This window comes from Anastrepha obliqua, chromosome 5 (genome assembly GCF_027943255.1).
Source record: "Anastrepha obliqua isolate idAnaObli1 chromosome 5, idAnaObli1_1.0, whole genome shotgun sequence".
Taxonomy (NCBI): Eukaryota; Metazoa; Arthropoda; class Insecta; order Diptera; family Tephritidae; genus Anastrepha; species Anastrepha obliqua.
Genome location: NC_072896.1, coordinates 108,047,024 through 108,175,531, shown reverse-complemented (window position 1 = coordinate 108,175,531; position 128,508 = coordinate 108,047,024). Strand labels below are relative to the sequence as shown.

Sequence of the window (128,508 nt, the reverse complement as noted above, 5' to 3'; positions counted from 1 at the left end):
GCTAAAATCAGAACAGGTTTTCTAGGTAAATACTTTTTCAATTCACGGAACTGTCCGACGTGGGGATTGGACCAATACTGCGCTTCATAAGAGCCACAAAATGGTCACGCACTGGTATCACAACAGACCTGTAAGGTCTAAGTGAGTTGGTAGTACAGAGCGACTACCACCAAACCTAACCTAACCTTCATTTGTAGTCCAAGTACAGGTAATGGACATAAACCACCTGCCCACATTTCTCAAGTTTATTTTGAAATAAAAAAAAGTTATTCAAACATAAAATTTGAAAAAGGTCGCTTTTTAAGAACAACATTTCGCAAAAGTCGTGAATTGTTTGGTAGATTAATTGGCCGAATGAGTCGAAACTTCAAAAGTTGGTGAACAAATTTCAAGAAACTTTTTTTTTTTTGTAAGTAAAGTCCTCACTGGCGAGCACCGTAGCCGAATGGGTTGGTGCGTGACTACCATTCGCCCACGAAAAAACCATTTGTGGAATAACATCAAACGCACGGCACAAATAAGAGAGAGAGAAGAGTTCAGCCAAACACCCAAAAAGGGTGTACGCGCCAATTATTAGTATAACTGGTCCTTGAGTGTATCGAGACACTGGATTTGTTAGGAACGCGGAAAACCGTCCGGCTAATTTCGGTTCCAGGGAACGAAGTAGTGAACACAATGGCAAGAGAAGCTGTGGTCTCGACATTATTAGCACCAGGTCACTTCCTTGCTATGGGACAATGCACCATCAAGAAGAAGATTGGGAGTGAAGAGTTAATGCTAAGGGAGGTTAGCAGGCACCAAACTAAGTGGCTACGTCAGGCGAAATCCTTACGGTGGTACAATCAAAATATGCTTAAACAACTTACAACTCTCCCCAAAGATAAACTGAGATTACTTGCAGGCTGCGCAGCCATCAGCACATGATCGGGATATGATGGTCCACTGACTTTTGTCATTTCTGTGACCAATCCCAGGAGACTCCAATTTACCTTGAATGCAGCGCTATAAGGCTATAACTTCTGATAGCAACCATGACCTGTCAGGAATTGTGTTAGCTGGAAGTTAAGTTGGCCATAGCTTCGATTTAACCATCTTTCGATGTTTGAGATTAGCGTATAGGTTCACCTTTTGTTGAGTTTTCCCAACTCTCTTGCCATTTTAGTCTTGTTCTCTTTTTCAATAATCTCTTTTTCTTTCGCTATAAATCGCCGCTTGTGCGGCACTGCTCCTTTTGCACGTACAATCTCGCTCGTTCTTCCGCCAATATATCGATTTGCGTTATGCCTGCCATGCCCCCTTTAAAGTTTCACCCGAGGTGTTTTTGTATGCGCTTATCACCCTCAGCGGCCAAGATTTGCACGAGGCCTCGTATGGTCTTTTATATGCTTTTACCACCAAGGAATTCGCCCATACATTGGAGCTGCATACAGCAGAGTGAATGTGATGACGCTAGATAGTAGCCTGCGCTTGCTGCTTCTCGACCCACACACGATCGGCAACATTCTAGAGAGCGCACCGTACATTCTTGACGCTTTGTGAGGTCTGTTTGTAATTATTGTTACAAATTATCAAATTTTGTTGTTCAAGTATCCAAAACACTTGCAAAGTAGGGGAAAGCGAGCGAGTAAATGCCATTTCATTTCGAGGGGAAGTTTTTACGGGATAAATTTGTAAGTTAGTTGTAAGAATTTGCAAGTGAGAAAATAAGCACGAATTAAAATTTGCGAATTGAGTCAAAGTTCTAAATTTAAGTAAAAATTGTGATTAAAATGGGGAATGTAAGTAAATATTATTAAAATAAAATTTAAAAAGTTTCATACATTAAATAAGAATCGGCCTGCTGCAGCTTCCGAAATACAAATCGAAAGCATTGAATGTATCTTTTGTGTTTTATGCTTGCACTTCTTGGTTATTAAGTAATTTCGCAATATATAAAGTAGTATAGGGTATGTTCAACAATGCATTATAATGCGCAACATGCCATTTCAGAGTGAGCAGTGCGTTCAAAAATGCAAATATGGCAGTACTGCAAATGCAACGCGTTCTTAAACGTCATTTTTGTATCAAAAGTCGTGCATTACGAGTATTTGCAGCAAAAATTTTCACACTGCCAATAAATACGCTAGTACAATGTCTGATGAAAAGTGGGTATTTAATTATTTATTTTAGCTTTTAATACAAAAATTGATGAAAAGTACGATATTTAAACTTTATTTTATTATACTTTTCTTGGTTTTAGTGATTACTTTAGCACATCGGAGATAAAATTACTGCTCAGAGTCCGACTGAGCATGGAGAACGAGTTCACGTCGGGAAGGAGGAAAAAGAGCGTGCTCTAGGCTAAGGTCGTAGATAAAGTAAAAAAAGTTAATAAAGATTTAAAAATAGATAGAAACATCGCCCAGCGAAAATTTTCTAATTTACTCATCACATATAAGCGAATAAAAAAAAGAAACAATACATCCGGTAGAGAATCAACATCATGGCTTCACTACGAAGACTTTGATGAGGTGTATGGTACCAGGCACTCAATCAATGTGCCCACTCAAAATTTACAAAGCTCAGTTGAGCTGCCGATGTCGATATTAACGGAACCTAATGATGTTGAGCCATCAAATTCTCCACAAACTTCAAGTCGTACAACCGCACAGTCTCGAAAAACTGCAAATAGCGAAATTATGATTTTTTTAGAAGATGAGGCGATAAAAGAACAGGCCCGGCACGATGAAGTCTTGGCTGTGGAGAGAGAAAAACTTACTTTGGAGAAAGAAAGAATAAAAGCGCTTTTAGACTTAAAATCAATTTTGAGCCAATGTCTGAATAAGTAATTTTTTTACTATATTATATTTTTAATTTTTTATTTATATTGAACGAGGCTGTGAAGTACACTTTTTTTTTAATTGAATTATTGTAAAACAATGTGATATGAATTTTATTTTATTAAATTAAATTAAATTAAATTAAAAAACTTAAATTCTGTGTTCATTACAAAAAGTATTATAATTCCAAAATATTCACTTAAATTATATTGATTTATTAGGAAATAATAAAAGAATATCGGTTTTTTCCTCACATACATCGTCCATGACCAAACTTAGTAACAATTCCATTTTACTGCACAGCGCGTTCATAAATGCAACAAATCTATTTGCAATTTTTCAACAAATCTATCAGTTGCATGAATTGTCACATTGACAGTGCTGCCAGCGCTGCAAGTACTGCGCATTATAATGCGTTTCTGAACATAGCCATATACTATACAGTGACTCACAGCTTATTTGATGCAGCCAAAAAAAATATTGAAATATCAAATATATTTTACGGTATTTCCATTACAGAAAAAATCTTATATTTTTTATTGTTAAATAATATGTTTTATTTAATAAAAAAAATGGCAAACTAAAATAATTCAGTTACAGTTTTGATTTTTGACTTAAAAGTATTCAAAAAACAATGACACATTAATATTTCGATTTCATGATTACGGCTAATACTTTGTGGGGTATCCCTTTTGATTCAGAACAGCTTTTAATCGAGAATTCATAGATTATCATTCTTTCTGTAGTGCCCGTTCCAATCAGAAGCATTAGAAATACTGTGGTTTCTTATTTTATTTTCCAGCGCTGACCACAAATTCTCAATAACGTTGAGATCTGAACCTTGTGAAGGTGTCTGTACTTTGTGGGCAGTTCCAGATAAGCTAAGGTTTTACAATACCAGACGGATCGTTGTCTTAGTAGAACCTAAACGAATCCCTAATGCCCATTTTATCCACACTTTGTTCTAAATTATCTTTTAGGAGATCCAGACATATCTCTTTATTCATGTTTCCTTCGATAAATGATAAGTTCCCAACGCCTGAATAGGACATGCAACCCCATACCCTCACATTTCCCCCGCCGTGTTTAACTGCAGAGCGCAAATTACATAGTTGAAGTGCGGTGTTTGGTCTTCTCCAAACGCAGGACTTCCCTTCAGATCAGAAAAGGTTAAATTTGCTTTCATCCGCAAAAACAACGGACTTCGAAATGTCTTTCTTCAAATATTGTCTGCAAAACTCTATTCTTTGTTTTCTATTACGAGGATTAATCAACGGCTTATTTCGGTCAGTCCTTCCATGAAAATTTTCTTCGCGCAGAACTCTACGAACAGTTTCAGGGTTATAAATGTTGCCTAAGTATTTTTCGACTTCGTTAATTTTGGAACGCTTAAACCGGGGTTTTCTTTAACTTTGCAAACAATCCACCTTTTATCTGCATCATTATCCTGTTTTCGTGGCGAAGCCTTTCTATAATGTTGGACAGTTCAGGAACTAATAGCAACAATTTCTGCAATTTTTCGTTGGCTTTTGCCCTCTTTATAATGACGAATAACGTCTTCCCTTTTTAACACACTTTTATTAGGTCGAGTTGTATGTATTTATGTATGTATGTATGTAACGGAATCTTTGAGCTTAATTTTCACTGGGTTCTAAAAACCTGATCGACTTGGAATTTTGTCACCAGGACCGATGACAATGCAATAATTTGATAAAAGTTTTCCATTATCCTTATTAGGATTGCCAATATTAATATTTTCATTTTTTACCTGTGGGCAAAAAGTAAGGTGAATTTGGTTGTAAAATGAAAAATCTTTATTTATTCTTGTAAATCAATTTCATCCCCTTCAAAATAATCCCCTCTCGATGAAATACACTTATGCCAACGATTTTTTCAATCCCCGAAACATGCCAAATAGTCCATTTCCGGTATACCCATCAGCACCTTCTTCAGCTTTTACCTCCTCAATCGACTCGAAACGCGTTCCCCGGTGTGGTCTCTTGAGTTTTGGGAATAGCCAGAAATCACACGGAGCCAAATCAGGCGAATTCGGTGGTTGCGGAACGATATGCGTGGAATTTTTGGCGAAATGGTCACGAAGAACGAGTGCAGTGTGAGACGGTGCATTATCGTGATGCAAAAACCAAGTGTTGTTGGCCCATAATTCTGGTCTTTTTAGATGAATTGCTTCACGTAAACGACGCATAACGCTCAAATAATATTCCTTTTTAACAGTTTGGCCAGGTGGAAGGAATTCATAGTGCACCACACCACGAAAATCGAAAAAACTGGCCAATGGAGTGGGGTAGCCGTTTCTCAGGCTCCCTCCACGAAATAAGTTCTTCATCCCGATTATTTCTTTATCACGGCCGATAACTGCATAGCTTTAGACTCACAGCCGATAAGAAAGGAACTAAATATAACACGAATATATCAAATCATTAATTCACTGACTGCAATGATAACAATAATTTTCATTCATAATAAAAAATAGTTAAAAAAAAAACTAAAAAACACGCCTTTTTGCTAATCGAACTAAAAAGTAGAAAATAAAAAATAGTTTAAAAAAACTAAAAAACACGCTTTTATTGCTAATCGAACTAAGAAGTAAAAAATAAATTTTAATGACAAAGAGACCTATAATGAAGTAATAGCAAATCGAACGATCAGTCATAGTCAACTACCTCAGAACAGAATTATAACAAAAATTAAGATACAAATAGAATAATTCAAATTAGAGTTAAAAGCGTGGGATGACTTTTGCTTCACTTTCATAACCTTCTGTACATAGGTAGTTGCCAATAGAATGATTGTAATATTATATTTACTATATCAAGCAAGTTTTTAAACTATTTTTTATTTCAAGTGAGGTCTGCTTTCCCATTTTAAAAAATTTACATTTTTTCAAATTTTCTTTACAAAAATTTTTTGAGAACGGCTTAAGACGCTAAGCTAAACAGAAAAAAAATACATTCTCAGAAAATATAAAATACACTGCAGCGGAAGTAAGAAAAATATGAAGAAAGCTGTGATTGCCACAACAATACAATATGATAAAATGGAACCAATTATTTGTGGCCAAAATGAAATCATGTGATGCTAAGCTCGTAATTTTGCATTTTATTTGCTGTATTTTTTTTTTTTTTTTTTTTTTTTTTTTTTTTTTTTATGTAATACGAGGAACTCAATTGAATTTTTTTTTGTACTTTTTATGATTTTTCTCGCCAACAATTTATTCAGCCCCGGTTTCATGTACTTTTCTTGATATTTTTCTCTTGGAAATTAGGTTACTTGGTTACTTGGAAATTAGGTTACTGACAATAGTTACTGGATAATTTTTACATGAACAAACCTTATCATTCATAAAAATAAGATGAAAAAATCAAAAACATTGCATTGGATATTAGTACAATATTTTTTTTATATGCATCAATTTGCTGCACACTGTCATTTTTGTGTCCAGAAAAGTCAGTTGGACGTGGGTTAATTATGTCAGCATCTTCCGCGTGTGAAAAAAAATCATCCACACGACACCAATTAGCACTTCGCATGTCCTCTATTTGCAACGGCATTGATTGTTTTAATGTCAACAGTCGGCTGTTTTAGCTTTCTCTGGAGTGTTAAATAATATTTAGTACAACAACAAAGTTTCTATTTAGAATTTAAAGATAGACTTAATTGATGTCTTAGATTGCAAGTTAAGTATTCTTCCTACATTAGACATAAACTTCTTCAAGGTCAGACAGCAAATTTAATCAAGTCAATGCAAATTTTCCAATTATCAAAATACATGTACATACATATGTACATATGTATGTATGTTGGCGCACAGTTTCGTATTTTGAATATTGTGTTAAGCAACTAAATAAAAAAATAATTTGACAAACATACATACATACATATTTAGGAACGTATCATCACGAGTTATGCCATTTAAACACTCGTCTATACAAATATGTATTGGTTCCCTGTAGGAAAATTCACTGGTTTTGAACTGGTGCACTTCTGGTGTATTTAAAGCCGTGACTAGTTCGCGAGCAATGAATCACGCTCCACATTCCCATTTCGATAGTTCAGAAGCGGTTCTAAATTCGAGAAAGGAAATTTGTCCATATGAATGTACAGTGTACTCTCTCTTAAGCGGGCACCTAAGGGACTGAAAAATTTTTCCGCTTTTGAGAAAAGTGTAAAAAAAATTGATAATACAGGATTCGGCACTCGAAGCGTAACAAACTTCAGACCGCTCGCGCAGCTGACGCATGGGCTGATGCACGCGAAAAAAAAATCAGTAATGGATTTTAAACGTAAAAGTGTGATTGCATTTTATTTGGCTGGAGGTGGTCATCAAAAGACTGCAACGTCGCGTGAAATGGTGCAAAAAGTGAAGAAGCGACTTTAACGAAATCCCCGACGAAGTGCCAATCAAATCGCAAAAGAACTGAAAATATCTGACCTTAGCATACGCCGCATATTGAAAAATGATCTCAAAGTCAAGCCCTAAAAGTCAAGCACAAAAGGCGCATGATCTCACTCCAAAGCAGCAACAAGTCAGACTTGAGAGAGCGAAGGAACTGCTTCGCTTAGGCGAAAGCGGTCAATTCCCGAACATTGTGCAATTCTTAAACTCCCAAAACGATAGGGTTTATTTGACCAACCGTTCATACGAGAATTCGAGTCATCTAGTGGCCACCACGAGACAGCACCCGCCACAGGTATCGTTCCCACGACAGTCGGTTCTACGTTACCGGAATGACCCGGATTTATATCCGGCCAAGGACTGGCACTCCAGCAGCATTCCCCATATCTGTATCGGGAATGTTTATGCTGTTACAACAACAACAACCCGCCGCAGGTAACCGCAGTTGGGCGCTTTCCAATCGTTTCCATCGAGCCTAGCGTCAAGGTAAATGTGGGTTATTATCGGGAAAGTATTTTGGACGTTGCTTTAAATCCGTGGGCAGAAAAATATTTCGGTTGCAGACCATGGACGTTTCAACAGGACTCGGCACCCGCTCACAAAGCTCGAGTGAACCAAGAATCACTAAAAAACAACGTTCCGAACTTCATAACGTCCACAGAATGGTTCTCAAATTCACCAGATGCGAGTCCGTTGGATTATTTTCTTTGGGCCATTTGGGAAAGCAGGGTCCGAACTAAAAGATTCACCAGTCTCGAGGCGCTGAAAAAAGTCATTTTCCGCGTGTGGGCCAAAATACTTGCAAGTCACATTCGGGCAGCTAGCGATTCATTTCTGGACCGTCTCAAGGCCATAGACAAGACAAAAGGTGGTCATATCGAGCAAAAGTAAATTGATTCTTAATTTTGTATTATTTTCACACATTTTTTAGTTTGATTTGAATAAAAGTAATTTTCTTAACTAAATTTATGGCCTTTTTAATTGGTTACACTTCGAGTGCCGGGCGCTGTAAAATAGAAAAAAATTCTTAAGGATTTGTGGTATGTGCTGAAAAGTGCCCGCTTTTGGGAGGTGTTCGCCTATATTTATATTGTAATTTAAATATTTCGCTTTCTTGCTATTTTCAATTCATGATTGTATTAATTTCATTAATTTCGTAATGTTGTGGTTGTTGTTGTTGTTGTTGTAGCAGTATCTTCGCCCAGTCAGTGTAGTGTAATCACCGGTCGTCTTCGTCTAGCTCATCGAACGGTAGGCCCAGGAAACTAGCTGTTTCGACGGGTTGGGTCCAGAGGGAGAGAGGTGTTAGATGAGTGGGTTTGATGGGGCATGTGAAAAGGTGGTTAGTGTCGTGCGGGGTGCCTTCACATGCCGGGCATATGTTTAGTATGTCGGGGTCGATTCTGCATAAGTAGGAGTTTAACCTGCTACAGTATCCAGAACGTAATTGTGCCAATGTTACGCGGGACTCTCGGGGAAGCTGGAGCACTTCGTCTGCAATAGGTGGTTGGACTCCGATAACGGCATTCGGGGGTGGGGAGCTTAAAAAGGTGGTAAGGGTCTCCCGATGAATTTCGTTTATGGCCTGTCTGTACACTGTCTGATCCTGGAGTGGTCTGTCTGTTTTGTTCAGGATCTCGTCCACGTAGTTGAGGAAATGCCTCCTGATGTGCCTGGGAGGTGGCTCAGGCTCCAGCAGGTGTCTGCATGGGTGAGGCCATGCCATTCCCATGGCAGCCGGTTCTACGTTACCGGAATGACTGGGGTTTTTCCCGACCAAGGGCTGCCGCCCCAGTAAACTAGCCCTGTCTAGTGTACCGTATCCCATTAATTTTGTAATTTTTTTGGGTGGTTTGCTTAATGCTACGATTAATATGAGAAACAAAATTAACCAAGTTCGCACCGCTGCCGCATCCAAAATAGTCGATAGATGGGAAGGTGCGATGATCAAACATTTTCTCAGATTTATTTTTCACATATCATTTTTTTTACCTTAACATCCTTTGGATCAACATCCTTCGTCAAAACGACTAGGCGGTTTTTTCCGCTTTCTCAGGTTGTGGATATTATTTATGTACAGGATTCTTTTTTTTTGCCGATGAGAAGGTTGAAAATGCCTAATAGATCATCAAAGCTGCCGTCGCAGCAAGAGTATGTCCGGAGACTAAAAAACGACACCGCGTTTGGAACCGTAGCCCACTCTGGAACCGCTTTTGAGTTATTTCAAAGCGACGTTCCTTTTCCTCATTAAAAGGTCTATGATTGAGTGCCTGCATCCAGGCTCATCTTGTTCATCCGGAGAATTTTTTCCGCGAAACCACTGATGATTTGCCCGTTTCCTCGCTGCTTAGCATCTTGTCGATTATAGTTTTAGTGATTATGTGACGGACTGCAGTCTACAACGTTCTACGATCTTGTTCCCAATGCATGCATTAGATTCCGTCGATCCTTTTGATAAAAAAAGCAAAACTGTTAGGTGTTTGGCCGAGCTCCTCCTGCTATTTGTGGTGTGCGTCTTGGTGTTGTTCCACAAATGGAGGGACCTACAGTTTCAAGCCGACTCCGAACGGTAGATATTTTTATGAGGAGCTTTTTCATGGCAGAAATACACTCGGAGGTTTGCCATTGACTGCCGAGGGGCGACCGCTATTAGAAAAATGTTTTTATTAATTTTGGTGTTTTCACCTAGATTCGAACCAACGACCTCTCAGTGAATTCCGAATGGTGATCACACACCGCACTTGGAGGATGGTTCCATGTGTAGAAGTCCACGCAAGTGGGCAAAGTTACTGATCGCCATTGACTTGGGAGTGGCCAGGACGATTCTTCTACATATGGTTCAAGCAGCTCACAACGTCCGGGATTAGCCCACGTATCCTCTGGTTAGCTTCCGAACACCCGTTCGGGAGTGAGCTAAAGTGAGCAGGCGAAGCATTCCAGGATAGCTGGTTGTGCGCTGGGTTTGGGACCCGCCACTTAAAAATCCCCCCCAATGAAAAGATTAAAAAAGCCTCGGATGAGAACTGCCTTTACTGATGACGACCCCTGCAAACGAAATAAGGAATATGATTTGAGGGCATGCACCTGGAATGTCCGGTCCCTTAATGGGGAAGGTGCCTCTGCCCGGCTGGTTGATGTCCTCGTGAGAGTAAAGGCTGACATTACTGCCATCCAAGAGATGCGATGGACAAGGCAAGGTAAGAAAAACATAGGACCTTGCGACGTCTACTACAGCTGCCATGTAAAGGAGCGCAAATTCGGTGTCGGATTTGTTGTGTGAGAGAGACTTCGTCCCCAAGTACTGTCGTTCACTCCGGTGGACGAGCGTCTCGCAATAATCCGCATCAAATCGCGATTTTTTAACATCTCGCTAATTGCGCCCACGCCCCGACGGAAGAGAAGGACGATGCGACCAAAGATTCCTTCTATGAGCGCTTGGAACGTTCCTATGAGCGCTGCCCCCGCCACGACATAAAAATCGTGCTTGGCGACTTCAACGCCAGGGTGGGCAAGGAACAGACAGAGGCTGATCGACTTCGCCGGGGCCCGAAACATGGTAGTCTGCAGCACCAGATTCCAGCATAAGAAAATACACCAAGCTACCTGGCTGTCTCCTGATCGAAAAACGCGAAACCAGATCGATCATGTTGTGATAGATGGAAGACACGCTTCTAGTGTATTAGATGTACGTACGATCCGAGGACCCAACATTGACTCGGATCATTACCTTGTTGCAGCCAAACTGTGCACCCGCCTCTGTGCAGCAAAAAACGTACATCTACCTACGCAAAGAATGTTCGACATCGAAAAGCTGCAATCACAACAGACAGCCAGAAGATTCGCCACTCGACTCTCACTCCTGCTCTCGGAGAGCACTGCCCAACACACCGGCATGCGCGAGCAATGGAGCAACATTTCTCGTTCCCTACGTACCGCCGCCGAAGAAGAAATCGGATTCCGGCGAGCCCGAAAAAACAATTGGTACGACGAGGAATGTCATGCTGCCGCAGAAAGAAAAGATGCCGCCTATAGAGCCACGCTGCGATCGGGCGCAAAGCGAGCCATGGGGGATCGCTACAGAGAACTAAAAAAGGAAGAGAAACGTATTATCTGAAAGAAGAAACGAGAGGCCGAAATACGTGAGTGCGCGGAGCTTGAGACGCTGGCCAACAGGAACAACGCCCGAAAATTCTACCAGAAAGTTCGGCGGCTTACAGAAGGTTTTAAGACCGGGGCGTTTTCCTGTAAGAACAAAGACGGCGATCTGGTGACTGACGTACAGAGCAATCTTAAATATTCACAATACGCCAAATCTTGGAAAAGACCCATGAAAGGAGAATCGACACACACCATCTTTTCGTCGACTTCAAAGCTGCATTCAACAGTACGGAAAGGAGTTACCTGTATGCCGCTATGTCTGAATTTGGTATCCCCAAAACTAATACGGCTATGTAAGATGACGTTGCTCAACACCAGCAGCGCCGTCAGAATTGGGAAGGACCTCTCCGAGCCGTTTGATACCAAACGAAGAAGATCACACACCATCACTTTTGATAAGGATTTGAAATAAGTCATCATCAAAATAATAAAGGATGGCTATTCGTTGGCAAAAAATAGGGATGGCGTTCCAGGGTTAATGTATTTAATTTGCATCTATTTATTTATTTTCCTTCTTTATTTTAGAAAATATACATACAAAGATATGTTGCTGACGAAATAGTTCTAGTACTGAACCAGAATATTTTCTTATTGCTTCAAGTTTTCATCTCAGGGTTAGGCATACATGCGTGTATATGTATATATACATATGCGTACATACATATGTAGGAATAAATCAGTGCGTGTAGGTGTGCCTTTCTTTTTTTTAATAATAACAAATCGCCAATTTTTGCAAGTGACCTTCACAATGAATGATGTCAAAAACTACAGACGGTGGAAAAAACCATTCTAGCAACCTTCCGGAATCAAGATCAAGGACTTTCAAGTAAACATTTAAGAAATAATAAAAAATACATACAAAAAATACACATTGTATGTTATTTGGTTTTTTTTTAATGCCAACATTTATTTCAATAATAATTTCAATCGAATTTTTGTCATATTGAACAACAAGCATAAAATCGAAACCAATTATTTTGCATTGTTTTTATTTCCCTTAATATTTTGCCCACCAAAATCTCGCATTTTTATAAAACGACAAGATAATAATGTAAATACAGACACCCTCATAGGCATCGGTCTGACATTATAATGTGCGTTTTGCATTACTGCACTAATACTCAACAATTCTATTAATTTTGTATTAACATTTTTGAAATTCTCTGCTTATAAACCAGCACGATAATATGTTTTGCACGATAATAGCATAGCAAATGTACGTTTAGAGATACATAGTATTGAAAACAATAACTGTTTGTGTGTTTTTGGTTTTTAATTTTTATTCCTTGTCTATGCTATTTTATTTTACCGAAACGAAATTATCATTAAGAATAATAATTTAAAGTAGTTTTATTATAAAAAGAACAATTAAGAAGCAATAGTTCTGCATACGATTTAAATAAAATTTTTAAATTATGTGTATTTAAAGTAGAATAAGAGAACCAAAGTCATTTCAGTGCACAAATTTCAATTAACATTTGTTGTTGATGGTAAATACATAGGTGGCTAAACATTTTCATAGGTACTAGGTTTGCATGTATTGTATTCTAGTAATTAAGATCAACTTAATACGCCACGTTCACTGGATATTCTCTCTTCTTGTATGTTGGAATCATTATTCATTGCTCGCCACACATTCGTACACATTTACTGTGGCTTTCTGAATGATTTACCAGCGAATTTCGCCTTGGCTCCCAACTCTTCTTCGATGCGAAGAATTTGATTGTATTTAGCCAAACGTTCAGAACGGCATGGAGCGCCAGTCTTAATTTGTCCAGTCGACAAACCAACAACCAAATCGGCAATGAAAGTGTCTTCGGTCTCACCGGAACGATGCGACACCATGGTGCCCCAGCCGTTGCTCTTGGCCAATAAATGAGCCTTGATTGATTCTGTGACGGTACCAATTTGGTTGACCTTCAACAACAAGCAGTTGCAAGCCTTCTTTTCGACGGCAGTCTGAATGCGCTTAGGGTTGGTTACGGTCAAATCATCACCGACAATTTGGATTTGAGTGTTGGCAGTAATGGTGGTCCAGGCTTCCCAGTGATCCTGATCGAAGGGATCCTCAATGGAGACAATGGGGAACTCCTTGATGAATTCCTGGTATAAGTTGGTGAGTTTTTCAGGCGAAAGCCATTGTGACTTGTCGCTGTTGGGGTTCTTGAAGTCCAAATCGTACAAACCGTCCTTGTGGAATTCAGAAGCGGCAACATCCATACCGATCTCGACCTGTAGATGGGAGCAGAGAAAATATTTAAATTGATCAATTTTGAATTTTGAGGTGTTGAAAATTAGTTTTCTTCTCAACTCACCTTGCCAGTGTATCCACCCTTGGCAATAGCATCCTGGATCAACACCAAAGCTTCCTTGTTTGACTGGATGTTAGGTGCAAAACCACCCTCATCACCTACAGCGGTGGCATCCAAACCGAACTTATCCTTGATGACCTTCTTCAGGTGGTGGTATACCTCAGAGCCGATTTTCATGGCCTCAGTGAAGCTGGTAGCGCCAGTTGGCAAAATCATGAATTCCTGCATAGCCAATTTGTTGCCAGCATGGCTACCACCGTTGATTACGTTGAATGCAGGTACGGGCAAAATAATGTCTTTGTTGCCAGCTAAATCAGCAATGTGCTGATACAGTGGTACTCCCTTCTTAGCGGCACCAGCCTTGCAGACAGCCAATGAAATACCCAAAATGGCATTGGCACCGAATTTCGACTTGTTCTCAGTACCATCCAATTTCAGCATGAAATTATCAATGGCTTCCTGGTCGGTGACCTCAAGATTGGCCTTCAACAATTCAGGTCCCAGAGTTTTGTTTACATGATCGACGGCTTTGGTCACAGCCTTGCCATGATAGCTGTTCTTATCGTTATCGCGCAACTCAAGAGCCTCATGGACGCCAGTAGAGGCGCCTGAGGGTACGGCAGCACGGAAGAGACCCAAATCAGTGCACAAATCAACCTCGACGGTGGGGTTACCACGCGAATCGAAGATTTGACGAGCGAAGATCGACTTGATAGGCATATCTGATCTGTTTGATAAAGAATAAAGGAGAAAGAAAGAAAATAAATGATTTTAATAACCAATAAACTGTCAAATATTTTCTCTTTTCTATATTTATTTATTTATACTATATTGTTGATGGCACTATTGTTTATCTTCAAGTGTCTATTTATTTATTCAAGCGATCTCTTTTGTACCCGCAAGTATATTTAATTATTATTTAAATATATGTATGTATGTATTCAAGTTAAGTTATTTCATAATCCTATTCAACCAAAGTAATCACATACATAAATATTTTAATAATTTACTTCTAAACATATTATAAATTACAAAAGTGTAGATAACGAATTGCCTCAGCACGCTTAGCAATTTCTATCACTTTGAATGGAAAGTTTTACTCTCGCTGCAAAATGACCTCTACGTAGCAAGTAAAGGTCATAGCGACAAAATGCGGAAATACTACACTATTAAACGAAATTCCAATTCGATTTGCAAATACTGACCCTCTGTTACAACAATAGAGCTTATTTGCTAAACATTTATTCTAATTAAATATGGAAAATTATTTTCAATATTAAATCAGAAATTTGTATAGTACACGTCAACGTGCACGACTAATTTGTTATCTAACTGCACTCTCCGCCATTTAATGACTAATGTTTCGAGCTTATTTCGCTTTCGCTAAATTTATATTTACATTTTTAATTTCACTTTACCGCAAATTCATTTGTTTTTAAACATATTTCAAAATGCAATACAAAAAAAAAATATGCTCTTAAAATTGCAGAACTTACTTAAAGCGTTTAATTAACAAGAATTGTAATCCAAACGGAGACGGAACTCTGGCACCAAAATTCACCAACGGCGATTGTGGAGCAACTGACACTGAGTGCTGAGCGAACAACGCGACGGAGCGAGCAACCGCCGTTGTTTTCGTGGAGCATGACCACAGCACCATTTTAACACACTATGCTTTTTTTGTATTTTGTAAAGCTCTTGTTATTTTACCTTATTGTTGTTGTCGCAGACGCACTCGCAATTGCAATCGTACAAACGTTTCTAGTACTTTGCCGGCACCAGCGATTAGCGAAAACGAGTGAGCTTTATACCTAATACGTATGTGGATCTTAATTACAAACCACCCCGGCAAAGACACAGTGGTAACGACAGAGGTAGCAGTAGGATTACTCAGGAAATGAGAATTAATTCGGTTGAAGACTTCTTATGATATAATGCGTATTGCCGGCATATGGGGTAAACGTCATAGGTGTGTATTTCGTTTATTCGTAGCGTCGTCTCTGGTTGGCAGCTTCTCTTTAATGGGACCGGTATGTATTGGTTGCGAAGAAGCTTTCTATGACCTTCGCGCAAGGTGACAAGAGCGGATGCCGGCTGCGGTGCTAGTATACGCGTGAAAGAGGTGGCACAATGCGCAGCTTATAATGCTTACAATGACAAATTAAAAGCTTTTATTGTTGTGCTTTGCTTAAATATAACAGCAACGAGTTCAAAAATTCAATTTGCTTTCTAATATTTCTTTAGGTTTAATTAAAATTTCAATGACATAAAATATTGTTTTTTGTGTTTGAACGTAAAAGTGGGGTAAACTGTCTATTAATATACTTTAAAGAAAATTTATGTAATTACAAAAATAGTTCAAAATTGCTTCAGTAATGGCAGCTCAAACGGTGTTGATAAATTATAAATTTAAAAGGTAGTGAGGAATTGAGGAAGTGCACCGGATGTACCGGATGTAAAATTTAAATCAGTCGGAAATTTGCTTCTTATGTCTGAATGCTGAAATAGATCAAGGCAGATTGAAACACTTAAAAGGCTAGTAAGAACTGTATTACCGACCGTTTAAGGGCATCCTTTCGATTTAGATAAAAATTTAGCCGTACACACCCTAACACCAGTTTTCAGTCGTCTAAACTAATTCTAAACAAATTACTAAACGACTTTTTTCAGTTAATTTTAAAGTTGTCTGTCAAAAATTTAAATGAAAGTTAAGGAATTGAAGCTACATTTAAATTGTTAACATAAAAATTGATATTTTATCTGATAAAAGTTACTACATAGGTACTCGTTGATATTTACATACAGCTGTTGTCAGCTAATTAGAAACGCTCTCTTTTGATAAACGCTTGATGAGCATAATATTAAACTGTTTAAATTTACCGTTATTTTTTCTCTTAAAATCATTTGCATTGCTTTTGTTACTCTATTTACTACCCAATGCGCCTAGTTTTGTAGTTGTGTAATTGAAGTACCGTTAATATTATCCAACGCAGTGCATGGGTTACTTAGTTCAAGGTAAATAAACTGAGACGAGTAATTAGAAACAGTTGTTCAATGGAAGCATATTCGGCAAGTTGTGTTATTTTAATAGCAATATAATCGACTTTTTGGTATGCATATATTATATTTTAAATTGGTTGTTTAAAAGCAACTAAAATATTCGTCTTCAAGATGTGTAATGGGAAAAAGCAACAGCTGTACACCTGCCCTGCGCAGCTCCATTTTTGACCTTCGTAAGGCTGGAAAGTCGTACAGTGAAATTTCTAAGCAAGTCAAATGCTCAAAAAAAAAATGGTTTTAACGCCTTAAAGCATATCCAACTTTTTAAGACTGTTGACAATGTTCCACGTAAGAAAAGGCCCCGTAAAACTTCAGCAGAAATTGACCGCAAGATAGCAATCATCCCCAAAAGAGACCCAAAAAAGACTTCCACTGACATCCAACGGGAAATTCAGGATCAATATAATTTCGAAATATCCAAGAGGACAATTGCTCGGCGTCTGGTCGAATCTTGACTGCATGGCAGAGCAGCACGCAAAAAGCCCCTTCTAACCAAGATACAAAGGAGATGGCGAGTAGTCTTTGCGAGATCCCATTGGTCATGCACTCCAAATCAATGGAAATATATCGTTTGGAGTGATGAAACCAAGATAAATCGCATAGGCCCAGATGGTAGAAGGTATGTTCGACGGCTAATCAACCAAGAATTCAATCCTCGCTACGTTTCGTGGGTAGTGAAGCATTGTGGAGGATCAATCATGGTGTGGGGATGTTTCTGGTGGAATGGTGTTGGCCCAATCCTTAGGATTGATGGAATTTTAAATAAGGAGAAATACGTCGATATACTAAAAAATGTAATGTTGCCGTGGACTGAGGAAAATTTGCCTGTTATATGGAAGTTTCAACAGGATAATGATCCAAAGCACACGGCAAAGTTGTCGAAACAGTTTTTCGACGAAAATTCCATCAATGTTTTGGAATGGCCATCACCCAGTGCGGACTTAAACCCAATAGAGCATCTCTGGGATGACGTTAAAAAAGCCGTGAGTGCCAAAAATATCTCAAATATGGATGTCCTTTTTGCCGAAGTAAAAACGGCATGGCAAGCAATACCTGTGGCGCGCTGTCAGAATCTCATTACATCAATGCGCAATCGATGTGAGGCAGTGTTGAAGCAAAAGGGTTATGGAACCAAATACTAACATAATCTTTATGTTGATCTGATAATACATTACTGTTTCTAATTAGTTGCCCTATCCAAATCGTGCATTTCACATGCTTTAAAAAAAAATATATATTTTATATTTAATGAAGAATTGGGATTAAATTGTTTTCCACTAGTTTTTAGGTTTATCATATGTTTAAATAAAATTGGCAACAAGTTATGAAAATACGTGTTTTAAAGGAAAATGGAAAATTTATTTTGAAATAAGTGTCGTTTCTAATTAGCTGTCAACAGCTGTATATTTGTAATTGGCGGTTATAGTCTTGAATATTATGGCCGCTATTATGAGTTACATTCGATCTTCGATATTCGCTGGTTGTCGAAGATCGAAAATCGAATGTCAATTTGGTATTATGAGCGGTGCAACCCTATCGAAATTTTCGTTGTTTACCGAATTTAGAGTCGAATGCAATTTTGCTTCGATTGTGTGGCGTATTGTGGAAAAATTTGTTAAAGTGTAAGTTGTTTGCGATTATTTATGGTTTTATAGTAACCAAATAATAAATATATACTAATTTTGTTAATTTTATGCAGGTCGAAAGTCGTGAGTACCAAATAACAATTAGAAAGGCGAATCCACAATTCGCAAAAAGGATTTGCACCAAAGTTCAAGCAGCAAAAAATGGGAGGAATTTACAACGGATCTGAATTGCTTGGGACCACCAGTGAGAACGGCAGCAAAAAGGATTAAGCTTAAAATGTTTTTTTTTTTGTGATGTTTATAGAAATACATTTTTATTTTCCCTTGGTAGGTATGGGCTGAAATACGTAGAGGAACTGAAATACATATTTTTTCGAATGACGAATAATTGAATAAAGAAAATTTATAATAAAAATAAAACAGAAACTTTGGCGTAAAGGTTTCTATTTAATACTTTTTAGATTTTTCTATAATATTCTCAAAATTTCATTTGTTATGTTTTCTAATTACTTCTCCGTTATTTGACCACACTTCAATATCTTCAGCATCATCGTACACAGTGGGCTGAGCAAGTCCTAGCATACCTTCATTACCAATACTCAATTGGTACGATTCCTGAGCACAAAATTGCAGAACTGTGGCTAGCTTTAACATATTTGGAATGGATTTGGCTCAGGTACACTGCTGCAACTGGTTTTCTGTACTGGACAGTAGGTTCATAAACGCCTTTTTAGATAATCTAAAGTTCTATAAAAATCTGTAAGGGAATTTCTGTAATATTAAGTACGTCAACACATTTTGAAAATTCTAAACTTACTCAGTGGAAGCCATTTCTAGGGGGTTGGATGCGCCCCTCAATTGTTTTCTACTTCTAGCTAGTTCCACTAATCTTTCATCGTCCGATGAATAGTCGAACCACAACTCCGTTGTACTCATTTTCACAAAAAATACTTTTTTTAACTTTAAAAGAATTCTTTTGTTAGCAAAGAATTTCAACACAATCGGTTGTTCTTTTATTTTGATTTGCTGTATCAGCTGAGAAAAAATTATCTATTGTAAATGCGTCGAGCGATCGAAATTCACAATAGTCATATTCTTCAACGAATGAGCACCATAATACCAAATGAAAATTCGTTCGATCAGCACTTTCGACTACAGTCGAAGATCGAATGTTGCTCATAATAAGGGCCTATATTTCTTTCAATTCGTGGCATTCAATTAAAAGCATTCTACAGAATGAGAAGCTTCTTTACGCCAGAAATGTACTCGGATATTCGCCATTGCCTTCCAAGAGTTTATCGTTATAAAAAAATTATTTATATTTTATAATTTTGTAATATTAAATTATTATTATTAAAAAATAATTTATATTTCTATAATTTTTCTTTTTCACAGTGGTCGAACCTATAACCAACCATAAGCATAATCTCACCACAGACGACGTTTCCACGACAGTCGGTTCTACGTTACCGAAACTACCCGGATTTATATCCGGCCAAGGACTGCCACTCCAGCAGCATTCCCCGTATGTAAAAATGGGGAATGTTTATGCTGCTACAACAACAACAATCTCGACAACGGCGGTACTATACTGGTTTTAGTGATGTGAAAATAAGCGAAGTGTTCAGTATTACAATACTAAAAGGAAATAAATGTGTATAAAGTCAGTTCAACATTTTTTAACAAATATTTTGTATAATATATTTTAAAAAAATATTCAAATATACATATATCTGATTAAATACAGGGACTTTATTGGTAATGAATTTTCTTAAATTGGCTACCACATTTTTGCTATTTGTATGGCACACATTCTTATAAATTATTGTCATAATTGTTTTTATTTATTTTTATACTGTCCCACTTATTCTGAAATACAGGGTGGCTGATGAAAGCCGCTACCAAAAAAAAATTGAATAACTTTTTTTCTTTTTAAGTTATCTGTTCCATTTTGATTTTAATTTGCAGATTGATCTTTAAAATTTATTAAAATGGATAACTGGGACACGCAAACAAGAATTTGGATAGTCCGCAGCTATCACGCACTGGAGTCCGTAGTTTTGGTACAGAGAGAGTACAGGCGGATGTTTGGCGGCGATCCCCCGAGCAGATGGACCATAATGAGACTGGTGAATAATTTTGCTGAGCAAGGAACAGTCGCAAGAAGGCCTTATCATCGAAACCCACCAGTTCGGACGGAGGAAACGATCGCTGCTGTAGCTGCAGCTATACAAAGCAATCCAAGGGTTTCAACAAGAAGCTTATCCGCTCAACTTGGTGTCAGCCGACAGTCTTTGCAAACAATAATGCACAAAGATTTAGACTTATTTCCCTACAAAATTCAAATGGTTAACAAACTGAATGCAGCAGACTTGCCGATTCGCTTGGAATTTTGCCAGAAGATCCTGCAAATGGTGGAAGAAGACCAAAACATGTTAAACCGCCTTTTCATGTCTGATGAGGCCCATTTCGATTTAAACGGCAATGTGAACAAACAAAATTGTCGAATATGGAGTACTTCTAACCCACAGATACTCCACGAGACGGAATTGCATCCTCTTCGCGTGACAGTGTGGTGTGCGGTTTCTTCACGCTGTATTGTCGGGCCTTATTTTTTTGAAGAAAATGGTCACACCGTTACGGTCACTGGAGACCGTTATTTGAAAATGCTGAAAGAATTTTTCTATCCAGAACTACGCCGAAAGAGAATTCCTTTCAACTCTGTGTGGTCTCCACAAGATGGGGCAACGTCTCACATAGCCCAGACCGTTATGACAGAGTTGCGACGAAAATTTCCCAATAAACTGATTTCAAGAAACTCCGAATTTCGTTGGCCCCCCAGGTCGCCTGACCTTACTGCACCTGACTTTTTCTTGTGGGGTTTATGTAAACAAGAAGTTTATAAAACAAAGCCAACAAATTTGGATGAACTAAAACAATCCATTCGGGCAACAATTGCGGCTATTCCTGTCGCAACTCTCAAAGCAGCAATGAACAACTTTTTACTAAGATGCCGCACTTGTGTCAACGAGCATGGGGGGCATTTAAATTCAATTATTTTTAAAACTAGTTAAGCTACATTTAATAAAATTTAATGACCTTCAACTTGAAAAAAAAAATAAATGAATTCCATACACTAAAAAAAAAGTTATTTGAGTTTCTTAATGTAGCAAAATTCATCAGCCACTCTGTATTAAAACATATTCACTGTATTATAAAGGCTGAGCTTTCCTTTTCTACCACGATATATTTGCTTATAATGTCTAAATGCGTGGACCGAATTTAAAAATTATGACACGCAAATGTAGTCACTATATCAGCCTTTTGATTTATATTACTTTTTATAAATTAAAATTAAGAATTAATAGCAATATTTAACGTTAAAAATTCACCTTTTTTGCATAAGCTTGAAAAAATGCCCTATTACAGACGCTTATTTCACTTAAATACAAACACAGAAAAGTAACGAATTCACTTATAAACACTCTTTATTAATTGAATATTTGATTTAAAGCTATTTTCACTAAATAATACTACAAATTCTATTAGAATTTTATTATTACAAATGTTCTTCTAAACGTTTGTAATGCCGTGCAGAATAAATGTGAGGAGCGAACTGTCAAACGAACGATGAGAGAGAGAAGAACAAAGCGAAATAAGAAAAACCCAGCCAACCAAAAGGGAACACTTATTTTATTGTTATTTCTATTATTTATAGGGGCGCTTTTTTCTTTCAAATATACATATATATTACAAAAACAAATATTTTTACAAATACTGAAAATTTGGAATAAAAATCGCGCGATTTTTAGTCCAAATTTTCGCCTGCGGCGCTTTTTTGCTTTCAAATATACATACATATTACAAAAACAAAAATTTTTACAAATATTGAAAATTTGGAATAAAAATCGGGCGATTTTTAGTCCAAATTTTCGCCTGCGGCGCTTTTTTGCTTTCAAATATACATACATATTACAAAAACAAATATTTTTACAAATATTGAAAATTTGGAATAAAAATCGTGCGATTTTTAGTCCAAATTTTCGCCTGCGGCGCTTTTTTGCTTTCAAATATACATACATATTACAAAAACAAATATTTTTACAAATATTGAAAATTTGGAATAAAAATCGCGCGCATTTTTGCTTTCAAATATATGTACATACATATTACAAAAACAAATATTTTTACAAATACTGAAAATTTGGAATAAAAATCGCGCGATTTTTAGTCCAAATTTTCGCCTGCGGCGCTTTTTTGCTTTCAAATATACATACATATTACAAAAACAAATATTTTTACAAATACTGAAAATTTGGAATAAAAATCGCGCGTTTTTTAGACCAAATTTTCGCCTGCGGCGCTTTTTTGCTTTCAAATATACGTATATATTACAAAAACAAATATTTTTACAAATACTGAAAATTTGGAATAAAAATCACCTAAATTTTCGCCATCGGCACTCATAACTTTTACGATAAAACATCATTTTCATAAGTGCTATGAATTATAAAACCTAAGTTAAATGCTTGCTGGGTTGTCGACTGCTGTATTCTCTTCTCTTCAACTGTATTTCAGTCCAAACTGCAAATGTGGTCGGAAAAAACCTAATTTTTAAACTTCTCCTGGGGGTTCTATAGGGACCCTAGGAGGTTGGGACTTTCACAGTTATAATGGTGTGACCTTGCTCTTTCTAATGGGCGTGGTGGGTGGTGCCACGCCCCCTCCCCCTCCGCCCCCCATTCAAATATATCGTGGTAGTAAAGGAAAGTTTTTCCATTATAAATATTATAAAATAAATAAAATATTACTACTGCTACTATTTAAAAAAAAATTTTTTGGTCGCTTTTACTTGTCAAGGCGTGCAGATGATCAAAGTTTAAGTTTTCACACTTCAGCTCCTCACAGCTCTTGTAAACTCTTACAACTATTTCAGACTTTTGATTTTCCCATTGAGCCTAAACTGTTTTCAACACACCAATATTTCTTATTTGATTGTACAAATTATATCAAAAAGTACATTCTTCAGACGGCCTCAACTCTTTTTCACTATAACATCAAAAATGGAAATAAACATCAGCTGTTTTGTGTCTGGATAATAGAAAATTGTTACCTAGCAGAGTAACCAAAGCTTCAAGCGGAATCAAACTCTTACTGAAAAACTGTTGTACAATTTAATCTTATTTTAATTTTAAACTCCTTTTATTTATGCAAACCCCATTTATGGATACCATATTTTGATTTATATGAAACAGGGCTATTTTCCTTTTTTCTTGTCTGCGAAATCTAATCTGAATACGGCTGCTAAAAGTCTTGGTACATTTATCACCACAGGTTATCTGCGCAATATAACCGGATACATCTTTGCTGGTTCCAGTGTTATTCCGATAAAAGGAATATATTTAGTTTGCAATTCCTCTCGATTTACATCATTTGATATCCAGTATTAATTCCATATTTAACCACCTAATTCTCTGATGCTAGTTTAACTGCGGTGAATTTTTTAAACTGAGTTTAAGCCTAAACAATTGGGCGCTTGAACTTGGAAAGCAGAATTAAACTTGCACTTAAAAACTGGCCTCCCTCTGTTGCCATAACCATTTCATTTTTTACTAGCGTGGATATTTTCCGAAATTTATGTAATATATAGAATACACTACTTACGAACAATCGCAGGGAAATCCTTGTCCGCAGTCCATGATGTCTGATGTTCTAAAGGAAATTTGGGTAAAAAGCAAAAATAAATTTAGAAATGCGTGATTTATTTCAAATGACAATTACAAATTTGTGTGTTAATCAAAAACCAGCTACTACTTTAGAGGTTTGGCTGTGTGTGTGAGTCTAAATTGAAAATCATTGAACAGTGTCGGCAATGCAGTGGATACTACTGTTTACTTCCTTTTGAGCATACTTTTTAACCTAAATTGAATTACCAAATGTGGTAGGCGAGCTTTAAGTGCGCAACGATTTTCTTTAAGTTTTAATTAGTTTTCGTAATAGGTATGCCTCAAATCAATATATGTAGCTTTATTAAAACATTTCTCAAAACGGCTTAAAAAACTTGGTGTTATGTTTAAAATATTAAAAATATGTTTGCTGTTTTCATCATTCTTCCATAGATGCACATTTATATTTCAGATGATGAAGAATATAAAGAGGAAAAATATGATATGGTCTATGCCCAATGAGGAGCTCAGCAATGACGTAGATCACCAGTGAAGAAGAAAGGCCTAAAATAAATAACTTCACCGGTAAATATTTGTAAAAATATTCCTTCACATCAGATACTTTTTCCTCTACTCACTCCTGGCTTTCTTTATATTTTCAGATAAGAATAGGCGAAAACACTTTAAAGAGAGTTCGTGACGAGAACTGAAGTCACTTCAGAAATTAATAAGTTTGAAAAATATTGTCATGATTGGATTATTCTATGGCGGCCGCCGTAGACGAATGGGTTGGTGCGTGACCACCATTCGGAATTCACAGGGAGAACGTAGATTCGAATCTCGGTGAAACACCAAAATTAAGAAAAACATTTTTCTAATAGCGGTCGCCCGGCAGGCAATGGCAAACCTCCGAGTGTATTTCTGCCATGAAAAAGCTCCTCATAAAAATATCTGCCGTTCGGAGTCGGCTTGAAACTGTAGGTCCCTCCATTTGTGGAACAACATCAAGACGCACACCACAAATACGAGGAGGAGCTCGGCCAAACACCCAAAAAAGGGTGTACGCGCCAATTATATATATAATAAGTGTATTATTTCGGAAAGGCACTACTTTAAAGGCGATACAAAGTATTCAAATAACTAATATACATATACTTGTATATAATATATACCCACTGTTAGTTATTAGCGAATATGCGCCTCTTGTGTGAAGAAAATTATTGTGTAAAGCATTTTTAAAAGCACTTACTCGATTTTAATCCTTGCGTTAGTATTATATCAGATATTGATTGTTGTTGCTGTCGAAGCAGCATAAACATTCCCCATACTTACATACGGTGAATGCTGCTGGAGTGACAGTCCTTGGCCGGATATGAATCCGGGCCGTTTCGGTAACGTAGAACCGACTGTCGACGATCAGATACTGATCATATATGTTGGCATGTTGGCATCTCTTAATATTTTTTTAGGAGTTGGTGAAGCTTGTAGAGATAAATTTTTAAGAGAATTTTGTTTTTTGAAAGCTTCGTATTGAGTTGAGAATCATTGATGGAAATGTTGTGTTTTTATGTTTAATGCACGAAATAGGATGAGGGTCTAACCTAAACCCTATCCACATACAAACGCATTAGAACACGACATTTGATAAAACAACTTATTTAAAAATGTCTGGAACCAACTACAATACCGAGTTTTAGGAGTCATGTAAAATAAAATTCGCCCTTTGTAAGATTACCAAATTAAAAGTCGGGATTTAGTTTTTAATCACATTACAGATTGTTTAGCTTAATGCTGAAAACAGTGAAGCCCGTAAACGCAATTCCGACTCAGCTGTTTCGATCAAACTAATGAGAACCCCATGTAAATGAAAAGTTCCTTCCTTCCGTATCGTAGTACCCAAGGCGAATTTATTACAGGTGACAGCAAACACATATAAGTAAAACCCTACATATATTTGTTGTTGCGTTTGGTGCAAGCATCATGTCAAAATCAGCAAGCAAATGTAAACATACGAATGTAAACATACCAATACATACAAACAAAGCATATCATTTTGACGTAAGCCATCCCTACGGCGAAAAATTCAGCTGGGTGAATGCTGTCACCTTATTAAATCCACCTTGGTAGTACCGTAGATTTTATTTCACGATTATTAAAAAAATTCCGTAATTCCGACCCAGCTGATTGCTCTCTCACCACACAGTGCTGCCAAGCAGTACATTTCAAAATCATTTACAAAATAAACTTAAAAAATGATAATTTTTGTTAAAATAGCTTAAAAATACTGTTGAATAATGTTAATTATAGATAAATGAACTATTTGCATTTGTTGGTTTTTGGCTTTGGTTTATTAAACAATGAAAAATTGTAACTGATAACGCGGATGTGTGAAAAAGTGTGTAAGCAAAAATATCAATGGCAACATTGTGTCGATACAAGCAGATGCATATGCATATATATTCATAAATTTGTGTACAAACATATTAAACACAGAAATGGCGCCGAACGACGAGCATCTTGTATTGCTAGTACAAGACAAAAAGGAACTCTACGACAAGAGAAATCCTCTATATAAGTTCCAGGGAAGGAAAACGTCGATATATGAACAGATCGGAAAGGAGCTGCGCACAAGTGGTGAGTGGGAGCTATATTTACTAGTATTTCAAATTTCATAACAAAGTTATTTTAAAGGTGAGGTATGCAGACGGAGGTGGTTAGCTCTTCGCGATCGGTATGGCAGAGAAGCCAGAAAATCAGAAGCACCATCAGGCAGTGGAGCAGAATACCAGAGGCCGCGGTATCTGCTTGAAAGCATGTCATTTTTAAGGCCACATGTTATTCCTCGACCGTAAGTATAGTTGGAATATTTTTATAAAGCGACTAGCATTTCCCAGTGGGCTTCGCACCACCATACATAAAATGTTTTTTTTTTATATCGCAAGAAATTTTTCATATTAAGTTTTCTTTATAGAACTCGTAAAATGTTTAAACAGTTGAATTAGTTGATTTTTTTCATTCAACATAATATACTTTCTAAAGATGTCACAATAGCCTTTTCTGTACTTTTTTAAAATTTGATTGTGGTGGTCACCTATATACAGGTAAGGTGAAAGAGCCGATAAAAACTTGTAATTAAACTTTGATTCTTTAATTTCCATTTCAATTTTTTACGCTAAATAAATTATGCTAAAATAAATAAAGTTAAAAATGTTTTTCCAGTTCTTTGAATGCTCCAGTTTTTATTATATTTTCGTCCAAAATTAATATTAACATAATATACTTACAACCACAACAGTACAACAGAAACGCTCATAAGCGGCTGTGTATTTGTTGTTGTTTTTCCCATACAGGCATTTCATATGAGAGGAAACCATTACTCCCATAAAATGTCATAACTCAGGAACGGCTGCACCGATTTCAATCAAACTTCACACAAACCACCTCCTCAAAGATAGAAAAGAACTCTGAAATTTTTGTGTTAATCGGTTCGGCGGTTCTTGAGTTATAAGATTACCAAGGAAATGTAACTTCTTTTTATATATATAGATAACTAATAACGTTTTTTTAAAAAATTGGATTTGATAACCACTTGTGCCCCAATTCCTATTTAATGGCCGAACTTTATACCTTCTGCACTTTTTTTGGTCCTTGTATTTTTTATATAAAATATATAGTTGAAATAAATTAAGAAATAAGTCGCAAATTTCGATGTCTTCTTCATCCATTTTGTCACCGATGTATTTTGTAAATATTGTTTGTATGTATGTAACCAACTAAAACAGCTGTTGTCTACGGGAAATAGTTTTGTGCACGGTAAGGGATTGCGGTAAGGAAATTCCGTGCGGGCTTCACTGTTTTCAGCATAATATATAACTCTTTTCCCTTCAAAGCATTGTACCTATTCTCCAAATTACTATTTTCCTCATTCACATCTCTTCCATCTGGCAGCACCAATTGCTTAAATCTCCAATTCGCAAAACCGAAATGTCACCTGTTTGTATTCTCACAAAAGTCCAATTGGACAAACTGAGTGTACGAGTATTTGTCATTTGTGTCGAACGACAATAAATACAAAAACTCGCAGAAATTGACTGGTGATGGATGTTAAAAAACCGTGATTTGTAAAAAAAAGTTTATAAAATAACTCAGGAAAATAAATTGGTAGCTATTATTACAACTACGAGCTGCATGCAAAGCGTGAGTGAAAATGTGTTCAACGTAACAAAAGTGAAGTGATAAAGCGAAATATTGTGCACAGCAGATTTTTCTTTGTGGAGTAGAGAAAAAGAAAAGAAAAATTCCAACACAGCAATAAGTGAAAAAGCTGTACAAATCGCTAAAAGCTGTTGATTAAGTAAAAGTGCAGACAAAGAAAAAAATAAAAAATGCAGTGAGTGATAATTATTGCTATACGTAGTCGTGATAGAGTCGGTTTTATTTGTATGACTGGGATAGCCCGAAAATGGTGTCGCTGATTAAGAATCAACTCTTGAAGCACCTCTCAATGTGAGTAGAGTAATGAGCTGTTAAAAATTACTAACATTATATCTCCGTTTTTATTATGTGCTAAGAAATGTTAAGAAAAAATTTTAATATTACGCTGAGTTATGGATTTTAATCAAAAATATGAAACAACAAAGACGTACATGCTAATGAATTGATTTTTCAGTACCCGAATTCACCCACATTCAGAAGGCAAGGCAAGGCATAGTGGTTCAATGGGTTTTTAGCAATTTAACTAGCGGCTTACCCTTGTCCGCGTTATGGTTTATCTGCCCGCCAACACCCATCGTACGATGCAACTATTGGCTGACGGTGGTCTCTTAAAAGTGCTAGTTACCATGGTGCTGAGGTGGGCGACGCTATGTCGCTATCTCGACTATGTCGTTGGGTAGCTAATCAAATGATAAATCGCTGCATGTCTTCATCTGGTGTCTTTGACACCTGCTGCCTCAGTTTGTGGGTTTCAGTTATATGTAGATTAAATTATTGTATTATGTGCCAGAAATTGTTATAAGCGAATAACTGTAGATTTCTGATGGGTTAACATATTTGTCTAATTTTAGCGGGCTTTGTTATTTTGATTTATAAATCCTTATTTTACATCGAAAATTTTTGCATATTTAAATTCGACTATAATTACATAAGCTAAGCCTAAATACAAGGTGGGGCAATATTGAGTTTTTTTTAATTAAAATATTGCACCAATATTTGAACGATGGCACGAACGCTAACTAAAGTGTTTTATTCATTTCTTATTCTAAGCAGCTTAGGACTATCACAACAGAGTAAAATACCTTCAAAACATTGAGAAATGTAATTTTTAATTATATTTAGTAATTCAGTAAATTATAATTATGTTGTAAATAACATCAATAGACTTCCGTCGAAAAAGAACACGTCAATGTTGTGCTTGTCAGGCAAAAAGCGCTGCGACCAGTTGAGTTCTTTTGCAAAAAGTCCACAGATGTATTTATGTTTGAGAACAATTCGAATATACATACATACATATGCATGCATACAAATGTGTATCCATCCTTAAGCTATGCTACCTTTAGCCATCTACGTGGAATATTGCAATAAAACATTCTCTAATAAAATATAAAGGGTGTTTTTTTAGAGGTTAGGTTTTCAAGTTGGCACTACTTTTTTCGTAGATGGTCTTTTTGACATCTGTCACTTGATTTATGCTCAGTTTGGTTTACCATTTCATAATGAATAGACTTACACCTGAACAACGTTTGCAAATCGTGCAAATTTATTACGAAAATAATGGTTCGGTTCGCGCGACGCATCACAAGTCACTCAAAAAGTCACTGTTTGGTGTGCTCAATGGGCAGAGGGAATCATTGGTCCATATTTCTTTAAAAATGAAGCCGGCCATAATGTTACAGTCAATGGAGAGCGCTATAGAACCATGATTAATGACTTTTTCGTGCCTGAATTGGACGATGTTGATGTGGACGACCTTTGGTTCCAACAAGACAGCGCTACATGCCATACAGCCAACGCAACAATCGATTTATTGAAGGAAACTTTTGGTGAGCGCATTATCTCGCGCCGTGGACCTGTGGCGTGGCCTCCAAGATCGTGCGATATAACACCGCTGGACTATTTCTTGTGGGGCTATGTGAAGTCGCTTGTCTACGCAGATAAGCCCGAGACGATTAACGTCTTGGAAGAGAATATTCGGCGCGTTATTGCTGACATACGGCCCCAATTGCTGCAAAAAGTCGTCGAAAATTGGGCCTCTCGGCTGGAATTTATTCGAGCCAGCCGCGGCGCCCACTTGCCCGAAATCATTTTTAAAACATAATGGCAAACCCTTATCTTTATAATAAAGCTAAATTCTTGGCCATAACATTAAATTATATACGTTTTATTTCATCTTGAAAACCTAACCTCTAAAAAAACAACCTTTAGTATAGAGCCCTGAGACGAAATTAATATGTACACACATATGCATGCATGTGTATGTAGACATCTTTGGATATGCGTATATGAAAATCTGCAAACAACTTTGTTTTGATACCTTATCTTATTTAATAAGTTGAAAATTTACATTGAGGTTACTAAAGTGATCGAATACAGTTATACTCGTATACAAAAGGGTAGTAGTATAAAGCTCCTCTCTGACATGTTCTGTCTCTTTTGAGATAAATTTTAGCATTTACTGCAAAAACTTGTCGGGCAGTGCTGTAACAGTTCGTCATACACTAATTTAAATTAATTTGAAAGCGAAAAATCCTAGAAAGCTACCTTTTCTGACAAAGAAGCACTTCGGTGCCAGCGTAAAATCTGTGAAAGAATATTTGAATTGTCCTGCTAGAACATAGCACAAGGTGTTGTGGGCGGATGAGAGGGAAATCGTCTTTGGTTTTTCTTTTTTTGGAAGAGGCTCCTCCTCCAATTTGTGATGTGCGCCTTGATGTTGTTCCACAAATACCGTAGAGTGTGAGATACAATTTTCGGTTTTCATTTCATTTATTTATTTCAAGTCTAAGCTATAAGAATAGTTTTTACAGACCCACAGTGCGGCCGATTCCCAAAAAGCTGGCCAAAAGTCGAAAAAAAAGTTTCTAGATAGAGTTTTTTTTGTCTTTGGGTTGGCTACAGTAATGCCTTGAGTAGTGAAAACCGTTCATAGCAACGTCCTGTACCCTAAGTATCCTCTGTATTTTCAGTCGCAACGTGGCCTTCGTTTGAGCATCGTATTACTGTCGATGAATAGTGAAAGTTGTACACATTTGAAAGATTTTGTAATGGAGTAAATTGAACAAAACCAAACAAAACCATCTTCGGAAGGTTAGTAAAATACGAAAAATTTTTAGCTGCAGCAATACGTAGATACATTTTTTGCAATTTTTTTTATAAAATTTGAGTTTTCAAACTGTATAGTAATACAACGCCGTCATATGCTGCTTTGAAACCTATTAAAGGTTACTCAAAAAAGTAATGGTTACTGAATAAAACAAGATTCAGCTGCTACCACTTGCTACCTTGCGACCCCAAAAACATATAAATTTACATGCATCTTGATTATGTTCTAGAATATACGCTATTTCACGTGAGGGGGTGGCCAATAGGGGTGGAAGGGAGTGGATTTTCAAAATTTTAAGATCAAATTCGTAATCAGCGACCCCGACAACTCCCGAGTAAGAAATTTTGAATCAATTACTTAATTTTTTGAGTTTTGGCCAGCTTTTCGAGAATCGGCCGCACTGTGAGACCTCCAGTGCTAATATGAACATAAATGACTAAAGATAATTAAATAAATTTTTAAAAGTATTTCAGTTGTCCATAAAACACAGAAAACCTCCAAATACGGTTAAACATGGTGAACTGGGCATTGTATAGGGGGGCTTTTTGCGCGGTGTTGTTGGTCACATTCATTCGATTAACGGCCTCATGGATTACCTACTACTTTGTGCTAGCTGGGAAATAACAATAAATGGACGACAAATGTAACTCAGGAATCGTTAGGATCGGAAAAGATTGACTTGATGGCTTGGCCAGCTTTGTCTCCGAACCTCAATCCTAAAGAAAATTGGTAGGGAATGCTAAACAACTTGCGCCAATAGCATACATTTGAAGCAGAACTCAACTTAATCAAGTAGTTAAAGAGATCTGAACTCAAATCCCTGTGAAGCATTATGAGTACCTCGCTTACTCTACTCTACGTAAATGTAAGACAGTTTTAAATAATTATGCTGTTGTTGTTGTTGTTGTTGCAGCAGCATAAACATTCTACATACATATATGTACGGGGAATGCTGCTGAAATGACAGTCCTTGGCCGGATATAAATCCGAGTCGTTCCAGTTATGTATAATCGACTGCCGTGGGAACGTTAAATAATCATCATTATTGTTAAGCTGCTGGATAAGAACAGCACAAGGTGGGGATGTTTTATCGATGCCCTATGCTGCAATGTTAGAAGCAGGAACTGATAATGATGATTGTTGGCGTGGCGGTCCAAGCTCAATCTTTACCTCCCTCAAACTCTTCGACCTCAAAAATCTCGATCCTTTGCAGACATCCTCCAGTTTTTCCGTCCAAAGATCTTGGCGTCGCCATTAGTTGTGTCAATCCAGGTTTTTTTTTGGGCGACCCCTTTTGTAAGCCACACACTGTTTACTATTATAGATCTAAACAGTAAATGTTTTAAAACAGAGGTCGGCAAAATTGACTTTGCGAGTACGAGCAAAATTTAAAATGCAAATCGACCAAGAATGAAAAAACAAACTACTGACTACTTCACTATGATATAACACATGGGCTGAAAAGTCCCGGGTCTAACACATAGATGGCACTAGTTTTATTGCATTCACCTCTTTTTCAGTTAGTAGTAGCCTTAAAAAGACAGCTGTTAAGATTTCATGGTATTCTATTCATTAGTTCGTGAGTTATTGAGCTAAGAATGAGGCTACTTTTGTTATGGATTGTTATGGATGTTAACAATGGATCAAAATGAATTTCGTGTTTTAATTTTACACTGCTTCTTGATGGGGGAAAATACCGTTCAAGCGTGGCAACGTCTTGAAAGGTGTTATGGAGCTCCTCTCCATCAGAAAGAACAATAAAACGATGGTTTGCTGATTTTAAACGTGGTCGTAGAGACACCGATGATCTGAAGGTCCAAATGAGGTGGTTACACCCGAAAACATCAAAAAATCCACAAACTCGGTTTGAATAATAGAAAAGTGGAGTTGTGTGAGTTAGCTGATATCGTAAAGATATCAAAAGAATGTGTTGACTTTATATTTCATGAGCATTTGTCTATAAGAAAGGTCTGATCAAAGTGGGTGCCGCGTTTGCTCGCTGTTGACCAAAATCAGGGCAACGCACAGTGTCTCAAGTCAATCAAAACAATGGCAAAACTACATGAATTGGACCTCGACATTGTATTCACATTCACTGTATTCGCCAGATTTGGTTCCCAGCGACTACTGGTTGTTCGCAGACCTAAAAAACTGCTCGTCGGTAAGAACTTTCGCTCGAATGAGTAGGTTATCGCTGACACTGAGGCTTGTTTTGAGACAAAATATAGAGTTTTTTAATAGGTGCGCTTCAACTTTTTTCCGATAGGGAGGGCGAACGACGCAATATTTTTTATATTTCGCTTGTCATTTGTAAACTTCATTAGTATACATTTCATCATGGAACGCTACACACTTGAGCAACGATTGCAAATCGTGCAAATTTTTTATGAAAATAATCGTTCTGTTGCTGCTACTTTAAGAGCATTACGGCCATTTTACGGTCCATTTAACAAGCCGTCCCGTTTTGGGGTTAAGTGAAGTCATTGGTCTACAGTAACAAGCCGGCGACGATTTGTGAGCTCAGAGCCAATATTGAACGCGGAATTGCTGGAATTTCGGCCGATTTATGCAAAAGAGTGGTCGAAAATTGGGTTCAACGATTGGACTTCGTAAAACGTGCACGCGATGGTCATGCAAAAGAAATCGAATTTCATACTTAAGCGTATATGTTCAAACTCGATAATAAAAAAAAAATAGTTAAAAAAGTCAAACCGTTTGTGTTTTATTCAACAAAGTTCAAAAGTTTAAGCGCTCTTACTGAAAAACCCTATATAAATCGTTCTACAAAAGTGGTATTGAAATCTTAGAGCGTGGCTGGAATGATTGCGTTGTTCTTGATGGAAATTACAGTGATGAACAAAGCTAATTTAAACAAAAAAACGTGTTTTCTTGGACTGGGACTTTTCAGCCCATGTGTTATGCCCACTGTGCCATAAGAAAATTACCAGCGTAGCCATTGTTTATATTGCTTCGTTGGTGCCAGAAAAATTTCAAAGGCAAGCTCTTTAACAGACCGTTATTCGGCTCTGAGCAAATTTTACAGCACCAGCTGATGGGCTGACGCCACTTGGGATGTGTTTAGAAAAATTTTGAGATTGTGTTGGTGATATACGAAAAAAATCAACCAATGGCACTTCGTTGCCGTCTGAACAACGAATGATTGGACGAGTGTGTGAATATGTGTGAAATTATCGTGCTTTTTCGGTTGCCGAATTCCCAAGTGGTGTGGCAGCCAAAATTCCCTTCACAATTTTCCTTTTCATCTTAGCTAAATAACAAACCTGGTAATCTATCATTCTTGAGAACAACGACTGATTTTAAGAGTGTAAAAATACGTGTGTTGGGTGTACAGTTCGCGCGAGAAAGCTTTGCCAACCTCTGGCTTAAAACAACAAAAACACGTAAAAGATGAAAGAAAGGTTTGTTTTGTTTCTCCACCATGAAAGTAATCACTTCTAACTTCGTGAGCAACACAATTTTTAAATTGTCTCTTAATTAATCCACCAGAATACCTATGATCTGAAAGTAGCGGGAATGTTTAAATAAAACAAAACAGAGTTGAATTTCAGACAAATTTATTTTATCTCCTTCAAAATATAATATAACCCGTCTGAAGCAGCACACATGTGCCAATATTTAGCCCAGTCCTCCATGCACCCCTGCTAGGCCGACGAAGGGATGGTCTTCAGCTCTTTCGTCGCATTCTCTTTGATCTCCTCTATTGACTGAAATCTCATTCCAAGAAGTGGTAACTTAAACTTGGGAAACAAAAATAAGTCGCACGGAACCATATCAGGTGAATACGGTGCTTGCAGGATGGTATTTTCTTGGTGTTTGGTCAAATAATTAAGCACAATTTGGACTCGGTGCCATGGCGCGCTATCATCACGCGAAATCCAAGAATTGTTTGCCCACATTTCCGGCCATTTGCGACTTACAGCACTTCTCAAACGCTTCAAAACGGATGAATAGTAACAGATGTGTGTCTTACAGTTCTACCAATATAAGAAAAAAATATGGACCGGTTCCCACGGGCGCGGTTCGTTTAAATTAAACATCCCCGGTACTTTCTGATCATAGGGTATAGTCTTAAATATTTACTTTTCATTTGCTGGTGTTGTTCTGGGACATTCTCATTGTTGAAATTCGTTGTTTTGGCAGAAAAAAGCAATTAAATCAGCATCTTGAAGTCTTCAACGAGCTGTTCTCATATAAACTTCAGTTTGTTATCTCTCATAAAATTGCTCCCAATGTATACGACAATTTTCAGTTCATTTTACAATCATTCAGTTCAAATTTGCGCCATCGAGACAATTATCTAGAGCTAGTTTTTGCGGAGCGGACCTGCAAACATTTTTTTTATTTTTTTTATTTTTCTATTAGCTGCCCAACTAAGTTATCGCTGTTTTTTGATGAAAATACAACTTCATTCTGAAAAAATGGTTGCAAGTGCATCATTGAAAGTATTGCCCATCGCTGGCTACTACTTTTTCCCATCTTTCTGGTAGATCTCGTATACCGTCGCGGTAAAACTGTTTGAGGCTATCCACGGATCAAGCCATTTTTTGATGTCTTCATATGAATGGAACTGCTGGTCAACTAGACCATGTGCCATCGATCGGAACAGGTGATAATCGGATGGCGCAATATCTAGAGAATATGGCGGGTGGGGTAGAACTTCCCATTTCAGTGTTTCCAGGTAGGTTTTAACGGGTTTGGCAACGTGAGGCCGAGCGTTGTCATGCTGTAGAATCACTTTTTCATGCCTCTCCGCGTATTGCGGCCGCTTCTCGCGCAGTGCTCGGCTCAATCGCGTCAATTGAAGTCGATACCGATCCCCAGTGATGGTTTCGCTTGGCTTTAACAGTTCATAATAAATAACACCAGCTTGATTCCCCAAATACACCAAACACCAAGTTGGTCCCACCAAATCGCAGCGTGAATATTCGGCCAAGGCGACGAGGTAGAAGCATGAGCGGGCAGTCCCCATGACTTTCTTTTCTTTGGATCTTTCCTTTTTGCCGCTGGAGCAGTTGTTCACAGGCGAAAAAACGCCGTTAAACCCAAGTCCCCTGTTTCTGAATCATACCCAAAGCATGCAATTGCTTGGAAATGGATTGGCGGGTAACTCCTAATACTGAAGCAAGCTCTTCTTGCGTTTGATACGGATTCTCATTGAGCAATGTCTCCAATTCAGCGTCTTCGAAGGTTTTTGGCCTTCCTTCACACGGACGGTCGTCAACATTAAAATCACCATCTATGAAGCGACGGAACTAATCTCGGCACGTTGTTTCACTTAAAGTAGCATCTCTATAAACTTTTTGTAGTTCTCCATGAGCCTCAGCCGCCGTTTTTTCGAACAAAAGAGGAAAATAAACACTTCCCGCAAATGACGATTATTCGGCACAAAATCAGACATTTTCACAAAACAAAAGTATATGATACCAAAACCAAATCACTAATGTGTCGAAGCAGTTTGCTTACCATACGTCTAAGCTTGGTTTATGACGTTTAGGTTATGTTAGAATCGACTAGCACACACTGCTGGCGGCAGCTATTGACAAACAGTGGGACTTAGTTGTGCACCTAATAATTTTCTTTTTATTCTATTATTTTTTATTTTATTTTTTATTTTATTTTATTTTTTATTTTATTTTATTTTTTATTTTATTTTATTTTATTTTATTTTATATTTTATTTTATTTTTTATTTTATATTATATCTTTTTTTATTCTATTTTATATTTTTTTTATTTGTTTTCAATTTTTATTTTATTTATTTAATTTTCTTATTTTTTTTTATTTTTTTGTTTTTCTTCTTGATAATACAGTACATATTATGAGGATATTTTTAAGAAGAACTAAATTCTATAAAAACTATTATTACTTACTCTACTCTCAGTTAGAGCCTATGGCGAAAGGAAATACTCTCCAATGATTTCTGTCAGCCACTATATGTCTAATTTCGTTCCAGGTGAGGTGGCGGTGGAGGATCACTCATTTAGAATAGTACGCGTCCAAGTTTGTCGTCCTCTGTGCCGACTTCCTTGTGGGTTCCATTCAAAAGCTATTTTGGCAAGATTGCCGCCTTCTGTATGTTCAATCCATTTCCATTTTCATCTTTTAATTATAATATTGATTGGGCTGCTAGCAGTGAGCGAAAGAAGGTCAGTATTAGAGACTGCCCTTGACCAAAAAATTCACCATATAATCCTAAGGCATTTATTGATAAATGTTTGGAGGCGTCTGCTTATGTGCTCAGCGGTGAGCCGGGTCTCAGATCCATAGAGGAGAATTGATTTTACGCTGGTATTGAAATTTTTCAGTTTTCTTCGTAGTGAAAGGATATGAAGACGCCACAGTCAGTTTAGCTTATGGAACGCAGTACGTGCTGACACATCAGATACTGTCCCATCATCTTTTGTTATTTGCTACCGAAGTAACAGAACTCATCCACATCTTCAATAATAATGGCATTTTCGCTTGTGATACTTCCAAGAGGGGATGTGTTCGTTGATCGTATTCTCATGAGCTTGGTTCTTGTGAAGTTCATTTAACACGTTCCCGCCGGCACTGTTATTCATGGTCTTCGCCCACAGATGGCAATGTTTAAGTCTTTTCGCTCTATCGGAAGCGATTGCAGGTCATAAAACGAAATTTTTTCATAAGGGTAGTCGTTTATGGCATCTCATCTCATAGGTACCGTTTAATAAAGTACCATTGGTGGTACACGCCGCCTCATGAAGCAATCTTGGGCGGGCCACCGCTGGTACACGCCGCATGAAATAATCTTGTGCGGGCCACCGGTGGTACGCGCCGCCCCATGAAGCAGACTTGTGCGAGCCACCGGTGGTACGCGCCGGCGTGAACGTGTTAAAGGCCGACTGCACGTGCTTTTAGTTCGAGTTGACGAAGTTTTCTTATTAGTGAAAAAAAGAGGTTGTCTGTAAAGTCGGTTTACTGACGATAGTTTAACGTGACTACGTCATAAGTAAATACTGATGGTTCCATTTTTCGAAAGAAAATTTTAATTTTATTAGTTTGATAGATATTTTGTATGGATATAGAGAAGGAGGTAAATGGAATCGTAATGGAATTGATCAAGTTACATTTACACAAACGTGAACAATTACGAAACATTGATCAAATTCATGAAAGATATGTTCAATTTCGATTGTGCATCAGACGTTAATAAGTCAACAACACGAAGAGGCAGAAACATAACACTCGAAACACTCCCTTTCATTTCCTACTTTTCCTATCATCGTCCTATTCTCAACAGAGAAATGGTTCATTACCATGCACACAGGAAGAAGGCATATGCAAATACAAATATGTGAATTTATATACAAATGCGGATATACATACATATACTCGTATATGCTCACTCAAGTAGGAGAGAGCCAGATGTCGAACGTTGCTGAATGCGGGGGCCGATTGTGCTCTTTGTCGTTCATTCCGCGCTTTCGCTTGCAGTTCAAGCAAGGTAACGGCGATTGAGCAAGGTAACGGCGATTGAATTGAATTATAAGACGTTATCACGTCAAAATCTAAACGATCAAAAACGCGTATTCGATTTCGAGGAAATGCAGAAAAATAACGTACAGAAGAATATTTAGAAAAGTTTGCAAAATTTAGGCTAATTTTCTACTCAACACCCAACACACATCTTTTGCGCCTAAAAGCTCACCACATTTTTATTAACTTAAATTTTTGACTTTGCTTTGCATAGGTTTATTAAGATCTTACCTACGAACGGCCAAAAACAACAATTTCTAATCACAATTGAATTAGGTCACAAAGTTATAATTTAAAAAAATCGATGTAAAGAACTAAAGTATGAAAAGGAAAACTTATGTAAAAAATATCAAATGCGCGAAGCGAAAAGGAAGGATTCAGTCATTACATTTATTTAATTTTATTTATTTGTGCGGCACGTTGCTCACATTCAACTGGTTGTAATGCAACTGGGGAGACTCATAACGGCGGCGTTCCCATTGCCACTTCAAGTTTCTGACTTGCAAACTAACAATCACCTGCACACAAGCCATCCTTACAACCACACACACACACACACTTCCATAAATGTATACACGGTTTGCTACAATATCTTTGGTTGCACTTGAGCTGCTGTAGTTCCTGTTGCCTATCGCTGAGCACTCCTTCTGCCGGCAGTCAGGCAAGACCGTTTCATAATTCGAGACAGACAATCGCGATGGCGCCTTAGCATTGAGGAGCCGCCACCAACAGCAAGCACATCTTCCAAGGTTTTATGCAACGCGTTTGTTTCAACGTAACGCGACAGCGAACCATTAAATTATCGTTAAAGTACTGTCAAGTACAGCAGTTAGCGGCTGAGTGGTAGGTCCACCAACGGCAGGGGCATCAAGTGTTGGCTTGTGGGATGTTCAGCGTTTAAAATTGCGTTGAGGCGAAGAAAGAAATTGAATAATTTCTACTTTCATATATTCGTTTATTTGTGTGCGTATTTATGTGTGTAGTTGGCATGCAAAACAGCATTAAAATAACAAACTCAAATGCTGGTGGTTAAGCAATGAGCGAATACATAGTTGGTGAGTGGGTGGTCAGGTGGGGGGTTAAGCTGGGATGCGTGTGTAGACTGCGTGCCGTTCTTGAATGCATTCGGTGGAAAATTTGAATTTACATTGCTGATTATAAGTTAGAAAGTAGCAATTCTTTCGAACCTACTTAGATAATATGAAAAAACTTTATCTATATGGAAATTTTTTTTTGTTTTGAATTCTTTAGCTGGACAAACGTGAAGAATTTTGTTTATATACGAGGTGTGTTCAAAAAATAAGGTGAATTTTAATTTTTCTCAAAAAATATTAATTTATTCATCAATTCTATTTTATCTCCTTCAAAGTAGGCCCCCTCAGATATAAAACACTTGTGCCAGCGTTTTTTCCAATCATCGATATGCACTTTTTGGTATGTCCTTCAGCTCTCTCTCTCGATTCGGTTTTTGTCTCCTCAATCGGCAAGACGCCGTCCTTTCATGGGTCTCTTCAATCTTGGGAACAGGGAAAAGTCGCAGGGTGCCAAATCGGTGACTGATAACGGTGTTGTTTTTGGTTTAATAATCTCTCACAAGCAGAGATGAGTGAGCCGCTGCTTTATCATAATGCAAAAGCCATGAATTTTTTGCTTCACTTAAACGGCGCATAACTTCAAGGTAATACTCCTTATTTACCGTACGACCTTGTGGTAAGAACTCCTGGTGTACTACGTCAAGGTAATCGAAGAAAACAGTGAGCAAAACTTTGACATTTGATCGAACTTGGCGTGCTTTTCTGGTCTTGGCTCTCCTGAATTCTTCCATTGCGGCAAACATCGAAAGATGTTGCAGAATGTTACCTAAATACGTTGAGCGCGGCACTGTTCTGACATTTTCCCTCGGACGGCAGAAAGCGGTCGCTCTCTAAGTATTCAGCGATCGATTCCCTGTTCCTCTTTCAAAAGGTAATCGCAAATGGACAGCGAGTAAGTAAACAAATTCCACTTCATGAAGGAAAAATGCTTCATAAATTACAAAAAAAAGGAAGGACATCCATAAAGTTTGGAAAAACTGTTCTGGTTGTTATGATGAAAATTCAAGATTATGTGGGTCTAAGAAAGCGAAAAATTTAACAAAAAAGTTGCTACATTTTGTTACATGTGTGAGTCCCAGCCACACTTTTGCTTAGAATGCTTCAATAAAGTTCTTCTTCTTTCTTAGCATGACAGTCCTGGGTGGATCACTGCTTCCGCTGCGTTGGTCCGCGTCGTTGGGTTCTATTATCAATCGGAGGCTGTTTGGTTTTGCGACAATTAGTTTCGGGTAGGCGATTGTAGGCCTCGAGTCCCTAGTCCGTTTCCGGTGTTCACCTTGCTTTATTTGTTCCCTTACTCTCTACTAGGAGTTTTCATGCGATGATGGCCTACCCAGTCTCGAGTAAAGGTTAACAGCAGCACCAACGTGAAGGAAAAGCAAGGGAATTGAGAGGTGAGAAGCATCATTTCGTAGGATCAGCTATCAAGTTGCACATCACCAACCTTTCGTGGTGCACTACCCTTGCGTTCAATAATGCGCATTAAAAGTGTATTTGACTATATTCGTTCAGGTTACATTTATCTTTTAACTTTAATACTGTCGGTCCCACGAAAAGTGTAATGGACGGTTCCCAGGGGCCAAGTTCGCGCTCAACGTGTTAAGTAATTCCATAATTCCGGGTGGTTTGTAGTCTTATGACTATTCACAAATTCCACGCAAAAAATCGGGACTGTGTCCGTTTTAACAAAGATTTCTTCTTCTATTTTTATTCTGAATAATTTGGTATAGCCACGGCCATATGAAACTGTACTCGAACAACTCACACATATATACAATGTGCATACATACTGAGGATCCAACATTTATGATTTGCCCCGACCCGCTTGGGTGCAAAATGCGCACTTAATGGCCTACATAACAAAACTTTTAAAAGCCGCACAGCAGAGTTGTTGTATGTATTGTATCCACTCACGTAGGTATCTACATACATATATCATAATGTTTTAGCTATCAGGTCAGTCCATAAGTTCGTGCGTATTTTACCCATAATTTCACTTTTGCACGATTTTTGCATACAAAAAATTTTTCGCGGAATATAACTATTTATATTTTCTTTGATATATTGTTCATTCAACAAGTGATTTTAATCGCGGATAATCCACGTGTTGTTAAAAAATAAAATGGAATCTTCGAACGCGTATAAGAGGCATATTTTGTATTTTTTTATAAAAGTGGTAAAAATACAACAACTGCTGCTGCAGAAATAAACACTGTTCACGGAGAGGATACCGTGAGTGTAAGGACTGCGCAAAAGTGGATTTCAAAATTCCGAACTGCGACGTGGAGGATGCCCCGCGCGCTGGTCGTCCTGAAGTCTTTAACTCCAACGCTTTGCTTGAACTCGTGGAACTTGAGCCAAATTTGCAGTCGATATGATAGCTCAGAGGTTAAATTCATCGGATTGAACAGTTCACAGGCACCTGGTTCAGTTGGGAAAGGTTTCAAAGCTGGGAAAATGGGTTCCGCATAGACTTTCCGTCGCCAACCTTCAGCAGAGAGTGATTATGTGTTCTCAGCTGCTGCAACGGCTTGAATTGTTACTGGTGATGAAAAATGGGTCCTTTACAATAATCCTGTTCGCAAACACCAATGGTTAGATAAAGATGAAACACCAGAACCGACCCCCCCTAGAGATGGCCTTCACCCCAAGAAGATTCTCCTGTATATTTGGTGGGATATGGCCGGTATTGTTTATTATGTTCTTCTGGAACCAAACCAGACGATAACTGCTGATTATTATTCCCATAAGCTATCAACCCTGAATGAGGCACTTAAAAAAATCGACCGTCTTTAGTGAATAGACGCAAAGTTTTATTTCATCACGATAAGGCAAAGACCTCATACCGCAAGGCAAACATTAGGCAAGCTGAACGAGCTCGGATGGGAGCAATGCCGCATCCACCATACTCTCTGGATATTACACCTTGTGATTATCACCTTTTCCGTGGACTTCAATCCCATATGAGTAACAAGAACTACTCCTCAAAAGAAGCTATAAAAGGGGATATCGAAGCGTATTTTGGCTCCAAGGACAACAAATTTTTTGAGCAGGGAATTAAAAATTTGTCTAAACGTTTGGAAGACATTGTAAATAATGAAGGAAAATATATTCTTGATTAATAAATACTTAAAATATCTTTTTTATTAATTTTAAAACCACGTTTAAAAAACGCTCGAACTTATGGACTGACCTGATACAATGGCTGTATCGCATTTATTAGCAGAAAATTTGTGCGGTTTCTGATGCTCTTTCAATTTGCGCTGCTCTCGGCAAAATGATACTGTTTTGGCTACTCAAAAAAATATTTTCATTAAATTAACACTGCAGGCTAAGAGACAGACCACACAACAGTTGGCAAAACAAAGCCACACTTACCAACACAGTTTCGTGAACGCAATTGTGGTCGTTTGTTTAATTTTAAATTGAATTGTGATTGCTAAATTTGAAAACCGATACCAGAACAATTTTAAAATTCGCAGTGCAAATGCGCCTTTAGCAGCAAAGATATGTAAATAAAAATCAAATACTGTAAACTGTCGATTTCTGAACGATTAAATTTCTCTCTTATATTATTATTATTTATTGTTCGACTTTTTTAAAATACACATTGCATTTCATTTTTAATCATTAACATTAGAACGTACGACAGTGACACTAGGTCGTTTGTCGGAAGAAAAAAAAAAAACAAAATCTTACATTTTACATATAATTTGTTACTATGGTACTATGTATTGAATTCGTTTAAAATTAATTTTCTATATTCTATAGCACCAGTGATGAATTTAAATAAGTTATTATATCCAGAAGGGCCAATACCATTTAAAATTTCTATGATTTCATCTCGGTTTAAACTAATATATATTTTCCAAAAAATCTTTGACGAATTCTTTTAAGTATCGGGCATTTTCCTAAGAAATGTGTGATGTCTTCTAATTCATTTAAGTTAATATACATAAAGTGCAATTTAAATCCCTTTGGCTTCCCAAGTATATTAAATCACATCTGGCTTTCATAATCCACATAATTTTATAGATTCCAGTATTATCGTTTAAATAGCTTCTGGCGTTGTTATGGTCTAATTCCTTATATAATCGGGTGCTTTGGTGTGCCCTTTCCCATAAAGTTCGAATATTCGAATAATGAAGATTTTCTAGTATTGAAATTATATTTACATTACACTCTCTTTTATTTGAAGTGCCCTAGTTACATGTTATATTTAACTTTTGTGCCAGATTACTAATTTCTTCAACCCAAAATATCTGTTTTTCTAAAATCTTTATTGATAGTATATGAGGCAATCTATTATCATCATATTCAAATAACGTTTTGAATATATATTTTAAATGAAGCTGCAGTGTATACAAATGAAAACTTGGAACATTTGTCTCCAAGAGAATGCAATAAGATGGAGTATTACTCGGGAGATGAAGTACCCTTTTTCTCTCTTATATATATGTAGACAATATATATACATATGGCCATTAAAATAGGTACCACCACGTTCATACGTGAGAAATACGGAAAATATAAAACACTAATAACAGCAGATATTCAATAGTACGTGCTTTTTTTATTTCATAGATTAATATAACAAATATAAATAATAATTCAAAAATCTTTTAAAACTTAAACCAGTGACAATAGGAATAAAAAGGAAATGTTCATGTGGTCATTAGAATAGGTACGAATAGAAATAAATTCGACTGAAAAACAATTTAGAGATTTTATAAAAAATGCTGTTTAAATTATCGAAGTTTAAACAATAACACGGTGCTACAGTGAATCAGAACTTTTGAAGTGACATGATGAGCATTGTAGATCTAGCCGAGAACGACGCGGAACCGTGTTCAAAAAATTTTCAACACCCTCACATTTTTTATTTATTGTTAAAAAACCGATTTTGGGTGTTTTCCGACACTTAAAAATTCGTAGCTCGTCTGTATTTTATCAGATTTCCAATCTTGAAACAGTTTTGTTGAGGTAAATGTTAGTCCTTCTGACATATGTCTTCTATTTTTCACGTTAATCAAAAATAGCCACAGATTTTTCAACACAAAACTTAAATTGTAGTCGATTTTTCCAATTTTTGCTAGTTTAACGAGATGTTGTCGACAATATTGAAATGAAAAGTTTATTTATTAGTAAAATGTCTTAAATCTGTGTCTATTCCGAATGTAAAAAGCATTTAATTTCAAAAATTGATCAAAATGTGTCAAAGTAACGGATTTTTTTGTAAAACAAAAAAATCAGTAAACTGAAAGTTTTGTTCGCTACTTTCATATTTGCAAATTTAATGCGGTTCTCCGCTATTATTCGCGAACTACTTGTAAAATTAGATATATTTACTCATACCTGTGTCCATTTCAAATCTAGCAAGCATTATTTCATCAAAATTGAAGAGTGAAGAACGTTTTGGTAGAAATAAAATAAAAACAGAACATTTTCGAGTTGCAGAAGAATATTATAACGTCAAAAAAAAAAAAAAAAATAATGCAAAAAGTAACGCAATTTGCTGACTTACTTCTGTAATTTTCTGACTAACCTGGACGTAGTATTACCTAACTAACCCTAACGTTATCGAAATCAATCCACACACACTTAATTTCATTGTCTTACGTTTGTGTGTATTTTAGCTTAATTCAAATAAAGTTAGGTAAGGCAAGGTTAGGTAAGATGCACTTATGCTAAGTTTTAATAGGTCTTGATCATTCAAGAGTGATGATTTTTCACACTCATCAAATTGTACAAAGTGCAAACGGTTCACTTGTGTCATGCAAGCTTCCGTTGGTCAGTTTAGATTAGGTAAGCTTGGGTTATAATGCGTTTTGATATGCTAGATGTATTCATAGTTATGTGAACTTATTGTTGTCTTTCAAAATTAGCCAGTTTAAAAATATGTATATATTTGTGGTGCCCGTTGGAGAATAGTGGCCAAAAATTGCATCACATTGAAAAAAACGTGGAAAAATTGCACAAATCAGAGCTTGTTATTGAAAATTTCTTTTGAACGTCAATCGTTCAATCTTAGAATTATATAAATTCATAACGCCCCTACACCCCCCTTCCCAATACCATATTGAAATAAAAAATCGGTTGAAAAATTAGTTAGTTAGGTATTTTTACATCATCAAAAACACCATAAATCGGAGTTTTAACAATAAATAAAAAATTTTAGGTTGTTTTGAATTTTCTAAACACAGTTTTGTGTTGTACTGGTCTTGACCTAAAACGTGCACTATATCACTTGAAGAGTTCTTTCGATTTTTTTTATTTTTTAGCACCGTGTAATCACTGTGTCCACCATGATTGCCAATGACTTTTTGTATTCGATTTGGCATAGAATTGATAATTCTACGGCAGGCGTCTGTTTCTGGCATCGATAGTCTAGCGTAAGTGCACTAGCCTGCCATTCCAGAGGTTGTGGGTTTGAATAACACGTTAAGCACGGCCCTCGCACTTTTCCAAATTTACCTACTTTCCCTGAAAATCATTCCTCAAACCCAAAAGACTTATCCTTTCCATCCTTACTCCCGCATAATAGTCAGCGTATTCTTTGCTTTGTGGCTGCTAAAACAAGCAAAAACAAAGAAAAACACGCAATTACATATTGCAACAGTGACACCAGCAAGAGGAAGCGGGCAGCCGCGGTAATAGCGCAGACACACTACTTTAGCGAAGTCCTCAACCATCTGTGTGATCCTTCTGGTAGAAAAATGTGACACACAGATGGCATTCCAAACAGTGAGAAGGCCTTGTTCCTAAACAAAGACAGGTGGACATTCCCACTACTTAGGACTGATAGCGGCAGGCTAATCACCTACCGTGTGAGATCTCAAATAGATTAACGAAACCAACGCAAGACAAGACTTGTCGAGGCCCTATGCTCCCGAGAGGAGTGAACAAGTAAAAAAAAAGGTTTCTGTGGAGCGCAATACCAAAGTTCTTTGATTTTTGCCATAAATTCTTATTATTTTTGAATGTTTTCTTCCCCAATTGCTTCTTTAAATCACTCCAAATGTTTTCAACGCGGCGAATACCTCTAAAGAAAAAGACAAACTTCAGTGGAAGGAGGGGAACAAAAGATACTAGGGTAAGAATTTCCGAAAGGGAGCTGCTCTTCTGGCATACAAATTATTGCCACAAACTCAACAGCAAATGGGCGTCGGATGATGCAAATAAGTCTCACTTCGCGCTTACAAAGTTGATGGAACCAGAAACTGCGAATATACAATACTGTCACTCACATATGGGTGCGAAGTCTGGGTGCTGATATCCAATGAAACCGATCAGTTAAATTTTTTTGAAAGAGGGATTCTAAGAAAAATATATGAACCTCTGGTTCACACCATGAGCGAAATTTTTCCTCTTCCTTAAATACATGCATATCTTATAAACTTCACTCTTTGCCAGCTGATTTGTACTTACATATTTGGAGATGGAACTGCAAAAAGTATGTTAAGTAAAAACCTTTGCTTAATTTTTCTATATAAATTTCTAAAATTTGTTTTTATAGGAAATTAAAATTTTACATGACTTTAATTGGAGTCCTATGGAAAAGATCTGCTTGCAACGTTCCATAAAATTCCTATGGTGAAAAGATATTTAGAGGTATGCTTTTAACAGACCGTAATTCGGCTCTGAGCGAATTTGAATCAGAATGAACTGGCTGACGTCAGTAGGAATTAATAAAATCAACCAATGTCACTTCGTTGCCGTCTGAACAACGACTGATTGGACGAGTGTGTGAATATGTGTGAAATTATCGTGCATAATTAGGCTGACAATAAGATTGTGTTAGTGATATACGAAAACAAATCAACATAGTTTTCACTCAGGTTGCTTCGTTGCTGTTGAACAGTATACCTCTTCTATTCGCCATTTCCCCGCTCGCTGAGCATAGAGATCAGCTAACTTAACGAAAAATGTGCATGCGAAAGCAACAATAAAGTTATCGAGAAACATGCGCCACTAGCGAGTATGGCTATAGCTCATTAGACTGGTATAACTCACTGCCTTACAAACACATGTAATTTAAGGCCGCTCTATTCCCGCGTTGCCAAGATATGTTCATTTATACCAGTTGCTTCATCTATTCGCCAGAATTCGTTGCCGAATATCCCAAGTGGTAGCCAAAGTTCCCCCAAGTTCCGAAGCATTGAAAATTCCGCGCGCCGCCGAGATGTATGAACGCAATGACACATTCTTGCTTCGGCTGACGGTCTTCCCAACGCTATAAACGCAGCTGACCGTCATTGTTATATCTTCATATGTGTCCAAAATTATGTAAAAGAAATTTCAATCGGCATAAAGTAGTTTTACTTTTTAATTTATTTTACAAGTTTGCCTGTTCAGCTGACGTGTTTTCCCCCTTCTACGGCGCAGCTGACTATTTTTTTTATTATACTAAATGTAAACAATACACAAAACAAATTTCAGTCGGTATTAAATGAGTTGTTAAACATTTTTTTACGACACGTTTCGCAGCATCCCACTCACGGTTGGTTTCGTCATTCATTGGATGGCGTCTGCCTTCAGTATTAAAATCAGTCGGCATGAAATTATGAGCCCAAAAGGACCCCTGTAAAAGACTTTCAATCGGCATAAAGTAGTTTTACTTTTTAATTTATTTTACAAGTTCGCCTGTTCAGCTGACGTGTTTTCCCCCCTCTACTGCGCAGCTAACTATTTTTTTTTTTATTCTACTAAATGTCAACATTAGATGAAAAAAATTTCAGCCGGTATAAAATGAGTTGGTAGACATTTTTTTTTCGACACGTTTCGTACCCTCCCACAATCACACCCACCGCGAGTGCGCCAGCTGATGTTCACTTTCGTTATTCATGAAAGCTAAATCACAAGTATAGTCAAAAATTTAACGGTATAAAAACGCAGTCCAAAATCGACCCTTGGCTCCCGGACTATACAGGGCAATTCTCTTGCTTGCAATTGCTTTAGTTTTTAATATACAGCCAACAACGATATTGAGAAAAATGAAAGCACGAAGCGAGTTGTTCGAGCACGAGCAGCGCAGTGGCGCTCACATTTCCTCATCTGCCCCTCTTCCACAAGTTATGAGTTGGCTCAACAAAAATTAGCTTGTATGAACGCGGCCATATCGCCATAGCCGTTGATGGGAAAGAGCGGGGAAGAGCCAGAAAGCGCCAAAAATAAGCTCTGGCAAATTGGTTCGATAGAATGAGCCACTGTGTAGCATGCCGAGGCGGTCATACGATTAAAGACATGCCCCATTGATAATGGAGATTTTGATTTATTCCAATTATGTTGCTACATACAAAACAAATGCATTTTTTTACTTTATCTTTAAATAATACCTGTATTTGTGCCATCCTGTATTTTTAATCCTCTGATAGATTTTTAAATGCATTTGTGAGACTCTTTGAGGAAAGGAGTAGAACTTGCGATACTACTTTGCCATATTTTGACGTTGAATAAGTTAAGAACTGTGTCAAATTAAATTAAATCAGATTAAATTCTCTGACAGTTTACTAAATATTTCTTAATTGTTCATACCGTCGTTGAAGGCTTCTCACTTCGATATCATAGCGAAGGCAGCGTACGTGACGCCGAGCATCGCAGGCGATGGAACAATGAGCTGTATGAGCTTTACGACGACATAGATATAGTGCACAGAATAAAGATACAACGGCTTCGTTGGCTGGGCCATGTCGTCCGAATGGATACAAACGCTCCGGCTCTGAAAGTAGTCGATGCTCTACCAGCTGGTGGTAGTAGAGGAAGGGAAAGGCCTCCTCTACATTGGAAAGTTCAGGTGGAGAAAGACTTGGCTTCACTTCCTGTTCCCAACTAGCGCCGGTTAGCACGAGAAAGAAATGGCTGGCGCGCTTTGTTTAATGCGGCCAAAATCGCGTAAGAAGTTATCGCGCCAATCAAGAAGACGCAGAGTTCCTTTTCCGTTTCGGAATGTATTTATTTCATTCAAGCACAAAGCAATACATTTCAACACCTTACCTTGAAAAGTCATCGCACTTTATTGTCAAGAAAGAGGTCGGAATACTGAATCTCCACTTCGTGTAAGAATTCATTACAGTACAAGTACAAGTGGTTAATTCTCGTTAATCGATTCAGAATTATTTTTAAATGTTTTCGTCGGGATTATAGATATTGCGTTTCATACATATCATACATAGATGCCATAGACTAAATAACGTGATGAATTTATTTATTTTTATTTAATTATTTACAATAATTTATATAGCAGAACAATTTTATTATATAAATATAATACATAAACGCAGCACTGCCTACGCGGCCTTCAATCGACGTGATGAATTAAGAAAAAAATAATTTCGACCAGTTCTGTTGTGTTTTATTAAAAAAAGTAAACATGCAATCTTATTAAATCACCCTGCCTATTCCTACCTACAATTAAATTAAATTCGCCTGTCCTATATAAATGTACCTACGGCTGAAATAGCAAATGCAAATATGAAATCGCTTAAAGCCATATGGTTTTTGTAAAATATTTAAAATTTCCTTCAGCGAACTGCATTTATGCACCAATTATTTCCATTCGATTAGTCAAAATCATAAATCAAAGCATTCAAGCGTGCAGAAAGGATGCAGAAAATTGCATTATTGAAACAGTTAAATACTGAGCTGAAGCTTCTGAGCTGCTGAGTTGCAGACTACAGATTACAAAAAATGCAAACAAATTTTAATATTCGTAGAATTCTGCCAACGCTACTCGAAAAACGTCAATTAGGAACACCAATTAGTTGCTCGCAACACAACTACAAAGCCATTGAAGCGAGACGCAAGAAGTTGTGTCACAGAAATATAGCTGACATCGTTTTTTAACAGGTCAATTGGTGAGCACAATAACAACAAGGTCTTGAAATGCTCAATTGGGGCGGCGAAGAGCTAACAATTGGGTGTTATGAATGAGAGGGGAAATTATGGGTAGTGATTTTTCCAATTTAAAGCTATAAATTTTGCACTTTTATTGCGATTTTCTAATATTTCACTTTCCATTTTTATCATCCATTTCATGTTTACAGCTACACGAAGAATTTGTCATCGGATAAAATTAATTTAAGCACATTTCGTGGTGAGGGGGATCTGGTGAATTTACAGCTGGACGAAGCAGTGCTCACTGAACTGTTAGAGTTGCCTTCATGGCTGCGACTCACATCGGCTTGGTGCAATCATGTGTCCTTCCGTATTAGCTGGACAAAACTGAAAAGTGTGCCAATAACGCTGGTGAGTAGCGTACATACATACATACATACATACCTACAAACAAGCAAGTAGATGACAAGTCGATAAATGTCTTGTTTGTTGGCTTACTAAATGTGCAATTTTTGTTCTATGTTTTCTTCTATTTTTATGACTTATCCGTAAACATACATGCACAAAAACACATACACACAAATATACATCATCATCATCACCATGACCGAAACACAGACACTGGACGAGGTGAACATCAGCGTTGAAACCTGTGATCCGAGCACCAGAAATCAGGATGCCAATTCGCCGGGTGGTGTTGGGAGTGGAGGTGGCAGTGGCAGTGGCAGTGCCGGCGGTGCAACGGCTCAATCATCACTGCCACAGGTGCCGCAGGGCAAATATAGTTTCATCCACAAGGTGGTGGATGGCATTACCATTATTGTAAATACGGTGAATGTGAAATTCTTGAGTGCAGCGTTCACGGCCTCAGTGCAGGTAAGTGGCTCATCGGAGGTTGGCAATTAAGTGATTGGGATGTAGAAAATGAAAACAAGTAAATTGTGTGAACTGAAAAAATTACTACAGCAATCAACTAAGAGTAATTGTTTTATGCCTTAAAGCGCATTGAGTAGATTTTCAGTATTTTTTCTCAACTAGAAACAATTTTTTCTCAATAAGTATTTTTTCTAACTCTGATTATGCTGATAAACACAATCGCATTCTTGCATAAGCTTGTTAAAATCTCAGGTTCATACATTTAAAAGTTAGCTGATGTGCCCTCCTAAATTTTTTAGTTATTTTTAAAGTTAAGTGAAGTGCATTGAAATAAGGCGTAAATAAAAAGAGATAATTTTGGTCACTGGCGTAGGTTAGGTTAAGCAGTGCTGGCTGATATGTAAAAAGACCTCACTTAGAACTCTAGGGTCCATTGTGTTGCCAGCGCTATGTATTTCGAGTCGAAGATATTATTTTATGTAATTTTTAATGCACATCTTGGAGAGTTTTAAAAAGCCTTTTGTGTGCAATATCCTTCAGGGTTGAAAAATATGCTGATCCTAGGCACATTTGTCACGTCATACAAAGAGCAGGGTCGAGGCAAATTAGGTGTTCCAAAGTGTCCCTAGCATTCGCTTCGTTGCATGTTTTAGATGCATCGCTCTAGACTAATCCCATTTTGGCTGCGTGATGTGTGGTGAGACAGTGTCCCGTCAGTACTCCAACCAATATTTTGCAGCCTTTTCTAGACAGTGATAAAATAAAGTTTGCAGCTTTCGTATTCCAAGTCCCTAACAGTTTTTGACAGTTTTGTACGAGGTTGAGTGTTGCAATATCGACTGCGTTTCCAGAGCTAGTTCTTCATTTATATAGTTCCGTTTTCAGAAAGGAGAGGGTATATGTCTGACGTGCTCAATTTAGGCAAGCGAATACCTGTCTTAGCGAGGTCATCGGCACTCTCATATCCTTATATTCCTTTATGTCCTGTAATGGTATCCAGTAAATAGTGAACTGCCCCTTTCCGCAGAGTTCATCCATTTTGGATTAGTTCACCAACATAACTAGCCTTGAAAATAGTTGAACACAGAAGTAGACTTTTTCTTCAGCCTTGCTGTTATTTTAAAACTAGGAAATTTAAAGCCATAAGAATTAAAAATTAGAAACAGTTTGTCGGTAACATATTTGGTTAGCTGCGAAAACCACCGCTACTCTTGAAAATATTTATATTCGCTAGTTCTACATTTTTCCTATCTTTCTGGTAGCACGCGAATTCCGTATCAAAACAACTCATTTTCTCTTTAGGCGTTTCATGAACCGATTCAATGTTTTGTGTTTGCCTTTCGAAGGAGTGGAACTGCTCCCCGGACGACGACACTATCAGCCCGTCATCGATCGACAAGATGGAAGTCGAAATGAGCAATGACTAGTCGATGTGGTGGGTTACATAGATTTTCATGGCCTGAGTAATACATAGACGCGTTTCATCGTGCTGGAAATTCACTTTGTGTTGTTTTCCATAGCGAGTAATTTAAAATTGCTTTTATCAGTAAATTAAATAAAATTTGGACAATTTTATTGTTTGGTTCTAAGAAAATTTCATTTGGAAATGAGCGATTCTTTTGAGTCTTCTCGTCAGATTTTGCTTTTCAACTGTAAGAAATAATGAAAAAATGTGGTGGCGTCTGGTTGCTCTTAAAGCTATATTTTATATGGACAGAATGCGTATATATTTGTGCCTCAGGTCATATATGTAGGTAAAGAAAATGAAACTGCATGGCCGAAAAGCTTTCAAGACAAGTTCGTATATCGCAACATATTCCTGGAAAAGAACGCATTGGATAAGAATTTGTATGCAAAAAAATGTGTGTGATGTCCAGGAAAGAGTGGTCGAAATGGAATTAAGAGACCACGAAGTGTGTACTCTATGTGGGAAAATGAGGGGGAAGATATATGTATCTATTGTCACCGAAGCTCTAACAGGGCTCAAATGCATGTGAAAAGGCTAGGCTTTCGAAGACCCTGCAGCACTGCAGAAATGGTTCTTCATCTCTGCCGCCATAAAGCAGTTCCCACGACAGTTTATTCTACATTACCGGAACGACCCGGATTTATATCCGGTCAAAGACTGTCACTCCAGCGGCATTTCGCAAACATTCATGGGGGAAGTTTATGCTGTTACAACAACAAGAACAACCATCATAGGACATAGCGACAGAAGGATGATGCAATCAAACGACCTATGTGACTATTGCAAGAACGTATTTTCTGCTGATTGAGATTGATCGATTTCGCGGTTACCCGAAACATGCTAGTCACTGGTGTTAGACTGCGGAAAATTACAATAGCAGTCAACTATTTCAATGATAAAACCATAAATTGACTACATTGGATGGAAGGTATTATTCTAGTGTCTTTAAAGTGCGTATTATCCGAAGTACAAATACCGCCTCGGAATATTATCTTGTTGCGGGTATGATCCCTACACGCGCAATGTTTGTACTAAAAATTGGCAGTCAGTTACAAATTTCGACGCTTACTACTCATATCTCTTCTCTTAGATACGACAGAAGTCGGTAATGAGGTGCATTATATCAGCAACCGTGAAAAAAATTATGATTGGTAATATGAATCACGTTGTTCAGTGTGGAAACTCTACCGTGATTGCTCGATAGAAAAAACAGAAAAAAAGACAAGAAGAAAAGAGTAAGGTGGAAGTTGGAAGTAGGAAGAGCTTGAGGTCCCCGTAAAATCTACCAGTCAATTTTGGTACCTCCTAAAAATGATGATTTGGCCACAGATATCTAAAGCTTACTTTAATTGTGGTTGAAAAATTTCAGTGTTCTACTTCTCTAGTTAAGTCTTAATACATATATGGAATACTTGTATAGTTGCACTCTGCAAATGAACGGCTTTTTTATGCAATCTCTGGTTTTTTAAGGTCTACCCCAAACTGGCTGGAAAGTGCCAATCAATTTGTCTGCACTAAATCTTGTAGGGAAACACGTTGCCGTCACTTCGGCGCTTAGACTTAAAAGTATGGTGCTATGGACAAACAAGAACTAGACTCTTCTATTCCTAGACTCACTTTCGACAGACTCTTCGTATGCTCGTCCTATACCGGTAGAACCTAAAACCATGGCTAAGGGGGGAATTAAATTTCTATACAATTTCTAAATATCGATGGTTTTCGAGAAAAGCGACACAACTCAAAATTAACTCAAATTCGGAGTTTTGCCTTTAAAAGTAAAAACCAACTACAGAGTTTATATATTTTTATCTGGAAAAGCGTCATAAGCGAATCTTGAAGCAATTCTGAGAGATGGCGTTAGTGTCGTTTTGTCAGGTGATCGAATTGGCGCGTCACTTATCTAGAAAACTGACCCAACTCAGTATTTGGTATTTTTGAATTATATCACTTTTCTCGAAAACCATCGATATGTAAAACCGATGAACTACCAGGGAAGGTACTATTCTTCAACTGCTCAGTGGTATAAGTACCATTGAGATACTTATGGCCACGAGCAAACAATAATCAAAAACAACATTATCCAAGAGGCCAATAGGAGGTGGAGCGATGAAGGCATATGCGTAACAGCTAGGCTACCATGGCCGCAAATAAACAAGAAAAGGGCAAAGAAATTGCTTAGCCTCTCAAGAGATGATATCTCGAAGGTCATGGTTTGCGTCACCGGTCATTGACTATTTGGCAGACATTCCTTAAGACTAGGAATTTTCTCCCATGAATATTCTAGAAGTTGTAGGGATGAGGAAGAGGAAGAAACAGTTGAACGATATCAAATTCGTTGGCCTCAAATTTGGACTCTCTCTATCCTCTCCAAATTATAATACATAAGGAAACAAAGCAGCTGAGACTGCTGGTGGAGGACGACAAAGCGAAACAGAATTCTGCGTTTTATAATTAAAAAGTTTCAATTGAAAAAAACTAAACTGACAAAACAAAGCATCACCTTAAATTTCGCATAAAAGTTTCACAATGCCACTGGCAGTTTGCGTTATTAGTTACACGTGCGCTTCACAAATGCGTGTTAGAAGCCATTGTAAGAGAAAGGGCAAGATAAATATAACGGTATTTGTGTAAAAATGGAAACGCTTCAAAGTTTTCGATGAGATAAAAACAATGATAAGAAACAAGTATCAAGTAAAATTTAAAAATAAAATCATAAATGAACAAATTAATGGCTTATCACGACATCAAATGCGTGAAGAATATTCAATCAATAGATTAAATTTTTTTTGTACTAAAATGAGAAGTTTTTCATACATAAATACTTTGATAGAAAGGACAATTGATGCAATTTCTTATACCCAAGCAAAGTCTCGTTTAAAATCAGACGATCAAATTAGCGGCAAATCAGAAGTTGACGACAAGGAAGGAAGCTTATAAAACTCAACATTTTTCTAAAAATTATGATTAAACAGTTTTACATTTTAATGAAAATTATTTGAATTTTTTTAAATTTTGTAAAAGTTTGGAACTTTAAATTATTTGGTTTTTTTTAATGCGGTATAAACAATTTTTTTTTATAAAAAAAAATAAATAAATAAATAAATAGTCAAAACTTTGCTATATGTTGCACAGCTATTATTGTGAACACAAGGGTAGGTTTCAATTACATCCCATCTTTTAACAAAAGTTAGAATTTCATCATCATCTTTTCTCAATCAATTTTTCTATATCCCGCAGATGTCCCGTATCCGCGTTGAATCGAAAACCCCCAAATGGGCCAATGCCGATCTACGTTTTACGCGCCTCAAAGACGTCCAAAAAGGCATCATACTTATCTTCAAAGAGCTCTCCTGGCAAACGGTGCGCATCGAGGCCAGTTCTACGCAGGACAAATCGCTCACTCCATTACGTTTGCTCACCAATCAGGCGCGCTGTCGCATCACTTTACGAAAACGTCTTTCCGATTGTACGCTATTGGCCTCACGACTGGTGCTCATACTCGACGATCTCCTCTGGGTGCTCACTGACTCGCAGCTAAAGGCGGCCTTACACTTTGTCGACTCCTTATCTGGTCTAATCAAAGCGGCGACACATGCAACACAAAAAAAGAATGCGGCTAGAAAATTACAGGTTATTTTTGCTTTTGTGTAGCTCATACTTATTTAAATGTAGTCATTGATTTTGACGCCAAATGCGATAATTATTTTTATTTATGTACGAGTATGTATGTGCATATGCATATATTTATATTTATTATAAATTTTTCTGGTTTGCCTAACAGACTCTGCCCGAGTATCAGGCGTTGATAGCGCAACAACAAAATCGTCAGTTTGATTCAGCGAAAACAACCACAGCCCAGAAAATGTTCAATGCTTTCGACGTGCGTGAAACTTCCTATCATTTTTTCAGTCAGCGCATCGATTTGCATTTGTGTGACGATGAAGGAGGTGAGCGTGGGGCGCGTGGTGGTTAGAATTGAATTTTAAACAACTAACTAATTCAATTTTTTTATTTTACCTACTCTAGATGGCCGTTCAACTTATCCGGAGTTAGATAAAGGCGGTGCTTTACAAATATCTGTGCAAGCATTCCAAGTAGACTATTATCCTTATCATCTGGCCAAATCCGATCGCGCACATTGGGCGAAGTAAGATTATCATCATTAAGGGGTGTCGGTGGTCTAGAGCTCGAAAATTTAGGGTATTTTCAGGCATTTTATTTTACAAAAAAAAAAAAATCAAAAACGATATTTAAATTTTTTAGCCTTTCAAACTCCTTTTACATACAAAAATTAATTTAATTAATTAATTTTTATTTTTATTTTTTTTTTTTTAATAATTGTAAATATGGCGCTGAAGTTGACCCTCCCGAAAAATTTGACCTGGACGGTGTTGTCCATTTTGGCTCTTTTATTTATCTGAAACACAAAAACCAAAAAAAATTATTAATCAGTATGACTGTGGCTATGTCCGTAGAATAAAATAAAACTTTGTCAAAATGGCGCGGTTTTGAATTTGACATTATAAAAATCGGGTTTTATTCAGTTTTATAATCAAAAAAATACGAAATAATTGAAATAATAATATGATTCTAGTACGGGCTATAGTCATTGATGTTGTGAACAAAATACAGTAGATTCTGTTTTATGCGGTATATATGTACGTTCCGCAAGAAACAGCATAAAAAAAGCTACCAAATCTATAGTAAAACTATAGATACGTTTCAAAAGTGCTAAGAACCGCATAAATTTGAAATAATGTAATAAAATCGCATAAAAAAAGGGTACTAGTCCCATATTATAACTATACAGACGTTCCATAGACCGCATGAATCTGAAATAATTAAATAAAATCGCATAAACAAAAAATTGTGTTTTTGAAAATTATATCTTTATTTAAGAAACGTCAGAAACGAGAAATAAATTTACATCGTCAGAAATAGAATCAGACAATACCCGCATGTTGCGCATTCGTTTAGCATTTGGCATAAAATCACTTGAGGAAATGTACACGTCTGATCTAAATGGTGATGCAGGCGGTTCCATACCTGTAGGCTTAGCATTTCTGATGTAATCTGTGATGAGTTTTTGCTTAGCTGGCTTAGAATCTTGTTTATACAATTCCCGATAGGTCGACATGCATTTTTTAATTTTTTTAAAAACCGCACTATTTCAAAACTGCATAAAAACAGAATCTACTGTATTAGATTCAGTTAAATAGTTTTTTTTGACAACACAAAAAAGTAGTTTTGAGATAATTGAGATCAAAGTTTTGATCATTTAAATGCGACCATTGATGCCACTGCGAGACGAATCTGACTCTACCTGCTAAAACGGCTGTAGAATGGAGAATACTGGGAATAGCCTTCCAAAAATTTGACAGTAGATTCTTAAAGGCCTAAACTTTCGAAATATCAAAAAGCAAAAAATCGATTTTTTTTTTATTCTGGACCACCGGGACCACCCTTAATTAAGTAGCTTATTAATAATCCAAGTAATTTGCTTTATTCCATTCTGCTCACATTTAACAGATATCGTGAAGCATCCGTGTCACCGGCGCTGTGGCTAAAAGAATCCCTCAATACATTCCGCGAAGCTGTACTCAACCTAAGTCAACCCAATCGCCCTTCCACCCATGCCCCCCTCGAGCGCACTGCACCAACTTCCCCTGTGGCACTGAATGTGAATGCACTACAATCGCAAACGCCCGCATATGCGGCCACAGTTGGTGGTACACCACCTGTTGCTGCGGCGTCAGGTGCAAATACGCCTAATCGCCCTAGCAGTAGCGGGGGTTCAGGCAATACTTCGGCGTTCGCTAGCCAGGTGACGCAAGCGCAGCAACAGAAGGCGACACTAGATAATTTAGCGAAATTGATGAGTGCCTGTGTTGTGTTACGTATAGAAGATTTCACATTGTACCGCGTCACTACGTCGGGTAGAAAGCAAATGCCCAAGGAATTTGTGTCGGGTGAGTTGTTAGGGGAATTTATTTAAAGTAGAATAGAAGCTCATGACTTTTCTAAGCATCTAAAAAGCTACTAACACACTAATTTATATACTGGCATAAAATACAAATTGATTCACTTCTCGCATTTGCTTTTCTCGTTCTACTCTCTCATGCTAATACATTCGCATATTTACATAAAATCTCGCACAATTCATATACATTCCATAAATCTTCACACGTTTAGCACAAAATAAAAGGAAAATACGTTCAGGTACTGAAAGTTTTTAAATAATTTGGTGTTGAAGAATATTTCGGTGTTTATTGTTTGTCCTGTGAATCCCCTTTTTATTTTTAACGCTTCGCTTACTTCGAAAGATATGCAGTATTTTTCTACAAATATTTGATTGTATGCATGTATGTATATGAGATGTCCTGCTATTTTAAAAATAACCGCCGCATAAAGAGAGAATTATTACGGGAACGGATGAATGGGAATTTGAAATTTTCGTTTTTTAGGCGGACTGCATGGTTGCTGACCATGAATAAAGTGCAATTTTAGTAAAATTAGATAAATTGGCTTTAGAGAAGTGGCTTTACTAAAAAGTAAACTATGCCCCAAACTGTTGAAACACTTGAATTTCCATTTTTGAGCTCAACTCCTTTATCAAATTTTGTGGTTATAGTTCAATTTTACACATTTCCAATGCTAACAACGTCTCTGCTTGGAGCGATAAGAGTACTAAATTCCGTTGCGAGACATCAGTTTTTTTTGTGAGTTATGTTGCGATTAGTGGTGCCGTACTTTAGCCATAACCGTAACTAGAGCAATCAGCTGTTGTGATCAAACATATGGGCACTACTGTAAACGATTATAGGTGCCGCACCACATCGCCGCAACCATAACCGTAGCCGTATGCACTTATTAAATTTTGATTTTTCCACATAATCGTAAGCAGCTGTAAAATACTTTACATTTGTTTTGATATTTGTGATAAAAATTTGTTGAATATTTTAAAATTCTCCATACAATACTACTGAAGTGACAGCCCTTGGTCCTTGGGTATAAATCCGAACCGTTCTAAAACTTTCCTATTCTGTTGCTGTATCCATATAAAATAGTCCACATACATTTTTGCGCTGTCAAAACTTATTAATTACTTACTAATAATGGATTTTTCATTTCAAAAATTAGCATGCGACATTCAATAAAAATTTTCTTTGATAGTTTTTTTAATCCCTTTTCTGCTCTGTTTATGTATTAATTAAAAATATTTTCTTTGCAGGTGATAAGGAACGCTATTCGTTCCCCTCTGATATGTCCATCGTACATGCCGAGTTTACTTACTTTTATTATCCCGGTGATTTTATATTTCCTTGTAAGTTTTCTTTTTCCTTTCGCAATGTAAATGAATTATTTTTATTTCCCTTTCATCTTTAGTGCCGCCGTCCAAGGTATTTGTTCACATTAATCCCTTACAAGTGCACTTCGATCTAAGTTCCATACTCTGGCTTAATTCATTTGCTCTGAATTTACATGAGAGCCTATTGCGCACCAGCGTCGGCTCGGCGAGTGGTGCTTCTTCCACCGCACGCGGTTCAATCTCTTCGAATGGCTCGCAACGCGCTCAAGGTTCGCAAGGTTCGCAGGGCTCACAAGACTCGCAAGCCTCACAATTGGCCGCGTCACAGGCAGAGCAAGAGCCCAACCTCATGTATATGGATGTGAAGATTGAAGCGATTATGCCGCGCATTATTATCGAGTCAACCGTAGATGTGCCCAATCAAAAGGATCGTCCAAAAATCATGCAAATACAAATCTCCCGTTTCGCCATAACCAACATACGCGAAATGGGCTCATCGCGCGCTGATTTGGCGCAAGCATTACATTCATTGCAGGAGGGCTCGCTAGTATTTGGCACGGAATTTCCATCGGTGGGTGGCGATATGTGTATTGTTACCGATCGCATACTTTCGCATGTGGCTGCCGCGGATGTAGGTGCCTCGGCTACGACGATACCGCCAACAGCAACACAAATCCCAACGCAAATACAGCAGCCGAAATCCGCATCAACACAGAATTTAACACGCTACGCCATGTGGTCGGAACCGCGCGACGTGTGGTGTATTAAGTTGGATCCGGTGTGGGTGGACTTCTTGGGTGCACGCTCCTTAGGGCCCAATAAATCAATACCATTCGTCGATGCTGTCCCCATAACGCTGTGGCTGCACTCTGGCGCTAATCCCATGCCAAAGTCGACTGCGGCGAGTGCCACTAATAATTCGTATGCATCCAGCGAGAAAGGTTCTTCCGTTGAAACGAATATCAATTGTATGGATTATGCGGATAGTCGGAATTTGCCGCGTAATCCATTTCTCAGTGAGGAGGATGTGCGTATGGGCCTGGATTGGAAGCATTATCGCGCTTTTAATGGTGCCGATCCTAGTGGCGGCGATGCTACGGCTGGTGGTAGGGCGAACGAAGGCCCCGCCGCCTCCAACACTGAACGTACCGCCGATATGCATGCCATTGCGCACATTTCCAATTTGGTGAGTGTGCAAATCGATCACTATCAGTACTTGTTCCTATTGCGGCTTGCTGAGGAAATGACAGAGATGGCCATGTTCCTGTCATTGGATGCCGAGCGTATTTTACAAAAGGTATGCTTAGTTTTAAAAAATAAAGCATTAGATGTGTCATGGTTTTTAATTTTTTTGTTTGTTTTATTTTGTAACCTTCTCATAGCAAAATACGAAGAAATCGATGATATTCGGTTGTGTTATACCGCAAATTGAAGTAACACTCGTGATGCCATCGCAAACACCTGGTAAGGAATCGAGTGGTGGTGATGCTGAAAGTGTCTTACTCGATTCAACTAGTGTGGGTGATGATTTACACAGGAATAGTAAGATTTGTTTTCGTTTATTTCGTATCCTAAGTTTTAGAAATGGCTAAATTGATAACAACAACCAATTCAGTATCTATCTAACACATTTTTTTGGTCTCTATTTAACTTGGCTTTTCTATTTACGTTATTTGTTTTCGTAGATTTATTTTAATACAAAGTACTTACAATTTATATTTAGACTTAGTAGTTGAGAACAAGACGATTTCTGAGTTGTAAATTAATCAGATTCATAGTTAAACTCAACGAGTGTAGTACATCTTGTGTTCGGCACACTCTTGTGCTTTCTAGCATAACTGCCAGCACTTCTGTTATTACCCCAGAATAAAGGAATAGGGAGGGTCTTAACTTCTTTATATTCTCAGTACCATAAAGTGTGATAAAAAGATGATAATAAACATACACAAAATCTCGGTAGTGGTTGTAAGGGTTAAGCTAAGGCCTTTAAGTACTCCACAGAGTAATCTAAAGCCCTTTTTGTCTATGATTAAAGCAGATTTTACTTAGTTGGCATTAAAGTTCAGGAAGTTTTTGGAGTGATTAAGGCCGTTTGTGCTGTTTCAGTAATCCTTGGTTTTTATGTGGGATCATTTTTTCGTTTACAGTTTTAGCTTGTTTTTGTTAAAGTCGAAAAATGACGTTGGTCTAATAAATGGTCCTTCCGCCCCTTTTTCGGCATAAAAGTCTGCCTTCTCATTTCCTTCGTGTCCCTCATGTCCTGATACCCAAGTCAGGGAAACCTGATTGAGAGTCGCCAGTTCTTTGAGTGCATTGTTACACTCTATAAGAACTTATGAATTGAACCTAAACCTATTTAAGGCTTTAAGGACTGATTGACTGTCCAAAAGTATTTTAATTTTTACTTTTCCGAACACTCTTTTGGATACGATTTCCCCTCTTTCCATTATGGCGAAAAACTCCGCAAGGAAAAGTGTGGTTATGTGCTCAGTGCAAAGATGCCTGCTTCTACCACCTGGAGCGTTGTGGATCCATCTGTATACCACTTTTGCGCGTCATCATGTAGCCATATTGAGCTATTGTGCCACTCTTCCCTAGACGGGAACATAACCTTGCATCTCTTAGTAAAATTAAGTACGGGTCATTCGTCTACACAGTTTTTATATAGCTGTAATTTGATTAGTTTTTGTCCACCATACCAATGCCTCATATAGTAGGATAGGCCTTACCATTTGGGTGTAGATCCAGAGGGTAATTTTAGGGCTTAGGCCCCAGGTTTTACCCAAAAGTAGTTTTTTTGTCCAAAGGTTTCGTTGTTGCCTTTTTTATTACTGAGTTAAGGTGGGCCTCTATTCCATTTATTTCCCAAGTGGGTATACTTGAAACCCTTGTCCTGGTAAAGGGGACAACAGTCCCTCTTTCCTACACATTTTCAGGTTGTAAAATCTGGTATATTTATAATAGTTGCTCGCTTAGAAAAGCCAGCTCCTTCATTGACGAACTGTCCAAATTGTATAATATTTGGAGGAATTCTATGGAATGGAAATTGCTAATTATTACACAAAAATGTGCAGCGATCAAAATTAACTTGTCGTGTAGCTTATATGCGCGATATATGGCGCCACATTGAAAGAAAATAATTGTCACCATGGGACTAAGACTTATCTCCCCTTGAACAGAATTGCAGCGGATAACAAGTAACGGGTTGACGGGTACCCGCTGTCAAAATTACAATACATTTATATATATATATATTTTCCCGTGGTTCCTAGGTGGAACAAAGGGCCACAATGAACAAGTTAAAGTTAAATCTATTAGAAGCTAGGAATTTTATTTGCCGCCAGGAGCGGCCTGCTTGTTGCACTTCTGTTTCTACTAGTCGCCTCCACGTGTTAGATGGTCTGCCAGGTCTGCGGCTGCCTTGGGGGTTCCAATCCAGGGCTGCTCTAGTGATATCACCATATGGCTTTCGAAGTGTGTGACCGATCCATTTCCATTTGCGGCGTCGAATTTCGAGATAGACTGGTATCTGTTTCGTTATAGTCCACAGATCGGATTTTGATATGACGTTAGGCCAAAAAATGCGCGTGATCTTGCGAAGGCTGCGGTTGATGAATACTTGCATTGCTTGTATGTCACGTGTTGACGCGTTCCACGTTTCGCATGCATACAAGAGGACAGATTTCACATTGGACTCGAAGATTCTCAGTTTCGTGCGCCTCGTTATATGCGTTGCTCTCCAAACTTTATCAAGCATGCCAAACACTACCCGAGCTTTCGATATCCGGTTACGTATGTCAGCCGCTGAACCGCCGTTTTTATTTATTACACTGCCTAGGTAGCAGAATTCATCTACAGCTTCGATGTTAGTGCCGCGTATCTGAAAGATATGTAAATCGGTGGTGTTGATGCGCATTATCTTTATCTTCGCAATGTTTATTTTCAGTCCAGCCCTCGCTGCGAGTTCGCTCACCGCCTCTATTTTTGCTTGCATATGTGAGTGTTTGTGTGATAGCAGGCAAATATCGTCAGCGTAGTCTAAGTCCTCAAGGTTGCCGCTCAGGCCCCAGGATATGCCTCTGTTCGCCGCTGAGGCTTGTCGCATCACTAAGTCCAGTACCAGATTAAATAAGAGCGGAGATAGCACGCATCCCTGTCTTACTCCTGTTCGAACTGGAATAGCGTTGCTCAGGATGCCCTCATGTCTCACTTGCTTCACTGTACAGTTCTTTGACAAGTGAAATGATTTTTTCAGGTACTCCTTTGCAGTAAAGTGCTCCCCAGATTGCCTCGTGGTTAAGAGTATCAAAAGCTTTTTCAAAGTCGATGAAGCAGAGATAAAGTGGCGAACGCCACTCGACCGATTGCTCGACAATAACTCTCAGGGTGTTGATTTGATCGACGCAAGAACAGCGTGGTCGGAATCCCGCTTGTTCATTCCGTAGGCCACTTTGCAGTGCGTCGGAGAGCCTTTTATTAATTATATGCGCTATTACTTTATTGACCATGCTTAATAGTGTTATGCCTCTCCAATTCTTGCAATCGGATAAATCGCCCTTTTTCGGTATGAGCGTGATGACACCCTCCTTAATGTCATTCGGGATCTTCCCGGACATCCAAATGTTTTGCAGTAGAGGGAGTGGCCTTCGAGCGCTCACAATACATTTAATAACATGAAATTGCACAGATTTGGGGCGGGGACGGATTTCTTGCCGTCGGTTATTTTTACGACGGGAAAATAATTAGATTAATTTCTATTTTCCCCGACGGTTTGAAGACTCAGGGTTGCTTTTCTGATCATTTGATGACTGTTCGTTTGCTTACAAGCAATAGTGGGCAAATAATATTCGATTTGCCCAAGAAAACCGACAAAATTTCAATAATTTAGAAAAAAGTTTGTTTCTAACAATGAGCTTCCACGAGTTGCTTTAAAAATATAGCAAACGAGAAAACTTTACTATAGGGTTCTTAAAACAGTTGTGTTATTTTGATATTCAAAGAAAAATGCTATTTTTTAATATAAATGATCGGTTGTTTATTTCATTATAAAGAGGAAATTATGCCGTTAATAGTGGAAAATAACATCAGGCAAATGACCACCACGACCACGCTTACAGAACAATATCCTTTTCATGAAATTTTCCATAACCGAATTGCAAAGTGGCTGCCCTATGCCCTCGATAGCCTCACAAATTCCATCTTTGAGGTCTTGAATCGAGCCTGTGCTGTTGGCATAGACCTTCTCCTTCACGTTGCCCCAAAGAAAAAAGTCGCACGGTGTTAAATCACAAGATCTCGGTGGCCAATTGTGATCACCTCTTCAAGAGATAACACGGTCCGGAAACTTTTCCCGTAAAAGATCAATGGTTTCGTTGCTTGTGTGGCACGTAGCGCCATCTTGTGGAAAATAAACGTTGTCCAGATCATTACCATCCAATTCCGGCCATAAAAAATGGTCAATCATCTCTCGATAGCGCAATCCATTCACAAATTACACCTGTTATTGGGAAACCCTTTCCAAAATTAACTTTATTATAACACAAAATGACAGCTGAAAACCGCCCCCTTCGATATTGTGTTTAACCGCCCGAATTATTCGACGGAAGTGGTTCAGCTGATCACCTCCCGATCACCACCCGTCAACCCGTTACCCGTTGTCCTGCTGCAATTCTGTTTTAAATTTCCGAGAAAGGCGCATTTGCCGATTCAAGGAGGGCATTTTGTGGGTGTCTGTATATGAAACTATCCAAAATTCATCCGACATGCTTTTAGATTATGAAAATCGTTTATTGAGTCAGAATGTGGTAATAAAAAAAAATTGTTTCCCAAAAAAGCTAACGATAATCTTTCCTTCACCGGAAATTTGTTATAATAAAGCTTTGCGGCCGCCATAGCCGAATGGGTTCGTGCGTGACAACCAGAAAGAAAACGTTTTTTCTAATAGTGGTCGCCCCTCGGCAGGCAATGGCAAACCTCCGAGTGTATTTCTGCCATGAAAAAGCTCCTCATAAAAATATCTGCCATTCGGAGTCGGCTTGAAACTGTAGGTCCCTCCATTTGTGGAACAACATCAAGACGCCCACCACTAATAGGAGGAGGAGCTCGGCCAAACATCCAAAAAGGGTGTACGCGCCAATTATATATACATATACATATATAATATAAAGCTTTGACCATTGAGAGATGTATCAACTATCGATCTGAACTTCGTCGGAAGCGATCATCAGTTTTAGTTCGGCTCAAATAAAAAGAAAGTTTCTAGAAATTATATAAGAATCATTTAAACCTCGAAGCTCTTCTAGTTTCCTACAAACTACGAAGTCACACGACTCTTCTTTCTTTAGTCGGCAGGCTGTGAAATGTGTATTTATTATTTATTACGTATCTGTCTTGACCACTTGACTCTGTCATTTTATTTGATAAAAAAAAACTTCTTTTATAAATAAATATATTCCTCTATTGTAGACTTTTATAACCAAGTCAAAAACTCAAAGGCCTTCGAGCTAATAATTTTCACATCTTTTTAAATCATCTGTATATGTGTATGTGCGTAGTTTTATGATAATTTGCTTAGTACTTATTTTGTATTTATTAAAAAAACTTATATTTTTTCGCTCTCAAACTAATTTTGCATGTTTTGTCCTCACAACTAGCGCTAAACTACTAAACATTGTAGATGCTCAACTGCCTACAAATCAACTCAGCCACACTAATCACCCACGAACTACTCAAACTCTAAAAATAAAATAATCCTTATTTGCCAACTTTCAAGCAATCACTACTCGTACTATGAATTACTTATCGATTTAAAATTTGCATGCGATTTACCTATTGAATTTTCGAATTTATCGCACCCTTTCGACAGGTACAAACACTATATGGCCTACACCACCGCTGGAGCAAGTCAAGAGCAATATTTATGGCAGTGTGGAAACACCTTCTCCGGTCACTACTGAGCCACTCTACGATGGTGGCTTCCATATCTCCAATCCCAATACACACGGGTGAGTGCATTTCGTATTCACTTACAGACATTATCGAATTTTAATTATACTTCTGTTTTGCAGTTATAATGTACAAATACAAAGTACTCCAACGGTTGCGTCCTCCACACCCAGTCAGGGATCACGTCCCGACACTGGTGTTTATTCGCAGTCCATAACAGCATCGACGAAAAGTGTACGCTCAACACGTACCTCCACCACAGGCGATGCGACCAGCATAACGAAAGAAATTAATTCTAGTACGCAATATATTGTTGTATAATAGTGTGTATGGTGGCGCAAAATTAATCACCTGTCGAAAGGTTTAATCGGTAGATCTGTAGGCAAGATATCTCGCGCGCAGTGCCGGAATAAGGTTGAACATTTTAAGTAAATGGTCAAACACGGACCACGGCCACGGTAATATTCTGGCTGGCAGTTTGAAGCTTCTCTATGCACTCTCGCCTACACTTGCTATTACAACGTTCACGAATCTCCTACCCTCGAGGGAAGAGCGCGAACGCGACAATGTAAGACAGAGCGAGTCCATCCATGTATACAGAGATGGCTCAAAGCTCGAGGGCAGGGTGGGCGGAGGTGTATAATCCGAACATCTGGGAATCTTCTTCAATTTTCGTCTGCCCGACTACTGTAGTGTCTTTCAGGCCGAACTGATGGCTATAATGAAAGCCGGTGATAAAATTTCTCACAAAGCAGCCGACAACCTGTATCATGAAAAGCTGCATATCTTTTAACGAGATGGTTGAGTTATTCAACCGAAAGGTAACATGGGTTCCTGGCCATTGTGACATTGAGGGTAACTGCAGAGCCGATTATAACGGGGCATTATCTCATCGGCAGGCACGCCTAGAGGATGGGTGGGCAAATACACCCACACTGCAGAAGTTGTCTAGATGAGGAAGAGAAAGAGACGATCCCGCACCTTCTGTGCCATTGCCCTGCTCTATCCGAAAGTAGATTCACCATTTTAGATAAACGTAATCGGATTCCAACCACCACCAACAGCAGATGAAGAGCTTTCAGCTACCCCAAGATACCCACGTAAGCGTGACCCACACAATTACGTTCTGGATATTGTACGAGTAGCAGGTTAAACACTTACTTATCCAGCATGTGAAGGCACCCCGCACGACACTAACCACCTTTTCACATGTGCCATCAAACCCACTCATCTAACACCCCTCTCCCTCTGGACCCAACCTGTTGAAACATTAAGTTTCCTGGGCCTACCTTTAGGGTTTAGTATTGCTGCTACAACAACAAGTACAGCAACAATTCTTTAATGAATTGGAAGATCTTAGTTCTGTGGAAGTCTGAGATCTTCAAAAATTTTTGAAAAGTACACACTGGTTTTGGAGAGATAAGGACAAGTTCCCCACGCGTTATCACAATGGGTTATGAGTCTGAGTGTCCCACCGTGGACAACCACTTCAACCTAAATGTCGTCGTAGGTCAATCATATTTGTCGCATGTGAAAGAGACAGCTGCCAGATAAGCAATGGAGCGCGTTAAGGTCAAAATAAAGATTTCCATCACTCAAAATATTTTTTTATGTAGTAAAAAAGTTGTTCAAAAACAAAGTTGGATGATTAATTTTGCGCCACCTTGTATGTATTAAAATTTAACTGATAAGGCTAGGTGGGGTTCGTTTACATATATGAGGGGCTCTTTTTGGAATTTAATAACCGAACGGGCACCAGATCATAGTGACCGCGCGTTTAATGTTGTAGTTGTTTCAATTATAGACATCGAAAAGCCAAAATCTTCCACACTCGTCACTACATAAAATACAGAGATAAGGCCATATTCAACTTGAAAATTTATAACGTAAAAATTCCGAGTGTCAACCAGCGCACAGCCATGTTAGATAGCTTCTTCTCTTCTGCTCAAACTTCGACTTGTAATAAGTTTTACTAGCAGGGAGCGGTAGCCTCAAGTCTGTAGCCTTTAGAACATTAGAGTGCAGGCAAAGAAATTTGTTTATAAGGCATGATTTCGTCTTGAGTGCGGCGTTCTGGCTTCTTACTAGCTCAGTTCATACTGGATATGTTTATCTTAGAACTTACGATGTTGCTTTGTCTTTGCCATTAGTTCTAAAAGCTAGCGACTAGAGAGCTTTGTCGTGGTTCTTATCCCTAGCTTCGATCACATGCTGAATTCGAGAAAAAGGTAGAAACCAGTATTACTTGCTAATAACGCCAAACTTGTTACCTAAAGGAAGGAGCCGCAAGTTCTTGCTGCGAAGAGTCCAATAAGTTCGAAAACTGTTTACTTTTGAATAAAAATAATTAATGACCTCTGGAAGTGGTTTCAATTATATGTATCCTAGAGCCTGTATTCACTGGAGCTCGAAACTGCTAAATATTTATCTATATCTTTATTATTAACATTTTCCTATCGCTTCTGAAAAAAGTTGATTTTTATTTTTTCTAGGTCTCATGTCTATGAAGAAAGGCTTCTCCAGTTTTATGACGTCCATAGATTCGGCCATTAAGTCGGGCGCACCAAATGATGATACAAGTGATACATTCTCCATACAAAGTGATATTAGCTCTGATTCGGAAAATTTCGCCATAGTTATGGGCGATGATAAAACCATGGATTGCATTGATGTGATGTTTAGGTAGAATTTGAAAAAATGCTGTAATACTATTTTCTTCTAATTATTATTGTTTGATTTAATTTATTTGGCGTAGATTAAATCCCTTCACCAGTGACAACAACTTGAAGGCATCACCCGTCGAGGTGGCCAGCGAAGTGCTTGAGGAACCCTGTTATAATAAAACCAATTTATCATCACCCTCAGAACCGTCTGAAGCGAGCACGTGGCGGCGGCGTGACTTAGTTTCTATGGCTACTTTTAGGTGTGTTTTTGTTCGTTTTGTTTTTGTTTTTTGTATTGGGTGTATTGCATAAATGATCTTTTCTTTTAATTATTCTACTTTGTTAGGCTAACCACAGTCGAATTGATACGCCAAAACGAGGGCAATTCGTCATCATTGCGCGTACAGGTGGCAGCTGTTTCATGTGATGAGTGTGGCGCCATTCCCTGGGATGAATTGCAGGTTGGTCTTTTTGTTGTTAATTAATGCTTTGTTGTTTTCTTCTCGTATACGCTATTTTTTATAATTAATACTACATAAAGGAATATTTTTTACTGGAAAAAATAAAAGACAAATCTTTACATGTGTTATTTTTATTTCTTTTGTTAATTTTGGTTTTGTTCGAATTTTTTCTTTTGTGCTTAACCACCTTTTCTAAAACCTTCGGTTGGGTACCCAGGTCTGGCCTTTTTTCGTCCTGTTCGAGGATCCTTTTTAAAAGGTTATTTCCTTGAGTCAATAGAAAATTAAATTTTAGGAAGCTACCTGGAAACTCAAGTCGTTAGCTATGATAGAAATATGTTAAATTCACGTCCTAAGTCGAAAAAGCCAGTCTGGCCAGACCCGGGTGCCCAACGTTAATTCGTAAAAATAATCGTAAATGTTTTATCCGTTTTCCTTTTCGTCGTTTATAACGGTTTTTTATTTTATTAAGTTAAATTTTCTAACGTACTAAATATTTTAGGTTCTGTGTTTTGTTTTTGAAAATCCGAAGTTTATTGTAAATAACGAATATTTTGAAAATATTATATGTTTTCAAACTTAGTTATTTCAGTTTGATTTTTTTCGATACCTTTATTTTTTAATTATCATTATAAAATATGCGATTACTGTCTCGTTAAAACTTTTTGCATGCCTACGAATTTCGATTTTCTCAAATTTTCTTCTTTCACAATCGAAATCATTTCATCATTAAAAAAAAATTAACGCTGATTGCTGTGTTTGTCTGGAAAGCGAAGTGTGAAGCCACTTAGCACTCATAATTTCAAATATTTATTCACAAAAAATTTTGTTGGGTTGAAATATTAAGGCAAAAAATAAAAAGTAAAAAAAGAGAAACTGCGAAAATTGTGAACACTGACTTACCGTCTATCTACTTTTAATAAAATACAAAATTATTTTTAATAACTTAATTAAAACTAAGGTGGTGAAATATCTGATTGATATCTCCGTTAGATATGTGAAGTTAAATGTTGCGTTGTTCTAGAAATTTGTATATCTGAATTGGTTTCATTCACAGTTTTCTCACATCTGTTTCCTCCAACCTGAGCAAGCAGAAGAGGCGTCTGGCGCCAATTGGGGTGGATATATTCGTAGGTAGGCTTGATTATTGATTTGAAATGTAAAAACTTGATTTGCTGCGCGGACGACGTGGCACTAATTGTTAGAGGAAAGTTTTTAGATATCCTGTACTGTTTGATGTAGGGATATCTGAACGTAGTTGTTCGATAAGCAGCGGACTGTGCGACCTTTCGGTGAATCCTCTTAAGACGGAGCTCGTCGTATTCACGTGGAAATATAAATCAACTCACCTCGATATGGGGCGCTCCGTTGGTGCTTTCTGACAAGGTGAAGTACCTTGGCCTAATCCTTGACATCAAGCTAACGTGGAAGCCTAACACTGAGGAGAGGGTAAAGAAGGCAACAATAGCGCTGTATGGATGCAAAAAATGAGGCCTCTCGCCTAAAGTTATATTTTGTCTCTACAATACCAATATAAAACCAATTTTGTTATACGGAGTCATTGTCTGGTGGGACTCACTGAAGCGAATGACATCGGTAAAGTAGCTGGAGAGAGTTCAAAGGTCTGCACTTATTGGAATCAGTGGGGCGCTTCTACTCTAGCGCTTAATGTAATGCTAAATGCACGTATCGCAATCAGGCTGAGAGGCTTGATTTACGGACACTCAGGTATCCTTAGAAACTTTGGGTTCATCCCCTGACAACGGATCATCCATACCTTCGCTAAGTCCAAGCGAAATTTTCTCCACCCTCATTCAATCAAGGGAGGAGTGGACTGGGTGACACACTTGAGGACAGGGATTGTTGAACTTGTTCACGGATAACTCGAAGTTGGACGGAAGGGTTAGCGGAGAAGTATTCGGCGAGGAACTTCCCATTAGACTCAAATTCAGTTTAACGGATCATTGCAGTGTGTTCCAAGCAGAGGTAGCCGCAATCAACGCAGCAGCTGATTGGCTACTACTTGAATAATAACAGTTACGGAAGTTAATAAGTACTCCGACAGCCAAGCGGCAATTAAGGACCTGGGCTCGATTACGGTGCATTCAAATCTGGTCAGGAGGGAATGCCTAATTTCACTTTCGATTGCATTCGAATTCTTTGACATAAGGGCGGAGCGGACGAACTGGCCATACAAGGGACCTGTGAGGTAGTTTCTCCGCGAAAGGAGAGAATTGGGATGCCCTTGGCAACCTGCACTCTACTCCTGGAACGATAGGATTCTAGTGTATTTAGTAGATACTAACTCTTTTTTTAACTTTTAAAGGCGAAAAGAAAATATTTGAAACCGCGCATATGAACAGAATGTAATGAATAATTTATTCGTTCTCCAATTTTATTCATATCAGTCCATTCGTCCTTTTCACACTTAACGCATTTAAGATAAACTCTGAAAGACACGTTTTATGAATTGAAATTCAAAATCGTTCATTCATATTTTCAGCTAAGTAATTTGTCGGCCGCCGTAGCCGATTGGGTTGGTGTGTGACTACCATTCGGAGTTCAGAGAGCACGTATATTTGAATCTTGGTGAAACACCAAAATGAAGAAAACGTTTTTCTAATAGCGGTCGTCCCTCGGCAGGCAATGGCAAACCTCCGAGTGTATTTCTGCCATGAAAAAGCTGCTCTTAAAAACCATCGACCGTTCGGAGTCGACTTAAAAATGTAGATCTCTCCATTTGTGGAACAACATCAAGACGCACACCACCAATAGGAGGAGGAGCTCGTCTAAATACCCAAAAAGGGTGTATGCGCCAATTATATATATACATATATATTATACATATTTAAGTTTTTGGAGAAAAAACTTATAACACTATTTTAAATTCTGGTCTAAAAACGAGTGAAGTCTTATTTGTTAACATTTAATTTGCCGAATTTGGAGTCACAGCTTTCAAACTTTTAAAACTTAACCGTCAGTGCTCTTAATCGCTTTCCACACAAACGCAGCAATGCCATACCATTTATACGTCCACATGCATATAAGTTATCAACAACAACAAAAATTAAAAAAAAATAAAAATCATATTGTAAAAACAAAAAATTATATTTTAAAGTTTGATTTTTGTTTTTCTCTTTTCTCTCTCTTTTCAACAAAATTCTCGATGTGTGCTAAATTGTCAACATTTATATAATATTTGCCCAAATACATACATACGTAATCAAACATCTTACTTTCAAAACACAAATATTTGTAAAATATTTTCGAATTCCTCACAAAAATAAACGAAATTATTTAAATTGAACAACCCTCCAATCTTGCACAAACAAAATTGTTACATACGACAAAAACACCAAACACAACGTACGACGTAAAAACAATTGTTTGAAAAAAAATTCACAAAAACAATCAAATAAATAAACAGAAAGCCCAACAAGCAAAGAAGGTATATCAAAAGCCACTAAATTTTCCTAATATTTTAAGCGAAATTCTTTATTATTAAGCATTCAATTTGTATTACCGTTCTTTGAGTTCGAGCTCTACTTGCATTTATTTGGATTCTATGGTGATTTCTAAATTTCTTTCGAATTTTTGGATTTTGTGTTTTTTACTTTTATGATTTATTGCATTTTCTGTTTTACTTTATTTTTTTGGTTTTTTGGAAAAATGTAGTTTGCTGATGAGTCTTGCTTAAAACCCTTCCCAATCTTTGAGTTGGTATATTTGTGTTATGGGATTGACCGAACTGTTCCTATGGTTGATTGCTAATTAGTTGTTTCTTTTACTGTAGTGCATTTAATGTAATTATGAATTAAATAAGACGCTCACTGGGATATGGGAAATTTACAAATTAATATAGGGTGTCCCAAAATGACTTGAGATTTTTTTATGCCTCATAGCTTATGATCACTGGCCACAAAAAATAGAAAGGTTTAGTTGCAGAGACACAAAAGCGAAGTTCTTTGCAAAAATTTTAAAAATTTTACGGATTCTAACCTCAAAGTTTTAGACCATTGGCGACAAAAATTAAAAATTTTAGATGAAGAGACTCGAAAGCAAAATTCATTTCAAATGGATGGGTGCATGACTACCATTCCGAAGTGCTTATGTTTGAATTTCCGCACATGAAACAGCAGAATTAAAGTTTTTTTATAATAGCGGTCGCCCCTCAGGAGGCAATGGCAAACCTCCGAGTTAATTTCTGTCACGAAAAAGCTCCTCATAAAAAACCATTTACCGTTCGGAGTCGGCTTAAAAATACAGGTCCTTCCATTTGTGGAAAAACATCACACCACAAATAGAAGAGGGGTTCGGCCAAGCACCTAACAGAAGTGTATGCGCCGATTATTTGTTTAATATATATTTTTTTTAATAATAAGAGCAGCTGTGTTTTCAATGTGCTTTGAGGTATTCGGCGCGTAAACGTCCTCGAATTGTTTTTTTGGATACATTGACACCATCTTTGTCACCAACAAATCAATGATTTTATGATCTTGCATTGGCGATGTATTTTTTGTGGGTCTCGTCCGGGCAAGTCGTCGGTATACCGTTGCACCCATTTATTTATGAACGTCTTCGACTTCTTCAATTCTTCAAATAAATATTTTGCTGTCGATGCGCGCGCCATTTTTGGACCTTTAGCGTGTGCACATAGGAACACTGCTTCAAACCGTTTCTCATACGCGGTACTCATTTTGTAAAAACAACGCACGCTTACTAAATTTCTGACAAAACTAACAAATTGCACGACGCGTATTGCGAAAAGGAGCTGTGAGCTTGCTATGAAGTGGACTGAATTGGGCTCAGAGACATCCTATCCGGTTATCGGCATCCCCCGACTGTTGTTAAAAGGGAATTACACTACTTATTTCTCAGTAAAGCGCAAAAGAGATGGAGCTCCATTGCTTCATGAGCTATTTCGAAAATCCTTTGACCCCAGTAAAAAAGACGGAGGGCTCAGAAAGTCCTGGGGACATCTCACTATTTAATTTCCAAACCCCTTTGGCCCCAGTACAATAGACGGTGGACTGAGAAAGTCCTGCTGACTCCACGCCATTCACTTTCGAAACTCGTAGCTGGACGTACCGGTTATTGGACGATCGGCACACATGCGGAAAAGCTAGATTTACCATTTAACCCCCATTGTAGAAGTTGTGCGGACATTTGCGGGAAGGAAACTGTTGAGCTCTTTCTCTGTAAATGTCCGGTTTGGCAGTTAGACGATTAAAGTCACTGATGTTCATGTCTTCGACAACCGGGGGCAGTGCGCTAACCTAGATCTTGCTGACTGTATATATCTTTCTGTTGGAGATCTCATAATAGTATCAAAACGGCGCTTTCTCTGCTACTTGGGCAGGGCCATAGTGGTACTTAAACCATTTCACCTACCTACCTTAGCAGCATTTAAACTTTTTTATAACGGAACTCGTAGTTTGAATTTTGCCGGTGACGCTTCCTTTAGACACACTGTACATATGCAGTAAATTGTGGGCGCGCAAATTAATAATTTATCAAGTTTATGAATTTAAAAATTCTGTTATAAAAATATATTGGAATGTGAACAAAAAAACATATTACCGAACACATTCAAAATTACTTTCGAACAAAGCTTGATCTATCGAAGTTAGTTCCCTTTTAGTTCACAAAATCTGCTTAAGCCGTAAATTACAGCTTCTGCCGTCTGAATTATTTCTACTATCACCTATAAGTATGCAATATGTTTTTTCAAGTAGTTGCTTGCATTTAAAAAGTTCCATTCTTCTACCATTTTGTGCGCTCCTTTCTAAATATTACTGAGTTATAAATTAAGAAATAGTAAAACTAAATATGTAAGTGCATGCCTTGTTAAAAGTTTTTCAAAATAATTTTCTATCAAGTTCATAAATTCCTTAGCTCTAGAAGCCAGTTCCTTAGAATAATAAAAGTTGCTTTGAAGTTAAAAGCTGCAAAAATGTTATCGAAATATGTTTTTAACCTGAATGCTGTTAATTATATTTTGTTGCTTTTCTGGTCTTATTTATGGTTCGGTTAAGTTATTGTTTTCCTTAATTTTACTAAGTTACGTAGTACTCTGGTACTCTTAATTGGCGTATTTTCGAACACTAAAACGAGAAAAAACACTCTACTGAGAATATAATTTGAATAAGAAGAAGAAGAAGAAGAGAAGTAGTAGTTGGATTAAAATCAAATATATTTTTTTTAATTTAACGAGATCTCACCGCAACGGCCGCAGGTAATATTTAGGTATTAGCCCACGCGAATGTAGATGCAGCAAATCGTATAAAGGCATTTATTGTTTGTTTAGTTGAGTATTCGGAGCGAAAAGTTTATATTTAGATGGCATAGCTTAAATAGAGACTTTTTAAAATGCATAATTTATATAAAATAATAATAATAAATAATTTTAACAAAGGTTTAAACACTTGAGAAAAAAGTGAATAAATCCGTCAAGCTCCGATCTTGCATTCTTTGTTGTAGGTAGGTAGGAGAATTGGTTGAAGTACCACTCTGGCACTGCCCAAGTATCAGAGAAAGCGCCGTTTTTAAACCATTATGAGACCTCCAGCAGCAGATATCTATAGCCAGCCAGAGCTGTTGATGTAATAGAGCAGATTAATGGGATTTAGGTTAGCGCGCTGCCCCCGGCTGTCGAAAAAGGAGCACCCAGTGACCTTAATCGCATTGCCTACAACCCGGACATTTACCGAGAAACTACTCAACATTCTCCTTCACGGAATGGTGCATTTTTGGACCTAGCTTTTCTGCGTGTGTGCCGATCGTCCAATAACCACAGCTACGAGTTTGGAAAGTGAATGGCGTGGATGCAGGACTTTCTCAGTCCACCGTCTATTGTACTGCGGCCAAAGGGTTTTGGAAAATGAATGGTGAGGAGTCCCCAGGACTTTCTGAGCCCTCCGTCTTTTGTACTGGGGTCAAAGGATTTTCGAAATAGGACATGAAGCAATGGAGCTCCATCTTTTCTGCGCTTTACTGAGAAATAAGTAGTGCTGTTCCCTTTTAACAACAGTCAGGAGGTCTCTGAGACCAATTCAGTATCCTTCCTAGATAGCTCATCAGCAATTTCATTTCTCTCTATGTTGTTCCAATGTCCTGTAACCCAGATCAGAGAAATGTTACCTGCATACCCTAGAGATTTGATTACCTCGTTACAGCAATTGACTGGTTTGAATCTGCACCATGGCGTCGTCAAAGCGGCTTGACTATTGGGAAAAATGTTAATATCTCCTTCGCACCAACGTTCTCTAAGCGTTTTGCATGCCTGCAGGATCGCAAAAACACATTGGCTGACTTACAGAAAACCCATACTCCGACTCCCAATTCCCCCGGTATCAGGTAGTAAAAAAAATATTGGGCTGTCTACCTTTAGGTAGAGTTTAGCACTAATATTTCTGCTGCCTTCGTTACCAGCTCGTCCGTGGTGCAGTTCGCTATAATCATAGATTCATTTTATGCGTGTGTTTCTTGACGAAGCAAAAACGTTCAGATTTCTCTAACTTTCCGTATCTACCTTTGAGATTTGATTGTAGAGATTTAATAGCAACTTAACCATCAAAGCAAATATTTATTGTATTATAATATATCAGTTGTAGGTATAACTGATTCCTGATACCCCTTTTGCGTGCCTTACAGCCCTAAAGAAGAGGGTAGCTGCGGCAGCCTTCGAATGTGAGTAGGAAATATAGATGAAAAACTGCAATATTTCCCGTTCTGCAGTTAAGAGGTGGGCAAAACTCCTAAAGAACATTCCACAATTTCACCTCTAAATGAGTCGGAACTGCACAGCTTCTCGTCTTTATACACCCTCTGTTTAAGGACACGGCGGTAGGTAGTTCACTGATAGCTGAAGCTTTCGTGCAGCTCTGAAAAAATGATAAATATGATTTTGGAGCATATAATACAATTATAAATCCAATTTTGTCAAACAGTGGGGGACTTCGGACTACTCCTACTCTAGCACTCAACGCTGTACATTGCAGGAAAAACTGCTGCTGCTCGCGCTGCAATCAGACCATAAGCTAGACTTAAGCTGCGGACACTCTAGCATTCTTAAAAACTATGAGTTCATCCCCATGGTGCTGGATCATTGTACGCCCTCGCTAGGTCCGAGCGGAACTTTTTCCAGTCATATGCCTTCAAGGAAGAGTGGGCGGGGTGTAACCTTTGGAGGAAGGGCATGACAAACATCTTTTACGGATGGCTCGAAATTGGATTGAACAGTTGGTGGGGAATATTCTACGAGGGGCTCCCTATCAAGCTTAAATTTAGACTTCCGGACCACTGTAGTGTTTCCAAGCGGAAGTAGGCGCAATTAAGGAAGCAGTGGATTGGTTGCTCACTTCTACAATACAATTATTGTAAAGAAGGTAAATATCTATTCCGACAGCCAAGCTGCAATTAGAGCCTTGGGCTCGGTGTTTCTGCGTTCGAAATTAGTCGGGGGAATGCTTAACTTCTCTCTCGATTGTATCGGAATACTAGGGTCATTTGGATTCCCGGTCACAGGGGCGTAGAGGGAAACTGTTAGGCCGATGAGCTGGCTGGACAGGGGACCCTGGAGACGACTTCATCGCAATACCAGAGAATTGAAGTTCCCTTGATAATCTGTGGTCTGCTACTGGAAAGATGGGCCTTAGCTAGGAGTAGAGCAAGGTTGTTAGGAGAATACCATTTTGACTCTTAAGAAACTATCCGTTGTTGAAATAAAACCTATCCTACGCTTCGTAAGAGCGTCTAAATGGTTCCATAATGAATAAACACGAAAGTTCCCGTGTTACACAGTGGTACCACAACGGACCTACATGGCCTTAGCTGGCTATGGCCTGAGTTGGCTATTCTATACCGACTGCCACAAAAACATAACCTAACCTAGATAAAATTAATACCATAGATGTTTTCCATAGTAGTAAACGGTAAAAGATGAATACCATTTGAAATTTATGTAAAATTAAGTACCTCAAATCTAAATTCAAAATCGAAAAAGTCGCGAATTTCAATTGCACACTTACTGTCTCACAAATTGGCTTGTTTTAAAAGTCACCCCACATACCAATTTTGATCAGTATTCATATTTACACACTTCAACATATGCGCATCCATGCATACAACCCATAAAAACAGACCATCGCACACACTCAGACTCATGGCATATAAACCATAGACATATAAGCTTCACGTCAATGTCATCTAATCAATAATTGCTAAACGCTTTTTTGCACTGCATGCCATTTCTTCTTCTTATATGCACCGTTGAAAGTAGACAAAATTAAAAAAAATTATATGGCGTACCAAATAGTTTGGAAAACATTGCATAAAATCATAGTTTTAACTGGTTGTTGTTATTGTAAGCTTTTCTTTGGCTGTACATAAATGGCTTTGCGCATTTCGACGCCCTACTGTCATTCATAATAAATTTGCTTAAGCCCCAATAAACTACATTGAAATCTGTGCTGCTTTCCTTTTGCATGCAACTCCGTCTCACTTACATACAAACGTACACAACGCCTAGAACAAATTTGGCGCGCGTTGTAAAGCTTGGAATTTGGCGCCCTACAATCCAGAGTTGCCGCCATGTATACGCTTACGCTTGGAGGAAACAATGAACCCACCACAAGGCAATGTAAGCATCAACGACAAGAAGTCCATACAGAGGTGAGTTCGAAACTTCATTTGAAAATTTTGGTATTTGTTCACTTTTCACTTCCTTGCAGTTGGATCACTCATAACGCGGAGGTGCGTGTGAAGGATGTTAATTTGGATTTGTCCATGAGCACCGTAATAGGTTTGGGTGATCTGGCCGAAGATGAAATTATCACTAACTCGTTGCCTGTTACTGTAAGTTCAAGCTCTGTCGTAGTTTCAATAATGGCCAGCTTTTTAGTAAGTTTTAACTCTTATTTGAAGGTGCATGTGGAAAATGTGAAAATAAACTTAATTGAAGATCGTCCACCTGTTAATATTACCTCACCGGGTCCAGTGCCAATACGCTTGGCCATAGGTCGCATGCGTATTCACCGTGACAAGAATGGCATTGTCAATATTCAACCTATAGGTGAGTATTACAGGAAAATGTTTGGTATTTTTGCTTTTTAGAAAGTACGAGTCAAATAAATCTGGATGAGATGAGATGTACGAAGGGATGAAATGTCGCAGATACGTTAACATGGCGGTTGTTGTTGTTGATGTAACAGCATTTACATTTTCCATAAATGTTTTGCGAGTGCTGCTGAAATGACAGTCCTTGATCGAATGTAAATTCGTATCGTGTTTAGAATGGAACACGGGAAAATGATTCCGTGTCTCTAAAATGGTGAACTTAACCCTTTCAATACTAACGGGACACATACGTCCCAATGAGTGTTTTCATTTTACTAAATGCCAAATATTTCTTTGCATCGCTGTGTATTTTCTTCCCATCAGTTTTTTACGAGATATACCATCAATTATGCTCCGTATGACCCGTTATACTTTGTATTTTTCTCTACACATGTTTTGCAGTCGTAGTTAAATCGTAGCACGTGCTAGGTCAATAAGTGGAAAAACGACAATTATAGATCTACTGAGTGTTCCTTACGGGTGGGACAATGTTTTCCCAGGACATTTTCTGAATTACTAGAAATAATTTATTTATTTATACAAGAGGACATACTATTTAAATCACTAGTAATAACTTTTCATGGGTAAATATTTTTTCCCCTTAAAAAAATCCATATTGAAAGGGTTAAAGTAATAACCATATCCAGATTTAAATTTGTGAACGACTTACAAAAAAAATTCTTCACCTATTGGTCAAGCCAGTTACCGCAAGGATGATAGACTATCAGGTTCGGCCAACCTGCTATGGTGAAAAGCTAAATTGTTAGAGCAGCTTCGCTTGCCACGTCTCCGAGTACTGGGCAGTCGAGTTCTGTCCGCGCATTTCACACGTATTCGTACACTCGTGCAATCAGTCGTTGTTTACATAGATAACAAAGATAACTAGATGTGAAACTTATTCATTTTGAGAGAGAGCGCGCCCATGAGGACGTTTCAAAACTTGGCAGCACTCACACATTATGGGATTTTGAACAGCTGATAGGCTAAATGGCAGACTGCCAGAAGAAACGCGCCAAAAATAACAGACGAAAACAGTTCGTTTTTGCTTAATGGAGAAATGACGTGTTAAAATGTTTATAATTATTTGTCTTAAAATTAATTCAATTGAAATGTAATAATTTGAATTTAAGTGAGTTTGTAGAATCCAAAGCTCCTTATATCCTTTTCGACTTCTACTTTTAATTAGTCTTATGTACATAATGTAATTTTATTGAAAACTGTGTGTTGGTTTATGTAAATTTGTATATACGTAAATATTCTATGGTTGAAAAGCGTAGGTAAGGGAACTGAATTTGTGTTTGAGATATTTTACAAAAATTAAAAGTAATCTGCTTTAACTCATTCTGTTCGTTGTTTGAGATTTTTTTTTTTGTTACCCAATTTCTGTGTTATATTTAAAAAAATCGCAATAAGTCATGTTTTTAATTATAACTTATGTTTTTCGGGTTCATTATTTTATTATTATTGAATTACTTTTGTATTTCAGTTTTAAATAATTTCATTTACATAAAATTTTTAAAATTTTTTGCTTATTTATGTACATATTTCATACTGATTGTGCTTATTTTTAGTATATGTAGGTGTTTACGAGTGATATAAGGCTATTGGGCAACCGCACACTAAATACTAACCTCAATGGTGGTGTGGAAACTAAAAATTCCAGACCTTTGGTTCAAAAATACCCAATTTATGTTTCTACCGGTGTGGCAATACTGGAAAATGTTATAAAAAATGCACATTTTTCAGCGCTCTCACGAGAAAAAGAGTTTCACATCTAGTCATCTATGTATGGTTGTTTAGACGGCAACGAAGCAACATGAGCGCAGACTGCGTTGATTTTTTTCCTATATCACCAATACAATGCCAGTTTTTTTCGTAAACTGTCACGGCTCCGGTAACACCAGCCAATCAGCTGATTCTTTCAAATTCGCTGAAAGCTAGTTAACGGTCTGATATTGGCCATACCTTGAGAATTCTTTTCACCATGAGCTATCAAACCAATTTCTTACACTTTCATTGGAGATTAAGTGTTGATTTGTAATTGCGTTCCGATCGACGATAACAAGTAATTGTTGTTGTTTTAGCAGAGTAAACATTTCCCATACTTGAAGTGATAGTCCTTGGCCGAATGTTCCGTTAACATAGAACCGACTGGCATAGTTCGTTGATATAGCTTAACAAGTGGCAAATTGATATAGCTAACATAAGCCTGGTGATTAAACCGTAAGGTGGACTGCGCTCGTCTAAATGAAAGACAACTCGTTGGAGAAGAGAAGTGGGAATTTTTTTCTCATAGCAATCATCTTTCGGCAGGCAATAAAAAACCGCCAAGTGAATTTTTGCTTTAGTGCTCTATTCTTAACCATGCGTTAAGAAGCGGAAGGAGCAGTTGATTGTAATTCAACTGCAAAACAAATAAATAAGAATTATTATTAATAATTAGAAGTACAAAAAATTATCCATAATATGGAGTGGAACTTTTTATGCGTGATTACTATAAAAGGCCCTTCAAAATACGTGCCTAGATGTTGTTTTAAAATAAAACTTATAAAAATTTCAGGTTCATGTTTCACCATTTTAATTCAAAAAACGGCTTTAAATAATTATAAAAAAATTATTGTACATCACTTATACATATGTCCACCAGGAGCACATCTATAGGTAAAATCCGCGCCAAACAGACGAGATGTCGACGCTGAAGGTTGATGGTTGATGCTCAACAACAATTTGCGCCACAACAGCAATATTCTCAACAGAAAGTCCAGTTTTGGGTCTTTCAGTTCTTCTTCTATCCTCGACAAAACCAGTCTCTTGAAATTTGTTTACCAACTTTTGAATTCTAGACTCATTCCGACGATTATTTCCACTAAAAAATTTACGAATTTTGAGATATTTTGTTCTTAAGGATCTTCCATTTTCATAATATATTTGCAGTCAAACTTCCATAACTCGAACTTCAAATACTCAAATTTTCTATAATATATCTCGAACTAAATCGAGTGACAATAGGCTTTAGAGAGCAATATAGACTCAATTTTACTCCCATAACTCAAACTTCTCTACCCTGAATTTCTCTATAACTCGAATAAGAATTTCGCACATGCTTGTCTAAGTCGAATTATTTGGGAAAATCCCAATTTATGTACTTGTTTATTTATTTTTTTTTTTTCAATGTATTCAGGGAAGTATTTATGTATTTGTAAAGCGGATGCTTTTTTTTCATTTCGATGTTTCGTTTTGTGTAACGTTTGCTAATCAGTTTTATTGGCAGGTTTTCCCCTACAGACGCCATTATTAAGCACCATAGCAGAGATTCGGATTTGAGTAGAATAGAAAGTGATGACGAGGACTCAGTAGAGGAAATTATTTATATTTGCAAACGAATGACACTACCACTGACGGCCCCTATGAGGCTTTGAACAAATAAGAATCTCTTATTAATGAAAACTACGAAAAGAAATTAGGTTTCCAGCCACTACTTTCTGTTTATTTTAATGCATTGCATCTTTTACTTGCATATGTTTGCGGCTTCTTATAAAAACAATAATATTCTATAGTTTAAAGCCTCCACAAGCCGAACATTTTCATGCGATAATGGTGGTTCGAGTTATAGAAGTTTGACTGTATATATATAATTGGCGCGTGCACACTTTTTGGGTGTTGGGCCAAGCTCCTATTGATGTTGTCCCACAAATGGAGGGACCTACAGTTTTAAGCCGACTCCGAACGGGAGAGGATTTTTTTATGAGGAGCTTTTTCATGGCAGAAATACACTCGGAGGTTAGCCATGGCCTGCGGAGGGGCGAACGCTATTATTATTCTTTCTATTTGGTGTTTCATGCACGGAGACTCGAATCTGCGCTCTTCTGAATGGTAGTTACGCACCAACCCATTCGGCTATGGTGGTCCTCGTACTTTCATAATAAGTTTCAATAATTTTAACGCGTTTTATCGTCTAAAATTGTACATCTGTCTACTTGACAAATGTGCAAGATGACATAAAAAAAGAACCGTTCTAGGAATTTTTCAATATTCGCATCTAGGCGTCACTTTTGAAATATCTTTTACTGCTTATTTATATTATATATCACTTCAAATTCGTGATAACTTAAAGCAAGGACCTTTAAAAAAATGTATTTTAAAATTAGCTTTACTATATTCGTGATGACTATTGAATTCGATTTAATTTTTTTTTTTCATTACAGAAACCAGTTTTAATGACGCCGCCTCCTTAAATTATCCACTCACCGCTGCCGCTGTGAAACCACGCGATCGCGAACGTGATCGTGAAATACTTTCAATGCAGCTGGTTATGCAACAACTAAAAATGGACAATGATAATTTGCGTAGACAGTTGGTAAATGCGAAAGAAAATGCCGATTGCTATAGGTATGCGACATAATAACTGTATTTCCACCTTATTTCGCACTGCGAAAGTCGAATCACATTTGCGTGGAACAATTCAATATTTAATGGAAAAACCTCGCTCTCAAATTAGTTTATAATTTTTATGCAGCGACTACAACTATGCAATACATTTTTCCATAAAATTGTCATTGTGCGCGTAAATGTGACTTGAGTTCATGATATTGACGTGGTAAAATAGTTAAAATCATTCTATTTTTTTCTATTTTTCCCCCCTGTGTGTGCAGACAAAAGAGCAAACAAGATAATGATGTGCTGCGTTCATATCTCAAAGCGGCACAAGACGACATAACCATACTTTTGGAAGAGAAAAAGGCCTTACTGGACACGATACGTTCGCTGCAGGTGAGTTCGCATTAAGTATTGCAAATGAGGCAGCTGTAAGGAGAATCAGAGGAGTAAATTTTCCAAGTGCTTCCCATTTACTTAAATGTGTTCAAGCCATGCACACAGACCTAACCCGAACCCGCACACACACACTAAAACACATGCCCGAATTTTTATGTGTAAAACGCCTCGACACTAAACAGCGTTACGGAATTTTTCGCATTTTGTTGTAATAAATAAAAGTTCGAAAACTCAGCAGTGTTTTTTATACTATTAAAATTTAATGCTATAATTTCTTAAATTTATATTACACTTTCTAAAATTGTGTGTATGATTTCCTTCCAAAGCTAAGAAACTCTATTTTATTTACTACTACTTTTCTTCTACTCTTCACCACCACCACCTAATGTCACTGTTTTCTATTTACAATGTGTTTTTGAAAAACAAAATCCTGAAAATTTGGCGTTAAAAAACAGTTGAATCTGAATTCTCTCAACATTTCTGATGCAAGGATCAAAGGTCAGTTTTTGGCAACAAAGCAAAAAAAAGAAACAATGTAGAAGAAATGCACTTGCAATTTGCTTTTCATTTGTAGTTTGTAAGCGTAAATTTGACTTTGACTTTTATTGCATATTTTTAAGCATTCCGCACTCGCTTAAATTTGGCAAAAAAAAAAAAAATAAACAAAACTTGAATGTGGCATGTAAGCGCATATGCTAATGACAATAAAGTTAAATGTTTAGCGCACAAAAGTAATTGGCAGATGGAAATTTTAAAGATTGGATTGTAAAATGCACAAATTTTCAATGGGAGATTAGTAAAAGCACTATTAAATATTTATTTAAATGCAAGTTTACAGATTTTACTGAAAATATCTGTAATCAGATATATTAAGTACGGCGCACAGTGGTCCAGTTGTCGGAGAAGTTGATAAAAAATTAAAAAAAATGTTTATTAATTCATACTTTTCACAGCCTCAATATGTATGCAGTTGTAGTGGCAGCCCTAAAGTTGGTTTATATTATTTATATAATCAGGAGGCGTTAAATATTTTCCTATCGGCGCAGTTTTTTGCTAAAGTTTTGAGAATAACTGATTTTCTTTATTTTTTGAACAATAGTTTTTCAATCTATTGACTATTTTAAATTCAAAAACGAATTTGGTTTAAAAACGGACTATTTTGCAATCCTTAGGAATTATTGAAGTTAAAGTCAAGAGAGAAAGAAACACTTAACAATCGCATTATTCATAAGATATCTGCTATGTGGCGCACGCACTGATGCATTTAACATAAAATCGAAAAATCATATCTATAGTTCGGTTTGGTGCTTATTCACAGTACCTATGCATTTATATTTAGTCAGTGTTCAACTATTATCAGTGTTCAAGGCACTATCCCAAAAAATTGGTCCACTAAGTGGCGTGGAGTGGAGTTATTTCGAAAAACTGTATTTATTTATATAGAGGCGCTCACAATAATGGTAGTGCGACATTTTGAAAGGTTTTAACTATTAAAAAAAGGATTAAGATATTTTCATCAACATTTCAAACTTTTTAATCAAAATTTCGAGTTTTGAAAAGAGTTTCTCGAACAAAATGCATAACACCGTCAAGAAAAAAAATTATAAAAAATCAACGCCAATTTGCGCCACTTTACACTTGAACGGTATTGAATTGATATACCAAAATTGATGTTTCGTTGGCGTAAAGATTTTAAGGAAAACGGGACGGCAGCCTATCCACCTAAATTCTGGTGGCGGAACTTGTCCTCCTTATAGATTTCAGGCAGTCTAGTCTTACCAGTAAAACTCTACTAGGGCTTGAAACGCTACCGTTTACCCGCTGTCGATGAGCTCATTCGCCGTCATTTCAATAATACCAAAGGCCCTGGGTTTAGCCCTTGGTACCTGTTTTGACCTCTATTTTCAATATTTTAAAGCGGCCCAAAACAGGTCTGCAATGTCATTCATCGTCTGCTGCATTGCCGAAGGTGTACCCGCGCTACGTTCCTAAGCGCTTTTAGAAGGCAGAGGGTAGGGTTTACACCTCAAATCTCACATGGTTAAAGCTGGAGCCGCCTTTGGTACGATGTCTTCTGTGTGGCGCAATAATAACATCAGCGTTCACACGAAAATTAGAATTTTCAAATCCAACGTAGTATCGGTTCTACTTTATGCTTGCTGTACATGGATAGTGACCAAATCCATCAATACCAGCCTTCAAGTTTTTATTAATCGCTGCCTGAGGAATATCTTCCGCATTTTTTGGTCCAAAATAATTGCGAACTCAGATCTACGGAAAAAGGCGCAAATAGAGCCAGTCGAAATGCTCATAAAACACCAAAAATGGAGATGGATTGGGCACACTCTACGCAAAAACGATGCATGCAACCCTCTCACAAATGATGGTCGCAAGCCTGGTAGGCCAAGGTAAACTTGGAGGCGAAAAAAAACGCTCAAGATGGCGCACAGGCGTGGTTGATGTCCTATGTGCCACGAGCGATTAAGGACCTGAAGAAGAAGAATTTCCTAAAAATTTCCTAAAAATTCTGATTAATAAGTTTCAAGTTTTCACATTTTGATGCTGTTCCACAAATGGAACTGTATTTATAGTGCATTTTGTTTCCAATTCAGTTTATATGTTGTTTATGTTGAAAGGAATAATGCCTCTGTTAAAAATGTTCCGTTAGATGGTGCAAGCGTGTAAAATAGATTTGCGATTGCGATACAACCGTGAAATAAGAACATATAAGAACAACAAATCGTGGGTTTTGTCTTCTAACAAAGAAACTAGGCGGAATACCAACAATAAAATTGTTCTAAAGTATTAAATTCAGAAATTTATTTTTCACTATTATTTTAGACATTTTTTTTGCTATTTTGAAATCTCTATAATTATGGAAGCAATCTATTAATAGGACTATGAATAAGTTCGTGCGGTTTTTTTTCGAAATTTGAAACTTTATTGACGTAAAATGGTTACAAATTTAATATTCAAAGTATTGTCCATCGCTTGCTACTACTTTTTCCCATCTTTCTGGCAATTCACGGATTCCCTTTGTGAAAAATTCGGTCGGTTTTGCCGCAATCCACGAATCGATCCATTTTTTGACTTCATCGTAATTACGGAAGTGCTGGTCAGCCAGGCCATGTTGCATCGATCGGAAGAGATAGTAATCGGATGGCGCAAGGTCTGGACTATACGGCGGGTGGGGTAGGACATCCCATTTGAGCGTTTCTAAGTATGTTTTGACCACTTGTGCAACATGTGGCCGAGCATTGTCATGTTGCAAAATAACTTTGTCGTGTCTATCGGCGTATTGCGGCCGTTTTTCTCGCAGTGCTCGGCTCAAACGCATCAATTGTCGTCGGTAGACATCCCCCGTAATCGTTTCATTCGGTTTCAGTAGCTCATAATACACAACACCCAGCTGGTCCCAGCAGATACACAGCATAACCTTCAGGCCATGAATATTCTGCGCCGACGTCGATGTTGAAGCATGGCCAGGGTATCCATACGTTGCCCGACGTTTTGGACTGTCGTAATGGACCCACTTTTCATCGCCAGTCACAATTCGATGCAAAAAACCCTTTCTTTTGTGCCGTTGAAGCAGTTGTTCGCATGCCATAAAACGGCGTTCAACGTCTCTTGGCTTCAATTCATACGGCACCCAATGGCCTACCTTTCGGATCATTCCCATGGCTTTTAAACGTTTGGAAATGGTTGATTGATCAACTCCCAAAGTTTTTGCAACCTCTTCTTGCGTTTGAGCCGGATCTTGATCGAGCAATTCCTCCAATTCGGTATCCATGAACTTTGGCGGCGCACCCTCGCGTTCTTCGTCTTCCAAGCCAAAATCACCACTTTTAAAGCGTGCAAACCACTTCTGGCACGTTCGCTCAGCTAGAGCATGCTCACCATAAACTTCCACCAAGATACAATGACTTTCGGCTGCTTTTTTCTTCATATTAAAATAATGAAGAAGAATTCCCCGCAAAAACACATTATTTGGCACGAAATTCGACATTTTCAAGTGTGGTAAAAATATTGTTGTTTACGCTTCAAATAAAAAACTTATACTGACGTTTGTGCCTTACGACAGTAGCTCTCCAATGAATGTTTGGAAATGTGGATCGATGGAATAATAATCAAGTTACGCCATCTGTTGTAAAACCGCACGAACTTATTCATAGTCCTATTAAATTTTCCACTTCGCGCCTAAGAAATAAAAATTTTAAAATATGAGCTGATGCTTACGATACCGTAATTGCGACGATGAATGCGCAAATACAAGGTGGCGCAAAATTAATCATCCTATCGGAAGATTTATGTTTTTTGCATCAATCATATTTGCCACTTGTAAACTAGACAGCTGCAATATACAAAACGAACGCGTAAAAGTCAAAAGAAATCATTTTTTTAGTTCGTAAAAATAATTTTTTTAGTTCGTAAACAAGTTATTAAGAAAAAAACTAACGGATGATTAATTTTGCGCCACCTTGTATTAGTTAACGAGTTTTAAAAATATTGAAAGCATTTTTTGGATCAATTTTGAACTTTGAAAATTAGACTTTTACTTGAAAAATGCAGCTACACACTAAAATAGTGAAAATTTCACACCTAACCCCCTTTTTTTCTTTTTTGACCACTGTGCGACGCCAGAGACTGTTTTATTTTTTGCTCTCAACACGCATTTTTAGTTACTATAAATCTTCTGCGCTATCGCTTTGATTTTTCTGCTAGAGCTTTATTTCTTTCTTGAATTTTCAGCGTTAATTACACTTAATTTTTCTTCCAAATATTTTCTCATTCCCTCTTTGTACACTTTTCATTTTTTTAAGCTTAAAAATGCTATTTTATTACAAAAAACATTTAGTTGTCACATTATTTTCATCCGAATTTTTACGTTATACCCACATTTAAGTAATGCATTAATCTCTTTAATCCCTCGTTTCCGCGCTCACTCGCTCGCTGGCTGGCATTGGCAAAGTAGCTTCAACTGACATCATCGAATATAAATAGAAAAGGCGATGGCAACAGGTAACACAACTGCATGGATTGCATACAGTGCTGCGGCGAGAATAACAATCCATGAAATACAATACCACCAGCAACGGCAACAACAACAACTACAGCAGCTACAACATCAGCAACATCAGCAACACACATGCGGCGAAGGCTAAGTAATGCATTCCTTACTTTGTCTATTTTCAAATCATGCCGAAATTCGCGGCAATCGTCGAGGGAGCAATACAACCAATAACTGTTATTTGGTTAAAACAACAAATATTCCGTTCAAATGTACTCGTTAATGTACTATATTTTACTCTAAAAACTTACTCTTTGTTGTTTTTTTTTTTCATTTCTATAAGATTATATTAAATTTTTTTATCAAACTTAACTAAAATTTATCTAGGTTTTAAAAAGACTGAATATCGCTTTGCGTTGTGTTGTTCAAGAGTAAGAAAAATAAAATGCGTTATTTAATTTCGATAAAAAAAAATGCTCAAAATTTGTGTTTGCATAGCGAATTGATTTTCTAGCTCAGCTTTCATCATTTAGTTATTCTCCTATGTTTTTAATATAACTATTATACAAGGTGGCACAAGACTAATCAATCTATTGGAAGATTTATAATTTTTTGCAAATGGCGTCGTATGTCAATCGTAATTGACACTTGTGAACTCGATAGCTGCATTAGACAAACAGAAAAGCAATGGTGCGCTCGTGAAAATAAAGAGTTTCCATCATTCAAAAACACATTTCTTTTAATTTAGTTAAAAAGTTATTCAAAAACGAAATTGGATGATTAATTTTGTGCCACCCCGTATTACTTATATAAACCTCGATCATATTGAACATTGCGACCAATTATTAAAAGTATCCAAATGCGTGTGGCTTTAAGTCTCGAAGTGAGTTACAAAGATTATATATGTTTGTGAAATTGATTGGGAATAATGTCCAATCGGCGGTCACAAAAGCGCTTAGTCACGTGAGCATGTTAATCACTGCTTTTTTATATGGGGGAAAATATTGTCTGCGTTGCAATATAAGCGGAAAACTTAAAAGCTATTGTAAATGCAAAAGAGATTACGATCCGTTTGTATTCGTATGTCATCGTCCCACTCGGATAATACGATAGACGAATCGCGTAATTTATTCTTCGTACGATGGCCGATACGTTTACGGATGGGACGTTTTGAGCGCTGTTGACTCACTCAATTCAGTCAGATTCTCAAGACAGGTCTCTGGGGACCGGCGCTGATCTTTCCCACAAGCAGAACAGTATTTCCGAACTTTATGGAGGTCTTCTTCCCTTTTCAAGGCAAAGCAAGGAAGTGATTGAATATTTTTTTGTTCCTCGAAATGAGCGCTCATTGCCACCCACATTCTGAGATAGTTTGTTTTTATGGGAATTTTTATAAAGATTCTAAAAAAGTTGAAAATAATTTTCACTCTACCACCTTGATCAAAAAGTTCGCGGAAACGAACTCGAAACATTTCTACAACTCCATTTCGGCCTTGGTACTTTAGCGTAAGTAGACTAGCCTGTCATCTTAGAGGTTGTGGGTTCGAATCACACGTAAAGCACGGTCCTCGCACTTTTCCAAATTTACCTACTTTCCCTGTTTCTAAAGCAAAAAAAAATCTCATTCCTCAAACCCAAAAATGTATCCTTTCCATCCTTACTCCCGCACAATAGTCAGCGCATTTTTGCATTGTGGCTGCTAAAACAAGCAAAAACAAACAGTTACACATTAAGTGGCGCCAACAAGAGGAAGCGGGAAATCGCGCCAAATTTAGCGAAGTCCTCAACCATCTGTGCGATCCTTCTGCCAGAAAAATGTGAAACACAGATGGCGCTCCAAGCAATAAGAAGGCGTTGTTTCTAAGCAACGACAGGTGGGCATTTCCACCACTTAGGACTGGTAGCGGCAGGCTAATCAACTTCCCTGTCAGAAATCAAATAGATTAACGAAACCAACGCAAGATAAGTCTTGTCGAGGCCCTATGCTTCCGAGAGGTGTGAACGAGGAAATAAAAATCGGTGTAACCATCAGAGCCGTCTTCGATTTTCCATTACTTTCTTTCGGCTATTAAAACGCTGAAGTGGTTTCCCGTAGTGGTTTTTTAACTCCATCAAATAGAAAAAAAAAAACAAAAACAGGGAGCCTTATCAGATGAATTTGATGGCTGTTGTGGCTGTTCTATTCGTTTCGTTCTTTGTCAAAAATTCACAGATAATAATGGCAGTGTGCGACGGTGCGCTCTCAGTGCAAAATCCACGAGTTGTTGTCCCACAAATCCTTTCTTTTTTGGCGAATTCTTTCACATAAACATCGCTTAATGCCCAAAAAATAGTCCTTATCAACTGTATGACCTTCTGGCAAAAATTCGTGGTGTACAATACTGCTGTAATCCATAAAATCCGTGAACAACGCTTTCTTTTTTCTTTCTGAAAACGAGATGGTTTTCATTCGGAGCTCTCCACTTACTCGCCTGATGTCTGTATTAAGTTTCGTCCTCATATGCCCTCGTCTTGTCGCCAGTAATGATGCGTTTGTTGAATGTTGGGTCGGACTCTGTTTGCGGCAACACAAACTATCTACAATGTCCTGAACGGATCCATAAGTAATGTTCAAATGCTCTAGCATCTTTTTGATGGTTAATCTGCGGTTATTGATCAACTTTTCTTTCACTTTGTTGATGTTTTCATCAGTTTTCGTTGTCGACGGCCTGCCACTTCGTTTGTCATCCTCGATGGACTCTCTATCTTTTTTGAAGCGTCCATGCCACTCGTAAACGACTATTTTCTTTAGAGATTTCAAAATAGTTTCCCAAAATTTCTAAGCAAAGTTTAATACAAACTCTTTGTTGCACATTCAAATTCAATTTTAAAACTGTAAAAAATCGAAAACGCGTGCCGAGGTAGATTTACTCTAGACGACGTAACTTTTGCAAATTTCAAGCAATAGCGATAAAATTTTGGTAGGAATGTTAATCAGAGATGTGGCAACCTATCAAAAAACAAAAAAAAAGCACGATTCAAATCAGTTGACTTAGAGCGCCACCTGGCGGTTGATCCGGGAACTTTTTGATCAAGGTGGTATTTTCCTTCTACTTCCAACTGATCGTCATTATTACACAGCAGGCGTGTGATTTTGCCCTATTTCTCCAAACTTTACTCTTGGCCAGTCGGTCAGTAGGCCAGTGATTCGTGGTACCGCGAAATATAATTTCTTCGTACCTAAAAATTATTATTATGCCATTCTGTGTATTTTCAAAAGAAGTGGAATCATCATTCATTCTGTGTGCTCGAAAATATTTACATTTACGCGCTCAAACTCAAATCCACTACCAATAAAAATGAATGTGGGGTTTGTAGAAATGGTCGCATTGCTGGAATTTTCAGGATAAAAAGTACATGAATTGGTGCTTACACCAGGTTCTCAACATAAAAAAATAAAATTGCAAATGAGAAAATATTGTTAGGGAAAAATATTTCCTTTGGTCGTTAAGTGGTTAGGTCCTTCGAAAATTTTGTCTGTGGAAACATCTCTTTTTTGTAGTATAGTGATTACCATATATGCAGAGGGGGATGTAGCGTTGCTGTGGTCGAATAGATCTTTGACCAGCTGGTGGTTTTTAAGAAGCGAACTGCTTGTGTTGATTTTTTTTTTTTTTTGTTTTTTAGAATTGTACAATCGGCTTTTCTAATAATTGCTAATAAACAATGTTTTTATTTTCGGTTGCTTTGAAGCACTAGAAAAACATTACATCTTTTAATAGTTTTGATATGTTTGTTTCATTATTATTGTATGTTTTGGTGTTTGCTTTAAATATTTTTTTTTCTTTAGAATTGTAAAATCACCATTTCCAATAATTTTTTAAAAATTATGTTTACATTTTCGGATTTTTTTTTAAATACTTAAAAAATATTGAATCTTTTTAAAGTTTTATTGTTGATTTTTTGTTTCATTATTATATGTTTTGCTGTTTGCTTTTAGTAATTTTTTTTTTGTTTTTTTGTTTTTATACATTTTTTGGTTGTTTTAGAATTGTGAAATCCTCATTTCATATAATTTGTAATAAATTATGTTTATATTTTCTTTTCTTTTGATATACTTGAAAATATTTAATCGTTTAACCCTTTGGGAACGAGTGTCGGCATATAGCCGCCCAAGCCGTTTTACCATTCCGGACGCGTCTCTATTTTTTTTTCTTTAGAATTGTAAAACCACCATTTCTAATAATTTTTTAAAAATTAATATATGTTTACATTTTCGGATTTTTTTTTTAAATACTTAAAAAATATTGAATCTTTTTAAAGTTTTATTGTTGATTTTTTGTTTCATTATTATATGTTTTGCTGTTTGCTTTTAGTAATTTTTTTTTTTGTTTTTTTGTTTTTATACATTTTTTGGTTGTTTTAGAATTGTTAAATCCTCATTTCATATAATTTGTAATAAATTATGTTTATATTTTCGTTTATTTTGATATACTTGAAAAATATTTAATCGTTTAACCCTTTGTGGACGAGTGTCGGCATATAGCCGCCCAAGTCGTTTTACCGTTCCGGCGCGTGCCAGCATATAACCGCCCAAATTAGTTCGTAGCTGCAAGGCTCGCGACGTCCGTCTGAGCGATAAGATACGCATAGGTATAGTAAAAGAGTCACGTTTCCTTTCAAAGGCATTAGGGTCCATAAGCGATGAAGTCTTAAACTTACGATGTGAGCCGACGGTAGAGTCAGAACGAATTTCAGTTCTTCGATTCAGTCTCTCAGTGCCACTGTCAGAGGAACCAGAAGGCTTTTTATTTATTTTATATTTTATCCTACACACGATGGCTAAGCGCGATCTAGAGATGATACGTTAGATAGTGACAGTTCTGACTAATATTAATTTGACTCTGATAAGACGGAAGATGACGGAATTACTTCGTGAAGTGGAAGTGAAATCCGTGCAATACGGAATCCACTCAGGCATTTCAACATTAGCAGTGATAGCAGTTTGTTTATAATTATTTTTTGATTTTATGAAAAAGTTTTCTTGTGTTAAACAAAACCTTAGTTTTTATAACATTCAACGTATTTATTTTCTTTACTGCGCAATCCAATACCTCTCGTCCTCAGCGACGCTCGCCTGCCGAGCGGCTCCGTCCCCAAAGGTTTAATAGTTTTATTGTCGATTTTTTGTACTTCAGTTTGATTTTTTTGAATATTTTTTTTTTAAATTAATTGCTCATTTTTTATGGTTTTTTAATTTCAATTTAATTGAAATATTTCTATTTATTTCTGTTTAATTCATTTTATTTAAATTTTATGCAAACTACAATATTTCTGTTCACTTTTGTCCTTACAAACAAAGCTATGGTTAATACAAATTGTAATTAGTTCCACATTTGGGGTATTCATAAAATTAAATTTTTAATTTGTTTAATAAAACGATGAAATTTGTTTTTCTTATGCATATATTGAACAATTATAGTTTCTTTTAAATTTGTTTTTACAAAATTTTTATCCAACTACTTTCAATTAATTCCTTTTCTGTGACTGTGAATACCCCTATTAGTATTTATGAACAGCATTAATAACAAATCGTTGTGATTCAATATCATATCAATAATCGTATCTAAAGAACCAAAAAAAATTATAATAAAAATGTTAAATATTAAATATACTAAACTCGCTTTACCAACGGCAATTAACACACAAGAAATTATATGCGATTTACAAAATAAATTATATGTGTATGTGTTGTTTATATTCGCGAGATTCCATTTTTGCTATATAGCAAAAATTATGTGTATTAAGAATTAGTAACTACTTAGGCCACTGGTCTAAATAAAATTACTATTAAAAGTAATAAAAATTGTAGAAGCTGTTTTATGTGAAATTGTAAATGAATTAGAGGATTTCAAGTTTTCATATTTTTTTAATAAATTTTAATATTATTTTGATACATAATTTGTTTTTAATAATTATTTTATTTTTGTGGTCTTTTGTTCCTACTTGGAACCTTAGGATACATATGTATATATGTACATATATATATTTTTTATTTTTGTAAACAAATTTCAAAGCCTTTGGGCGCTTTTTTCGAAACACAGTTTGTTATGTTTAATTTGGTTTTTATAATAGAATGTCAGCCCAAATTAAGTGCATAAATAAATAGTCCAAACATTTAAAAAGGAATTGAATTTTCAATATCAAACAATGTGCATTATCGACCAACTTGCGGATAGTTATTATTGTTAATATTTTATATAAAAAAAAAAACTTAGATGCTCCTTAAGTACCTCAGTTTATGTTCAACAATATTTCGATTTTTGTTAAAGCTCCAAATATCCGGTTAACGAGCACTGTGAGCAGCTCCATACTCGCCCGAACGCCATGAATAATTTGTAAAACTTCAAAAAAAAAAGAGAGCTGACAAAAAAGGCAAACTAATCAAAACACACACTGAAATTACCCGAGAAAAGTTTCGAGTTTCACAAATTTTCGAGTAAGTGCCGATTTACACACAGTGACATCTGGACGGGAGATACTGGAAGTTCTCTTTTAATGCTTTAATATTTCAATGAAGAAGGCAAACTGGATTAGTTAAATAATGTATGTATAATTTGTTTTTCCGTTTATTTACATATACAGTCTGTGTCAGAAAAAAGGAACCGCGATTATTCACGAAGTTTACAAGTATTTAAATTTTTTTTTACATGAAGTATGTACAAAACTACGTGTCGCAATTACTCAATAAGCCGTGTAGTCTTCATGGTTGTCGGGTATAGCCTGGCATTTTCTTCATACTTTGAACCAGCTTTTCGACAAACAGGATTAGATTTTGCGAACTTGTTGCACGAGTTGCTTTAAATCATGGACTGGCCTTCCGGCAAGATGCGTTTTCATAGTTCCCTACACATTTTCAATGGGGTTGTCGTCTGGGGACTGGGAGAGCCCGTCCATTACTGTGACATCATTTTCTTGTTTTGTTGTTTCTCAATGTGTTTTTTTGAGAGTAGTGGTTTTGACGATGTGAGACGGTAGGATATGTTCGCCTCCTTCAGTCGACGTTCGATGGTGTTAATACTGACATCTATTCCCTTTTAAGCAAGAACTGATCGTGCTTGGCGTAATCACAAAGAAGGTTCCCGCTTAAAAAGTTGGACGATCACTTTATTCTGCTTCAAGCCACGCTCGGAAAAGTCATCAACATTTTTGTACACCTTATACCGCTGATTCCACATCACAGCAAATTTTTTTGATTTTTTAATTACTTTTGCAGCTGCGGCGTTAGATAAGTTCGGTGCTTTCGAATGCGTGCATAAAAATACCGCCTCAAAACTCTTCGCGTACTTCTCATTTATTTATTTTTGGTTGCGTTTACGGGAAAGTTTCGAGTTAGCACTGGCGTCGTAGCCCTTCAGTGGGACTATTATGCAGCAAAAAGTAAAGCGAAATATATCTTGAAGTTACAAGAAAAAAACCGGTTCTTTTCTTCTGACACAGACTGTATGTACGAGTATAGTCATATATGATCATAGCACCAATTTTGTACGGTGTCTGATACGCTCACGTGTCATACTATATGAGCAATTTGGACATATTTTGCTTAATGAAAATTTTTAGGAAATGGCGAGGTACTCGTATGATTCAGAAAACGTTCAGGGTTGTTGTATTAATTGTTTTTTCTAAAATCTTTCAAAAGCTTGCTCTTGCAATATTAGTTCTAGTGTAACAGAGAATCTTAGGAAAAATAATTCAGCGTAGAGCTTTTCGGTGATATTATTGGGTTTGAGGGAAAGTTCTGTCGTATTTGAATTAGGTAATTCAAGTAATTTTTCTTGTAAATAAAAAAAGATCTGACTAGTGAGTCATTGCGAATTTTTTTTTGTTCTTTTACCTGCTGCATAATATATTGAGTTGGCAGCTAAGTAATTGTGGATTTTTTTTAGAAAATCAAAGACAATTTTTTTGCCATCTTTCAGGCAGCATCATAATCCCACGTTCATAAAACTTCTGGTTTTTATTAGCACAAAACTGATTTTAGCACAAACTAATTTTTGCCGAGTGGCCAAAGATATGTGTGGCCTTGCGTTGTCATGATGAAATACAATACTTTTTCGATTTGTCAATTCGGGCCGCTTTTCCTCAACTGCATTTTTTAATTTCGTTAGTTGTTCAATGCAGACATCAAAACTGATAGTTCGGTTGGGTGGTAAGAGTTCAAAGTAGACAATTCCTTTGTAATCCCACCAAACTGATAGCAAAACCTTCTTTTGATGAATATCAGCTTTTGATGTTGTTTGAGTTGATTCACATGGCCTTCTCCACGATCTTTTGCGCTGGATATTGTTGTCGTTTTAAAAATGGATCATTTCCATTACTTTTCTTTAGCAAATCGCAGCTGTTAATGCGTTGCGTTAAATGCGTTTCTTTCAGTTCGTGAGGAACCCATGTGACGAGTTTTTGAACATAGCGAAGTTATTTTAAGTGATTTTCAATGCGTGCATGTGAGTAAGGTAGGTAGGTGAATCTTCTCTCCAATCTCACGTGTTGTACTGTGACGATCCGAATCGATTATTGCTTTGATTAGGGCGTCATCAACTTCAACTGGACGACCAGAGCGTTTTTTATCTTTGAGTGAAAAATCACCAGAACGAAATTTGGCAAACTCATTTTGACACTGCCGTTTTTTTAAGGCTTCGTTACCATAAACAGCACATAATAGCGTTCGATCGAGTTGACCATGATATCTTGCTATACAAGCTCAGGAAATATGGCGTCTGCGGCAAAGCGTTAGACTGGCTTAGGTCATATCTAGCTGGCAGGCACCTGCAGGTCAAAGTGGATGGCCACCTATCCAATGAATATGTGGCTAACTCTGGTGTTCCGCAAGGTTCTCACCTCGGTCCGATTCTTTTCAGCATATTGGTGAATGATATTGGTAACGACTTCAACTCGGAATACCTACTCTTTGCAGACGTACTTAAAGTTTATCGATCAATCACTAGTGTGCTGGATAGTCATCTACTACAACAGGACGTCGATAATCTCTCTGGCTGGTGTACAAGGAACAAACTGGGTCTCAACTTTAAAAAGTGTGCTGTGATATGCTTCTCGAGATCGCGCACTCCCTTACCTGCAGTGTACACACTCAATGGTGAGAGGTGGATGACATCAAAGACCTCGGTGTCACGATTGACACAAAACTAACTTTCCACAAGCACATAGACGGAATAACTCAGAGAGCTTTTAAGATACTCGGATTTATAACTAGGAATAGTAAAGACTTCAAGAATTCCTACTCCCTGATTTGTCTTTTCAAAACTCAAGTTCTTCCAATACTGGAGTACGGATCCATAATCTGGTCTCCATACACTGAAGCAGGCATTACTAGACTTGAAAGAGTGCAGCGTAAGCTCTGCAAAACCTTAGCCTTCCGACATTCATCATCAACCGTTTCAGCTACAGAAGATATCTACATTCGGTACAACATCAACAGTCTGCGGGCTCGCCGTCGCATAACTCTGGCGTTCTTTTATAAAGTGGTAAATGGTATTATTGATGCCCCGGAAGTACGCAGCTCCTTCGAGCTTGCCCCGGCTGGTCTCACTCTTAGGAATAGTCGTCTACTGAAAACAGTCGCTACTTATAAAAGCTACGTCTATCACGGCCCGTGCAATAGAATAGCCATCAGCGTCAACTCACTTCATGGTGTTCTCGATTTCTATGGTGGAACCTACGATACTTTTCTGCGAAATGCCAAAAATATCATCCTATAGATTTTTCTCAAGAACCGTCTGTCCCATATTCTTTATCATTGTATTACTTACCAGCCCTCTATAAATTCTGATTCTGTACCCTCTTTTTATTTGTATGTATATTGCCGATTGGCGTTTGTTAAATAAATAAATAAATAAATAAATAAATAACTTTCTATGAACTTGCGATGCGGTTTTCCCTTTGCGGAAATAAAAAAGCAAAATATGTCGAAAATGTTCCTTTTGATTTTCCATTTTTCAACGAACTCCAAACGAAAACTGTTTTACATTTGTACTACGTCTGCAAATCTAAAAATTCAACTGAAACCATCTATGAGTGAAATCCGCAATTACTTAGTTGCCAACCCAATGAAAGGAGTCCGTGTTTTGCTGTTTATCATTTACTTGTGATATTTAAAGTGAAAGACCTGTCAGTAGATAAAGTGCAATTACGACACTGCATTTTGTATGGATTCTAGAAAAGAAGCATCGCATCAACACGCGGTTGCATGTAAAAATGTATGTGCGGTATTTGGAAAAAATATAGGAAATGTTCGTAGTTGTCAAATATGGTTTAGCAAATTTCATTCCGGCTAACTGAGCCTTCATGAAAGTAATCAATCTGGACCAATTTGGACTATCTAAGATCGATAATGATGTTTTGCGATCCATTTTGGAAAATAATCCACATTTAACATGACGAGAAATTGCAGGAAAGTTTGGCATTCATCATATAACTGTTGGAGTTCACATTAAATCTCTTGGGTTTGTGTTAAAGCAAAGTGTTTGGGTTTCACATGAAATATTTTCTTTAAAATACGACAGAACTTCAACCAATCCAACTCCAACCCAATATTATGTGAGGACATGGAACCTGGTATTTATATATTTATAATTCTCTTATTTTAATGCAAACTGTTTTTAGCCACTACTGTTTTTTATTTTCTATTTAAGATGTAGATCACAGCATCATTTTTTTTTAAGCTGTGGCATTTTTGTATCTCATTTTAAAAGATTCAAACCAATTGAGTTTTAAGACGTGGTAATATTTTTTTTTTTTTCATTTATATATAGTCAACATTTCTGTAATAATTTGAGTGATTTGTTTTTAATATTGTGTGTTTTTTAATTCAGCCTCGTTTTAAATCAAAATGTAATAAACCTGAATGTGAGTTATTTAAACGTTTCCATTCCTTTCATCTGTATTCTTTTACTTTAACTGTTAAATACTTGTATACTTGAAAAAAAAAACCTAAAATTCCAAATGAGTTTGGTTGAACTAAATTTTCCTATCCAAAGTGCGTTAAAATTTTCGTTGCGAAGAAATTAGGAATAAAAATATTAAAGTTTGCAAAAATGTTTATTAGTAAATAAAATTATTTGTGGTGTTTAAAGAAATTCAAAGCAAACATGTAATACTAAAAATAAAAATTGTAAGAAATAAACTTTTAATAAAACAAAAAATTTATTTAATAAAAAAAAAAAAAAAATTAACTGCAAAAAAATAAAAACAGAAAATATGTGTAACTTAAACAGTTAAAAATTTTCAAATTGCCTATTCATATACTTAAACTAATACATACATATGTACATTGAGAAATTTATATGTATTATAGAAAACTATTACATTTACAAAAACAAAATTAGCATATGCGTACATATGTATAATAAATTTTAGTGTATTTTAAAAACAAATATTTACATATATTTTCTTGTAGTTAGGAGATTATATTACAAAGAAAAAAAAGTATATTAAAAAAAGTAATAAAATAAAAAAAAAGTTATTATAGTAATAAAAAATGTATTAAAAACAAATTATATTAACAACAAAATTATATAAAAACAAAATTATATAAAAGAAAATTATATAAAAAAATCTAATACACATAAACGCAAGATCCGTAACGATTTGCACATTTTAAAATTTATGATACTTAAATAAAAATTCATAAAAAAATTGATAAAAAAAATTTGTTAAAAAAAATGAAAATTCATAAAAAAAAAATATAAATCAAAAAAGCAGCAATGCGAAACAATTGATCAAATCAAATTTAAAACTTAAGTCAACCTTTAACCTCATAAGTGTCGCAGCAGCATTGTTGTTTGAATGTATTTACATTTATAGTTATACAATAGCATTAAAATCGATGTGTAATTATTAAAAAAAAAAGTTAAAAATTTAAAAGTCGCTATAAATAATGAAAACTATTAAAAATAAAAATTAACTGCAAAATAATTAGATACTGAAATTGACTTAAAAATGAAAATCATTAAAAAAAGTATAATCGCATAAGGTAACAATTAAATTACCCATAATTTATATTAAAATAAAGAAAAAAAAGAGGATAAAAAAATAAAGTTATAAGTACTCAAACAAAAGCATACCTTCATGCATACATAGATTCCTTGAAAGTTTTTAAAACAAAATCAAAAATAATTATACCTATGCATACGCAAATCATGAACTATAGCAAATAGAAACATACATAAATACTAAAATACAAATTAAAATTATATTATTGTTGTTCCACTACAAGGAAAAGAAAAAAGTGTGTATATTTGAATTTATAAAATTGCCTAAATAAAAATATTATGATAAAATAAAATATGCCGTGGATGATTTATTGCAGAAAAATATAAAGTAATTCCCTTCATTTGGTTATCACTAGACATCGGATTCTTATGCAGTGCATATTTTTGTTTAACATCACATGAAGTTCGCACCTAGGTAGAAACTCATCATAATAAAATATTCAATTTGCATAAAAATTCGATCTCTAGTTATCACTCTGTTTGTTTTGCTGCAGTGGGGGAAATTGTATTTATGCGGAAGGCGTTGTGTGGTCACAATTGATGGTATATCCTTTGAAACATTCACTGGCTGCGCTGGAGCGCCTCAGAGAAGTGTTTTAGGTCCGCTACTCTTAGTGCTTCACTCGCCAAAGGCATAAGCAAATGCTTCTAATTGGCTAATTTCCTGTTCTATGCTGACTGCTTCTGCTTTATTTCCAGTTAAAAATAACACAATCGACAGATGTTCATGCAAACTCGTTGTACCAGCCTTTCATAGTGCCTAAGTGTGGTGCTTCAACGCCACAAGTATGTAGAATAAGTCGTTCAATTATGCACTTCCGTCTCCATAATTCCATAATCCACGTTAAAAATCGTAACAATAATCGCACGAAAATTTTCACGAGTTAATTCCATATTTTGAGCGAGATGAATTTTTCAACTCACCAAAATAAAAAAAAAAACAAATACAACTCATAAGTGAAAACGTTATAAAGGGTTTTCCAATGACAGGTGTTATTTTGAATAGCCTGCTATTTCGGTAGATGTCACTTTTGAAGCTGTAATTTTTTGATATTTGACAAGTAGAAACTACGCCATTAATAAAAATGGAACGATACACGCGTAAACAACGCATTGAAATTATTAAAATTTACTATAAAAATGGTGAAAATTTGGCAGAGACGGTTCGTAAAACTCTAACATTTTTGGGTCATCTTGAAGCATCTTGTCAGACCGCAATAGAGAAATTGGTGAACAAATTCGAGCTGTTGGGACAAGTTAGTGATGTGAAGAATAAAACTCGTGCACGTCGCTCAAGAACAGCCGAAAATATTGCTGTTGTAGCCGAAAGTGTTGAAGAAAACCCAGGTTTGTCCATTCCTCGTCGTTCTATGGAATTAGGCATTCCACAAACGTCTTTACACCGTAGTTTGCATAAAGATTTAGGTCTTAAGGCTTATAATGTCCAGTTAACACAAGAACTCAAGCCGGCCGTTCATCCACAACGGCGTATCTTTGCTGATTGGATCCTTGAAATGCATGAAAATGATCCGGAATTCCATCGAAAAATCATCTCGAGTGATAAGGCCCATTTCCAACTCGGTGGCTTCGTCAAAAAGCAAAACTGTCGGATCTGGGGCTCAGAAAATCCAAGAGTTATTGTTGAAAAGCCTCTCTATCCTCAACGTGTGACTGTTTGGTGCGCTTTAGGGTCCGGTGGAGTCATTGGACCTTACTTTTTCCGAAATGAAGCTGGAACAACAGTTACGGTGAATGGATTGCGTAATCGAGAGATGATTAACGATTTTTTATGTCCGAAATTGGATGGTATTGATCTGGACAACGTTTACTTTCAACAAGACGGCGCACAGTGGTCCGGCGGCCGGACAAAATTCAATTTTTCAACATTTTTGAAATAAAAATTTGATAATGCAGATATTTTCTTAAATACTCAAGGCAGATTTCCTGAAAATATTACTTAATTTAAAAAATTTTTGATTATAGTTTTTTGACTTTAAACATGAAATTGTATGCAAATCGTACTTCATACAAGAGTTTCATTTTCATGTCTGCAAATAAATATTACCATTTGATTGTTAACCAAATATTGAAAAAAAAAGATAATTGAATATATTAACGGAAACAGTAATAATTCTCTTAAGTTGTGGTACAAAATCCAATTTTTTTTTTTTTTTTGAAATTTCAAAATTTTTCGAAATTGTTTTTTTTAAAGATCATTTTTTCGAGTGGTCCACACCGGTCCACTTGAAATCAACATGAGTGATGTAGCCACATATTTCAGCTATGATCTCAAACTGAAACCTGTTGCGCAAAGTTGCGCAAATTAAAAATAATGTAGCTTTTGTGCATTAGGCGGCCGCCGTAGCCGAATGGGTTGGTGCGTGATTACCATTCGGAATTCACAGAGAGAACGTTGGTTCGAATTTCGGTGAAAGCAAAATTAATAAAAACATTTTTCTGATAGCGGTCGCCCCTCGGCAGGCAATGGCAAACCTCCGAGTGTATTTCTGCCATGAAAAAGCTCTTCATAAATATATCTGCCGTTCGGAGTCGGCTTGAAACTGTAGGTCCCTCCATTAGTGGAACAACATCAAGACACACACCACAAATAGGAGGAGGAGCTCGGCCAAACACCCAAAAAGGGTGTACACGCCAATTATATATATATATATAGCTTTTGTGCATTTACCCACAGGCAAAACGTTACATATGGCTTATGCAATTTTGTGTAAAAGACAGAAAAAGACATCACAGACCCCATCAGCATTAAGAGACAACGAAAAAAAAAAATTTTTAATAAAAAAACAAAATTTTTTTTTAATATTATTACAATATTAATATGATATATGTATAATGTAATGTATAAAACACTATATACAATAAAATTATATATAATAATATAACATTTTTATCTGTCACTAGAGGAACGGGCATAAGCCGATTAGAATATTAACGAACATCTGAGAATTGCTTGTAATAATAAAATCAAAATGACGTATAGTTTTGAAAAAAAGGAGTTATTTATTTTTTTGCGTTCTTCAGAAAAAAAAGTTTTGAGTCAAAGAAGTTAGAATTACAAGATTACGTTCTTGAGAAGCTTCAATACCATGATGATGAACAAAATCGAAGAATCAATTCTAAAGGAAACCGATCCATCCACATTTCAGTTTGGCTTGTCCACTTTACATGCATGGATAAGATTTTTCGAATGTTTACTATACATATCATATCGATTAGAGTTCAAAAAATGGCAGGCTAGAAGTCTAGAAGAAAAAAATAGTTTAAAAAATAAAAAGACATCTGTCCAAGCAGCATTCAAAAGTCGAATGGGATTATTGGTGGATATTCCTAAAACGGGTGGTAGTGGAACGACAAATGATGGGAACACGGCTCGCAGGTTTTTTAATGATCTTGAAGTATCATCAGAAATTACTGGAATTGATATTCATTTAATCAAGCGGTTTGTCACTATTTTACAAACAATATCGTCTGGTCTTGATATTAATATTGAAGCATTTCAAAAATATGCTCTTGATTCTGCTAAACTATTTGTCCAACTATATAATTGGTATTACATGCCGGCTTCCGTGCACAAAATATTAATTCATGGGAGTTTAATTATTAAACATGCTTTGCTGCCTATTGGCCAACTCTCCGAAGAGGCTCAGGAAGCACGCAATAAGGATTTGAAAAATTTTAGACAAACCAATACACGAAAAATGTCGAGAACTGATACAATGACTGATTTATTAAATGCTTTGCTTTGTTCATCAGATGTAGTTATAATATCAAAAACTAAGGTTCCGAAAAACAAGCCAAAACCATTTTCAAAAAAGGTTCTTGCGCTTTTAAATTTGAAAAATGATCCAGCCTCAGAAAACAGCTCATCATAAACCGAGGATTCTGAATCATAAAAAAAAATTAAAAATGAAAAACAAAAAACAAAAAAACAACTAAATATCCAAAAAAAAACAAAAAAAAAATTTAAAAATTAAAAATAAAAAAAAATTAAAAATAAAAGAAAATTTAAAAATATAAAAAAAAAAAATTAAAAAAAAAATAAAAAATAAAAAAAATCTAAAAAACAAAAGAAAAAATGAGGAGAGAATAACCTTACCGTAAACCTCCACGTGGTACTCTCTGGGGTCGTGAAAAATGTAAAAATGAACTCACCAGCTAATTACAGAAGTAAAAATTTATTTATAGTATACAATGAATTTAAAATTTGCTAAAACTAAGGTCAGATTCGCCATCACTGATCCTTAAAATCCCTAAATATATATTTTCAGCTTAATTAAATGAGTTTTTGAATTTTGTCCGCCAACGCCTTCTGGTCGGACCACTGTGCGGCGCTACGTGCCATCTTTTTAATGAGTTAGTGCGTTGGTGGTTATATCCATAGCTGACTTCCAGTGAAAGCTTGGTGACATTCGGTTCAGTGGAAGTGAAGTTATTGCGTATAAAGTGTCAGTATGTTTGTGCCATCGGTACAAAAATGAATTTCAAACAAAGATATGGCTCCCTGTGTCTTCTACCTATTCGGAAAATTGCATTTGACCATGAAAATAAAACGTTTTGCGTCCGTAGAGGCCATCCAAAATGCTTGTACCGACATCCTGAAGGACATTTCGGTCAATGACCTCAAACACTCTTTCGAAAAGCTTTTAGATCGAGCAAAATAGTGTTTCGGGGCCAAAGTGGACTATTTTGAATAAATAAGCTCCAAGTTACCAGAACAAAGCTCCTGTCGTTTATATTTTAGCTCAGTCTTGTTTATGTTGGATTTCACCTTGTATAACCAATGTCTTTTCATCAAAATGTTCATAACAAAAATTTATATGGACAGGACAGGTATCAATGACGTGCTGAATATTTTCTGGGGCATTCAAGTTACAAACTGGACAAGCAGTAGAAGCTACTTGTTTAAAAGGCCTTGCATTTAGATTAAGAAGCCCCCCTCCCCCCTTGCACGAAATATCAAACTTATAGCTTAAGCAGACAAGTCGTCACTGAAATAGTTGATGTTTATAAGTGGTAAATCAGTACTCACATCGTGAGATGACATTTTTTTCGCTGAGTTTAAAAATACCGAGAATTCTTTGACAACGTTTTTCTATAAGCTGCGGAAAATATGCCCTCAAGGAAGCAGAAGAAACGACATTTAGAGGATTCATATTAAAAGTTTACGATAAATCTTTAGCAAGGATATGCAGAAGTCTGTCATTTGGCAGAGAAATACAGTGAAAAACACTACGGAAGCAGGTTGGTTTCAATGTGGATCATGTAATTCAGCGTGTTTGCAGACAAAAAGATCAGTTTTTTAATAAAAAAAAAAGTTCCTCTACTGGCTCATATTTCTCTACATCCAAAACCTATGAACAATAAAACATAATCGATCTTGAACATGTATCAAAGATTTTTAGTTTGTATACTTCAGCTGCCTAGTACACAAAAGTAAAATATGATTTACATACGACGACATTTAGGTTAGGTTGAAGCGGTTGTCCACTGTTGACACACTCAGGCTCATAGTCCATTGTGTTGCCGTGTGGGGAATTTGTCTTTATCTCTTTTAAAACCAGTGTGTACTTTGCAAATTTATGATTTCCACAGAACTAAGATCTTCCAATTCATTAAATAATTGTCTACCTAAAATCCTAAAATGGTAAATCTACGTTTGGATAGAGCAGGACAATGGCACAGAAGGTGCGGGATCGTTATGTGTTTACACACCCTGAGCGTGCCTGCCGATTAGGCAATGCCCCTTATAATTGAAATCAATGTGCTAAGACTTATTCTGTTCGTTTAGCACTGAGAGTCGGACACAATTGTCGGGCGATTCTGCAGTTGAGTTTGCTACGCCAATTTTTTAACGGTGTTCTTACAGTTTCCTCAAAACTAAGTAGCTTACAAGTCTTAAGAGTATACCTACGTCTTTGTCTGTGTACTCATCAGCAAACTTGGTGCCAAGTCTTGCTAATTTATTGGCCCTACTGTTCCTATCCTTTGGGTGAAATGACTCAGTCATCTAGTTAAAAGATATGCGGCAGTAATTCATGACTATCTTAGGGGTTGTCGGCTGCTTTGTGAAGGATTTTATCGCCGCCCGACTATTAGTGAAAATTGAGATATCATCTCCAGGAATCGCAACACACTGTGCCGGTGTCATGGCTTTTATTATTGCCATCAGATCAACCTGAAAAACTCTGTGGAAAGCTGCAAAAGATCCCCAGCTGTTTAGAATAGACAGCTACGCCCATCCTACTTTCGAGCTTTGAGCCATCTGTGTTTGCATGGATGAACTCGCCCTTTTTTACTTCACCTAGCTCCCATACATGAAGGAGGGGTTAAAACTCAAATTTTTTAACAAAACATTTTTTTAACCTCTTCTTTAATATTATAAATTTTTTTGTATTTGTATTTCTTAATGTTTTTTATTAAGCAAGTATCAACAAATAAGTATATTTTTTGTTTTTATTTATTAAACAATTTTTTTAAATCTCATTTGGCTATTACAAAACAGTATACACAAATACATGAATATAATTATGTATATGAACCAAATAAAAATGAGTGTATACATCGAGAACATAGCGTACATATTCACATATCACATTTGCATAAGGAATCAAAATATAATATATCCATAGTAAATATAGTCAATTCTCGCAGTATCAATAGACAATATTTTGAGATAATTTGCTTGCCCCGCCCCTCAATCACGACTCAACGCCAACTGTATAAGCGGTAGCACTTTAATCGATGACAGATCCGCCAGTATTGCCTCAATATTATCGAGTGATGAGACTTGCATGAGACTCTCTTTGCGGAAGCTCAAAATGATGATGGCAAAGAGTGAAAGAACTTCCAGGCTGTCGTAGCCGAGAATCTGGGAGACGGGATAGAAGGAGAGTATGCATTTTTATTTTTTAATTGTTTTCTGTTTTAGCGCATAAAATTAAAATACGAAAATTAAATATTTGGAGGCCACTAAAACAGCTTAAATCACTTATTAAAGGAAGAAAAAATATTTGTACGCACCAAATCCCATAGTATCAACAGCTGATCAGGTGGCAGGTGGCCACTGAAGGCACGCATGAGCCACTTGAAAACGATGCGGATGCTAAGTAAGAAGTAGAAGGATAAATATGTAAATACATGTAAAAATGTGTGGTATAATTTGATAAAATGAGTGAACTAATTGGAGGTGGTAAATATGTTATTAAAAAAAAGTGATTAGTTTTGCGCCATCTTATGTATGGTATGAAATGATAAGTACCCTGTGATCAGAAAGTACCGGAAAGTAGTAAATAAAGCAAAACAGAGTTAAATTTCAGGCAAATTTATTTTATCTTCTTCAAAATATGACCTCTCTGAAGCAACACACATGTGCCAACGTTTAACCCAGTCCTCCATGCACCCCTGGTAGGTCGACGAAGCGATGGCCTTCAGCTCCTTCGTACGAAGCGTTGACCTTCAGCTCCTTCGTCGCATTCTCTTTGATCTCCTCTATCGCTTCCACGTAGTGGTAACTTCAACTTGGGAAACAAAAAGAAGTCGCGCGGGACCATATCAGGTGAATGCGGTGCTTGCTCGATGGTATTTACTTGGTGTTTAGTCAAATAATTCAGCACAATTTGGGCTCGGTGCGATGGCGCGTTATCATCATGCAAAATCCAAGAATTGTTTGCCTACATTTCCGGTCGTTTGCGACATACAGAATCTGTCAAACGCTGCAAAACGGATAAATAGTGACTGATGTGTGTCTTACAGTCCTACCAAAAGTCCTAAGAAAAAAATATGGACCGGTTCCCATGTGCGCGGTTCGCTTAAATTAAACATTCACGGTACTTTTTGATCATAGGGTAAGACAAGGTATGGTGAAATCAGTTCGTAATACGAATATAAGTATACTTAGTCCTGCCATAAGTTCTGTTACAAGTTAAGGCCGTTATAGATATAAAATTATAACCCCTTTTTTTAATAAAGATAGGTTTATTTAATTATGTAATAGGACTATGAATAAGTTCGTGCGGTTTTTTTTCGAAATTTGAAACTTTATTGACGTAAAATGGTTACAAATTTAATATTCAAAGTATTGTCCATCGCTTACTACTACTTTTTCCCATCTTTCTGGCAATTCACGGATTCCCTTTGTGAAAAATTCGGTCGGTTTTGCCGCAATCCACGAATCGATCCATTTTTGACTTCATCGTAATTACGGAAGTGCTGGTCAGCCAGGCCATGTTGCATCGATCGGAAGAGATAGTAATCGGATGGCGCAAGGTCTGGACTATACGGCGGGTGGGGTAGGACATCCCATTTGAGCGTTTCTAAGTATGTTTTGACCACTTGTGCAACATGTGGCCGAGCATTGTCATGTTGCAAAATAACTTTGTCGTGTCTATCGGCGTATTGCGGCCGTTTTTCTCGCAGTGCTCGGCTCAAACGCATCAATTGTCGTCGGTAGACATCCCCCGTAATCGTTTCATTCGGTTTCAGTAGCTCATAATACACAACACCCAGCTGGTCCCACCAGATACACAGCATAACCTTCAGGCCATGAATATTCTGCGCCGACGTCGATGTTGAAGCTTGGCCAGGGTATCCATACGTTGCCCGACGTTTTGGATTGTCGTAATGGACCCACTTTTCATCGCCAGTCACAATTCGATGCAAAAAACCCTTTCTTTTGTGCCGTTGAAGCAGTTGTTCGCATGCCATAAAACGGCGTTCAACGTCTCTTGGCTTCAATTCATACTGCACCCAATGGCCTACCTTTCGGATCATTCCCATGGCTTTTAAACGTTTGGAAATGGTTGATTGATCAACTCCCAAAGTTTTTGCAACCTCTTCTTGCGTTTGAGCCGGATCTTGATCGAGCAATTCCTCCAATTCGGTATCCATGAACTTTGGCGGCGCACCCTCGCGTTCTTCGTCTTCCAAGCCAAAATCACCACTTTTAAAGCGTGCAAACCACTTCTGGCACGTTCGCTCAGCTAGAGCATGTTCACCATAAACTTCCACCAAGATACGATGACTTTCGGCTGCTTTTTTCTTCATATTAAAATAATGAAGAAGAATTCCCCGCAAAAACACATTATTTGGCACGAAATTCGACATTTTCAAGTGTGGTAAAAATATTGTTGTTTACGCTTCAAATAAAAAACTTATACTGACGTTTGTGCCTTACGACAGTAGCTCTCCAATGAATGTTTGGAAATGTGGATCGATGGAATAATAATCAAGTTACGCCATCTGTTGTAAAACCGCACGAACTTATTCATAGTCCTATTAAATATTAAAAACAAAAAAAATCATTGAAAATGGTAACCATTTGCTTTTACACAAGCCTTTAAACGATTAGGCCATTCACCTATTGCAGCACGCACGGTTTCCATTGATATTGACGTCGCTGCTCAAGCCAAACATTGTTTGAGACTCTCCAAATTTCTAGAGGTCTTCAACAGGCTATTTTCTGCAATGCCGACCACAAACTGTAGATCAATGAATTCAGATATGGACTTCAAGACGGCCAATCTTCTGCGGCTATGAACACAGGATTATTGTTTTTAAGCCACTGTTGGCTGATTTTTGCCTTATGGGCTGGAGCGAAATCTTGTTGGAAGATCTAATGCTCTCCATTGAAGATATTACTGCCCAACTGCTTCACCACGCCTTCTAAGACATCCTCCTGGTACACTTTTGCCCCGGTCTTAACCCCTTTTTCGCATAAATGATAAGTTGTAATGGCTTTACAAGACACTCCCACCACACCATTACGGCGGCTGGTTGGTGGCCACGCTGAACCCTTGAAACAATATTTTTGAAATTGTAGCATAGATTTTGTCGTTTTGCTTATTAAAAACTTCTTCAACAGTGAACATTTTCTCATCTGTGAAAATAATATTTTTATGGCCGTTGACCGCGTGCTATAGAAGAAGCTGCTTGCATCTGTCAAGTCTAATTTTCTTCCAGCGAGTTATCAAAAGATGACCAGTTGCGCGACGGCAAGCTTTCATGTTGAGATCATCTCCAAATAGTCCATGGATCGATACATTCATTTCCCTGGACATGACTTTCTGCTTTCTAAGGGGATTTCTGCGAATTCTTTCTCAAACGCCTTTTATGGCTGCACTGGTTCGAATCACGCAAGTACCACCACTTCTTTTTCTGTCTGCCACTTCAGACGATTGGGAAAAACGATGAAGCAAATCTCACTTACACTTTTACCCCACTTCTGTAATGTAATCATTGCGATTGAATCAATGCGATTGTCCTTAGCTCTCCACTCCATTGCTACCAAACGAAATTTGCCACGAAACTGAGTACAATTTATGAGTAGACAATACATACGAACAAAAGCTAAAATAACGGAACTTTGTGCATTGTAAAATTTGTCACAGAATTTATGGCTAAGTATCATACTTATACGTACAGGCGCGCAGCAAAAAAAAAAAAGTTGTCTTGAATGAAAACAAATAAAAGCCAAATGACAATGGATCCAATAAAGATATTTAGACTTTAGTATAATTACAATTTGATTTGCTTTGAACACTACTGGCAGCGCTGCTAAAATATAATGTAATATAAGGTGTCAGTAGTAAATACGTCAACAGGAACATAAGCAATTGATGAGGTGATTAGAGCATTGAGATGCGATGTGATACCATTAAGACGTGGTATGAAGTGCTGTGCTATAAAACAACGATGATGTCAGTTTACAGAAATGTGTTTCTTGAAAACGAAAACGAGAATACAAACAAATAAGTAGTGGTGTGAAATGCAATACATACAACAAACAAAATTTCTACATGCGATAAATGTACATGTAATAAGTAATATGGTGTGAAATGAAGAGGAGCAGGAGGAGGACGACCTCGGTCAAACACCCAACAAAGGATGTACTATAAGTGTCAATTATATATGTAGTATAGTGTGATATGAAGTTAGGTTATGCAAAACAGTGAAATGTTACACTGACGTGACGTGATGATATCACATCATCCCTATACGATGTGACGTGACGTGACGTGGTGCGATATGGCGTGAGGTGATGTGATATGATTATGAATATTGTCGTCAATCAATGAATCAATGAAATGGACTACTCTAGCGTCGCACAAGTAGATATGTATGTATAGCTGTATGTGAGCGCTTCGCTAGAGAGGTATTTTCCACTTATTCGCCCTAAGTATTTAAATATAATATTTGTAACTCGAAAAGTTAATGGCAATCCCATTATGAAACTTTCAGAGATTAATGAGTATAGTATATTATTAAAAAAATTGAAAAAAAAATCAGAGTGAATTATTTCTTCAGAAATGATCAAAAATTGTTTTTCCTAAATTAAAAAATAATAATTTTTCTCGAAAAAGTTAAATAAAAAAATTCAAAATGTTTATTCTAAAAAATAAGAAGAATTTTTTTTTTTTAATTTTTGGAAAAAAATCCTCTGGGGACAAAAATTAGGTTGTTTTCTAATTTTTAATTGTTGGCCATTTTTGAAAAACTATCTCAATCGATTTTTTTTAATTTTTTTTTAATTTTTTTGATAATAGTTTCTCCAAAATTTTACTAAAAAAAATTTTTTTTTAACATTTTATCTTAAAAATAATTTTGGAAAAAAAATTAGGTTTTTTTTAATTTTTGGAAAAAAAATTGTTGGCTATTTTTGAAAAACTATCTCGGTCGAATTGTTTTTTTTAATTTTTTTATTAATAGTATCAAAAAAAATGTTTTTTCGAAAATTAAAAAAAAAAAATAATTTTTCAGAAATAAATTTCTGAAACAAAAAAATTTTTTTTAACATTTTATCTTAAAAAATAAAAAAAAATGTTTATCCTAAAAAATAAAAAGAAATTGTTATTTTTTCCTCTTTTTTAATTTTTGGAAAAAACTCCTTTTTGGAAAAAACTACAATAATTTTTTTTTAATTTGTGGAAAAAAATTGTTGGCTATTTTTGAAAAACTATCTCAGTCGAAGTTTTTTAAAACTTTTTTTAATAACAGTATCAAAAAAATTGTTTTCCCAAAATAAGAAAAAAAAAATTATTTTTCTGAAAAAAAAAATTGAGCCAAATTTTTTTTCTGAATTTTTTTTTTAACATTTTATATTAAAAAATAAAAAACATGTATCCTAAAAAATAAAAAAAATGTCTATAAATTGTTATTTTTGCCTTTTTTTATTTTTGGAAAAAACTCCTTTTTGGAAAAAAATTAAGTTTTTTTTTAATTTTTGGAAAAAAATTGTTGGGCATTTTTGAAAAACTATCTCACTCGAATTTTTTTCAATTTTTTTAATAATAGTATCAAAAAAATTGTTTTTCCAAAACTAAAAAAAAATTAATTTTTCTGAAAAAAAAAAAAATGTTTAAACATTTTTTCTTAAAAAATAAAAAAAAATGCATCCTAATAAATAAAAAGAAAGTTTTATACAAAAAATTAAAAGAAATTGTTTTTTTTTTTAATTTTTGGAAAAAAATTAAGTTTTTTTCTTAATTTTTGGAAGAAATAAATAGTTGGCCATTTTTGAAAAACTATCTCTCTCGAATTTTTTCTTATATTTTTAATTATAGTCTATTTTGAATGGCTTGTAAATAAAGAATGAATTGACAGATTGAAATGGAACTTCAGACGCGTTCATATGAAGAGTGAACCAACATGACAAAAAAAAAAATTAGGCTATTAGCAACACCCTCTCTTATCGAACCGCAAAACTTATTGAACAATCTAGTAATAAGTTGAAAAAAACTGGTTTAACCAAAAGATTCTTACGGTTGTATTTGTAGTTCACGGAAGTGTGACCACAGCTGCGGCTCGTGTGCTTGCAAAAGCTTCTCGTACAATAGACACAAACTGACAATACCCTGGATAAAGTGGTTTCTTCAGTGATTAAGGCCATCTTCTCATATATTTCCTACTCACCTGAGGATGTGTGTTTATTGTGGTCAATCGATGGCAGTAGCGTATATAGAAAGCGCGAAATGTGAAGTACAAATTTATAGAAGAATCGTATAAATAACAAAATGGTGCCGCTAAAAACCAGTAAAGCAGAAAGCATCGCACAGATTGATAATTGATTGATTCCAATCGCACTTACCAAACATGCAAATACCGTGGAAGGGTACTACACCTGAAGGTGGACCATCATAATATCTGCCCTTCACTGGATATTTCTCAAACTGAATTTGACTGGCGATTTCTGTGTCACGTGAAAAGCACAGCATTATCTGATAGAGTACATCTTCGAAAACAAAATATTGATCGTCATTGGAGGATGTCAATTGAATGTCTTTGAAGATCAGTTTATCTACAATGTGATCGGTGGTCAAAACTTTGTTACGCAAATGCGCCCAATGTTCACATTCCTAAAGTACAAAGAAAAGAGAATTTAATGAAGTGATATGGCATAACGAAAACTGTTTGAAACGAATGCAATTCCGCAAAGTTCAATGAGTCTCATTGATCGCAAATGATATCCAATTTCACAAGATCAGTTTCGCTATTAATGTACGAACGCTTGGACCATCCCCACTTCCTTTTCGACCAACCTGCCCGTTCATGTAACTGCCATACGATAGTACAAAGGACCATAATTCACCACGAAACGGTGGCGGCGTCCTTCCCTTCTTCAGGAAATGCTGGCATAGTGGCGCTTGCTTGGTTTCCAGTATACGTTTGCATTGTGTGGGCAAGTCTAAGATATTTGTTGTGCTATCCTTACGAGAGAGCTCAGCGAATAGGAGACGCTTTGATATTGAGAAAATTAATTTTTTTACATATTTTTAAATAGTCTTTAAAAACGAATATGTTACCTTACCAATTCGAAGAGTTTCTTCACCGGCAATTCAATATGCGAAAACTCCCAATTGGGTACTTGCCTATGGAAGAAAGTAGTACAAATATTAGAGTGTGGGACAGAATGCTCGGTATTGGGAAAAAGATTTACACAAATTCAGTATCCGCCGCCGGCTTTTGTGGTCCCTTGAGCGACAACAAGACATCTAAGAGGTCCTTGGGCGCATAGACGGGACGGTAGTTTGAAAGATCTATTAATTAGATAGAAGAATTATGACTATTTGTTAAAAGAGTTCTCTGCAACAGAAAAAATATTTAAAATAATCTTATAAATTCTATATATGCTGAAGTACTTCAGCTGGTTTCAGCTCCAATCGATGCAATGTCTTTCTATAGAGCGTTCTAACTTAGTGCTACAAAACGTTTAGTGTCTCTTTTAGATAACTGAACAAAAGTTTGGACTAAGTAGGCAATTGAGTGCTAAAGTCCTTTCTCGATGAACAAAACTAACACTTTAAAAGGCTCTCATAATGCTCGTCCGAACGTATGGCGCAGAAGCTTGGAATGTTTGAGGGAAAGATTCTGAGGAAGATTTTAGGACCTTTACATGTTTGCGATGCTTTACGACGACATAGGCATAAAGCAGCGAATAAAGATCCAGCGGCTTCGTTGGCTGAGCTATGCCGTCCGTCTATTCGATGCGGTACCAGCTGGTGGTGGCAGAGGAAGAGAAAGACCTCCTCTGCGTTGAAAAGATCAGGTGGAGAAGGACTTGGCTTCACTTGGTGTGTCCAGCTGGCGCCGGTTAGCACGAGAAAGAAACGACTGATGAGCTTTGTTAAGCTCGACCAAAATCGCGTAAGTGGTTTTGACGATAGTAAAGAAGAAAAGCCATCGATGCCGTTTTTATATACAGAAAAATTGCCAGGTATTTCGATTCCATGAAAAGGCTTAGCATATTAAGATACCTTCTGCATGCTGCAAAATTATCGAGGCTAAACTCTATGGTTTTTCGCAGAGATACCACGATGATTTCCATGCTACTTGATTTATTTTACGATGGTTCATTCCATTCTATCGCCTTTCGTACCACTTTTGAACGACTCTAAAACACCTAACAGAAATATAAGCGCATACAATTCGCGTGCAAGAAAATTGTGTTGTAGCTTCTTCAGGGTTTCTATGTCCGTCCATTTCTAGCGAATAGCCAGAGAAGTATGGGTATATAATTAGCGCGTACATCCTTTGCTGAGTTTTTTGCCGAGCACCTCTTCCAATCTGCAGTTTCGTTCGTTTTGAAGTTGTTCCAAAAGCGGAGAGACATACTGTTTTATGCCGCCTCCAAAATTTCGGCGAGTCCTTGTCATAATCTGCCAAACGCTGATAAAATTAACTTTCTATTGTTTGATGTCTCACGGCCGTAGTGGATTTCGAGCCCGGGCCCTACATAATAATAGTCACGTACAAACCCATTCGGGTATTGCGGACATACAAGTATACAATCATCATCATCATCATCATTTGCCACTACAGCTCTGTGTGAGCTTTGGTTTGCTGCACAAAATATACCCATTTGACCCGATCCTTGGCTGATTCCTTCCAGTTGTTGACCTTGAGTCTACTCATGTCGTCTTCTAGCTCGTCAATCCATCTGGATCTTGGTCTGCCTCTTGCTTTCGTTGCTAATGTTTTATCGTTATTTATTTTTCGCTGAGCTCTCGTGGGATCCATTCTCATGGTATGACCTCTTCATATTAGTCTTTGAGCTTTGATGAACCGTAGAACATTTTTTCCTCTTTTACTTGTAAGTTGGTCCAGTTCATCCATCTAATACGACATTCGCCGTTGTCATTGGCTGCACCGAAGATTTGCCTCAACATTTTTCTTTCAAATACCTGGAATTTGTTGTGGTCTTTTTCACTTATTGTCCACGACTTCGATCCGTAGCAAACAATTGATTTATACAGCGTAATTTTGCCAGGTCTATTTAACAGCTTTGATTTAAAAAAATTGATAAGTGAGTAGAATGATTTATATGCTGCTTGTATTCTCTCGTCGATTGTCTTGCTCATTGTATTGTTGTGGCTTAGTTTAAACCCCAAATACGTGAAAGCTTTCACCGCTTCAAATTCATCTCATTTTTCATCTAACCATCTCATTTTTTCTGGACATAGAGATATGTTTTGTTTTTTCCTCGTTAATTTTCAATCCAAGTATACAATACAATATACAATATGTATATTATGGAGGACTCCTGATTATGCCATCTTCGTTTCATTCGGAGCTGAGAAACACAAAGTGCGAAAAGTCCATCACGATGTTCTACATGCAGCTTCTGTTCTTTCGCTCGCCGCTGTTTAATCAGTTTAAAAACCTCTGGCATGAGTACAATAGACCTATGCTGGGCCGAATACCTCAAGAGAGAAGTAAGTAGCGTCAATAACCGTGAAATACATAGTCCTAATACTAGTCCGGTTCTTATAACAAATCTAGATGATGCCTTCTTAACCCTCCGTTGGGCACCCGGCTCTGGCCAGACTTGATCGGCTTTGGACGTAAATTTAACATATTTCTATTATAGGTAACGACTTGAGCTTCCAGGTAGCTTCCTAAAATTTAATTTTCTATCGATTTATGGATATAACCTTTTGAAAAGGATCCTCGAACAGGACGAAAAAAGACTAGGGCCGGCTGACCAACCAAAGGTTTTAAAAAAGGTGTCCAACGGAAGGTTAAAAGTACATGCCCATAATGACCAGTACTCTATATAATACATAAACTTCTCCCCTCAGTACATTTTCTCCACTTCCTCACTTACCAATATTGTAATTGCTCAACTCATCCCATTTGCTAATCAACTCATCGCGATCCAATACTGTGCGTGGTTGTCCTTGCAGCGGCATACTCAGTTCAGCACACATTGCATTCAAACTTTTGCGCACCCGTCGATCCCATTGCACAGCGGAGCGTCGCAGATATCCCAAGGGATCGGTACTTTGCGGTATCTTCTCTTGTGACTTCTGCTCCGTACCTAAAGTGTTACGCACCAAATGGAATACTATGTTGCGAATTTCGGTTTCGAGGCCCGTCGATTTGATGGCATCCTCCAGTGTGTTACGTAGATCTTTCTTATCAACGCCTGGACTGCAGGCGAGTTTCTAATCGAGAGAGAGAGACAGAAAAGTTTATAATTTAAAATTACCACACAAAAATCATCAAAGTGGTCAGCTAAACATTTACATAATATTCGGATTTCGCTCACTTATTTCTCACCTGCACTTGTTTGAAAATTTCGTCGTAGTTTTTCATTGACTTTATGGCGTTGGCGAGTTTTTGTGCCGTGTGGTGTATGCTGGCATCGCGCAATTCTTCCATTTCCGCAGAATTATCAATTTTTTCACAGTTAATCAGTTAATTTTAAATTTCAAATTTTTAAAAGTCACAAAATACCAAATCTTTATAAATGTTTGCAATCAAAACGAGATCACATTCAATTTTGTTTGTAATATTTTTTGATATCCTTTTCTAATCGAATATTTATAATGCATCTGGTTGTTGCCCATTTACTAGCTTTTGACGTCAGTTATCTGCTGTTTATTGAAATTTTATTGTTTGTTATTTAACAGTTTTCTCTTTTGATTTTCTGACAGTGGCAGGCGTCTATCGAACAAATATAAATTGCGATGGCAACCGATAGTGTTGGTAGTGGTTCGCATTTCTTTTGATTTTGTGTAGCGACGCTATCGATAGCTGATACACATGATTCAATAATAAAAAGTTGTGTAAAGTTTGATAACTGATTTTGTATGCTACTTAATCCATAATTTGGAAGTAAGGGAAATGAGTCATAAGTTTACGCTCTCTCTGAAAAGGCAGTAAAAATTGAAAAAAGGTAAGCCATAGAATAATTTTATTTCCTTTTATGAATGGAACTTAATTGTTTATATTTTTAGCTTAACCATTTCATTATCACACATACTTATATATCATAAAATGACATGTTTATACACACATACATTACCGAGTTCTTTATAAACAGGGTCCAGCACTCGATTGGTTACACAATTAAAAAGGCCATAAACTTAGTTTGGAAAATTTCTTTTATTCAATTCAAAGTAAAAAATGTGTGAAAATACAAAATTAAGAATCAATTAACTTTTGCTCGATATGACCAGCTTTTGCCTTTACTATGGCCTTGAGACGTTCCAGAAACGAATCACAAGCTGCCCGAATGTGACTTGCAGGTATTTTGGCCCACTCGCCAACAATGGTTTTTTTAGCACCTCGAGACTGGTGAACCTTTTATTGCGGACGTCGCTCTCCAAAATAGCCTAAAGAGAATAATCCATCTGATTTGCATCTGGTGAATTTGAGATCCATTGTGTGGACATTATGAAGTTCGGAACGTAGTTTTTTAGCCATTCTTGGTTCACTCGTACTTTTATTTGCAAAGCTTTAATTTAGTAGGTAGGCAGGTGAAATGGTTAAAGGGCCAGTCTGGCACTCCTCACGTAGCACTGAAGCGCCGTTTTGATAAGATTATGAGACCTTTAACAGGCAGATATCTACAGCCAGCCAGAGCTGTTGATGTAATAGAGAAGATTAATGGGATTTAGGTTAGCGCACTGCCCCAAGCTGTCGAAGAGAGGAGCACCCAGTGACCTTAATAGTCTTGATGCCAAACTCGGACATTTACAGAGAAAATGCTCAACAGTCTCCTTCTCTTAAAGGTCCCCACAGGGGGTTAAATGGTAGCCCTAGCTTTTCCGCGTGTGTGCCGATCGTCCAGTGATCGGTGAATACAGCTACGAGTTTGGAAATTGAATGGCGAGGAGTCCAAATGACTTATAGTTTCATTTTTTATCCATGGTCTTATGGCATTAAGTGTTTAACGGTTAAATAAACGTTTAGAGAATTTCAAACCACAACCAACTATTTTTTAACGGAGTAAAAACTCATAATATGACTTATGCAGTACCTTATACGTTAAATTTTTAGCCATTCAAAGTTTATGACATGTCACAATACCTCACTTACGAAACCCTTGTGAGTACTTCAAACCACTACTACGCCTCAAGAAATTCGCTTCGATGTTTTGTTGTGAAAATTTCAGGGTGAGTAATCCTACATAGAAATGTGAAAATTTGAATTTTTGGTTGTTGAAAAATTTTGAATATAAAAAAAAGAAAAAAAAACTTTTTGCTTACTTCCTTAAAACCATTTCTTTTTTTAAATTATGAAAACATTAATCAAGACTCTGTTGATTAAAAAAAAATATGGAATTTAATCATAGAAGAAATTATATTTAAAACTTATCAGTCTAAATGTCCAATATGAAAAAATTTTGTATGGAGCAAACAAATGATATGTTGTTGAGTTTTGAATACTGAGGATGAAACCTCGACTCATAGCATCCCTAACCTTCGGAAGACACACCTATTTTTTTACGTAAACGACACGCTGGGGTATGTTTCAACCCATTTCATAAACTTGTTTTCACAAACAGAGTTAAACTCTTTATTTATACCTTTCTAGGTATTTGCGTTTTAAACAAAAATATATCGGAAAACTATCTGCACTTCAGAAAACTATAAAAACTAAAAATAAAGTGAAGGATTTTCCAATAACAGGTGTTATAATGAGCTATCGAGGGATGATTAACTATTTTTATTGGATGGTATTGATCTGGGCAACGTTTATTTTCAACAAGACGGCGCTAAGTGCCACACAAGCAACGAAACCATTGATCTTTTACGGGAAAAGTTTCCGGACCGTGTTATCTCTCGAAGAGGTGATCACAATTGGCCACCGAGATCTTGTGATTTAACACCTTGTGACTTTTTTCTTTGGATCGACGTAAAAGAGAAGGTCTACGCCAACAGCTCAGGGTCGATTCAAGACCTCAAAGGTCGAGTTCATGAGGCTATTGAGGATATAGGGCGGCCACTTTGCAATTCGGTTATGGAAAATTTCATGAAAAGGATATTGTCCTGTAAGCGTGGTCCTGGTGGTCATTTGCCTGATGTTATTTTCCACTATTAACGGCATAGCTTCCTCTTTATAATGAAATAAGCAACCGATCATTTATATTAAAAAATAGCATTTTTCTTTGAATATCAAAATAACACCTCTTATTGGAAAACCCTTTAGTAAGAGGACGAAAAAATAGCACATTTATAAAAATTAGGTAGAGTATTATTAGTTAGTTGCCTTATATAGTTTTTGTAGTAGTATGAACTATATTTTTGTATAAAATTAATTAAAATAAAAAAATAAATAGTCAAAACTTATCAATATGTGGTGTACACTTTCCTTTGACGTTGACAGTAAGCACGCCCATATATATTTAGCTTAGTTTTGTTAAAGGTGAATTTTTATTTTTTGGTTATTCCATTTCTATAAGGAGGTGGCATTAATGGCAATGTGGTCCAGAAGTCGACCTTTAAAAGAAAATGAGATGGAGCAATTTTTGTCTGATTTGGATGATGAAACAATTGATTTGACGGTGCTGATAGCATCCTAGATTTGTCAATATGTATATGATGCACACTTTCTTTTGACGCTGACTGTAAATGCACAAAAAAAGGACGCGAATTACGGGTAAATTTCGCCCAATCACTTTTTAGATCTGCATAAATTCGGAGCGCACCAACTTCTGAGGATTTACTGCATGAATTCGAAGAGTAAAATCGGCGTTGCTAAAATACAGCTAACTGTATATCTACAGATGTTAGAAATAAACAAACTACAACTCATCAAATATTTTGTAGGTTGACTCACACCACAGTGTGGCGTTTGAAGGTTAAGAATGCGAAATAAAACCAAGTCCTTCTCAACTTTGTTCTTCTGCTATTATCCGTCGAGCATCGTATCGAATACTTCAGAGCCGGAGCGCTTGTGTCCGTTCGTACGATATGACCTAGCCAGCGGAGACGCTGAACAAGTTTCTTTTTTTAATTCGTTAAAGTGTCGTATTTGTTCGTCGAAAGAGGACTTTATTGCTTAATTGGCTACTTAGTCTAAGGTAGCACTCGTGGGCAAGAGAAATTCACTGTTGGATTTCAAGTTTGAGGCTGTTTTCGTTGTTGATGCTGGTTGGCAAGTAGACGAAGTCCTCTACTTTTCCTAATTTATATGCAAGGGCGCGAGTAACCTGACTTTTTTTGTGATGGCAGAAGATACCGCGTTTTGCCTCATTCATCTTCAAACGGTTGACGCCTCGCTTCTCTATTCAAATTGGAAAAGGATGAAAAAGGCAGCGCATAAACATAATTGACGGTTACAAGGTCTGTTAGAAAAGTATCGGACTTTGTTTTTTATTTCTAACACCTGACAAATTTGAATTACGAGCTCTGGCATAAGCAGACCTGTAACCTTCCTGCACATGTGTGAATTTTTTCTCACCTGTCGCTAGCGTCAGTTGCTGTCAAGCAGTGTGGAATGCTTCCACTGTGACGACTGCATTTTGGTTTCCGGGTCGTACCCGTACACCCAGGACTCATCAACAGTGATAATGGTGTTCATGAAGTCAGGATCACTGTTTATGGAGTCCAGCATGTCCTGTGAGACTTCAACACGACGTTCCTTTTGCTCTGCCGTCAGCAGCTTCGGCACAAATTTAGCCGCCACTCTCTTCATGGCCAAATCTTCGGTCACATCGGAGTGAGCCGCAAAAGTATTGATATCTACCTCTTCTGCAATTTCTCGGTTAGTCACACGACGGTCCCGTATCACCACAGGCCGACCAGAGCGTGGCTCGCTCTCCGCCGATGTGCGACCGTTTTTAAACCGATTGAACCACTCCTTGATCTGTGTGATGCCCATAGTATCGTCACCGAAAGCCGACCGAATCTTTCGAATCGTTTCCACCTGGCTATCGCCCAGTTTCTGGCAAAATTTGATGCAGTAACGTTGCTCCAATCGTTCCGTCATTTTCCTTGTATTCAAAAACCGACGAGAGCACTAAATACAATGTTACGTTCACACTGCTTGACAGCAACTGACGCTAGCGACAGGCGGGAAAAATTCACACATGTGCAGGAAGGTTATAGGTCTGCTTATGCAAGCGCGCGTAATTCAAATTTGTCAGGTATTAGAAATAAAAAACAAAGTCGGATACTTTTCTAACAGACCTCGTATAACTTGTTTTGTGTGTTTCGCCAAGCTCCTCTTATTTCTGGTGTTACTCTACAAATGGAGGAACCTACAGTTTGAAGCCAACTCCGAATGACAGATATTTTTTTACGAGGAGCTTTTTGATGGCAGAAATACAATCGAAGGTTTTCTATTTCGCCTGCCGAGGGGCGAACGCTATTAGGAAAACCTCTCCAATATTTAATGTTTAATGCACGGATATTCGAACCTACGCACTTCCGAATGGTAGTCACGCACGAAAACATTCGGCTACGGCAGCCGCCTTATTTTAGCGGTGTCAGGTCACACGAGCTTGGTGGATAATAAACGGTTCGTATTTTCCTGTTAGCTCCTATTTTATCGGAAAAATAAACAGCTGGCAGAGACACACTTCATGTTGAGCAGTTCAATATTCGATGATTCATGATTTCAAGTGTTTTATGTGACAGGATTCAAGCCTAGCGAATAGCTCCGCGAAAAGAGGCAAGTGGCATACCAAAGAAATATAGCAAACAAAGAAAAATTAGTGCCAAAACTAGAAATTAATAATTTATTATAATATCCACATATGTATGTATGTATGTACAAATATATATACAAGTAAATACTCAAGGATGGCTGCAATCATCACTTGACTCATTCATGTTACGTTTCCATGCATACATACATAGATACATACATACATATGTATGTGCAATGTTAACACGAGTTTTCATAAATCACAAATCTCGCAAATTCAGTGATCATTAATTTTGCCATTGGCATCTTTATTTCATAATTACCATATCAATCTATCAGAAGGCCACTTATCATCGTCGTATTGACAAATGAAAATTAATTCCGAATGTCTCACGTGTTGAGTGAAAAATTTTCCCCTAAAAATGCATAATACATCAGTCAACCAGTCAACTGAAAAAGTCTCCGCCCACACAAAAAAATCTTGAGGCAGGCTAACAAACAAAGTTGTCCTGTGCTTTTTTAATACACACTCGTATGTACATACGTATGTATATGTATGTATGTATGTGTGAATGTATAACCGAAAACGTATATTCATTATTTGCCCATTTGAATATTCGAAAGAGTGCGTTTTCAACTGAACTTGACATGTGAATATAGCATTAGTATGAACCTACTACAAACACACACACATACATACTCGTATGTATGTATTATATTGCAAGACTAATATAGTTTCTGGTTGAGTTCTTTCGCCCACTTGTCGCCCCGTGACCAATGGGTGAATTATGAGCTATGAGACACACTTACATACATACATACGGATATATCTGCATATTAGGGCGGGTCGATTTAAAAATCGCTCATTGCTCTGTGAAAATCGTATTCTAGGGATCAAAATAAGAAACTTTGCCGAAGGAACCATACCTCTAAAACGAATTCTGATGTCCCCCAATTTAAAAATATCACCATTTTTGGCCTTTACATGAAAAAATCAGCTAAATGGCTATGTTTTTTCTTTATTTTTATTTATTTATAATAATATTTATTATTTATTTATAATATCTATTTTTTCTCTTAAGAAATTTATTTAGTCAGAACATATGTAAATGAAAAAACTAATTTAAGTGAGTTATAGAAAAGAAACTAAAAAGTTCGACCCAAATTGGGGGACATCAGAATTCGTTTTAGAGGTATGGTTCCTTCGGCAAAGTTGCTTATTTTGATCCCTAGAATATGATTTTCACAGAGCAATGGGCGATTATTTTGCCTCCACACAAATCGACCCGGCCTACTGCATATATAAGCAGATATTGACCAACAAAGCAGTGCACACTATTACTTAAGTGACGTTTGTTGTTGCTGAGACCTGTTTATTTTGGCCCACATTTTTTGCTGAAATTTTCGGCTCGACTTTTTGGAAATATTAGATTTGTATATTTTTTCAAATGCTGTGTAAGGTGCTGACATTAACATGTGTTGAAATCATAATTCATTATGCAAACTTTGTCGAAAATATATTTATGGTTATGATGCTTTATTTTAATGAAAAGTTTCGGAAACTCTAAACGAACGGGTGCACGGATTTACAGTGAACTGATGTCGTTGTTTGAGATATGTTAACTATTGAAGTTACGGTAAATTGAAATTGATATTTAAATTGGTCTATACAAGGAGCACCAAGAGATTTGGTGGCTTCTAAAACTCTTAGGCTTCAAAGCCCTGGGAAGAAAGTCAAGGAGGAAAGATGAGAAGTATCAAAGAAAGAGATAGGAAAGAATAGAGACAGAGACAGAGGTAGTTAGTCCTGTGAGCATTTTCCAGGTTCTTTGGTAAATCTGTAAATATCCACCAGTTTTAGGGAACGAATATTACTCATTCTCACGACATCGGAACCCAAAATTCGTAATCTTACTCTAGCAAAGGTAGGAATTCTCAGTGCTATCCGCCGCCTCCAAGCAAGACAGGCACATTGGGTCTTCAATGATTCCAATGGTGGTCATATGCTGACCCCATGGGTTGTATCCTGCAATAATACCAAGTTTTAGTAGAAAGTTTGACAGTTTTCTGTTCGGACTTGTCACGAAACACTTAGCATTTCTGCCGCGTTCTAGACTGGATCATCGCTCTTTATGTAAATTGTATACATAATCGCTGATCCAATTCATGATTCCTCTGGAACTGATTCCGATTATTGACTCTGGCCCTTGTGGGGGAACCGCTGATCCACCGTTGGCCAATCCATCGGCAATTTCGTTTCATTGAACACCGGAGTGTCCTGGAACACATATAAGTACAAGCCTGTTCTGTCTTGCGACAGGATTAAGCTTCTTCTTACATTCTTGAATAATCTTTGAGGTTTGCTCGCGTTCTCCAGGGTCTTCATGGGCAGCCTAGCTGTCACTGAAAACTCCAATCTGTTTACCGCTCTATCTCCTCTTGAATATCCATTCGGCTACTTTCAGATGTCAAAAATTTCCGTTTGAAAACAGTTGTCATTTTCCCCATAGCATAGTGATACTTATTACTTACGGTAAATAGTCGGATGTAAAAACGAGTCCTTATCCCATCAGAACTTTTAAATCTAACTAAAGAAATTTTTTTTCCACAACAAAAACAAAATTACTCTATTATATTCTAAGCTCAAAATTGAATAAAAAAGTTGGTGATTGACTACCATTCGGAAGTTCGAATCTTCGTGAATGAAACTTACTTACCTACTTAGCTGGGAACTGCAACCGATGGTCGGTCTTGGCCGCTACCAAAATATTGTTGGTAGACCAGTTAGAAACACCAAGGGCGGTCAGTTCGTTGTGGACTTGGTCTTTACAACGTAGATGAGGATGTCCTTTTTTTGCCACCAGTACATTTCAAAAAGAGAACCTTCCTTGCTGGCACGTTGCTGTCCATTCGCTCAATGTGACCTAGCCAGCGCAGCCGCTGAATTTTAATGCGCTTTCTACGTTAATGTCGGCGTACAGCTCGTGGTTCCATCTCATTATGGAACATTCACATCAAATTGGACCATAAATCTTGCGAAGAATTTTTCTCTCAACCCAACCACCCAACGGTGCTCGTCAATGTCCAGGACTTAGCGCCATACAGTAAGACCGGAAGGATGAGTGATTGATAGAGCATTTTTTTCGTGCTCTACTTTTCAATTGCCTACCTTTGCCAATTGCCCAAAGTAGCACTTGTTGGCAAGAAGTTTTCTTTGCTGGATCTCTTGGTTGACATTGTTGGTAGTGTTAATGCTGGATCCTAGGTAGACAAAGTCCTTAACACGTCGAATTCGTAATTCTCAATCGCAACTTGCTGTCCAATATGCGTAGACTTTTTAGTTGTTGACGGAAGGATGTTTATTGCAAGACTCACTCGACGGAGCTTTTTCAAGGAGGCTTCATCAAGTTGAAAATGTCGCAAGATAACGAATCGCCTTGTATGAAACTCTGCAAAGATATTGGCCAATTCTCACTACGCTGGTGGTTTTTGTTAGGGTCATCCTGCAATGCCGAAAAAACGTGCATGAAACACCTTATAATAAGGAAGGTTTTTTCTAATAGCGGTCGCCCCTCGGCAGGCAATGGCAAACCACCGAGTATCTTTTTTCTGCCATGAAAAAGCTCCTCATAAAAACCATTTGCTTCGGAATCGGTTTAAAATTGAT

The 128,508-nt window shown here is 37.0% G+C and overlaps 4 protein-coding genes across 10 annotated transcripts; 1 reads left to right on the top strand and 3 right to left on the bottom strand.

Moving 5' to 3' along the window:
* Positions 1 to 12,719: 12,719 nt before the first annotated feature.
* Positions 12,720 to 24,115, bottom strand: LOC129248491 (enolase). 2 transcript variants are annotated; one of them, XM_054888052.1, is made up of 3 exons: positions 24,017 to 24,115; positions 13,710 to 14,433; positions 12,720 to 13,626 (listed from the first exon to the last, which is right to left on the bottom strand). In XM_054888052.1, the coding sequence occupies exons 1-3, from the start codon at positions 24,049 to 24,051 to the stop codon at positions 13,042 to 13,044; spliced, it is 1,344 nt and encodes a 447-aa protein (XP_054744027.1). In that variant the 5' UTR covers positions 24,052 to 24,115; the 3' UTR covers positions 12,720 to 13,041. The 2 variants fall into 2 exon arrangements, with proteins under 2 accessions (XP_054744027.1, XP_054744026.1); XM_054888051.1 differs by lacking the exon at positions 24,017 to 24,115 and adding an exon at positions 15,203 to 15,334.
* A 3,944-nt stretch (positions 24,116 to 28,059) lies between these two features.
* On the top strand, positions 28,060 to 91,100 carry LOC129247131 (bridge-like lipid transfer protein family member 3A). Of its 6 annotated transcripts, none has more exons than XM_054886081.1 (23): positions 28,060 to 28,524; positions 50,993 to 51,194; positions 51,402 to 51,659; positions 56,365 to 56,757; positions 56,909 to 57,074; positions 57,154 to 57,274; positions 58,657 to 59,096; positions 60,359 to 60,451; positions 60,514 to 61,733; positions 61,819 to 61,900; positions 67,302 to 67,440; positions 67,504 to 67,679; positions 69,874 to 70,063; positions 70,137 to 70,304; positions 70,391 to 70,505; positions 73,933 to 73,953; positions 80,035 to 80,177; positions 80,237 to 80,360; positions 80,430 to 80,577; positions 84,827 to 85,010; positions 85,274 to 85,391; positions 85,850 to 85,892; positions 90,367 to 91,100. In XM_054886081.1, exons 1-23 carry the CDS (start codon positions 28,481 to 28,483, stop codon positions 90,393 to 90,395), a joined length of 4,617 nt encoding a protein of 1,538 aa, XP_054742056.1. In that variant the 5' UTR covers positions 28,060 to 28,480; the 3' UTR covers positions 90,396 to 91,100. The 6 variants fall into 6 exon arrangements, with proteins under 6 accessions (XP_054742056.1, XP_054742052.1, XP_054742057.1 ...); XM_054886077.1 differs by having other exon boundaries at positions 61,819 to 61,978; XM_054886082.1 differs by lacking the exon at positions 85,850 to 85,892.
* A 17,862-nt stretch (positions 91,101 to 108,962) lies between these two features.
* LOC129247739 (TBC1 domain family member 19) lies at positions 108,963 to 119,982 on the bottom strand. Its single transcript, XM_054887017.1, has 10 exons — positions 119,523 to 119,982; positions 119,068 to 119,407; positions 116,401 to 116,500; positions 116,272 to 116,332; positions 116,003 to 116,200; positions 115,552 to 115,819; positions 115,377 to 115,486; positions 115,227 to 115,318; positions 109,491 to 109,572; positions 108,963 to 109,338 (listed from the first exon to the last, which is right to left on the bottom strand). The coding sequence occupies exons 1-10, from the start codon at positions 119,622 to 119,624 to the stop codon at positions 109,165 to 109,167; spliced, it is 1,527 nt and encodes a 508-aa protein (XP_054742992.1). The 5' UTR covers positions 119,625 to 119,982; the 3' UTR covers positions 108,963 to 109,164.
* Positions 119,983 to 123,665: 3,683 nt separating this feature from the next.
* On the bottom strand, positions 123,666 to 124,181 carry LOC129248915 (histone-lysine N-methyltransferase SETMAR-like). The gene has a single exon (XM_054888528.1). The coding sequence runs from the start codon at positions 124,179 to 124,181 to the stop codon at positions 123,666 to 123,668; it is 516 nt and encodes a 171-aa protein (XP_054744503.1).
* Positions 124,182 to 128,508: the final 4,327 nt, after the last annotated feature.

Bases quoted from the DNA above. Each gene is read 5' to 3' on its own strand.
- LOC129248491 (XM_054888052.1), bottom strand. From the start codon at position 24,051: ATGGACTGCGGACAAGGATTTCCCTGCGATTGTTC. The intron at 14,434-24,016 runs GTAAGTAGTGTA...TTTATCAAACAG, and splicing joins GGATTTCCCTGCGATTGTTC to ATCAGATATGCCTATCAAGT. The intron at 13,627-13,709 runs GTGAGTTGAGAA...TCCCATCTACAG, and splicing joins AGGGTGGATACACTGGCAAG to GTCGAGATCGGTATGGATGT.
- LOC129247131 (XM_054886077.1), top strand. From the start codon at position 28,481: ATGGTGTCGCTGATTAAGAATCAACTCTTGAAGCACCTCTCAAT. The intron at 51,195-51,401 runs GTGAGTAGCGTA...ACCGAAACACAG, and splicing joins AAAGTGTGCCAATAACGCTG to ACACTGGACGAGGTGAACAT. The intron at 61,979-67,301 runs GTAAGATTTGTT...CCCTTTCGACAG, and splicing joins TGATGATTTACACAGGAATA to GTACAAACACTATATGGCCT.
- LOC129247739 (XM_054887017.1), bottom strand. From the start codon at position 119,624: ATGGAAGAATTGCGCGATGCCAGCATACACCACACGGCACAAAAACTC. The intron at 119,408-119,522 runs GTGAGAAATAAG...TCTCTCGATTAG, and splicing joins AAATTTTCAAACAAGTGCAG to AAACTCGCCTGCAGTCCAGG. The intron at 115,487-115,551 runs GTAAGTGCGATT...ACTGGTTTTTAG, and splicing joins CCACGGTATTTGCATGTTTG to CGGCACCATTTTGTTATTTA.
- LOC129248915 (XM_054888528.1), bottom strand. From the start codon at position 124,181: ATGACGGAACGATTGGAGCAACGTTACTGCATCAAATTTTGCCAGAAA.